This window comes from Pelodiscus sinensis, chromosome 14, assembly GCF_049634645.1.
Source record: "Pelodiscus sinensis isolate JC-2024 chromosome 14, ASM4963464v1, whole genome shotgun sequence".
Taxonomy (NCBI): Eukaryota; Metazoa; Chordata; order Testudines; family Trionychidae; genus Pelodiscus; species Pelodiscus sinensis.
In genome coordinates, this window is record NC_134724.1 from 10,973,880 (window position 1) to 11,118,058 (window position 144,179).

Genomic DNA, 144,179 nt, shown 5'->3' on the forward strand with positions numbered 1-144,179 from the left:
CAGAACTGGACACAGTACTCCAGCTGAGGCCTAACTAGTGCAGAGTAGAGCGGCAGAATGACTTCACGAGTTTTGCTTACAACACACCTGTTGATACAATCTAGAATCATATTTGCTTTTTTTGCAACAGCATCACACTGTTGACTCATATTCAACTTGTGGTCCACTATGACCCCTAGATCCCTTTCCGCCATGCTCCTTCCTAGACAGTTGCTTCCCATCTTGTATGTATGGAACTGATTGTTCCTTCCTAAGTGGAGCACTTTGCATTTCTCTTTATTAAACCTCATCCTGTTTACCTCTGACCATTTCTCTAACTTGCTAAGGTCATTTTGAATTATGTCCCTATCCTCCAAAGAAGTTGCAACCCCACCCAGTTTGGTATCATCTGCAAACTTAATAAGCGTACTCTCTATCCCAATATCTACATCATTGATGAAGATATTGAACAGTACGGGTCCCAAAACAGACCCTTGAGGAACTCCACTTGTTATCCCTTTCCAACATAGCAGTAAGGCCAAGACTCTGTAAGTACAGAGCCTATAGGGGCACTAAAAGATCCCAGAATAGGTGGCAGAGGAGTTTTTTGAGTATAACACATTTTTAGTGGAAAATGAAGATCGGAAACCAGCTAAAATATTTGTGAGGGGTGTGTGTATCAAAATTTAATTTCAATGAAGTTTTTTCAACCATTTGTGAACTACAGTACCAACACAGACCTAGACAATCCCCTGTTAATTTTCAGATTGTTAATGTGATTTTATGTTATTTAAATGCATACGCATACGTGCACGACCACTTTTTATATACATGTAGTGAAGCATAAAGTAAATAGTTAGAAAAAAAATGAGAGAGAAGGAAGACATCTGGGTATTTCTGCCCCAGATCTTTGATGTGAACCCTGAGAAAATCAGTTATCCTACCTGTTCCTGGCTTCCCCATCTATAAGCATGGGATAATCATTAACTTTGCACTTCCATCTTCCATTCACAGGTCTCAAAGCAGTTATCAAGGAAACATATATAGAGGTGGACTTGCAGAGCAAAGTTGGTATTTATATGCAAATTTCTCCAGGCTTTTATAGTGTTCTCTTTAATGTTTGGGCCCATCTCTTTTATTCTATGTCTCTGTAGTGTGTGTGTGTGTGTGTGTGTATAAGTCACTCTCAGAGAGAACCTATCTCATATAAAATGACACATATACCAGTCACTCAAATCACTATAGACGTGATGGGTTTTGTATACAATTCTGCATTCAGAAAAATTACATTTAGGACCCTGTATTTCATTTCCAGTTATTTATTTTATTTTTTATTGTAAAAAGGCCATGCAGGACTGAAACAAAATTGCATTAGCACTTAAACAATAATTTCTCAAAATGTACAAATATTTGCTAATAACTCCACACTTTCACAGACCTGGAGGGCCATTTCTTCTTATTGGGCTGGCTTGATTTTTGACATATGGCTTCTCTCAAATTGGTCCAGCATTCTGCCATTCACAGCTTTCTGATTCATATGACTTTGGTTCTTACAGCTAGGACTAGCTGAATGACCACTGCCTGAAAACTTTGCATTGTGTACAAGCAGACGGGTTCACATGGCTGACCTTTTGTCACTGTGTGGACAGTTGGGGTCTGATCCCTTGTGCTGATGTTGATCACAGGTCAAGTGGTGCACCAAGAGGAGAATTGAAAGACAGACTGATGGTCACTAATTTGATTTTCTTCAGGTTGCTTTAGCTATATTTGTTAATATTCAGTGGCAATAAACCACCTCTTGCAGATAAACATAGGCACTAAATGTTCTCTAGGTGGTCTGTATGACAGAAGCTATCGAGAACATCCATGAAATTAATTGGAGCTTTTGAATGAAATGTATTTCCTGCAAAATAGATAAATCTATTAAACACATACCATGAGTCTTGTTGCTCTATTCAGGCAAAAAGATTTCTTCCTGGGGCAATTTACTATTTCCTGCATAGCTATCAATGAATAATGATAATCAATGATGATCTGAAAGTTTCATGCCTTGAATTTCATTTAGAGCATAAAATATAATTAAAAAAATGAATGGACTAGATTCAGTTCGCATTGATACCCACACAACCTGATTGACTTCAACAGAGTAACAGCAGTGAGAGAGCAGAATATTTGGCCTCTGTGTGTGTGTGTGTGTGTGTGTGTATAATTAGCTGATATTTGTAAAGTAATGCTTTAATTCATAGATTCTATTTGCATGTACACAAAACCTATATAATACATATGTCCTTCACCCGGTATATGTACACACACACACACACACACACACACACACACACACACACACACACACACACACCACCACCACCACCACCACCACCACCAGAACATATACCGGGTGAAATACACACATATTATATAGATGTGAAAATAGCAAATACTGTCACCAACTCAGTGGCAGAGTTAAGAATGGAACTCATGAATGCTGACATCAAGTTTCCTCTTTTAAGCCCTAAATGATTCTGGTTATAGACAGTTGTGTTTACAATCTACAGCGTAACCTTAAACCTGCTCTCATTGAAGTCAAAGGAAGTTTCATTGTTGATTTCAAAGGGAACAGGATCAGGCCCCAAATCACTCTGGTTTTTTTTTTCTCTTGTACATATGCACGTGCACACAAAGGAACTTAATGTTTGTGGCAGTAAAATCTTGTAAAATCCCTTTATTTTATCCACAACCAAGTGAGCAGCTGGAATATATTGCTTTTTTTTCCTCTTGTGCTGCCCCATCTATGACTTGGAGGGTCAAATCCATGGCAAGTTCATTTCTGGGCCAACTCTGCCAAATTATATGATGTGAATTAATGTCCACTAACGCTTAGAACAGCAAACTCTGATTTAAGCTCTTAGGTTGAACTTGTCTACAATTGTCGAGGTGAAAGGCCAGTTCATTCCCATTAATTAACCTAATCCATCTCAATCTACTTTATTTTATACCTTTTAGGGTTTATGACTCCATGAAATATATTTAGATAAAGTAATGCTGTTTAAAATCCAGAAACACCACTAAAGAGAGACATCATCTACCATAGATTTATACCACAAATCATTTATTTCAACCAGCTTTTAAATGCTCGAAACAAATTTAATCATGTATTTGTAAGTTAGTCTCAACACAGAGAGCAGGTTTTTTTTTAATCGAAGTGCTCCAAATAAGCATTCCATTAATGTCCAGGTTATTTTTGTTTCTGACTTTTCTGTTCTTGGTAATTTCATTAATAGGCAAGCATTATTGTTAGTTCCCCTCGCCTTTTCTCTCTGCTTCCCGTCCTCTGATTATGGCACTAATGCTAAAACATATGAAAATTACCTACTGAAATCTGAACCTAAACATGACCCCTAACTACAGCTCTTAGTGGCTGGTGTAAATGCAATGGCAGGCACAGAATAGTCAGACAGATTAGCAAGGGTCCAGCTTTATCTAAAAGCACATCAGAATTTCTTAAAAGGATCTAATCTCAAAACAGGATTATGACAGATTGAAAAGATCTTATTAAAGCTAATGTTTCAAATAAAGTTTACAACATACAAGTTTAAAAAGGAAGGGATTGTACATCTGGGGTGAAGCATGGGCTATGGGGAAATATAAGTATCGGTTTACAGTTACCGAGATACATAGCGTGCTATTGCTTTGTCCCTGATTAAGACGGGTGAGTCTTTTGAAGCATCAGTGAATAAGTGTCGTCAAGGATGCCACCCATAAAAGGACTGTGGTGGTGAAGTGCATAGGTATGTGGGTGGAGCACATCCCTCAGTGAAGAGTGTCTCTTGGTCGGTTGGTGTCTTACGCGACTTCTGTGAAAAGATACATAGTCCACCAGGGAAGAAAGTGGGTGCTTTCCCTGACCATGTCTCTCATTGGTGGTCTCAAGTATCTCCTGTGGGAAAAAATGTTGCATTCCCCACTGCAATAACACCACTTGGTGACTTCCAGTAACGTTACTCTCTTGAGAATTAAATGCAAAGCTGAGATCTCAATCTGGATCCTGATCCCATTTCCCCCTGCAAATTGACCTGTGTTTAGATCTGGGAGTTTAGTTCTGTCTGTTGAAAGAAAGGAGTAATCATGAAATTTGGGGACTGGTATAAATGTTTCTGGAGTTTTAGATATTTGAATGGTGAGTTCCAATTTGGGTCCATATTTTATCATAGGAACAATACTTCCTAAGTCCTATAAAGCACTTACCATCCATAGCTTTCAAAGTACCCCTATTTTGACTGGCCCAGCAGTCCAGTGGCCTAGCCACTGAATCATGAAACATACAATGGAAATGAAAGTTCAGGTTAATTCAGAATATAAGATTACCTCTGTTTTTATATTTAGGCAACATTTTCCTGTTCTTTGATAAAACTGTCAAATGTAAAAAAACCCAAACTAAGCCAACACAAAAAAAAGACCCCAAGCAACTCTTCTGTTTTATGTGAAAATTTGTCAAAAGATTTTGAGCTGTTCCACACGGCTGTGAATTGCTTCTGAAACCAGGAATGAGAAGCATGTGTGTATACTTTGTGTGTGTGCGTGTGCATCTCAACACCATTCGCATATTTATTTACCTTAAGTTCAGGTACACAGATTCATAGATTCTGAGGCCAGAACTGACCATTGTGATCATCTTGTCTGACCTCCTGTCAAAAACAAGCCATAGAATTTCTCCAACATAATTCCTAGAGAAGATCTTATAGGAAAAAATCCATTTAAAACAAAAGGCCAATGATGGAGAATCCGCCATGATGCTTGGTAAACTGTACTCACGATGAATGATGTTCGTGGTTAAAAAGTATGCCTTATTTGCCGAACTTCAGCTTCCAGCCACATCACATCCACAATCCTGGCTGTCCTTGAGTGAGAAATTGAATTAGCACTGCAATCAGGGGGACAGAGAGACTCACCGGGCTCTGAGCAAGATGTGGAGGGAGGAGAGAGGCAGGCACCATGATCCTGGAAGGGGTGGGGCATTGGGCAGAAGGGGCAGAGCTGGAACAGCCAGCCCTGAGAGCTGCCTGACATGTACCATGCGGCACTCCAACAGTGATTTAAAGTCTCTGGGGCTCTGGCCTCTGCTGCTTCTGCAATAGCGGCAGTCAGGAGCCCTGAGCCCTTTTGAATCACCAGGTCCCCGAGGCAACTGCCCCCTTTGCCTGTCCCCCATTGTTGGTCTTATGTGCAATAGGTATTGAGGAGAACACCTCTGAGGAGATCCATTGGCTGAAATCCTGATTTGTTTGAAGTCAATGAAAAAACTCCCATTGATTTCAACAGGGCCAGGATAAAATCCATTGCCTCCTGCCTGGATAAGAAGTGGCTATGCATGTATTATCCTAGGAATAGCTACAATTTAGACAAAACTATATATTGTTTGAGTTACTAATGAAGCCAAACCCCTGGAAGTGGGTAAATTTGTCTATTTAGAGCAAATGTATATTTGTTCAAATCTAGATGAGAATGATCAGTTTGCAAGCCAATCAGATAGTCACACTGAAGAATGACTGGCAAATGTGCTGTTGATGTTTTGGCGAACTGATCAAGAGGTTTGTTCCTTCTTCCCCTTGATGTACCTAAACTTTTGGCTCCAAGCAAACCTTGGAACCAGTAGAAATCCAGACTTTTTTTTTCCAGACAGAATAATTAGTTTTAGGAAAGAAAATACAGTTGAGGCAAGCATTCTTGGAGAGATCCTTCCATTTCATTTTCCTTCATCATTTGCCAAACACAAGGCAGAAAACTCTGTGCTTGGCTTCTTAACCAGGAAGAGACAAACAAGAAGATAAAGGGACCAGGAACATATTGTGGAGAAGATGCTTAAAATACTTCTGCTTTCCTTTGTGAGATGCAGAGAAACACAGCCTGAGTTTTGGATGGAAGCCACCGCACTAACTATATCAAATAGTTCCTAACAACATAATAACCTAGGAAAGTGCACCTTAAATAATCCAGTTAGTAACAGAGAAGGGCAATGGCGTAGGAGCTGGGGTAGGGGTAGGCAAATACCAGCCCATGAGTCGGCTTTAGTTCATCAGACTTAACCCCTAATGAGCCACCTTTATATTTATGTGTGCCTCCAAAGTTATGGGTGATTACAGCTCCCTTCGGCCAAGGATAACCATTCCCAGGTAATGGGAACTGCAGGAAGTGGTACCCAATCTGTGCCACTTGTGATGTAGTGGGGGTACCTGGCTGGTTTCTATGCTGCTGGCTCTGGGGTAACCCCCCCTGGCTGCCGTGGGTACCACGACCCAGCAAAACAGGATGAGTCACTATGCAAAGGGACCTCTCAACCGGTATGGCCAGACACCCCCCATGGAGAGGAACAAAGGAAGGTGGAATGCTGCCCTGGCTGGGGGGCAGGGCTGGAAGAGGGTTAGTTAGTTGCTGTCTGGGAGCATGGAGGAGACAGCCTAGGGAAAGGGGCTGGAGTTTAGGGGCCCAGTCTCCCCCCATCTCAAGAGGGCCTGAGGCATCCTAGCCTAGCTCTGTGACCAGATTACATCTGTGCTGTGCTGTATCCTGGAGGAGCAATAAACTTCCTCTATTCCACCGGCTGGTGCAGTCTGTTTGTGCCATTTCGGGGTGCAGGACCCCCAACGCGCCGTCACACCACTTCCTGTAGCATCCATTGGCTAGGAATGGCAATCTGCAGACAATGGGAACAGCAATTGCCCATACTTGCAGAGGTGCAGGTAAACATAGTGGCAGTGGTCCACCAGGGACTAACCCTGGTGAGTTGCTGCCATTTTATTGACCACCCCTGAGTGAGGGTGCTGGCTGACACTCAAGGTACACCTACACTGCAGCGTTTTTCCAGAAAAATGGCCGTTTTTCCGGAAAAACAATACTTGCATTCACATTGCGTTCTTTCGACAGAAAGTTGAAAGAACAGAGGGATTTTTCCAATGGCGGTAAACTTCATTCTACAAGGAAAAGCTTTTTTGGAAAAAGGCGTGTATGGATGCAGAAGAGGGAGTTCTTTTGAACAAAAAGGCCTTCAGGAAATAGCGCATGTGCCCTAGTGGCCACTCCGTCTAGACTAATTAAAACTTAAATGTGAGATAGCGACCAATCAATGTGGATGGAACCTTTCGAAAAAGCATTTCACATTTTTGTTGCCCTTTTTCTGTGTGGATGCTGTCTTTTGAAATAAGCTTTTCCAGAAGATCTCTTCCGAAAGAAGCTTGCAGTCTAGACATAGCCTCAGGGCCCTGTGTTCAGTTCATATCTCTGCCACAGAATTGTGTGACCATGGGCAAGTCACTTAGTTCTCCAGAGTCTAGGTTCTCCATATGTTAAAGAAAGATAATAGAACTTCCCAAACTCACAGGGGTTCTGTAAGGATATACATTAAAAGCCATGAGGTGTTTAAATGTTATGTCAATGGGGATAGCTAGAACAGCAGGTTTGACAGGATTTTATGCTGAAACAATTCCTTTGTTGTTTCATCTTGACCCAAATAATCATTCTTTATGTGATGTTTTATAGTAAGCAATAGATACCATCTTATTTTTCTAGGCTACCTTAAATTCATTATGTAAAGGGACTGGAAAGCAAAGTTATCCCACGATAGGTATTTCATTTGAGATGCTCCTGATCTTAGGTTACAATAGCCTATGACACCAGCTGAATATTAATAATATTAATGAGCACAACTGTGCCGTGCACAAACATAAACCTTTTTGGAGTGTGTGTGGGGGGGGGGGGATCATTTAGGGGCAAATCCTCCATATCTGGGCAAAGCTAGAGTGACCAAGCTTAGCGCAAAGGGGTCTTCCTGGTGACTCAGGCGGGGAAAGAGGAGAGGTGAGAGGGAGCAAGAAGAATCCTTTGCTAAGACCACAATAAAACCTGTGAACATCTGTGCAGCCTTTCGAACTAAGGTGACTAAAGTAGGCATTCGAACTTGCAAATGAAGCCCGTGATTTAAATATCCCGGGCTTCATTTTCATGTTCCTGGGTGCCTCCATTTTCAAATGCCCTGTAGTTCGAACTCCCTGCCTGCAGCTATACGCGGCATGGACTAGCCATGTGTAGCCTCCTTGCAGGAGGAATAACGGTAGTTCGAATTAGGAGCTTTAATTCGAACTACTTAGTCTGTGCCATGTGTAGCCGCGGGCAGAGAGTTCGAACTACGAGGCATTTAAAAATGGCGGTGCCCGGGAACATGCAAATAAAGCCCGGGATATTTAAATCACGGGCTTCATTTGCAAGTTCAAATGCCTACATTAGCCACCCTAGTTCGAACTAGGGTGGCAGTGTAGATATACCCAGGGGGACAAGTGGGACACGGATCATGCTGGTTCTGTTGACCTTGGTTTCTATAGGACAGAGTTAGTCTTAGGCCTTTGCCATTATGGACTAAACTGAGGATGCCTTGAGTTATGGGCTATTTTTTAAACATCAAATTCAAGGCTGGTCTGAATCCAGGTCTCATTTTATTCAGACTTCCAAAGTCTGTGTGTGAGGGAGGGAGGAAAGGGGTATTGATTCAAATAAAAGCTACCGATCCTTGGCTGTTCGCTAAACACTGACACAATTTCCCTGTGGTTAAGATGATGCTGTGGTATGGGAAATAAAAACAGTATGGAAAAGCTTTATTTGCTTTCCAAATTCCATACAGTTTTGCCTTACACATTCTTTGCTCTGGCTCTGTTACTTTCTGTGGGTTGCCAAATTAAAATGTTGTACTGGACCATTAAAGAAAAAATGAAAACAAACAAACAAACCTTGTATTGACTACAGCACTTTTCCCTTTGCCATTGGGGGCCTTAGCGAAAGTGACCTGAGGTTAAATAGGCTCTCAAAGAAAGTATTCTTGCCAAAGAAATGTCATTGCTGTTAAACAGTACTAATGAATGCATAGATTTAGAACCTTATTTACATTGAAATTTGTTTAGTAAGCCAACTTAGGTCTGAAAACTGGGACAAACTGTTTCCTCAATAATTTAATAACTCCAAAGACCTCATCCATTTGTGAAAGGCAGAGAGTCTTACTGTCCACTTATGAATGCAAAGTCATGTTTCCCGAAATTGAATAAAACGCTAATAATACAGCAGATCCACAGATCAGTGAGTAAGTGGCTTTTAGCTCCGCGTTCAGCCTGAGCCAGAGTGAATAACAACAGCCAGCCTGCCTCTGTCCTAAGCAAAGTGGTTTTATTCCATCATTCGCCTTCGTTCCAAGTGTTCTTCAGGGTTCACATTTCTTTTTGTAACCTCAGTGAATTTGGCATCCTTGCCAGTACTGCTGGAACTTTCAGATCAGACATTACTCACCGAAACAGTCAAGCTTACTTGGTCAGGTCACATTATTTATATGAATTTTTACTTGCAAGCCACGTTACCTATTTGTTGGGCTAGGGGAGCTGGAGGCAGAGAAGTGGGAGGGGAATCCTTAAAGAACAAATAAGTTAATTCTGTTTTAATGGAAGTTTTTTTTGGAATCAGGCTGGGAAAGTATCTCTCAAGTATTTGGGCTGGCATGAAATGCACATGGGGCAAATAGAATTTCCATAGACATGGAGTGTCCTACCACAATACAGGTTGCACCTCTGAAAATCAGCACTCTCTGGTCCTGCCGGACCACAGATGGTCCTGGACCAGAGAGCCCAGGAGCCTAATGGCAGGAGGTGCCAGCCAGGACGGGGGGCAGTGTAGGGTGGGGGCGAGAGTTCTGCATTAGCACACTGCAGCCCCCGGCAGTGCAGGGCTGGGCTGGAGCCCTGTAGCAGCTCAGGGCAAGTAGGATCAGAGCCAGAGATAGCCCAGCTGGGGAGCCAGTGGCAGCTGAGTGAGCAGCCTGGTAGCAGTGGTGGTGGGGGGGAGGCACAAGCAGTATTCCTGACAGTAGATGGCACCTTGGGGTCAGTGTAAGGGGCCCTCCCCGAGTCCAGCAAATTCTCTCATTCAGCACCAGTCAGATCCTGAGGGTGCAGGTCCATGAGGTCCAACCTATACCCCAGTTCACTGTGGGTATGCAAAAAAGCTTGGCTTGTGGCAGCATCAATCTGGGTAATTTTCATACACATTCTTTTGGGATTGGGTCCAAGGCAATGGCTGCATCAAAGGCTTGAACCTCAGAAGGCTCTGCAGATGTTAGGTCCACTAGAAGGTAGATTGCAGCTAGGCTTCAATACCAAAGCTAGAGATAATCAGGCTACATGTAGACTGCAGGCTTTTTGTGTAAGAAGCTTTTTGCAGAAGAGATCTTCCGCAAAAACTTCTTGCAAAAACTTCTTGCGCAAGAAAGCTCTGATTGCCCGTCACAGAATGGCCATCAGGGCACCTGTGCTTTTTCTGATAGACTCTTTTTGTGTAAGAAACCCCTGTTGAGCGTCCACACACACACCTTTTTGTGCAAAAGCTCTTGCACTAAAAGGAGTTATTCCTTGTAGAAAGAGGTATATCTACACCACAAAAAGCCGTCTGTTCTGCCGTTCTACTGTACATTTTCTTGCACAAAAACATGCTTGAGGTGTGGATGCTCCATGGGGTTTTACGCAAAAACTGTTGTTTTACGCTAAAACTGTAGTGTAGACATAGCCTCAGTGGTGTGGCAGGAGAGACATATTATAAAATTGACTCGTGCCTCTTCTAAGTTCATTAATGAACAACCTGCACCCACCTAACATTCTGGTTTATTCACCCTGGGAAAATGATCTCAGGGCATGGACTGGAATAAACTGGAGAGAGAATTTGGAAGGATGCTGCCTTGGTTCGCCTGTTGTAGCCAGATGTCAGTCACGTCAGGCAGTGAATTGCATCTGAACTTCATGGCTTGATTCATTTGTTTTTTAATCATCTGACAGATGGGGCATGTAAGGGAACCGGTTCCTGCCCCGACTGTACTCAATTCTGGGGCATTGCTGAGCAACGCCCGCCTTGATGTCCTGACTATTCACCAGGGCCTGCACCAAATTCAATTTCCGTGTTAAGAAACAAGAGTATTATGACGCTGATTACTCAGTTATGGCCTTATACTCGATTGGCATGTTTGCAATGAACCAGCCCTCATTGACAGGGTAAGAAAAAAACATTAAACATGATGTAGCGGGGAGATATTTGAGTCAGGGTGTGGTGATAACAGTGATATCTGATACAATTTCCCCAAGATCTTTAGAGAGGACAGCATTCATCTGTCAGATTCTGGGGCTGGTATTTGAATCCATGCATTAGGGATAGATTCAGGGATGAGATGGATCTCAGATATGGTTGGTTTATGTAGTGTGTCCATGCTAACCGTTGGACACCCACCACTTGGAGAGCCAGTGGCGAAGTGGGCTCTTGCATCTCACAAAGTGGGTTTTTGCCCATGCAAGCTGATACCTAAATAAACGTTAGTCTTTAAGGTGCCACAGGCCTCCTCATTGTCTTTCAGGATACAGACTAGCATGGCTCCCTCTGGTACTTGGGATGCCAGTATGAGTAAAGACTAAAAGGGATTTACAGAGCTCCCAGATGTAAACAGGACTTGGAATTCCACAGTTAGGGTATGTCTACACTACAGCGCTAATTCGAACTAACACATCCAGACTAAAAAAATAGTTCGAATTAGTGTTTTGCTAATTCGAACTAGCATGTCCACACAGAGTGGACCCTGAACCGGGGTTAAGGATGGCCGGAAGCAGTGCCGGCAGGGCATCAGATGAGGACTTAGAGCGTGGAGCTGCTGCCTCAGGCTAGCCGAGGGCTGTGCTTAAAGGGACCCAACCCCCACCCCGGAGAGACAGTTCTCAGGGGTGCCCCGCTTGCAAAGCAGTCCTGGCTTGGAGTGCCCTGAGTGCCCACACTGGGCACATCTCAGCACTCGGCCATCAGACCGGCTGCACTTGCCGCAGGCTGCCATCTGGGGAGAGGGGGCAATTGGGGGGCTGTAGGAGAGCTTCCACCCCCAGAAGCCCGCAGAGCCAGCCAAGTTCTCCCCATCGGGGACTCGTACCCCATTCCTCCCTCACCTCCTTCCACTTACCCTTCCCTAGCCCCCCTTCCTGATGTACAAAATAAAGAAAATGTGTGGTCAAAAATAGAATCTCTCTTTATTGAACAAAACTGGGGGAGACTGGGAAAAGGAGGTGGGAGAGGGAAAGAGAGAGGGTGGGAGAGGGGAGGGCAACTACAATGATCAGAGGTTTGGAAGAGGTCCCATATGAAGAGAGGCTAAAGAGACTGGGACTTTTCAGTTTAGAAAAGAGGAGACTGAGGGGGGATAGGATAGAGGTCTATAAAAGCATGAGTGGGGTGGAGAGGGTGCATAAAGAAAAGTTCTTCATTAGTTCCCATAATAGAAGGACTAGAGGATACGAAAGGAAAGGAATGGGTAGCAGGCTTCAAACTAGTAACAGAAAGTTGTTCTTCACAAAGCAAAGAGTCAACCTGTGGAACTCCTTGCTGCAGGAGGCTGTGAAGGCTAGAACTAAAACAGAGTTTAAAGAGAAATGAGATAAAGTGATGGAGGTTGGGTCCATGGAGTGGTATTAGCCAGGGGGTAGGAGTGGTGTCCCTGCCCAAAGTTTGTGGAAGGCTGGAGAGGGATGGCACAAGACAAATGGCTTGGTCACTGTCTTCGGTCCATCCTCTCCAGGGTCCCTAGAGTTGGCCTCTGTCGGCAGACAGGCTACTGGGATAGATGGACCTTTGGTCTGACCCAGTACGGCCATTGTAAGCTCAGGGCTCAGGGTCGGGGGTCTCAGTGGACCACCTTGATTTTCATGCACACCTGCTCCTGGGTGGCCAGGCTGGCAGCTCTCCTGCCCTAGACGGCCACTTTCCTGTGCCTAGTGCGGAGGTTGTGGACGAGGTCCACGAAGTCCGCACTAGACCAGGCGGGCGCCCACCTCTTGCGGTCCCGGGCAAGCTCCCGGGAGCCGCCAGCCTGGTCCCGGGAAGAGGGGGAGGGCTGGGGGGCATCGGGTGGGTGGCTCGATCCGTGCCAGGTGCAGGGTCTGCTAGCTGGGTGCTGGCAGGCTTGCACCTGGCACGGGCATCGTAGCCAGCCCGTGCCCCTTTAAGGAGTCCGGGGCCGGGAGGGGGGCATACGATTTTCCCTGGTGTTGGCCAGAGTGGCCACCAGGGAAAGCTGGGGAGGGCTAGCCTCCCACTAGTTCGAATTAAGGGGCTACACACCCCTTAATTCGAACTAGTAAGTTCGAACTAGGTTTAGTCCTCGTAGAATGAGGTTTACCTAATTCGAACTAAGCGCTCCGCTAGTTCGAATTAAGTTCGAACTAGCAGAGCGCTAGTGTAGCGTCCGTTAGTTAGAATTAACTTTGTAGTGTAGACATACCCTCCTAGCTTGTGCTCATGGGTGTGAGGGTCTTGACATCTTTGAGGTTTGATCGACCTCAAAGGGCATTTGCCTGGGGAGGTGATGGGTTAGAGCCCCTTCCCCCACTTCGGGGAGCAGCTGCCTAGCCAACACTGGTTCCTCTAGCAATGGAGCTGGCTCCCACCTGGGAAAGGCCAGAGTTGTGCCATCTGTCACTCCAGCCACTTATGGTGTGGAGATGGCTGTATTGACTTTGGGGAATAGACCAGGGAGGTTCTACCCTGAGTTACTATTTTGATCCAGGGTCAAAGCCCTGTATCCTTATGCTGGAACCAATTAAATGCCTGATACCTGAAAGCTGTGGTCAAGGTCCTTCCCTAAGGTATTATTAATAAAGCTGAGGCCTGCCATTTAGTCCATCCCGCATGCCTATCAATCATTCACTGGCTGGTCCTGGTCAGTCAGTCAGCTGTATTCCTCATTTTCTGGGTGTCTGACTTGAGCATTGGCAAAATACTGAACCAGAGCTCAGCATGGGAAGCAATCGGGACAGCTACCTGCTGAGGATCCCAATGACAAAGTCCACCTGAGAAGGCTGTGATGTTACATCATGCCAATGACCTGCTACTCCCTGGTATTGGGGAGTCATGCAGATGTTTATACTAAACAACTAAACTAATTAACCAATTCTGCCCCCCAACCTCCACCATGCATGTTGGCCTGCAAAAAAATCTGTGTGGTTGGAGGGACTGGAAAGATTAATGTGATTATTGCAATTCAGTTATTCTAGCCTCAGAACTTATTGCCAACATCCTCTCATGTTCATGACAAGATGAGGCCTAATTATACATTTGATGGCCCACAGACCACCTCCATTTACTCTGATAAGTCTGCACATGAATAAGGTCAGGATCTGACTCTCTGTGGGTATGTATACACTACAGCACTAATTCAAACTAACTTAATTCTAATTAGTTAATTCGAACTAAGCTAATTCGAACTAGCACATCTAGACCTAAAAACTAGTTCGAATTAGTGTTTTGCTAATTAGAACTAGCATGTCCGCATTGAGTGGACCCTGAACCGGGGTTAAGGATGGCCGGAAGCAGTGCCGGCAGGGCATCAGATTAGGACTTAGAGCGTGGAGCTGCTGTCTCAGGCTAGCCGAGGGCTGTGCTTAATGGGACCCGACCCCCACCCCAGACAGACAGTTCTCAGGGGTTCCCCGCTCGCTTGTCTAACTCGATGAGGGACAGAAAAGCAGTCCTGGCTTGGAGTGCCCTGAGTGCCCACACTCAGCACATCACAGCACTCGGCTGTGGATGGCAGAAGAGTTTCCCTGGTGGTGCCCAGAGTGGCCACCAGGGAAAACTGGGGAGGGCTAGCCTCCCACTAGTTTGAATTAAGTGGCTACACAGCCCTTAATTCGAACTACTTAATTCAAACTAGGCGTTAGTCCTCGTGGAATGAGGTTTACCTAGTTCGAATTAAGCGCTCCGCTAGTTCGAATTAAGTTCGAACTAGCGGTTTACCTGTGTAGCGCCTATCAAAGTTAATTCGAACTAACGTCTGTTAGTTCGAATTAACTTTGTAGTGTAGACATACCCTGTGACTCCCTTCTGCAGTTTCCTGTGGGAACAAGCAATTAGCATTGCATAGGGGTTCTCATTAGTCACAAGTCATCATTTATTTACCAGCAAATCATGGCATCTTAGGAACTGCAGCTTGTCCCCCACTTAGAATATTGCCGTGCCACTGTAACTCTGCAAACATTGTTGGTATTGTTCGTGCTGGGGCTATTCTTGGTCAATATTGCTTTTACAATGGCATCATTCATGACAGTGAAAAACATTGCTTGCTAGTCATATAGTGGGTGCATATTTCCCCATTATTAAGGTTTGAGTCTGTCATGGACATCGCAGAAGACAGGAAGTGTGCCTGGTCCCAGAGCTGCCTGAACTCCTTGGGCAGCTCCAGGGCCAGCCGCATCAGCCCCATCCTAGCAACACAAGCAATCTCAGGCAAGCCCCTGCCAGCATCAGCATGGTCCAACCCCTCAAGCCTCCACCCAGCAGCAGTAGTTCCTTGCCACTCCACGTCCGAAGCCGCAGTGGAGATAGTCTCAGGTCATCGTGCTGCCTCAGCACCAGCAGGCACCCAGTCCCACCCACTGAAGCCTTGAGCACCAGTGGATTCCTTGGAGGGTCTCCCCTCAGCACCAGCAGCCACCCCAGAATGTCTAAGATTTAGTCAAGGGCGCATAGTCCAAGTCATGGACAGGTCAAGGGGCTGTGCATTTTTGTTTATTGCCTGTGACTCATCCATGATTTTCCTAAAAATACTCATGACTAAATCTTAGCCTGACCCATTATTGTGTTCATACATTCCATACTGTAACCTTTAATGGTATTAGTACATGATAGCAAATGTATTAATTTATTACTTATTTTTCTGATGCTCTGGAAGAATTTTAGAAAAGGAATTTATTCCTTCCTTTGCTAGGTATGGGCCTGAACTGAACAGAACACTGGGTGCAGGCAAGCCAGCCTCACCACCACAGAAGAAAAATTTCAGACCTCAAACAGGACCAGATCTCTTTGCACTTGATAAATGGGTAAACTGAGGTACTGCATGGTCAAGCTATCTGGGCAAGACCACACAACACATTATTTGAAGGGTAAAATTTAGTGGAATGATCTGAGGCCTGGGGATCAACAAGACACTGTGTCTGATGCTGCATCCCTCCAAATAACATTTTAAATGAAAACAAGCGAGCACAACCCTACGCACCAGGCCATTCTGTCTCCTTCCTTGTTCTGAGAGTCAGGAAGGTAGAAAATAAGAAAATACTACCCCAGAATCTGAAATCTTTCTAACAGTATTTTAAAAATTACGTGCTATGGCTATCTTGAAAACCTTTCATGGAACACCCCTAAATAAACCTGCCTTTCCTCCACTACAAACCATTAGGAAATACATTTTGAAGCCGAGCGTCTATCAGAATATGGTATTACATGACACTGTAACCTTTTTCCCTCCAGAAAACCACCCTTTATGAATAAAACATAGGTGACCTTTAAAAACTTAGCAGTTGTACTAGGTGATTGCATATTAACAAGCTTTTTGAAGAACTAGGACAGGCACTGTACGTTTCAGTTAAGGACAGATAATAGAACTATTCAAATAATTTATTATTTTATACAATATGGGGGAAATGTAAGAAAACTACCTCTACAAGAGCCTGCTTAAATTTTTGTGAGTATAATTTTATGTGACTCCCCCCATTCATCTAAATTATACAGTTACTGTTAAATGAAAGGCTCCCTTTGAAAGGACAACCCTGACTCTCCTTTGCTTTGAGTTTATGAACATCTTTAGTTTGAGGCCTCTTGACAGACCAGGCTGAAATGATTATTGGGCACTTTTTTGAGAGGATAGCAGAACATTTAAGGAAACTTCCACAGATAAAGTTTTGGGGCAAGATTCTCAGCTGGTTTAAATTGGTGTAGCCCCAGTTACATCAGTGGGGCTACACTGACTTATACACCTTGAGGATCCTGCCACTTGGGCCAATTTTATCTTTGGTGCAATATTCTAGTACTTCATTTCCATGGAAACTCAGTTGGGGGGAAAAGGAATGGGCTTACGCTGCAGGGAAAGGATCATGCTGGAAATGCAATAAGCATCCAGAATTTTGGATGGTTTAACTGAACCCCACCACATGGGGAAAAATCTTAAAATCTTGCCTGGAGATATTTTTTGTGGCCTCAATAATATTCATGTTGCATTCCTTCTACTGAAAGACTGAAGAATGGACTAGAAGTCATCACACTCCAGTCTGAATTATAATCAGTTTAACTCAGTAGATTAGCAATAATTGTCACCTACAAATTTAGCATTGTAGAAATCCAAAAAAATAAATATTAGATCCATAGGACAAATATATCCATCAAGATAGTTCTTTCACATCTGTAGGAGAGAATGTGAAAGAGATTAGTTTAATGCAAAATTGTGACAATTAACCTTACTGTATACTGTTTCTTCTGTTTCCTTGGATCATCTCAAGTACAATAGCATCAAGATGGCTTGATGATTCTTTAGCCTTTTGCAAAGGAAGCTCCTTCCTCTGAATACTGGAAAAATATCCAGGCACAGAGAAGAAAATAGTCACTGACATTTTTCATTTTATCATTTAGACTCCTTAGGTTGCCTGAAGAGTTTCCAAGTGGATGTTCAGAATGTGTGTGCATGGGTGTGTGCAACTTTCCTTAATGTAAGATGAGTCCATGGTAGTTTATCCTTTGAGCCAACAGGGGAGGGAAACAGAAAAATTTTCCACAAGGCCAACCTGATAGGATTTCTCCGATGTGTCATTATGGTATTTCAGAGCATATGTGTTGCTGCCATATGAACTGGATGGGAACACAAAGTAATCAATTTCAGTTGAGAGCACTAATTTATCATCTTGCCATCTTTTATTGCAAAGGAGAGAATCTCTCTGTCTCTCCCCCGCTCCCCCACTTCCTGAATAGAAAATCAGGACAATAAAGAGGCCCATGTCCTCACTATTGCATAAAAGAAAATACAATTCAGGTAAATGTACAGGAAAATGCACTGAAAAGCAAAAGTGTGCATGCAATCTTTCCCCTCACCTGATCAATGTGCAATATAGGACACGTGCTTGGATTGCTCTCTGTTGGAAAAATGTCATAGCAAGAATGCCAGTGGTCCTGAATTTCTGTCCCCTCAGAGTGGTGCTACTTGGAACTTCCTCTCTATACATTCACCCATAGTCGCCAAACAAATGCTGTACCAGCTTTGGAAATTTAGTACCCATTAGCCCTATGCTGTAAGTATGATAAATCTTTCCTGTTGGCCTTAAAACACAAATACTTCATCATGGCTGAACAATCAAGGATAATCGATAGAATGAGCCCCAATCTTTGAAATTTACAAACAAGGAGAATTCTCACATAATCACACCTAAAAGAAGAACCAGGAGGAAGATTTGAAAGAAGAGTAAAATCTTCCTTACATGTTTTATTCAGGCCCATATCTTAGATATGTTTTTCTATGCATAGCCATTTTTGGTATCATATGCATTTTACAACCCAAAGCCATATTTTCTGATAGTCCCTCAAACTGAATTTACTCATTTTTCACTAGGCCCCTAGCAAAGCTTTGCAAACACTTCCAGGAAATCTTATTTCCAGGAAAGTGATGCTAGTTTGCAAAACCTAGATGTGTTGTGTAGTCACAGATCAATAGTGGCAATTCTTTCTGGAACCATTAAAAACAAAGTTCATCTGAAAACAACATATGCTAAGGGGCACCCTAGAGCTGTCCACAGCCAGCTAGCTATGATTAAAAGTCTTAGTGCCCAATATGGACAGGGATTAACGCTTTTAAACATCATTTAAATAAAACATGCTAGCTAACATGTTTAGAACTCCTTCCCCACACAGTGGATTTTCCCTACCCGAGCCTGGTCTGCATTTTCTCTACTGTCCCTCAAATTTTTTCTGTATAATCTAAATTACCTCCTCAAACATTTTCCTTCTTAAAATTCCTGGTCTATGCATGTGCCTGAGTGCATGCACACACAGGCACACAGACACAAGCTCTGATGTTTTTCTGCAGTGCCCAATATTTCTCCCTAGACCCCAATTTCCTAACCAAAGCACATTACAGATCTGATGCTTTCCACAGCCTGGTAGCACATCAATAAACTAAAGATTATTGTGCTTTGTCAGGTTTTATTTTGTAACATTATGGGAAATTCTCTGCTGCTTTGGATGAGTGCATAAACTCTTATGGCTTGGCAATTAACAGAGCTAGTAATAGAAAATGCAATGTAATTTACCTTAGTACAAGGGATTTTGGTTAACAAAAATTAAACTATTGAACTCTTCTCTTGTAAGAGAAGGACATTGTCTCATTATGTGTGCCTGTTGTTTTATTTTTGTTTGCTTGTTAAATAAAAAAATCACAACTGGAAGTGGGTGCTGGGCTTCAAGTGGATTTATTGGGGAGATTATGTGGAGTTTTTCTGACATGGTTTGCTTTAGAACACCAAATGCTCTCTTTGCTGAATGAGCATGTTTCCTGTGCTACGGAGAGCAGTCACACAGATAAATAACACTGGGGTAATTCCTTTGTACCCTGAGTAATTTCAGTGGTCTGGAGACAGAACGCTTCTCACCTTCAGTACTGAATGAGTGAGATGGCTCTGCATCTTCTCTCTCAATGGCACACACTGCTGTCATTTTGGAAGAAAGGGACCCCTGACAGTGGGGCCCAAAGAAAGATACTGCACCTAGAAATGGCCTCTGTGTCTTTGAGTGTGCCCTCTGTGCTCCATAAGCTTTCTTTTTTTGGTTAATAGGAACACAGAGGCATCTCGGTAAAGTTGCCTGTAAACTTAAGATTGGAGGCACTGTGGCACTGGAAGTTGTAGTTAATGTCCTCATAGGAAGCAAATGATGAAAGGATCTGTCCATGAGGTAGCTGTGGTTGGGAGCTGTCTGAATGCCACTGAAGGCCTTTGCTGCAAGATTTAAGCTAAACGATAGTGGCTAGGAGCAAATGCTCATTGTAAGGATGGCATGTGCTACAGAGCATTTTCAGTTCTACTACCACGGTACTTCTCTGAGGAGTTCTGTAGAAAATTCACGTACGATGCTTCCCGGCACTGAAACCAAAGCTGTTTTCTATCTTCTCTCCCTCTCCCTAGCCACCTTTATAACACCGCCTGGCTCCACTTTTCAGAGGCATAATTTGGCCCAACTTTTATTTAGGGCTAAATATTTATTGTTCATAATTTGACCCCTCAGTAGAACTATTTGTCATGAGAACCTGTTTCTGGGAGTTTCTCCCTTATTCTGTCTCATGTTTCAGTGTCAGGAAGTTGAATCTGATATTCAGACTGGAAGAAAAGTGTGTGAGGGAATAATCAAGTGAAAAGGGATCTATCTATCTATCTATCTATCTATCTAATCTAATCTAATCTAATCTAATCTAATCTAATCTAATCTAATCTAATCTAATCTACCTATCCTTTGAATCTTAAAACATAGCATTTTATTTTAATTTTAGGGTAGATTTTGAAGTTCATATACAATTTTTGATTCCTACACACTACAACAATATCTGTTTTGACTCAATAAGGAAAGCAGGTCTTGGCCTTTAAAATTTAAAGGGGTTTCTACTTTAAAAACTTTAGAAACAAGGGGTTTCTAAAGTTTCCATGAAGTTACATGAATTTCAATGGGGTCTCTGTGTCCAACTCTCTTATGTTCCATGGAAGGCCCAGCCTAAAATCACACTATTCTTTTGTAAAGGTAGAGCATGCCTTTAGAAAATCATAGCAGAAAGGCTGCAACAGTGTACCTCTAAACAACCCAGTTGAACATGGCCCTTACTGGTGGAATTGGGTGTATTTGAACAGCGGGCTTTGTGAGAGACTGGATAATAGCTTCAGAGAGACAGATAATGATGGATGTTATGGATTTGTGAACTGGGGTTTAAAATGGTCCCCTCCTGCCCTCAATCCTCCTTATACATACAAATGAAACAAAGCAGAGTTTAAGATGGGAGCATTAGTCTAGGCCAGTTGAAAAGCTTCCCCCTTATTGGAGAGAGTAAGCCTGCATCAGATGTGTTGAAATCTCCTACTTGACCCTTGTCTAACCTCCAATCCCCAACGCACAAAATAGGATGGAGCTAATCCCAGCAAGTACGTTTAAGCAAACAGACTAATAATTTACTGCCTCTTGGACAGCACTGCGTTCCTCACTTTCCATGCACGCATGGCTTTGAAAACAAAAGGCATATTAAAGCTGTGGTAGTTACAAGGAGAATATGAAGCTCTACTTCAAATTCAGTGAAACCTTGCACTCTCTTAACCAGCAACTATTTCTTTACCGGTACTGATCATGGTGTATATTTGATGCATGCCTTTCCCAGACTACAATACTATGAATCTGCAGCGGGCTTTCTAGCTTTCACCGTTTCTCTCTGCCACTCCTCATGTGCCAGCTGCATATTCTTAATGGTAAAAACCAAAACATTCCCATTCATTTTGATCAGTGTTTTAGCTCTTATGTGGCTTTTATTTTTAAACAAAAATGTCTAATGAAATGTGAGTCTTTCAGTCTGGGGAAGCATGCTACAGGAATCTCTCACCTACCTTTCCAGAGTGAAAGAAGGGATTTTATTGGTCTTAGCAGGAAAAGTGGAGGAGAACTCTACAAACCTTGCCTGCTTTTGAGAAATATTCACTCAAAATGTGTAAGGGCCAAATTCTGCCAACTCTACTCAAGCTGAGTTCTCTGATCTCTTCAAGTAGTCCCACTGAGCTAAATGGATGCACCAGTGACGTAAAATAGTATACAATCAGAGTCAGAGTGGAAGAGTCACAATAAATCAAATATATCCTTTTGTGATTAGAGAATCACCTTTTTTTTGTACTAAGTGGACGCATCTCAAATTCATCAATCTGCTTTAATTTAAGAGCTCTCTGTGCATTTTTCTGCATGTGAAATGTATGCAGCTTGCCCCAAATGAAACAGGAAGACAATCCCCTTACCTAAACTATTTCCAGCTATGTTATGTGCTCCAGATGTTGCTCTCAAGCTATGTCTACACTGCTGGGGTTTTTTCTGAAAAAGGTATGCAAATTGCAAAACACAATTTGCGTACCTTTTCCTGATTCTTTTTTTGGAAAAGGCTTTTGCAACATTTGGCCCATCTACATGGGGCCAAATGTCAGAAAAACCTCTTCTTTCGGAAGAGCCCTTATTCCTCATAAAATGAAGAATACAGGGCTTCCGAAAGAGTGCGTCTGCTCTTCTGAAAAAAATTTCAGAAGAGCAGACACGTTCCCTAGATGCAGCGGATTTTTTTCTGGGATATGTTATCCCAGAAAAACTCTGTAGCATAGACAAAGCCTCAGTTATATTGGTGTAAATCTGTAGTAACTCTATTAACTTTAGTGGCATCTACAGTGTGGATGTAAAGGAGGGTGAAATCCAGCCCAGAAACATCAACAAGATTATGCTGAGTAGAGAGGACTAGTCAAATTTTATTGGCATCACATGAAGGAGTCTGTCCAAGGAGGGAAACCTTATAAAAGACCTCTCAGTGAGACAGTTTACTATTGGAGCATAAGCTGCAAAAACACATGCACTTTGATTCATTGAGATTCCCATGATATTTTTAGGCAAGCAGAAGTGTTAGGAGTGTCCTAACCAACAATATTCTTCAAGGACTACATTAAATGAATGGGTTACTGTCCCTCATTTTTTTTTGTCTGAAACTGTGGTCCAGCATGTCTGGCAATGCTACCTGCCATAAAGATAAGCGTATCTCCTTACAGGTTTTATCCCATTTCCATCAATTTTCCACTGATGTCATGACATTGATTCTGGTAGAGTGACTCAGACTTTCAAACATATTTTGCCAATTTTTTTTTTTGCCTTCTTACTGTTTGTCACAGGGATTTAATTTGTCTCTTACAGCCAAGTTCTCTTCAAATTAGGGACTCTTCCTTACATTTATGTGGGGATGACAACTGAAATCTGGGGACAAATCCATTTTTTCCCATCCCTAGTGATCTTCAACATGTAGAGAGATCAGATGTTCTGGTGATCATGGCTCTAAGAAGTAGAACAGAAAGTCATATTGGAGCAAAAACATTTCTGCAGTGACTGATTGAGATATCACAAACAGTGGATTCCTTATATATTTTCCTTCTTTAGGTTTATTATAAAGAGTTGGTTGGATAAGAACATCAAGAGAGGGTTCATTAGGATGAAAAACAGATCTGGCTAAGACATGTTATATTCAAAGGTAAAAGAAGTTCAAAACCATCAGGGGAATTGCTGTAAATTACTGACACAATATTTTCCTGTGTGCAACACTATTTATTTTAATAGTTTGTCCCAGTGCAAAAAAAATCTCTCTTTAAAGAGGGCACTAGTGAAGACAGGGATGATTTGAAGTTGCTAAAAAAAGAGATTTGAATGTGTTTGCTTGAAATGGTGAGATCATGAAAAATAGTTAATTTCAATAGTAAAATCATTTAAGCTTTGTTGATATGCTGTACATAAAACCTTGAAGCATGCACAGTCCCAGAGATGTAGTCTTCCTTTTGCCCATGCCAGTGGATCCTTAACTGTCTATTATCACTAGGAAGTCATCTTCACTCATGTGTATTTGTGGCCATGCAGCTCTGCATCATGAGGAAGGGCATCATCTGCTCTCCAGCTTGTCTTGGTGCCACTGGATTGTGGGGTCTGGTGCCTGGGGTCACAAACATCACAATGGAAAAGAAGGAAAGGAGAGAGAGAGAGAGAGAGAGTATGTGCTAACACAGCCTGTTCCCAACTTTAAGCAAGTTTGGGGGTTTGGCTGATGTTCCGGGTCCTTTTTATCTGACCCATTTTTCCCACCCTTTCTCTGACTGGATCTGGTGCCTCTCTCATTTGCAACATGTGGCTTTGTTGAGATTAATTGAGATTTCTCCTTTTCATGAAAGGCGCACCAAGGACTACACAGAAACATTATACGACAATCATTCAATGGGATATGAAATCATGAGGATTCTAAGAAGGAGACGGAACCTGCTTTAAATTTAAATCACATGCGAGGCTCCATAAGTAGGCTCTTGCTGTATAAATGGCACATCTTAGGCACATAATATAATGGTACCTTTGCATTGAAACCTGCTCACATTCACTTGCTCGTTTAAAAATATAAAATACTTCCTTGAGTAATAACTACAGGGCACCTTCCAGGTAAGAAGGCCAGTGGACTCTGATTCCACTCTAGTATTAAACCATTGGAACAGTGGAAGTTATAACAATGATAAACTCCTCAGAACCAGTATATAGGATTAGTTTGGCAGCTACTCTCTCTCTCTCTCTCTCTCTCTCTCTCTCTCTTTCTCTCTCTCTCTGTCTCCACCTCTCCAAATCTAGATCAAATTGATGCCAGTGCCATTGGACCTGGAATACTGAACTAGTGTTGTGACACATAAAGGTTTGCCACTTCATTTACTCTTCAAGTTTACAGAATATATTACTGCCATCGGAGTCAAATAGTTGGAAACAGTGCTAGTACAGCTGCCATCTGAGGAAGAAAAGCTGCACATCTTCCATTCATTTATTCTGTTCCTGGGGTGACAACAGCCTCACTGTTTTGCTGTGCTCTCAGTTTACAATTGAAATCTCATTGCACAGAAATGATAGTCCCCACCCCCTTCATTTTGTATGCACACAGTTTAGTTATTGTAGGGTTGCTCATGGTATGAAACCAAACTGGGCAGAGGAGCTTGTTTTCTAGGATTATTCATGAAATATAATTTGCTGTTCATGCTGTAATTTTTCAGAGCTCCATTATTGTTGCTGCTACTGACTTTGCTCTTTCTTCATTCTCTGGAAAAAAATAGAAGAATTTGTAGCTAATGATATTGCAACACTGAAACAGCTAAACATAAGCTTTCTATAAATTGGGTTGGGTTACAAGAAGACTATGTCATTTACTATTCAATGCTTTGATTTCCTTGCCTCCTAGTATTATTTTGAAGCTGAAAGCCGCACCATTGTGTTTATGAAAGATGTCTATTCATAGTCTAGCTCACTTTAACTAAGCTATTATGCTGTGTAGAGAAAGTATTAGCATCAGATAGAGAAGTCCCTGTAAAATGCTATACATAACACTAGCAATAAGAATTCACACCTCTTTCTTCTCTATTAATTTTTATCTTCCTTGTATTAGCCACTTGTCCAAAATTTCCAAGGCCTATGTCCTTCACTTCAATCTTATCAACTGGAAAGCCATGAGGCTGTTATGTTAAGCACATTTCTATATGAAAGTATTGCTTTAACAAGGGTGGAAAATGCTCTCTTTAGAAGAGCAATTATAATGAAAGATTAATTATCAAAAGAATAGTTACCTAAAGCAGAAAAGTATGAATAGTCCCACTCATTCATTATGCTGAAGGAGTGTGACAGCGATTCCAGGATGAATGTATCTCAAAGGTTTGTTAGAGGGTTTTTTTTTCTTCCCTATACATGATGAGAACATACACAAACATGATTGCTCTGTCTATGCACGTATGTTTATTTCTAAGGTGCCTGTCACCAAGGCCCTCCCTTTCAATACACAAAATACAGAGCCATTTTGGGTACCATGAAATTTGGGGCACCAAATGCACAGCAGCTGCATGCTGTATCAGGGGTGGCAGCATCTCTGGCGGCCAGGCCCAGCCTAGCAAGGTGTCCGTAGAGGAGCGTGGGGCCTGGGATACAGGGCTGGCCTTACCATGAGGCGAACTGAGGCGGCCGCCTCAGGTGCCAGACTGTGAAGGGTGCCACTAGGACCCAGAGAATTGAGACCTCTCAAAGTTTTGGCCCAAGTGAGGGGGCATAGGGGCATCATTTGAGCTCCCCGCCTCAGGTGCCAAAATGTTGTGGGCCGGCCCTGCTGGGATACCCCCCACTCCACCCCCTCTCCACTCCTTCCCTAAGCCCCGGCTCCCACCCCGCCTACTCCCACCCCTGCTCTGTCCCCCTCCCCAAGTGACATGGCTCGGGGACTAGCAAAGGGCCTGGTGCCAGTAGCAGGTGTCACTCCCCCTACACTCACCAGAGTCAGTGGAAAGTGAAGCCAACCAGTCCCAGCCCCCTCCATTCTGTTGGCTCCCAGCCACGTCTCTCCACTTCCTGCCCCCAGTGACTGCTCTGGGTCTGCCCCTCACAGATCCTGGTCCCCAGGCTCTACAGCCCTTCTATGCAGACCTCCCTGCCCCAGAGGGCTCACACCATGGAGGTCCCTCCCTCCCCTGCATAGGGTACCAAAAGTGCTAGGAACAAACCTGCCTATCACTGTGTTATCTAGTATGTTAGTCCAGGCCCTCAGGACCAGACAGGTTGGTGACTTCAGTGGAGGTACTCTGATTTACCGCAGCTGAGGATCTCGTACTATAGTTCTAGACCAAAAGGGCCAAATTCTTTTCCTCCGGCGCCGGGCTCCACAGGGGCCCCCACGAGAATGTCTGAGTCCGTTTGAGCCCCACGCTCCCCTTATGGAATGGGCCCCCAAAATTGCTTTGCCCCAGGCCCCTGAATCCTCTGGGCGGCACTGATTAGGTTTAGATTAATAGAAGTTTGATTAAATAAGAAATCGTAGAAAGGTAGGCCTGGAAGTGACCATAACTGGTTAGGTTAGTTAAATCCTCAGAACTAGGCCTGTATGTAACCGTGGCAGGATGGGGACAAGAAGAAGGCAATTGTATCTTTCCAATTTCTGCCATTATATAAATGTTATTTTTGTTAGGATGCCTTCCCTCTTCCCTTACCCCCCAAGCAGTTTATAGACAATAAAACACTAGGAATCCCTGAAGAGTGGTAAACGCTGACATGATTTAAGGAGGAAGACTCTGATAAGAAGATAAAAATCTAATAAACAGAGTCTAGAGAACCTTGGCAAGTCTCTGCTGCTTGCCAGTGTAAGCAAAGCCCCTCCCAAGGAAAACAAAAGGAGACTTAATCTCTAGGACATTCCACTCACAAACCATCTGAAGGAGAAAGTTAAGGCCATGACCTCTGCAGTCTGAAGTTATGAGCATACTGACAAGAAAATATTTGAGTTGGTTCAAGAAGCAAAATCAGTCACTGGATTTTTTAATATCTTTTTTCCTCAATAAAACACAAAAATAATGTAATTGTGTGTGTGTGTGTGTGTGTGTGTGTGTGTGTGTGTGTGTGTGTGTATATGTACCAACGTTGGCTCTCCATTTGTCTGAGTATATATGCATATGTACATATAAATTAAATATGCATATGGCATATAATTTAAAAGATGCATCAAAGATTCACCAGAGATAAATAAGCACGACTACTGCATTTTTTATGTAGACAAATACAGTGTCAAAGTATTAAATGGTGCCTCTGTGTTCTAGCTGTTGTGTCCTGTTACATACATTCTTTAAGGCCTTCAAAAGCCTTGCAAACAGCTATGTTGTAATCAGTTGGAGAGAAATGAACTGATTCAGGTAAATCAGGAACCAACCCAAACCCCACCAAATAAAGCCAAAGCTTTCTCAGGTTTGAAAAATGTATTAATAACTTTTTCTGCACAGTAATACTCATTCATAGCCTTCCTATAGACTAACTGGTGCCATCTCAGACCGTAAGTGGAAATGCCAACATATATTAGAGAAGGCTTTTCACTCCCTAGCAGATGCAAGAAATGCCTGAAGTCATGCTTGAATAACCTGATCTTCTGAGATTTTTGTCCCAGTTTGCCAGAGCCATGGGCAAGCTTCCAAATTTGTGGTCGCTTAAGTGATGCACACGTCTCAGCTGTTTTGGAACATTTGGTAACCTTATGGCATTTTGTAATTCTGTCCCAACTATGTAATTCACTGCCTACTAGAATGATGAATGTTCAGCCTGTCTTGAACAAATTCACGAGGCTTGTCCATTGTACAATCGAGCAGGGTATGTGGCAAGCAAGGCCTGTTATATAGATAAGCCTAACAGGCAGATTTTGGGTTCAGTCTGGAACTAGACTAACATCTGATCTAGTCTGAACTGAACCTGTCCTTCCAATAACATGCCTTGTTGTTCTGGCACCTGATGACATTTTCTGCCGTGTTGTGTAATGACTTAAGGGCTGTAATGGGTTGCATGCTGTTAAATGTCATCAAATGCCATGAATCATAAACAATTCTGACTTCTAAACTAGAGATTAGGGATATTTATGAAGTCAAGTTTCGTTTGGGTTTTCCAGACCCTTGAAGTTCAGGGGGGGGGCTTTCTTTCTTTCTTCCTTTTTTTGGTATTGCACACATTGCTTCCTGCTGCTGTGATTAACTTTGCTGCTATTCCCGACCTACAGGGCGGGATGTTAATCCGAAGGAGCTGACCATCTGAAGTGATTGCCTGCTGACAGCCAGTGTAAAACTCAAAAGCACCACGCCTGCAAGATACTCAGATTAGATATCAGAGGAAAGAAAGATACATCTGTTTCTTTCCTCCTCTAGACTAGGCAGAAAATAGAACCCACTATACGTCAACCCACCTTTAAGGACAGTTGCCGATTTCCTAAAAATTGTCATGCTAAAAATCTTGTAATAATCTTATAAGAAGGCAAAGAATTAGGATAGAGAAGACTCAAAGCACAAAGATAAAAGGTTGCTGGTTACAGTCAAAATTAAGTAAACCCAGTTAAGGCAAACACCTTAACAGGACACAGCTGTAACTCAGCAGATGTACAATGATCCAGACTGCTGTATGGATGGTGTGGATCCACTACATATGCCAAATTGGATGTTTCTTATTCAGATTTGACTACAGCAAATTCCAGTTAATTTAAATAGGAGTTTGCCTGACAAAGGACTGAGGATTTACACTATATTCTGTGCTCTTCTTTTGAGAGTTATAATACATGGACTGTCTATGGGTAGAATTCACACCTGTGCAGAGGGCTTTTCAAAATCTTAGTTCCCTTCTCGAGGCCCAGATGGAAGCCCTTTTGCCAAACCAGTAGATGTAATACGTTTTCTTGAGCTTTCAGCTGCCTTTCTTCTACCTAAAGGCTATTAAGTGGACCTAGTTCTGCTCATAATCAAGCTTATTTTGGGTCCTGAACAGGATCAAGTCTCATATTTTCAATGCCCTATAAAGAGCAGAGAAAATTACCACAGACAGAAATCAGGGGTTTAATACTTTGTACAACCATGGGGAGTCTGGGGTAGAACTGCAGGGGTTGAGATGCGGCAGGGAGCTCTGTTAGAAGGAATTTAAGCACAATTTGAGGGGTTTGAAGGCTTAGCAGGGACTTAAGAGGTAGATAAATCCTGATCCTTGGCACAGCGGTGAACTTCATCAAAGATGCATAAAGTTTGAGGTGACACTGAGGAGAAAACAGTAGCTTCTGGTCTCTTAATAACTGTTTTTGTGCTATATTTGACCTGTTGGTGTCCTTGATACCACTGGTTCTTATCTCTCATTCTCCTTTCTAATACTCCAGCCCTCAAAGGTCAGAAATGAGCACTTCTTGGACATCTCCCAGCCTGTAGGAGAAGAGCATCATACATTGTATATGCCAACTACCTAGGATTCTGAGGATAATTAATCCCAAATCTTGCACCCTCGTAACTGGTGTACCAGATACTAAGTAATCAGTTAGGCTGACCTCTGATATAGGAAGATAGGCTATTTACATTTTAGAACAGAGGTACTATTAAATAAAGAGGTGGATAGAGGGAAAATGTTTTCATCTTCTCCTAGGGTATGTCTACATTACCCCGCTAGTTCGAACTAGCGGGGTAGTGTAGACATACCCCTTCTGCCTTCTCCAATGATATCCCTTGTGCCTGGAACACAGTCTCTTCCTTATCGTAATGTGCCAAGTGCTCACCCTTCTTTCATATCCCCATCACAATCAATTTCTTCCATGTATCCTACAATCATTTCTAATTTGCATGAGTGAAAATACCATTCATCACTTGATACTGTAAAATAGATCCCTTTTCTAGCTCTCCCAGTGCATTCTGGGTTGCCCTTCAATTTAGTATGTCTACACTACAGGACAAAGGGTATGTCTACACTACAGGACAAAGTCAAATTAAGATACGCAACTTCAGCTATGTAAATTGCGTAGTTGAAGTCCAAGTAGCTTAACTCAGCTTTTGGCGCTGTCTACACTGCAGGAAGTCAAAGGAAGAACACTCTTCCTTTGATTTCTCTTACTCCTTATGAAATGATGATTACCAGCATCGACCAAGGTGCCCCTTTCAGTTCGAATGAGCTGTCTTAACTTGACCGCTAATTCGAATCCTGGAAGATCGACAGCAGCAGCTTCATTCTTCCTCTGGGCTGTGTCTAGGCTGGCAAGTTTTTCCGGAAAATCAGCTGCTTTTCCGGAAAAACTTGCCAGCTGTCTACACTGGCCGCTTGAATTTCCAGAAAAGCACTGACGATCTCATGTAAGATCGTCAGTGCTTTTCCGGAAATACTATGCTGCTCCCATTCGGGCACAAGTCTTTTTCCGAAAGACTTTTGCGCAGAAGGGCCAGTGTAGACAGCACAGTACTGTTTTCCGCAAAAAAGCCCCGATCACGAAAATGGCGATCGGGGCTTTTTAGCGGAAAAGCGCGTCTAGATTGGCCACGGATGCTTTTTCGCAAAAAGTGCTTTTGCAGAAAAGCATCCTGCCAATCTAGACGTGCTTTTCCGAAAATGCTTTTAACAGAAAAGTTTTCTGTTAAAAGCATTTTCAGAAAATCATGCCAGTGTAGACGTAGCTCTGCAGTGTAGATGTACCCAAAGCTACTTCAGTAGGGTGCAGGTCTTTTTATGAGTCTGATATTGAGGCATGGACATTGTCGGTTCTTATCAAATAATAATAATCAGAAATCATTTCAAATGGTGAGTAACAGCAGCAGTAGGCAGGTATATCTGGACTCCTTTCTATGTAAATAAACTAATTTAATCCCATTGAATGCCTAACTCCCCTAGGTACTTCTAGAAATGCTAGCCTTTGTTGAGTAGCTAGTACCTTCTAGCACTTTTTTAAAACCAAGGACTCAAAAGAGAGAAAAAAAAAAACATATGCATTTATATGGTCCTCGGCTGCTAAGCTGTGCACTTAGAAATCTATGCAACCATCCATCTATGCAACCACCTCCCTCCCCTACACTTCCTAAACTTGTATTAGGAGCCAAGGAAGAAGTCAGAGGCTGTTATTGTGCACAAATCATCTGCTGCCTGAAGTTTTTGGTGGCAGCCAAGAGAGGAGAAGGAAAAAAATTAGAAAAATTTCAATTTCAGGACCATTATTATTTTCATTAATCATAAGAGGCGCTGTCACCCCTGTCCTTATTCTTTAGAGGGAGATCTATTATACGGTCCATTTAGTCCAAGCCATATTACCTCATATGTTTTCCTGGCTGACCAAATAAGACTTAAGAGATAAAACAATTTACTGTTCATTATGATCCGTGTCACTGGAATCAATCTATTAACCTACATTAACTGGATATGTGATGATAGCTCACATACACGCTTCTCCGATTTAAGAAAAGAAAGAGAGGATATGGGAGGGGTTGGGGGGGCTGGAAAGAGGGGAGAGTGAGATGGAGAGAGGAAAGGAAATCAAGGCCCATAAAGTGCAGCAGACGTATAATTTGCCAAGCGAATACAACTTCATTTTCCAGCGGCCACTGCTGCGCCCTCCACATCTTCATGCAGCCCCTGACCTGTGAAGAATTCTAACAAATTGGCTTCTATTGTGAAGCCAAAAGGTGCCATCAATGAAGGGACGGTTCGCTGGTCCTAAAGTATGATGGGAAATCGCAGGCTGGAATAAAGAGCTGCAGTTTTATGAAGTTAACCCATTGAGGTTAAATCCAAGCAGGGAGGCTGGGGTGGCAGATCATCCCTTTGGATGGCTTAATCAGGAGAAGAGAATTTATTCAGATGCATTGCCCAAACTAGGGAAAGCGTCCATTACCAGGCTAGGTAGAGAGAAAAAATTATCTCTTGTTCACAGGCAACACAACTTCTCCTGCTGTGCACCGGGACAGATTCATTCTCTCCCTTTTGCTCTCTGTGCTTGATAAATCGTAAGCATCTTGAGGGAGGAAAGTGAATCAATAGGTGGTCGTCTTGATGCTCTCTTGCACAGCAAAAATAACTTTTGAGTAAACAGTCACTGAGTTAAGATAGTGTCATACACATGCAGCTCAATCATTCTATTTATCCTGCTTTTGAAATTGCTTATTAAGAACTCATCTGAGCATTGGCTTATGTTTTTTTTAAAACCCCTTGTGAGACCACAGAGTTCACTTTGTGGCTGTTGACTAGCATGTGCCTGCTTTGTGCAGACTGTCACCTCCTACCCTCCCCTGCTCCTGTATTGAATGCTAGATCTGAATCGACCAAATTCAAATTACTCTTAATTCACATTTAGAAGGTTGTGCCTACTACGAAGGTCACACCTCTGCTTCTGATCTAGGGCACTTTATGGGCCACATTCTGCTCTCAGTTACACCACTGTAAATCTGCTGTGATTTCATTTAGACTCCAGAATCTGGCTTTGGGTGTGCTGGGGAAATAGGCAGTTAGAGCAGGGAATGGTTGCAGTAGCAATGTGGTATCATTACACAAGTGGATTCTCACTGATAATTACCTGCAGCTATGAAAGCAGTGATTATTTAACCTAAAATTTGTTGCAAATAGCTTGGATTTGTTTTAAATTGGCAAGGTTGGCAAGTTAAAATGGAATCTACTTTTTAAAGGACTGGACCATCACACAGATATAACGCAAGAATAAATCCAGTGGACCAAATTGTTAATGTGTGTTAATCTGGAGTTACTCCACTTTCTCCCTATCACACTGCTCACCTGGTTCTGATACCAAGTTCCTTTAGTCATCCAACCCCAGATCCTTAAAAGTATTTAAGTTATGGACACAAGGAGCCTATATACCTTTGAGGATCTGGGCGATAGCAGCTGCTACCCTCTGCTGAGTCTGCTCTCTCGTTCCTTGTAAAAGCAGGAAAGGTACTGAGAATCATGGACATCCATACTCTCCAAGAACCTGTTCCAGCTCGTTGGTCCTGTGACCTCAAAGGTGTTTGCATTAAGTCCTCAGCACATTGCTGCATATTCTGGGAATGCCTACAAAGTAGTGTAGTACCTTCTTCTCCAGTTCCCATGAGAACAAGAACTAAGTCAGTAACACTGCTCACAATAAATAATCATGAGTCATATCTTGAGAGCAAGGTTTCTTCTCACTTGAGCGGCAGTTCAGCCCATGCTGCTGCTTCATGAGCTCCCTCCCAGGGATTCAGGGCTGCTGCACAGCGCAGCTTAAGGTACGTCTAGACTGCAAGGCTATTTTGGGATACCGGAGTTATCCCGAAATAGCTACCCATGTCCAAGGAATGCATCCACTATTTCGAAATAATTTTCAAAATAACGGATATGCTGTTTTGGTATCTTTGTAAACCTCGTTCCACAAGGAATAAGGGACGTCTCGAAATAGTGCTTTATTTGAAAATTTGGTGCCGTGTAGATGCACCAAATTTCAAAATAGACTATTTCAAAATCAAAATAAGATATGCAATTTGCATATCTAGATGTACCCTTTGAGAGGATGCTTATTATTAATCTTTGTTTAGTGGTAATGACTAGAGGCTCCTAAATGAGAGCAGAGAGCCATTGGACCAGGTACTGTACAAAGTTATACTGACTGCCCCTGCTTGGCAGTCCTTATAATCTCAATAGCAACAGTAAACAAAGAGTCTGAGGGAGAATGGCAGTAAAGTGAATTGACCAAGGTAGGCCAGGGGCAAAGTCAGGAATGGAAGAGAGGGCTCTGGACTCCTCTATCCACTGACTGGACCATACTGCCTCACAATCTAAGCTTCGTACAACATGAGGCTTGTTGCTATTACCCCTCTTGCTTGTAAACCTTTCCCAACTGTTTACATCTAAGAATACATTGCATCACATCTAAGAATACATTGTAAGATCTATGGGTATGCGAATTATAATACTGAGTCTCATCCCGTACTGGTTTTATACTGGCATAACTCTGTGGACATTCACTAAGGCTATGTCTAAATTGCGGGCTTCTTTTGGAAGAAGATTTTCTGGAAGAGATCTTCCAAAAAAACTTCTTCCAAAAGAGCACGTCCACACTGCCAAAGCGCATCGAAAAAGCGATCTGCTTTTTTAAAAGAGAGTGTCCACGCTGAATGGACGCTATCTCACATTTAAGCTGTGATTACTATGGGTATAATGGCCACCAGGGTACCTTTGCTTTTTCCTTTTTCCCCTTCTTCCGAAAGAACTGCCTCTTCCCCATCCACACCCTCCTTTTTCTGAAACAGCTCTTTCATTTTTTGAGGAGTAACGTTAGTTCGAATCAAGGGGTTTGGTTCGAACTAACGCGTCCCGGCGCGCACTTTCACTTTTGATCAGTGAATTAACGCGAAGTTTCAGAGTAACGCGCCAGCGAGATCATGCTAATGAAGCGCGGGATATTTAAATCCCCACTTCATTGACTATTTGAAATGCCTACATTTGCATCCCTGGTTCGAACTAGGGTGCAAGTGTAGACATACTCTCAGGTGCGCTGGAAGCTGCAGCTTCCAGGAGTCCTTTAGCTCCCTTTCCAGTCCCTTCTCTCCGTCCCCTGCAGTGATTTCTATGTGAGAGCTCAGCTCTGTTGGGTCCAGTGACCACTAATGGTGGAAAACAGCACTGCAGCCCATTTCTGTGGGGGAAAGGAAATTGTGCACACACACTTTCATTTCTGCAACATTCTGCATTATTCAGTGGTGCAGAATTCCCTAGAAGTATGCCTTATAATATTAATTATGATATTTTCTCTCCTGTTTCTAATAGAAAGGATTGTATAACTGGATGGTTATTGAAACAAGGAATGGAATACAAGGCCTTTCATGATTAGGCCGTTGTATCAAATCCAGCTCATAGAATCATAGAATACTAGAACTGGAAGGGACCTTGAGAGTTCATTGAGTCCAGTCCCCTGCCCTCACGGCAGGGCAAAGCATTGTCTAGACCATCCCTGACAGATGTCTATCCAACTTGCTCTTAAATATCTCCAGTGATGGAGATTCCACAATGTCCCTAGGCAGTTTCTTCCGATGTTTAACCACCCTGACTGTTAGGAAGTTTTTCAATGTCCAACGTAAACCTTCCTTGCTGCAATTTAAGCCCACTGCTTCTTGTCCTATTATCAGAGGCCAAGGAGAACAATTTTCTCCCTCCTTCTGTAACACCCTTTTAGGGTATGTCAACACTACAAAGTTAATTCGAACTAACAGCCGTTAGTTCGAATTAACTTTCATAGGCGCTACACATACAAACCGCTGGTTCGAACTTAATTCGAACTAGCGGAGCGCTTAATTCGAACTAGGTAAACCTCATTCTATGAGGACTAACGCCTAGTTTGAATTAAGTAGTTTGAATTAAGGGCTGTGTAGCCACTTAATTCGAAATAGTTGGAGGCTAGCCCTTCCCAGCTTTCCCTGGTGGCCACTCTGGGCCAAGCCAGGGAAACTCTTTTGCCCCCCTCCCAGCCCCGGAGCCCTTAAAGGACCATGGTCTGGCTATGGTGCCCGTGCCAGGTGCAAGCCTGCCAGCACCCAGCCAGCAGACCCTACACCTGTCATGGCATGAGCCAGCCACCCGCTGCCACCCAGCTCTCCGCCTCTTCCCAGGACCAGGCTGACGGCTCCCAGGAGCCCAGGGCTGCAAGAGGCGGGCGCCCACCTGGTCTAGTGCGGAGATCGTGGACTTCATCCAGGTTTGGTGGGGAGGCCTCCAACGTCCACAATCTCCACACTAGGCACAGGAAAATAGCTGTCTAGGGCAGGATAGCTGCCACCCTTGCCACCAAAGGCCACATGCGAACCCAGGAGCAGGTTTGCATGAAAATAAAGTTGGTCCAGTGAGACCCCCGACCCTGAGCCCTGAGCTTAGAACATAAGAACATAAGACCGGCCGTACTGGGTCAGACCAAAGTTCCATCTAGCCCAGTAGCCTGTCTGCCGACAGCGGCCAACACCAGGTGCCCTGGAGGGGATGGACCGAAGACAATGAACAAGCCATTTGTCTCATGCCATCCATCTTCAGCCTTCCACAAACAGAGGCCAGGGACACCATTCCTACCCCCTGGCTAATAGCACTCCATGGACCCAACCTCAATGACTTTATCTAACTTCTCTTTAAACTCTGTTATAGTTCTAGCCTTCACAGCCTCCTGTGGCAAGGGGTTCCACAAGTTGACTATTTGCTTTGTGAAGAAGAACTTTCTTTTATTAGTTTGAAGCCTGCTACCCATTCATTTCATTTGGTGTCCTCTAGTCCTTATATTATGGGAACTAATACAGAAATTTTCTTTATGCATCCTCTCCACACCACTCATGATTTTATAAACCTCTATCCTATCCCCCCTCAGTCTCCTCTTTTCTAAGCTGAAAAGTCCCAGTCTCTTTAGCCTCTCTTCATATGGGACCTGTTCCAAACCCCTAATCATTTTAGTTGCCCTTTTCTGAACCCTTTCCAAGGCCAAAATATCTTTTTTGAGGTGAGGAGACCACGTCTGCACGCTGTACTGAAGATATGGTGTATCATAGTTTTATACTTCCCCTCCTCCTTCTTCCTTTGGCTTCCCCCTTCCAGCTCCTTCCTCCCAGGTTTCCCCCTTCCCTCTCCCACCCTCTCTCTTTCCCTCTCCCATCACATTTTCCCAGTCTCCCCAGAGGTTAATCCCCCCTCTTCCCAGTTTTGTTAAATAAAGAGAGTTTCTATTTTTGAACACACGTGTCCTTTATTTTTTACATCAGGAAGGGGGGCTAGGCAGGGGTAAATGGAAGGAGATGAGGGAGGAATGGGGCACAAGCCCCCAATGGGGAGGACTGGGGTGGCTTTGCAGGCTCCTCAGGGTGGAAGCTCTCCTGTAGAGCCTCCTGGATCCTGACAGGTCCCCTCCCCCCCCGGTGGCAAGTGCAGCCGGGCTGATAGCCGAGTGCTGTGATGTGCCGAGTGTGGGCACTCAGGGCACTCCAAGACAGTACTGCTTTGCTAACTCATCGAGTTAGACAAGCAAGTGATGAACCCTGAGGGTATGTCTACACTACCCCGCTAGTTCGAACTAGTGGGGGTAATGTAGTCATCCGCAGTTGCAAATGAAGCCCGGGATTTGAATTTCCCGGGCTTCATTTGCATGAAGCCGGCCGGCGCCATTTTTAAATACTGGCTAGTTCGGACTCAGTGCCGCGCAGCTACACGCGGCACGGACTAGCTAGTTCGGATTAGGCTTCTAATCTGAACGAGGCATACAGCTAGTTCGGATTAGCAGCCTAATCCGAACTAGCTAGTCTGTGCCGCGTGTAGCTGCACGGCACTGAGTCCGAACTAGCCGGCATTTAAAAATGGCGCCGGCCGGCTTCATGCAAATGAAGCCCGGGAAATTCAAATCCCGGGCTTCATTTGCAACTGCGGATGACTACATTACCCCCGCTAGTTCAAACTAGCGGGGTAGTGTAGACATACCCTGAGAACTGTCTGTCCGGGGTGGGGTTCAGGTCCCTTTAAGCACAGCCCTGGGCTAGCCTGAGACAGCAGCTCCATACTCTAAGTCCTAACCTGATGCCCTGCTGGCACTGGTTTGGCCAGTCTTAACTTCAGTTCAGGGTCCACTCAATGTGGACATTCTAGTTCTAATTAGCAAAACACTAATTCAAATTAGTTTTTAGGTCTAGATGCACTAGTTCGAATTAGCTTAGTTCAAATTAACTAATTTGAATTAAGTTAGTTCGAATTAGTGCTGTAGTGTAGACATACCCTTAGATACTTGAAAACTGCTCAGAATGGGATTGACTGAACATTATTAGATTTTTAAAGATATATATGTCATATAAGAAGGGAATCTGTGTTTCAGATGTTGTTGTTGTTGTTGTTGTTGTTGTTGTTATTACTATTTTTATAATATTACCACCTTAGTTCCTGGGAGCCATATATATAGTCCAGGACCTTGTTGTATGAGATGCTACATAATATGTGTGTGTGTGTGTGTGTGTGTGTGTGTGTGTGTGTGTGTGTGTGTGTGTGTGTGTGTTATAATATATTACATATTTCAGAGAGTTTGTCTGTGTGTCTGTCCCTCAGTTGGGGGACATTCATCCCTCCCTGAGCTGTGCCAATTGCAGCTGTAGTGGCAATGGAGAGGCACTTTTCACCTGCCCCAAGCTGCTGCAGCGAGAGAGGGCTGGGTTGTCCTCTCATCCTGTGCAGCCTGCATCCTGAACCCTGCCTCTCCAACCCCACCCAAAGCAATGATTTAAATGAAGGAAAACAAAATGGATTTGAGTTAAGGACCCAGCCAACACCTCATGTAATAATAGAATAGAATCAATTTTGTATTACTTCATAGTAGTCCACATTATAATCTCACAAAACGGCAAAGGGAGAGCATATGCATTAAGGTCTCTTGCACAAACTGAGATGGAATTCAATGGGGAATTTTGTCCAAGTAAGGACTTGATTTAAAATGTAAGACTTAGGCCTCAGGATTTGCCTTTAAAGAGAGAGATGCAATGAGTTGCTGGCCCAGTACTTTTATACTGACAGTTCCAATGATGATAGGGAAGATTAAAAAGGTCATGGAACTATTTCTACATTGGTAAAGATGATACAGTGTTTGTTTATCTGTTATGTCATTATTTGTGAATAGTGTTGGAAAATATGTACCAGATCCTGTTCTGTGGATAAACAAGGGGATTTATTTTCCAGGACTGAGAATCCAGAACCTTATATGGGTACTAAATGCCTTTGATTTATAATCAAGCACTATATAGAATTCTCTTAATGTGTCTGGCTAATCAAAAAGGACAGTGCCCATAATGCCAAATTAAGAGAACTCTTACAGTTTGTTTATTTCAGGTAGAGATCAGAGAGATCAAATGCTTCTGAGTTAAGCAGACAGAGGGAGACTAAAGTCACAAGTTTCTCCACTGAACTTACTAAGACCCCAGGGAAAAGAAGAGAAGTTAATGTACTGGAGATTTTGCTAGTCTGCATTTGATAAGGGGGATAAAAGTTGGGAATGTTTAAATGCCACGATCCCAGACTTTATTCCTTCTCCAGAGCATATCCCACTGCAGCCTCAAAATCAGAAAATGAAACTGAAAGGAAATGTTTGTTCTTACAAAATAGCAATCCATTAGTGAGAATGGAGATTTTTAACCAATAAATGATTGCTCAAGGGTCTTTTGCTGGAGCTACAAAAAGAACTGCCTGCTGTTAAATGACCAAGAACACCTACTGAAAATGTCATGCTTACAAACAGTGCAGGGGATTATTTGCTAACTGACAAAGGTTCACAAATAAATCATGTCCCATGGTGTCCTGGCAAAGTGGAAATTCAGGGTCAGGATGGGGTGGACAAGAAGAGAAAGCAGGCATGTCAGGATGGGAGGAAACATTACTCGAGCATTCAGAAGCCTCCATAGTTTTGCCTTGCAATGCCTATTGAATCTGGGGTGCAAATTGGATTGCCGTAGCCTGCCCTTGGGGCCACATTAGCCCTGGCAGCCACTATCTAGCAGATGCACAAACCATCTCCTGTCTGCCCTGATAATGGCATTTGGACATTCTAGGAGAGGAATATTGGTGGATTAATGTCAAAAGACCCGAGTTTGGGTTATTGTTATTTATTAGTTGATATTAGCTTTGGCTTGGATAAACACTTACATGTGTGAATATCTTACCTGAATTTTCTGCACTGTTTAAATCCATTGTTGCATTTTGATGGTGGCCAAGCCATCTGTAAGATGAAAACTGGGTTCTTTTTTCCCATCTAATTCACAAAATGAATCAGTGCCACTATCTTGTTCCCTCTTAGGCTGTGTCTAGACTACATGCCTCTGTCGTCAGAGGCATGTAGATTAGACACATAGGCAAAGGCAAATGAAGCCGCGATTTAAATGATCGCGGCTTCATTTAAATTTACATGGCTGCCGCACTGAGCTGACAAACAGATGATCAGCTGTTTGCCGGCTCAGCGCGCTAGTCTGGACGCTCCCCTGCCGACATCAAAGCCCTTTGTCGGCAGCCCCGTTATTCCTCGTGGAATGAGATTTACTGGGACTGCCGACAAAGGGCTTTGATGTCGGCAGGGGAGCGTCTAGACTAGCGCGCTGAGCGGACAAACAGCTGATCAGCTGTTTGTTGGCTCAGCGCGGCAGCCATGTAAATTTAAATGAAGCCGCGATCATTTAAATCACGGCTTCATTTGACTTTGCCAAAACAACAAATCTACTTGGCTCCCTCGACGGAGCCATGTAGTTTAGACATACCCTTAGAGCTCCCTCCTGCATTCTGAAAAGTATATAGCATCTATTTACACCTGCTCTAGCACTAGATCCCACAAGATTCTCTCATAACTTGGCCACGCTTCCAGCCTCGATGCAGAGAAAATACTGAGCACTTCTGTTTCCAGCCCCATTCAAACCCAAGAAATGTAGAAGCAGTGAACAAACCAAAACAAATATTACCGAAACCTTTTAAAAGCTTCCGTTCTTTCAAAAGGCCTGTTGCATTTAACACCAAGATGGTAAAATCTCTGGGGCAGGTATTGTCACTTTATTACTTGGTACAATGCATTGCACAATGAAGCCTACAGCCTTAATTGGGTTCATAGATGCTACCATAATACTGTGTTGATAATAAATATGTATTGGTGTAGGATTCCTACTTTTTCTTTCTAAACTAACTCACTGTCTATAGAGCTGGTCAAACAATTTCTATTCTTACAGAGGTAGCCATGTTTCAGCAAAAACAATAAGGACTCTGTGGGCACTTTAAAGACTAACAATTTTATTTTGGAAAGCTTATACCATCATAAAATTTTTAGTCTTTAAGGTGCCACCAAACTTCTTGTAATTACTATTGTGATGCTTTTTCAAAAACATATTTTTCTTTTCAATAAAATTTCACAGTTTTTTAAAAAAATAATGGGGAGTAATTAAACAGAAGTACTTCAGTTATTGTGGTTGCAACAAACATACAACTTTTGTGAGGGAAAAAAATCAACCCAACCCAAACAATTCAATGGCAAAAAGTACATTGAGAGTTTTCATGGAGAAAATAATTTCTCAACAAGCTCAATTCATCTACATATCCAGACAACTAAGAATCCATCTATCCTACTCTAATCTAATCTAGTGTATGTGTTTATACCAGTCATTATCTTTATTTTAAGGCTTCTAGATACCTAAGTATTGAGTGAAAAGGAAATCAATTCCTTACTTTCCCAATTATAAAGATCTTCAATGGAGACCTCTGTTGGAGGAGGAATGTCATCAGAACATTGCTGTAGGGTGCCCAAACATAGACAATGAGCTGACTAAGATTGTTATAACCCTTGAAAAAAAAACTCATTCTGTTTGTCATGAGAAGCCAAGGTTACCAGCAACCATGACAACCATAGCTAAGAATAGGCAATATTTCCACTTAAGAGAAGTAAGTACTTGACACTTGACTTCAAGTATCTAAGTTCCATACTTGGAAGGTACTTCCCGCCACCAATTTTGCTTAAGTAAACTGCAGAGTCCACTGCTGAATGCATCATTTTATGACCCACTAGTTCTAGCACTAGTTCTGCCTGGTCACAGAGATCTCTGCTTAACCTTAGACAATTTGCATGACAATCCTGCATGACAGTTTGCAGCAGGAATTAAATTAACCTACCACACACAGACACAGAGCCGGCAGAGGCTGCACTTGAAACTCATCAGATTCATTAACATGGATAAAAATGAGTCATGACATTTAAAACTTAAATATATATAACAAAATGTCATCTGACTTCACATGCACCTCATTTCTCCTCTGTCCCAGGACATGTAGATTCCTTTCTCTGTGACAGGTTCATAATCAGCCATGTCCTCACACATTAGTATTCTGTCCTCAAGGCACCTAGCGCTATACAACAATAGCTGCCAAGAAATCAAGTTGCAGTGGCTAAGGAACTTAATGCTTTCATCAATTAACAAGCAACATGGGAAGATGCTGGAAGAGCATATGGTGCTTCTGATTGGTGTCACTGGTATTCTCTTGCTCAAAAGAGTTGTACCCTGGCTGGCTGATAATGACAGATAAAGAGCTATGTGTGTTCACAAATATAACATTAATCGTTATATTGAAGTTGATGGAGTTACTCCATATTTACATTGGTGTAACTAGGAGCAGACTCAGGGATGAAGAAGAAAAAGGATAGAGAATAAGACAAAGAATATCTTATTGCCCTTATATAAATCCATGGTACACCCACATATTGAATACTGCGTACAGATGTGGTCTCCTCATCTCAAAAAAGATATACTGGCATTAGAAAAGGTTCAGAGAAGGGCAACTAAAATGATTAGGGGTTTGGAATGAGTCCCATATGAGGAGAGATTAAAGATACTAGGACTTTTCAGCTTGGAAAAGAGGAGACTAAGGAGGGATATAATAGAGGTCTATAAAATCATGAGTGGTGTGGAGAAAGTGAATGAGGAAAAGTTATTTACTTGTTCCCATAATATAAGAACTAGGGGCCACCAAATAAAATTAATGGGAAGCAGGTTTAAAACAAATAAAAGGAAGTTCTTCTTCACATAATCACATAGTCAACCTGTGGAACTCCTTGCCTGAGGAGCTTGTGAAGGCTAGGACTATAACAGGGTTTAAAAGAGAACTAGATAAATTCGTGGAGGTTAAGTCCATTAATGGCTATTAGCCAGGATGGGTAAGGAATGGTATCCCTAACCTCTGTTTGTCAGAGGATGGAGATGTATGGCAGGAGAGAGATCGCTTGATCATTACCTATTTGGTTCACTCCTTCTGGAGCACCTGGCATTAGCCACTGTCAGCAGACAGGATACTGGACTCGATGAACCTTTGGTCTGACCCAGTATGGCCATACTTATGTTCTTATGTTCAGGTAGAGATGAATAGTGTTGTTAATAAATGGAATATTTCATTAAATAGAATTGAATTCTGTTATGTTGATGGGAGTCGCATTGCTTAGTGCATGACTGGAAGGGGCTCTAAAACAAACTTGGACATCATTAGCTCTAGCCAAAAGGCAGGAAATTGTGCTGTATCTTGCTGAGGTAAAGGGATCTAAGGGCTGGAAAAGAAGAAGTCCTTCAGGGAAAACTCTAGGAAAACCCTAGATTGAGAGAAAAAGTTTAGGACAAAATTATATATGCCCATAACAAGGTGAAAACATCATCTCCTAGCTTACATGAATGAGCTACTTTTGCTACCGCTGTTGTATTACATAGGGGGATAGATGGAATGTCAGGTGGATGCCTTTAAATATGGAAGAAAGGTCAAATCAATCCTTATGTAGCTCCACGGAAGTTGCATGAACAGGATCCAAAATGTTAGGTGCTGAGTTATTCGACTCCCTAGAAATAGGAACAAAGTCCAGCCCTGTCCTAGTTTAATACAGAATAGTGTGTTACAACATCGTTGTGCACTGAAGAACTGTGCTGACAAAGTAGCTACACTAAGTCTAGGGTCTGACTGTGGTTTGAAAACAAGCAACCCTTCAGTCCCCCCACGAATCAGTCTGACTCAGGTCAGCAAACACTCAGGACCCGTGTCCTATGATACTGTTTGGGGTTAAGTCAGCACCAAAGTCCGACTGCAATTCAGGTCCATTTTGCAGCATGGACTCAGGTCAAGATGCAGACCTGAGGCGGAAGGTCTGCATAAAGCAACGTGAATATGCTGTGAGATTTAGGTCCAGCAAGTGTAAACCCAGGCTTACAACGAGTGTGGATATTCAGACCTAAGCTGACTGTGCAGTAGCAGGATGGGACAGGTGGGTGAGTCCCAACTTTGGGTGGGCAGGCAGTGGGCAGGTAGGAGTGTTGGGGCTGCCTGTCCCCACCCTAGCTGGCCTTGGGGGACTGGGAGGGATAGATGCTATAGCCAGGGCCCCTGTAAATGTGTACGCTTGCATGACCCACCTTCTTTGCCTCATGCCTGGTGCTCGGGACTTGCTCCACTCCAAAAAATAACTACTCCTGCTAGGGAGGGGGATGGAGGCTTTCCCTCCTCTGCCCATTGGATGCTCCTGCAGGGGAGGGGTTGGGGTTTGGAGGCTTCATCTGCTTTCATCCATTATTACAGCCCAGGAGCATGGTTGGGGTATAGGGGCTTGCCCTGCTCTGCCTGCCCTCTCAGTGCTTTAACTATGGAGTGTGGTGAGGGGCTTTCCATCAGGCACTCCTATTGGGGTGTGGGGGCTTGCAAGCCAGATCCGGCTGGAGCGCTAGGCAGAGAGGGACAAGTCCCTGAGCCCCAGGCGGGAGCACAGCCAGGGCTGGGGGGAGGCGGGTCTTGATGCTGGAGACAGAGCTGCAGAAAACCTGGCTGCCACAGAGGCGAGCATTCCTGGCTGGCAGACAAGGTAGCAGCAGCGAGGGGGGGAACACGACAGGGCTTGGGATGGAGGGAGCTTGCTGGCAGCTGCTCCTATCTCTGAACATGTTCAGCATACTTAACGGGGCAACGTGAATCTCTGTCACACTCACACGCTGTGTGTGTCTGTCATTCACACAACTACACTCTGGCTTTCACACTCACCTCCCGACTCAGCACATACTTGTGGTGGTGGTGGCGTTACTTCTTTTACTTCTTTCAAGGTGTGTTATGTTAGGTTTCTGACTGGTCTGTGCATTTCACAATGTTTATTTCTCTCCTATACTTAAATTTAAATATTTGAATAGTGAGTTCTCCAATGCCTTACCTGTTCTGGCTGGAGTCATTTTCCCTATGGCAATTTTTTTAAAATGTATATTATATCTAGGATTTTGATGCCTACTGTCAGCACATATCTGCCCATTGCTTTGTTATAAGCACATATAACAAAATTCATTCCCTCTACTTTTTTTCCATCCACATAGAATCATAGAATCATAGGACTGGAAGGGACCTCGAGAGGTCATCGAGTCCAGCTCCCCGCCCTCAAGGCAGGACCAAGCTCCATCTACACCATCCCTGACAGATGTCTATCTAACCTGTTCTTAAATATCTCCAGAGAGGGAGATTCCACCACCTCCCTTGGCAATTTATTCCAATATTTGACCACCCTGACAGTTAGGAATGTTTTCCTAATGTCCAATCTAAACCTCCCTTGCTGCACTTTAAGCCCATGCGGAACGCTGGAATCAGGCTTGATCTGCTGGAGGCTCCTGAAGCCAATTCAGGAGATCGGCTGCTAGCAATGTGCCAGCCTTTAGCCATACTCTCTCCTTTGCCCTGGCCCTGGGCTGTTCCTGCAAGCACCTGGAATGTCCCTGTAGCTTCTGGTGAGACAGGGTAGGTCACACACTTAGCTTGCCTGCAGACATCACCCCAACAGCTTCCATTGGCTGGGAGCAGGAAACTATGGCCAATGGGAGTTGTAGGGACAGTGCCTTCGGACGGGAAGCAGCAGATGGAGCCACCTGCTCCTGCCTTTCAAGGAGCCACTGCTGGACATGCCAGTCACTCTCAGGAGTGGTGCAGGGCCAGAGCGAGGGTCAGGAACACTCTGCCACCACCTAAGAACTCTTGCCACCACCCATCAGACCATGACCAGAGTTTGCTCCCCAAGCTCCTGCCCCAACTTGATGAAAGTGATTGAGGATGGGGGAGGGAGAGGAGACAGTGAGCCTTGGAGAAGGGGTGGGGCAGGGCCAGGGCCTCAGTGAAAGGACAGTGCAGGAGACAGGGAAGGGTATTTTAGTTTGAGGTAGATCCTGGATTGCACTTAAATTCAAAAAGTGATCTTGTAATTAAAATAGTTGGAGACCATTGCATTAGTGGGAGACTCTAGGTCATCTTGGGATTCCAGAGAAGGTCTCCGAATAGAGATTATTCTGAACTCGTAATCTTACTACCTAAATGCTTATTTTCTTCTCCCAAAATATTAACAAAATGTTAATGAGTGAATCTTCCTGCCTCTAACTGCTATTTTACAGTTGAAGAATGTGAAGTGTAGTGATGCGGCACACCTATCATGCCCTCACCTCTTCCATGAGCACAGCAAGCTCTGAAACCTTTTTTCGAAACATCCTTGTCTACATTATTTACAGTATCTCTATCCCTCTGCCCATACATATCAGTACATCTATTTCTTTGATCTACTTTCCAGCTTTCTGGGCCCTTCTCTGATGGGAAAGAGCTAAGGTGTCCCTACTCAGAGAACTTTCTTTCCTTCTTTCTGCTCTGACTTGCCTGTTAATTGGCTAATTAGCTCATTAACTTCCTAACCCCGATCAGGCCTTCTCCAAGGGAACCTAATTAGTGCTAATAGTGACCAGAGTGCTGACTTAAACTCCATCTCCATCTCTCCTCTCTCTGTCATGTGCACAGAAATGAAGTAACTTGCCTAAGGGCACACAGCAAGTCAGTGGCAGAATAGGGATTAGCACTCATGAGCTCTTTTTTTCAACCTGATTCATTCCAGCTGACCCTCCTGCCTTTGCCTGTGATGATGGCCAGAGTTGTAATGTAGCAAAGCCAGAGCTTCCAGAAATTTCTCCCATCTGTACTTAAAAAAAAAAAATTACTGCATTTCTAATAAAAATAATGAGCCACTTGAGGCTGTTCGGAGACATCAGGTTCTCAGCTACTAAAGAGCACCTTTTAACATCCCCTGATTTTCTGACATGCTCTGAGGACTATACGGCATGCCAAGGTCTGCTGAAATCAAGCCTAAATGGTTCTTCTCTTAGGCTACGTCTAACACAGCAGGCTTCTTGCGCAAGAACTGCCATTCTTGCTCAAACACCTGCGGAGCGTCTACACTGCACGTGCGTTCTTGTACAAGTAAATTTACAGGAAACCTGTCGGAACAGTGGGCTTCTTGTGCAAAAGTTATTCCTCTCTCCACGAGGAATAAGCCCTCTTGGGCAAGAGTTCTTGCACAAGAAGGCAGTGTGGACGGGCAACAGGAGTTTCTTGTGCAAGAAACCCCAATGGCTAAAATGGCCATCAGAGCTTTCTTGTGCAAGAGAGCATCCACACTGCCATGTATACTCTTGAGCAAAAGCACATCTCTTGCACAAAAGCACATGTCAGTGTGGACACGCTCCTAAGACTATGTCTACACTGCAGGCTTCTTGCACAAGAACTGTTTTGCACTAGAGTGCATCCACACTGCCATGTGCTTTTGCACAAGACATGTGCTTTTGCACAAGAGCATCCATGGCAGTGTGGACGCTCTCTTGCGCAAGAAAGCTCTGATGGCCATTTTAGCTATAGGGGTTTCTTGCACCAGAAACTCCTGTTGCCCGTCCACACTGCCTTCTTGTATAAGAGCTCTTGCGCAAGAGGTCTTATTCCTCGTGGGGAGAGGAATAACTCTTCTGGAAGAAGCCCTGTTTTCCGACGCTGTACTGTAAATTTACTAGCGCAAGAACGTGCAGTGTAGACACTCTTGAGCAAAAGCCTGCAGTGTAGACATAGCCGTAGTGTTCAGGTCTTCCATCTGGTATCACAAGAGGACATTCTCCAAATATCAGTCCACCTGGGTTGCAAGCAATGTTTGCCTCCAGTGCTCATCGTTTAATCAGTAACTAGTATCAGCGGTATTTGCCTTCAACACCCTTTGCTTTTGCTCTAACTCTAGGTGCCCTGGAAGATCCATTGTTAGCAAGGGAGCAGTTGCTTCACTGTCTGCCATGAAGTCCTCTGATGTTCTCAGCAACAGCAGCATGAGGCAGGCAGCATTCAGTTTGCAAGACCACTCCCCTTTGTGGTACCTGCCAACTAGTTCGCCAGACACTAGAGCAGACATAATGAATTAGCAGAGTTGCCCATCTGCTGGTTTGACTCGCAGTGAGCGAGTGTGTGCATCCTTCATACCACTGCAACCAAACTTAAACTAAGACCCATTAGCTTTAAAGGCTCTTGGAGTACATCTACACTAGCCCCCTATATCAATCTAGGGAGGCTAATGAGGGCGACCAGAATTGCAAATCAAGCCCTGGATTTAAATATCCCACGCTTGATTTGCATGTTCCCGGCCAGTCGTCATTTTACAAATTGACTATCCCAAAGTAACTGCCTGTGTCTACACACAGCAGTGAAACGGGATTCCGATTTAAAGCCCTAAATCGAATTAGGTGGTATTCCTCCTTTAATGAGGTTTACCACCTGATTTGAATTAGGGGCTTTAAATCGGAAACCCATTTCACTGCTGCGTGTAGACACGGGCAGTTACTTTGGGCTAGTCAATTTCTAAAATGGCGATCGGCCGGGAACATGCGACTCAAGCATGGTATATTTAAATCCTGGGCTTGATTTGCAATTCTTGTCACCCTCATTAGCCTCACTAGATTGTTCTAGGTGGCTAGTGGATGTACCCTTGGAGACAAGCCAAAAGGGAGCCCCTTACTGGCTGAGCCTGAATTGTATGAAAAGTACCTATTCTCTTTTATGTTGGGGTTGGTAACTTAACATACAACCAACCAAACAAAAGCCATCTGAGGATAGTTTCAGAGAGGTAGCCATGTTAGTCCATAATTGAAAAAAACTTAAAAAAATAACGAATAGTCCTGCGGCACCATACAGGCTAACAAAAATGTAGATGGTATCATTAGCTTTTGTGGGCACAACCCACTTCTTAGTGGGGTGTACCCATGAAAGCTCATGATACTACTTACATCTTGGGATAGTGTGAGCCACAGAATTGAGTTCCAGTGTTCTCTAGTCATCTGGGACTGGGCGTCTTAAAATCTCCTGTTCCAAGTCTGTTTTATGAGGAAAAGGTCTGATGCTAAACACTGGTCTGTCCCTTTAAATTGGTGTCAAAGATGACTCAATATATTAGAGGGGACTCTTGAGGAAGGTCAACACGAAGCAAAGGACTGGATTCATCCTTAGCATAACTCCGTCCATCCAAAATGTCCATTGGGTTAAGTTGGCTTCCGCTAACAAAGATGAAAGGAATAATTTAATGGAGGTGGAGGCCGGAATGAAGTGCAGGGATGAAAGGACAAGCGGTAACTGAGACTGAATTTAAACAACTCTGGAGAATAAAATGATCCTTTAAAAAAAAAGATAATTATGTCTTACAACAATTACCCCGGCTATGAAGCAAAATTAGCATAGTCCTTTCTAATTTAAATGTGTTGAAAGTGCCTGAGCATGACAGCAGAAAATTACAAGGTTTATGACACGGGCTTTGGTTAAAGTGATGGCAATCGGATTATGGTAGTTTTTTGTGTGTTGATAGCAGCGATTGCAAAGTTACCTATAAATATTAACTGTTTAGCATAGAAGAATTTTGGCTTTGTGGGCCAGTGAAGCCCTAGGAGGTTTGCTATCAAAGTCTGCACCGAAGATTCAGGATTGTTCTTCCATTTTAATTCATATTGGGCTGGTCCTGATTCACCACTGTGTTGCTCTAGTTTGATTTCAGTATAACTCTATAGTTATAATCATCATACAGACACTTACTATCAATAATGTAATTACAGAACACGTATATAATTATTCTAGTTGTTGACTAACTCCCCCCCCCCCCCCCTGCAAACTTCTGTGGTTTGAAGACAATGGAATCAAAAGCTCTTTGGGGGCTGATAAAACCTAAACTTGACCTTATCAGCCCATCTCTAATGCTGTCTACATTGCAAAGAAACACCTGCAGCACAAAGTCCAGGTCAATTGACTTGGGTTTGTATGGCTGAAGCTAAAAATAGCAGGGTAAATGTTCAGGTTTGGCTGGAATCTGAGCTCCGAGTCTCCTTCCTCCCCCCCCCCCCCCTTTTCACCAGGCTCAGAGTTGGGGCTCCAGAGCAAAGCTGAATCTCTCCCTTGAAAATTTTAGCCCTGCACCCCAAAACCCTATGAGCCCAAGGGTATGTCTACACTAGCTCGGTAGTTCGAGCTAGGTATGCAAATGAGGGCAACCGGAGTTGCAAATGAAGCCCGGGATTTAAATATCCCGGGCTTCATTTGCATCTTTCCGGGTGCCGCCATTTTTAAATCCCCCTTAGTCCGAACTCCGTGCCCGCGTCTACACACAGCATGGAGTAGGTAGTTCGAATTAGGATCTCTAATTCGTTCCACGAGGAGTAACAGTAGTTTGAATTAGAGATCCTAATTCAAACTACCTACTCCGTGCCGCGTGTAGCTGCGGGCACGGAGTTCGGACTAAGGGGGATTTAAAAATGGCGGCACCTGGAAAGATGCCAATGAAGCCCGGGATATTTAAATCCTGGGCTTCATTTGCAACTCCAGTTGCCCTCATTTGCCTACCTAGCTCGAACTACCGAGCTAGTGTAGAAATACCCCAAGTCAGTTGACCTAGGCTCTAAGATTGGGACCATGGATCATTGTTGCAGAGTAGTTGTACCCTAAGTGCTGTTTCTTTGTAATCAAATCATGCTGAATTTTTGAATACCACCACTAAATCAATTTCCTATGTCAGTTCTGCCCTTATATCTTTCTTAAGGAGCTATTACAAAGGACATCAGGACTAAACAGGGATCTGCTCTTAGGCCAGATCTACACTAGACCTGGAAGGTCGATTTAAGGTACTGAGCTCCAGTTGCATAAAATACGTAGCTGGATTGGTTTACCTTAAGACGAGCTTGGTGCCATCTTCATAGAGGGAGGCCAATGAGAGCAAATGCTCCTGTCAGCTTCCCTTACTCCTCACGACTGTGAGGAATACCAGCACCAACCAGAGCCACCCTTGGAGTCTGATTTAGTTGGTCTTAACTAGACTCCTAAATTGAACACCAGAAGATCAATCTCCAGCTCTGCAAGCTAAGAGTTGGCCCTAAATAGCAGCTATTTCCACCTAGTGATCTCAAACAACCTGCCATTTTACAACTTTACCATTAATATAAGAATGTCCTTTCTTACCCCGAGAAACAACTGGAAAATTCAAGGTGAGCAAAGCTCTGTAGATTTGGAAGTGCCACAGCAGCCTATGGGTTATGCTTGATTCTTCCTCTGGCATCCATAGAAAGTGAACACATTCTGCTAAAGGCTCTGCCTGTGGACTGACACCAATTTCGCAAAGCCTGTCTGGTTCTTTTGTGTAACTCAAGATGTAGAAAGGAGACCAAGTCTGTTGGTAACTAGCCAGCTGAGAATTCCACGGTGAGGGAGAACTCTCGGCAGCCAATAGCCAGGGAGTCTAATCACTGTACTAGCTACATCACCCTGGCTTAAGGGGCATGCTGAGGGAAAGAGGTGGTGTGCTAAGGGGTGTTTGGGGGGGATGAAGAGTGTGGATCTCAACTGTGTTATGACATTTCTGGACTAGCATATGGCCTTTAGGGACCGCATCTCTGCCTCAATTAGACTGACCCCGAGGGGCTAGAATTAGGGGGTTGATGCAGACCTGCTTATAGAATAAGGGAATTTTAACCAGCTCCCTCCTGGGCCCTCATTCTCTGAGTTGAACGAAGCTTGGACCCATGAATTTATGGAAATGTCAGTTCTAATTATTTCAGAGACTGGAACAGAAATATGCCCAGGGCATGATGAAATACATAGCTCAGTGTATGATTTCAAAGTTCCCCCAATTCAATTACTTTGCACCCCTAAAGTTCAGAATGCACTTCCCTAAACACACTGTGGAGGGGATTCTGTTCCCATTTCATGTGAATTCAAGCAACGTGATTTGTATTTGCACTAAGAAGGTCAATCGCTCAAATACTTTCATTTATTAAATTAGCTCTGCAGTAAATTAATATGATTTCGTTAAACAACTTTACAACTTGGGAGGCTTGGAAAACAGAGCTGAGCTCAGCTGCTTCCTTTGGACTCTTATTTTCATAACCCCCTTGAATCTTCTCTGCTTGATATACAGTTTAAACGTGCATGCAACAAAAGCCACACACAGTTTAGATTTGGCCCTTGGTATGAGCCTGCTTGATTCACCTCGGAGTTTATCTGGTTGGAGTTTGCATTTGTGGGTCTGACATTCAGATTGACCAAGGCACATTCTTTTCCAAGTTTAATAAAAGCTATTCCTCAACCTTTTTGGCAGGTCCCCAGGAAACAATATTCAATGCCATTGAAATGGTGGCTTAGTAAATGAATACATACACATAAAGACTTTTTTAAACAGATCCATGATTAGGTGTCATGGTCTGAATACAAATGAGAGCTTGGAGATTCCCTGGTGTTCTCAAGTAATCCAGTTCAAATACATAGCAGTGATATTTATTTTTGTAAAGAGCACCTTGTTAAGTGTATTGAGGGCTTAGGAACACTATGTAGACATGAAAGAAGCAGCTCTTTGGATGATGATGTTTAAAACCAGGAGGCTGGACATTCCTTTGAAAGTAGTGTGTTCCAAAGGCTACTTGGGTTCCATGGACATGTTGTGCACCACTGGAGACATCTCTTTACTACCACTCTGCCTCTTTAATGGTAGGGAACTTATTATCCCTCATTTAAAATAGTTTTTTTTATTTATGATAATGATTTGTTATTACTATTATTACATAAATAGAGGCTGGAGCTCAGATACATGTTAACAGTACCCATGCACCACTGCCCATAGAGATATCTGTATCTGCCTGAGTCTCGTTCCCTTCTGGCATTCAGGACAATTCATTAAGCACATTCTCCTGTGTCTTGGCACAAGGGGATCATGGAACTGAAAGACTGTGACTGCATGGACTAGACAGTGGTGGACACTGTAAAATCTCTTTCCCTTTCTTAGTGCAGGAGCTCAGCACTGCAAGAAAATACCAAGCTATGGCAAACACTCAAAGGCAATGATACCCAATGAACAGAATGCTAGTGTGGCAGCCAGGAGGGCTGGCTTCTAATCCTGGCTTTGCTGCTAATCTCCTGTGTAATTTAGAGCTAGTCACATCACCTTCTGTGTCTGTTTCTTTACTCTGTGCTTGTCTACTTAGGCTGTTAGGTCTTTGGGGCCAGAATACTCTCTCTATGTATATGTACAGCACCGTGCACAACTATACTTTGATCTCACCATTTGAATAATAATAATAATAATAATCCTGGTGATTTTAAATGGCATCAAATGTATCTACCACACCTCAAATTCTTTAAATTCATGTGTGACTCATACTGGAATCACACACACATGGAGCCCACATTCTCATGGATCAGTCTCTGTCACTGATAGATGTCCCTTTCAAAAAGAGAGCGGTCAAATTCAGGGTGAAGTTTTGGATGATCAGTTCAAAGCACCTCAAAGTTCTGCTGCTTATCATATCATCTCCAGGCATTTGGGGATAAGATCTGTCTTGATTAATATCTGTCCTACAGAGACGAGCATATAGTCAGGAATGCCATGAATAATACCACAATAGGCTGCTTTCTTCTAGCCTACAGTGAAGAGTGGCATGTAGCGGTTCCAGCCTAGAAGCATCACAGGGAAAGAATGAGGGGTTCATCCCATTGACCGGCACTTCAGGGATGGAAGCAGAGCCAAGTTTCTAACCATTCCATAACCTTCCCCATCCTTGCACCCTTTTGGTGCAGCAATATAGTGGGTGCATAGAAACCGTTTAGTTCTGCATGCTTATCCCAAGGTCTAAATAGTCGATGCAATGGTCTAAGTGGATATCTTCCTTCTCTATCTGCCTCTGCAGAGGTGTCTCACATGAGGTCAAGTTTCCCTGTGAGAGTTCTAGTTCGCCTTACATCTAGTCCAGGTGGCAGCAATCCTTGTGCCATTTAAGCTCTCCTGATTCCAATCTCAACTAGAAACACAGTAAATCCATGGAATTGCAGAGGAGGTTGAAAAAGCTGGCTATGTCATTCAGCCCGTCTCCCTACCAATGCAGGACTGTTCCTACCCTATGTTTCTAGGGATTTACATAATTTCATTTTGAATGCCCCAAGCAATGGGGCTTCTACCCTTGCCAACTTCCTAATCACACAAAGCCAAACACTCCTGCACCCTACCCCTGCCTTACTCCTTCCCTGAGGCCCTGACCATGCCCCATCTCTTCTCTGAGGCCCCACCCTGTGCTCACTTCATCTGCCTTCCCTTCATCACTCTCACTTCCCTGTTCTCACTCACTTTCACCAGGCTGGGGCAGGGACTCCAGGCTAGGCCTGAGAGGTTGGGAGTGCTGGAGAGGGCATGGGTTTTGAGAAAGGGGTCTTGGATGAGGGGTTTGGGGTTCCAGGCAGCTCTAGGCTGGGGCAGTGGGGGTTGTGGTGTTTGTGAAGTAAGGGCTCAGACTGGGGATGTAGGCTCTGGTGTGTGACCAAAGATGAGGGGTTTGGGGTATGGGAGGGGACTCCAGGCTGGAACAGAAGGTTGAGTGTGGGAGGGTTGGCACTTACAGTGGCCACCAGGTCCTTGCAGCCCCTGGCTCATGGGCAGCCAGGGAGGCTCTGTGCACTGCCCTTGTACTCACGTTGGTTATGGGTTCCTGGTTGTGGGTCCATCATTAGAGGCAGGGCCAGTGTGCGGCACCACCCAGTCCCTGGCCGCCACAGCATCTAGGCTGTGTCCACACTTAGGGGTTTTTTCGAAAAAAGTAGCCTTTTTTCAAAAAACTTCACCTGCATCTAGACTACAGCCGCGTTCTTTTGAAATTAAATCGAAAGAACGCGGCTTTTCTTTCGACGGCGGTAAACCTCATTTCACGAGGAAGAACGCCTTTTTTCAAAAGTGCTCTTTCGAAAAAAGGCGTTCCTGAATGCCAACAGGGCTTTTTAGAAAGAGAGCATCCAGACTCACTCGCTGCTTTCTTTCGAAAAAGCGGCTTGCTTTTTCGAAAGTTCCGCTTGCAGTCTAGACGCTCTTTTCCGAAAGAGGCTTGCAGTCTAGACATAGCCCTAGAGGCTAGAGACCTGGAAGACAACACAGATCCAGAAAAGGTGGGCAGCCTGCTTTTGCCCCACTATGCTGCCCACTGGACTTTTAATGGCCCAGTCAGTGGTGCAGACTGGAGCTGTCAGGGTCCCTTTTCAACTGGGCACTCTGGTTGATGCCTGGCTTGGTCAACTTCCACCATCTTACTTAGGAGACTATTCACATTAGGGATGTAAGTGAGTAGTCGACTATTCAACTACTCGCATCCTTCCCCCTTTGCTGCCTCTGTATCAGAAGCAGTGGGGGAGGGGGAGAGCAGGAGCTGGTGCTGGGGGGAGCTGACTTAAAAGCTGGTTCCTTTCAACACCATCTCCGTGGTGCTGGCCGCCTATCCCACCCCACGCTGCTGCCTCTATCAGAGCTGGGACCCCCTCAAGGACAAGGGCAGCTGGACCCATCGTGAGCCAAGACTGAGCAAGTCCAGCTCAGTCTCGGCTTGTGCTGGGTCCAGGACCTACCCCCGCTGCAGCTTTGCAGTTTAAATGTAGTAGGAGCCGGGCTGCCTGAGCGCCCAGCTCCTAATACATTTAAACTGCAGAGCCGTAGCGGGGGTAGGTCCTGGACCGAGCACAAGCCGGGACTGAGCACCTTCTGTTATCGACTATTCATGTACTCAATACAAATTGTATCGATGACATGATTAGCCAATTACCTGCCTCTTAAAATCCTTATGTCACATTCTAATGCATTTCACTCTCAGCTGCTTAACATAGTTGCGCAATATTGAAAACTAATGGGTGAGGGGGAGGAGAGGCAACTAAAACTTTCAGAAGCTCCAAAATCATTTGGGAGATTTGCAAACAAAGGGTCACAGGATTTTGTGCTATACATACCAGTGCTCCCCTCATTCAGCCTGGAAGAGAATGGGGGGGCAGGGGAGGAGTTGGGAAGGTGGGCTGGGATTTGATTGATGGATTAATAATTATTATTTATTCTATTGTTTTTTTAATTGCATCTTTTCCTTTCAATTTTCTCTTTCAATCTTTGTGAATCTTCTCTCTTCACCAGGGTTTGATTTTGTGCTTGTTCAAACATTCTGAGTTCAGATGAATGACTTGCTATTCATTGAGCAAGTTTGGCATCGAGCATCTCCCTGTAAGATGCTGAGTGTCCTTGCCTGCCAGGTAACTGAAGACTCATATAGACATTAAGTTATTCATTGTCCTGCAGGATAGACTCCACATCTCCCATGATCTGGCCCAACAACCTGATCCAGCTGCTATCCAAGTAATTGCAAAACTGTATCAGTGGTTCAGGACTGGGCCCTAAGACAGCTAACAATGTTATTTATTCATAGAGGATTTCATTCAGATTTACACTGTCACATTTACACTGACTCTGCCAATGACAAGAGGTCCTAAAGTGAGTAAAGCTATGTGTAGACTGCATCCCTCTGTCGACAGAGGTATGCAAATCAAGCACATCGAAATTGTTAATGAAGCAGGGATTTAAATATCCTGCACTTCATTAGCATAAACATGGCTGCCGCTTTTTTCAAAACGGAGTTTTTCGAAAAAACGGCAGTCTAGACGTGACTGTCGAAAATAAACCCTTTTTTCGACAGAACCTGTATTCCTCAAAAAATGAGGTTTACAGGATCTGTCAAAAAAGGGTTTATTTTCAACAGATCCGCTTCTAGACTGCCAGTTTTTTCGAAAACACTCCATTTAGAAAAACAGCGGTGGCCATGCTTATGCTAATGAAGCACAGGATATTTAAATCCCTGCTTCATTAACAATTTCGATGTGCCTAATCTACATCTCTCTGTCAAGACAGAGGTGTAGCCTAGACACACCCCAATGAGTGCAGTTCATTCCCATTCCAACCACTTTGACTCTGCCTAAGTGAAGTAAAGGGGCCTTAATGTAAATGAGAGACAAACCAGAATATTTTACCGTCGATTTATTACCATTTCTGTACAAACCCTGCACCAAAAATAAGAAAGGGAAGAGAGGGGATTTCCTTCTTAATAAAAACAATGTAGATATCAAAGAATTTTCTAGGGATGCAACAACAGATCTCACAGAATGCACTGTGACTGTGATTTTTGTTTTCAGTCCTGTTCATTTTATCACTGAGTTTTATGTTTGTACTTATTTAAGCTGTCTGGGAAAAGAGCTGTATATAAAAACCGATTAGTTTTTAAAGCACTCCAGGGTTAGTTTCAGAGTTTTGTGGTGCTAGTGTTCTATTTTTTTCCATCCTCCTTTAGATAGAAAACATAAACTGTAACCCTTAAACAGATGAATGTAGAGAACAAAATTACCAAAGGTTTTTTGTTTGGTTGAGTTGTTTTAGAAAGACAAGCAAAATACAAAAGGAGGAAGAAAAAATCCAAGTCATATACTATGGGGCCAGAGCCGGCGTAAATTGCTGTAGCTCCACTGAAGTTCACGGAGCTATGCTGATTTACAGCAGGTGAGGTTCGCTCTTTCTCTCTTCCCAGCTCTTACAAAAAAGATTAAAGTGCTCTTGAAAGTGAATGAAGTTGACTCTCAAAAAAGTGATTTTTAGATGTTGAATATTTAATTTGCTGATAAAAGGCTCCTGATTTCCTGCATACAGCCACCTCCGGAAAAAAAAAAGAAAAAGAAAAAAAAAAGAAAAAAAAAGCCTACATCTTAAAAGGGAAGCAACAAGCAGAAACTGACCTTTCTGTGAGCAGGCAGATGAGAGAAGGTATTTGGCTAATCCCAGCTGTCTCTGATTGGCCAGACAGAACCGTGTTGAAAATGTCTCCATCTGGGCTAATCTGCTCTCAGTTGGATGAGCTGAGGCCTTCAGAGTTAACCTGACATTTAACAATAATTACCCTTTCGGCTGACCCCAGCCCAATCTCCTGCTCTCTTAGAAAGCTCTCTTTTTTGTGTGTGTGCTCCCAAACCCCTTGACTCTTGTGTTAGAGATAGCTGAAGAGTGATGATACGATAATAAGATATACCACACACGCATTTAAATATATATTACTGAATGTGCAATATGTGGTGAGGTTTAATCTCTGCCATGCTGCTTATTAGGCTCCTATGTCATGAAGGACAGGAGATATTAGAGGAAAATGAGGATAATTTCACCAATTAAGTGGTGGCTATACTGGCCTTTGTATTTAAGCTCTAAATTCCTGTCTGCCACATGGATATTCCTTATCTGTGGCAAGGAGAAATGGTGTATGGAAATAGGTTCAGATAGAAAAGCAGAGGTCAGAGGTCACAAAGGCTAACTGTAGATGAAATGTAGTTGTTTCTTTTTACCTGAGGCTGGCTTCATCGTTTCTCTGAAAGGTCATTGTGATGGAACAAAAACACATCTGGGGAGAAAATTCGTTTATCTCTGGTCAGGTTCTCTTTTCCATTCTGGTGTTTTATTTATTTTCTTGTATTTTGACAACATTTCTCAGAAAGTTGCCTCCATGCTGGACTGGTCAGAGTCAGACACAAAGAGTACATTGAACTTAATGAGACCAAGCCACCATCGGTGCGGAGTTTCGGTTTAACCAATATTCATATCCAAAAGAGTCTCCAAATGATTATAACCTCTTATTCATGAGTGGGAACACTTACAAGAACTGGCAAGCTCATGAGAAGAGATCTAAGATGAGTGTGCATGATTAAAAGAATACAGATTCTCTATTCTTCCTTGATTTGTTTCAGATTTTTTGCCTGACCCTGGGCAAATTGTTGAAGCTTCCTGGTTTTCAGTTTCCCCATCTGTCAAACAAGGATAATAACAGCTACTAAAAGGTTTAACTTAATGTCTATACAGCTCTTTGAGATCCATGGGTGGGAGATGATCAAGAAGTACTCCTTTTTTTTAAAATGTATGTATGTACGTCCTTTGGCCAGCTGGATTGGCTCCAGTAACCATTCTTACTCATAGTGTTTATGCCTCTGGTCCTGACCAGAATCTGGAAGCACAGAGATGATGACAAACAAGGAAAAATGCATAATCAAAACCAAAGAATAAGTAATTCATGAAAGTATTGGGCCCTGTCTTATTCCTTTCATCCACTTTAACCATCTCTGCTTAGTGTGCAGATGGAATGGAGCTACAAACATTGAACCAGGTTTGTGTAAGGATTTTGGACCCTCTCATTCTCAGAGTCCAAATATGTTTGGATTTAAGTCTCCCAGTGAGGCTCACGTCTTACTTTGCACTGGAGCGTCCTATAATTTAACTGCATTTTTGTCATAGACGAGCCCAGAGTATCTACAAACTTCCTCTTTGTTCAGCTCAGGCACTGTCAGAGTTTTTTGGAGGGCAATAAGGGGTGAGATTCATTTCCGAATATTCTCAGGAACCAAGTGATTAGAGACTGAAAGACTCATACATTCCTCTGAACCTGGTTCAAACTTTCTACTTGGCAAGACATTGGCTGTGCCTTTGCCAAGCAGATAGAACATAGGTTTGCAGGGCCATGGAGAGATGTTCATTTCTACCTCATGTCACTTCTGCTGCCTGGATGACATAGAGCAAATGGTTAAGTTTATAGTCCCAGGGCCTGAGCTTCCCTTACTTTACCCCAGGTTAATACCAGTGTGAACCATTGATTCCTGTGGAGTTTCTTCATATTTAATTGGGTGGGAAATCAAAATCTGAGTGTGTGTTTTTCCATCGGGTAGCTTGTTGTCTCCTTAATAAGCCTGAAAAAGACATTTCATATAGAATTCTCCCCTTATTACCAGCCACGTAGACACTTCAGGGTTTGTTTTTCCAGTTTTCATTTGCTCCTTCCTTCAAAATAAAATGTATGTTTGTTGCTGTTGGTCTTCTTATCTGTTTAGTTATTCTCATAAATTTTTATGTGAGGCATCGCGGTCCCTGTGGAGATCTGATTACTGAAACTGCTCTTCACACGCTTACTGATGCCCCCAGTCTCACCCCTGGTGAATTGCTTCTTTAATGGAGGGTGGTGGGCATTTTCCATAAAAGGCCTAGGAATTGGCATACTAGAAAAAAATCAATGACCCATCAAGATGGACTTCTTTTTTTGAACAACTATTAGCTCCCGATGCTTCCAAATCAGCATAAGGCACCTTACTGAGCGGATACATTTCTTCTTGCCCCAGCTGCTGAGCCTTTTTACCCTCAGTTCTTGTCTTCACTTACCCAAAGACCAACACTACAGAGATCGATCTCCTGGGGTTCAATTTAGCAGGTCTAGTAAGGACCTGCTAAATCAACCGCTTATGGTGCCCTTGTTGATCTCTATAATCCATGAGGTCATGAGGAATAAGGGAAATTTATGGGAGAGTTTCTTCCAGTGGCGTCCCATAGTGGAGACACTGCAGAAATTTGACTTAAGGAATGTTGACTCCAGCTATGCTATTCTCAAGAGCCGGAGTTGCATATCTTAGGTGGACTTTCTTGTGTCTTAGAGGAAGAAACACCTGCTTGTACCATCGGCCTTTACACTCTTATGCTCCAAATAAGGTTTTTACAGGCATAACATATAGGCAGCAATGGTCAGGAAATTAAAAACATACCATTGATTTAACTGGCCACAATGCAAGAAACAAATTATTTCCAGGTTGCAGAGATAATTAGTTGTTTGAGCATGGTTAGCAAACACTAAAGCTTTTTTGTTTTTTATGAGAAAACATGCAATTTTATTTTTTGCCTGATATTACTGAGTTCTCATGAAGATAACTCTTTGCTTTCACAACATACTTGAGCTTTCTAAATTCATGCTTCTGTTGTCCCAAGCAGCTTTTGTATCTCAGAGCAACATTACAAACAAAAGCGAATGCTCTTTTAACACTTGGCTTTCTTGGCCAGATTAATGGATTCTTTAAAATAACCTGTTGAAGTTACCTCTAGATCTGGATTTCCCAGTGTATCTTGTTTTCTATGTGCCTGTCTTTTAGTGTGTAATCTGGTGGGGGGCAGGAATTGTCCTTATTTTTGTGTATTGTACAGTACCAGACACCTTGTTAGCTACATATAAATGATCAGTCAGATTCTGTCATTTTAACTCATGTTGGCTAGTACCTTACTTCTCAAGTAATCCCACTGAAAAGAATGAAGCTTCTCATGGAGTAAGGTACAACTAAGTACAAGAAAGGGTGTCAGAATTTGCCCCTTTGTTTCTTACGTTTTTGACTTCATGCCAGATTCCAATACTCTACTTCACTCTGAGGAGTAACTTTCTCCTTGGCGAGTCCCAATAATTTGAATGGAAAAAGGTCCTACTCAATTTTAGGGTATTAGGATCTGGCCCAAAATAAATAAAATTAGTTAATTATTCTTATAGAATCTCATCATGTTTTGCTTTAAGAGGTGGTGATGTTCGCTTGTATTAATTCATATGTTTCCAGTCTTCAAAAGAAAATGATAATATGATACATAGTAGTAAATTGGCTCCTTTATGTCTTTACCACTTGGCTGTACAGGAGCTATATCCCTTGATAATGCAATTGAACCAGTGTTTTGCTTCAGCTGATTTCCATCCACAAACTGTTCTGGAGTTCAGGAAAGAGATCACTTTAAACTATTGAATTCTCCACTTTCACAGTCAATTAGTGATGGCTGCCAATATGGAGGAGGGTAGGGAAGATGGGCTGCCCTTGAGAAAATGTCATACCGTGCTGATGTCATAAAATAATAATACCACATACTAAGCGTCATTACTTTTGCTAGTACATAACGGCAGCCGAGCACTAGTCGTATTTGTCTGTACTGTTTAGGCAGGATGGGTCAGGGAAAAAAAGTGCTTCTAGGAATGCAAGTTGGACTGCCTGAGTCATTTGGAAAATTGAAATAATCCAATACTTTGGGGATAGAGTTTATTGCACCAACCTTCTTATTACCTAGACCAGAGGGTGTAAACTGGCCCAACTCTTTTGACATTAATGGAGCTATGCTTATCCACATTGCCACGTTGATTTGTGTTAGGTGAGGCTCTAGCCCCTCATGCCTGTGTATGTCATTCAGATATGGCAGGATATCTATTAGTCGTTCATTGGGCTATTGTGGGTTTTTCTATCGTGCACATAAGTGCCTCCATTATATCCCAGAGCACTTATTAAGAGTCCCCTAAAACATTGTTTAGGAAATGATCGAGTCTGATATAAAGACCTCCATTCAGGCCCATAAACCCCCCTCATTTTAGGGACCTCTTTAACTATCCCCCATCCAGTGGTCAAGCCCAGCCATTGTACTATTTTCTTTGTAGCATAACTATAAGTCATTCATTTGATCACACTCTAATGTCTATTAGTAAACTGCAGAAGTGGAATCAGCTTTTCTTGGCAGTAAAAAGGGAATTTTAAAATAGCTCTTTAAGAAAGAACTGCCCATACCTAGCCAACACATCTGTATCTTTTTTTTCTTTTCCACATACACGTTCCTTATTTTTTTTAAGTCACCCAGACCTTGTCTTTTCAGTAATGTCATAATCAGCAAGCTGAAGGCCAGGCTGCTGATAATTGTTCTTTATGTTGCTCTTTGTTTAGTATCTGATTCAATACATCTGCGTGGACACCATTCCATCACCTTCTTAGTAACAGAGGTGAAAAAAATCAATAGCAATCAGATTACCTTGTTAACAGACAGGCTAAAGGGCCAGTGTGTTAAGTTCACAGTGCATCACCTTTCATTTAAAACATCTCACTTGTGAGGTTTCTGTTTTATTTTTTTATTATTTACCCTTTATTATTATTTATAGCATCAAGTCCAGAGGGTTTCTCAGCATGCCACTGTATGATTGCATTGTTCTTCCATGGTCTCAAGTTGAACTGCGACATCACTTTCAACGGATTCCAGTATTAGCTCACATACTAGAGTGGAGGCACTACGGGAGGCCCAATGTCAAAGTCTTTAATGGAGGCAGTTAATTTTTTTCTGATTTTTTTTAATCAGTAAAATGTGTTTTTGTCTCCATCCAACATTTTTTAATGGGGAAATATTGATTTCAGTGAAACTTTTCAATGTTCCTAAGCAACATTTCCAAAACAAAACAAAACAAAATGGCCATCCAAACCAAAACATTTAGTTTTGAAATTCAGTGTTGTTGGAGTCTTCAGAATATTATATGGACAAGGTCGGTGCTATAATATCTTTTATTACACCAAGTTCAATTGGTAAGACAGAGAAGCTTTCAAGCTACAAACTTAAGGTCACTCTGTGTTGCTTGAACGTTTGTCTTTCTCAACAACAGAAGTTTGTGCAATAAAAGATATCACTCACCCATTTTGTCTCTCATTTTGAAATGCCATTTCTACTTAAAATGTCATTTTACTGTCATTTGATATCACAATGTCAATTTGAAATGTTTCAGTTGGAATCCACATTTCAATTTGGTATTTCATTTCAAAATGTTGAAACATATTATTTTTATAGAAAATATTTGTGATCTCCTTTTTGTTTTAGTGTTGCCAAATCAATTTTTTTCTGAACTCATTGCATAAATATTTTCAATATTTCAGCTGTTCATTTTTATTTGTGCTGAAAGGAAAAAGTCAAAATATCAGAATTTTCTGCAGGCAAAAATTCCACTTCCTGACTAGCTCTGGTCTTTTTATGAATAGCTCTGGTTACAAATCACACTTTGGCACAAATGCAAACGGCACAAAAAAGTAGGAGTCCCATGGTTTAAATGTGCCATTGCTTCTGTTAATACATATTTTGGAGACATTATTTTTAAAATACAGCAGTACAAGGGGAAGAAGGTTGGGGATGCCAGTGGTTTTGTTTGTTTATTAATTATTATTATTATTATTGCATTAGCATGCAGCAATAACTGGAGTCGTGTTTGATGCATTGATTCTGGAAACCAAATTGCAAAATGCTATGTTATGTCCTAGTGTCGTTTTTTTATCTAAGCACGGTCCCTGTATGTAGTCTTCACATAATTTATAAAAGCTTTGGAGGGGTAGCCGAGTTAGTCTGTAACAGGAAAAACGTTTAAAAAAACCCCAAATACTCTAGTAGCACTTTAAAGAGTAACTAAACATGTAGATGGTAATATGAGCTTTCGTGGGCACAACTTCTGAAGTGGGTTGTGCCCACGAAAGCTCATGATACCATCTACATGTTTAGTTAGTCTTTAAGCTGCTACTAGGTTATTTGTTGTTTTTTTATAATTTACAAAGTTCTTTGCAACTTCCATTTAGAAGCCTGACATTCTGTGAGACTAACCAGGTTTCCTTACAGATTCCAACATCTGAGCAGACTCACTGGAGGGGTATCAAAAGTTCTGGTCTGGGTGAATACATGTCAGATATAGTTTTGCACTGTAATCAGATGAAGACTGTGATTTTTTTTTTATATGGAGCTAGGTGAAATGTGATGATGGAGTGGCCCTGTTCAGTGATCTGAATACAGCACTGTGACTCAGGAACTCTAGAGTTTTATTCCCAACAATGAAAAAATATTTTTGTGGCTTTGGGCATGCTCCTTGACAGATTTATAGATTTTACAGTGGTAAAATGAGCTCTACAATACTGTAGCAAATCTGAGGTCATCAAGGATTTCACAGTTTTTACTGTGCTGTTAAGAGAATAAGTCCACTCGTACTATCTAGCTACCAGTGGGTGGCTTCCATATGTTCCACAAATAAATGGACAATGTTATGCAGGTTCCCTTGAACACTCCTCAGCTATATCTGTCAGGCTGTGTTTTCCCAGGTCATTGCCCTGAGCCAGGGCCACCATGCCCTTGGAGCACTCCTGAGAAAGAACCATTCCTCCGCCAATCACATTTCTGTACTTGTTCCCCAGTTACTGCTTGGGAGCTGTAAATTACCAGTGCCCTGTATGGGTGTCGTATACCCTTCACCCACCATGTCTGCTCATCGCTGCTGGCAGTAACTGGAGGCTGTGGGTAGGGTAGAAGTCTGCCCATTCTCCAGCCCTCTCCATTTCTTTGCTGCTCAACCGTTCAGAAGTATTGGGCATGTAGTCCCTCTCCCACATACCATCACACCCAGATCCAAAACCTGACAAGGTTCAATGCAACTGCATGAGTGTTGGTCAAGTCTTAGTCCCTCTGACTTCCAGTTATGTCTGCATTAGGTCAGGCATAATTTGGCCCATAAGATCAAATAAAAAGAGCAAGAACTGGTGCATATTTGTGACGCCAGCAAGGAGAACTCAAGCCTTTGCAGCTCATTCTACCTCTGAGCCAGTAGTGAACCAGTGTCCCTCCGTGGTATTAGAGCAGAGTGGGGAACCTAAGGCCTGGGAGCCAGATGCCGTCCCTGGCGTGCCTGGATCTGCCCTGCAAGGCTCAGGTCCACCCCTCCAGCCTTGGGGAACCCACAGTGGTGCTCCATCCCCACTGCCCCACTGTTGGACTGAAGCACACAAAATCTACTAAGCTGGCTCCCCTTAGGCTCTGGTGTGGTCGGGAAATATGAGGAGTGTGTCTCCATTTCAGCCAGGACCATGTTAGTGAGGGGTTGGTTTTTTGTGTGTGCAGCCCTCAACTGATTTTTCTGTGGGTCAGTGGCCCTGAGCCAAAAAAGGTTCCCCACCCGTGTATTAGGGTTTCTATTACATAGATAGCTGAAGCGTGGATCTAAATTCAGGTCCTTAACAATGCCATATTATTTTTACATGAGTAAACAGGGGTGCTAATAGGGTTTTCCCGGCCAGACTCAGGATTAATTTATGCCTTTTAAATCCTTTCTTTTGTTTTGCTTTGCTTGTTCTACATTGTTTTCGCTATTAAATACTGCAGTTTCCATGCTGCAAAGGCAAAACAGCTGCATTCATTCATGGATAAAACTTGTTTCTCTTGGTTTCTAGTGCTTTGGAATCGGTTAAGATGGACAGGCAGCGTATATATTATTAATCATACTAGTATATCCCCATTTGTTGTAAATATGAGTAAGGAGGGAATTTGTCATGTACAACTGGCTAATGACTTTATACCTATCAGATGATTCATGGGTGTAACCATATTTTAGACTAGTCCAGAGTTAAACATGGCTTTGTGAAGTCGCACTGTGGCACTGAGCTTTCTGAAGTTTGAATGAAAGATGTCACCAGCACCTATCCTCTATCCCTTCTACCCTACGTGAGAAAGCTAAATTATGCTTAGGTGGTACTTTGTGTACATCATCTGGGAAAGATTTAAATTCAGAAAATCCCAAAGGAAAAAGAAGAAGCATGATAAAGAAAGCAGATGATTGATTAAATTCAGCAGGGTCTTCATTTTTCATTCTTTGTAAATGTTGTTCAAGTATCTTTTAGCTCTAACTGAATTCCAGGTCGAATCCTGTGTAACTGTTAGAGACCTCTTCACCACAGAATCCCACAGCTAGAGTCGTTTCAATTAATTAAGTGTTGCAGAGGTTAGTAACGATTTTAGGCTGCAGAATGAAATTACTTCATGAAGTGGCAAATTCCTTGTGTGTTTTCTCCTCCTTCATCTGGATTATGGCAGGCAAAAATTGAATTTTGTCAGTGGATTGAAAGGATCCTCATTCCCTAATAGCTTCAAATCAAAGTGCATTTTTTCTGTGCTTTTTTTTAAAGCAAAGACACAGAACCTGAGGTAATTCAGATACAATGGAGGTGGGAAATATGTTTCTGTAAGTTTTGGGTTGACTTAGATTGCAGATACCTCTCATGCTGCATAACAAAATAATTATATCAAAAATTAGAAAAGAAAACCCAGGCTTTAACTTTCAAAATTGATTGGTGATCCTGAGGGCTCACGTTGAGGCTTCTTAAAATGTCCCATTTTCAGAATGTGCTGCATAGCAGCCCTCTAGATATCCAGACTCTTTCAGGTAGCTTTCCTTGAGGGATCCCAAATCACTACACTCTTCTGAAAGCCTTTACTCCAGCTTCCCAGTGCTTCTGAGTTGAGGCAGGTTCCCTAAAATATTACATGAGGTCAATTCCAGCACTGAAATGCTCAAGTAGACAGCAGAGAATTTACAACCTCAGAAGAGGACTCCCCATTTCCATTACATATGGAACCCAACCATTTTAACATAATGAGCTAGGTGACACCTTATTTTCCTCCCTATCAAAGGCTGCACATTTCATGCACGCAGACTACAACAAGGAGAAATCCCAAATGCTGGCAGTAATTTATCTGATTACATTTTGGTTACGGTCTGTTTGAGTGTAGCACAGAGAACTTTTTATTGGGGATGAGAGGGATGAGGAAGGGAATACTACAGATGCCCATGAAGGAAAATCCAAATAAAATAGATCTGGGTGCATAACTGATTTTTCAGTGTAGCCAGTAAACTGGAAAATCAGGGAAAATGTTCAGTTCTGTTCTCAAATATTTGTCAGCAAAGAGTGTGCATCCGTGTTTTCCTTTATCCCAGGGTTTAGGACACTTGTTTGGGATGAGGGAAATTTAAGTTTGAATTCTGCAAAATATACAGATTTTTTAACAAGCTGACAGGCCTAAGTCTTACATCTGTTATCCTAGCTGTCTATCCTATCTTTGATTAGTTTTCTAGAAAGAGTTCTCATTGTGAGGGGCATGATGGCAGTTTTGTGAAACTGTCAAAACTTACAGCTGAATAGAGGATGGTGTTGCTCTCCAGAAAAAAAAATCAGGGACAGAGTTGTCTTCTCCATCACTGAAGCTTTAAAGAGAGCCTAGGTTTTATTCAATCCACTGATAGGGAAAGCAACGCTATCCTCAGTTGTTTGATTTACTGGCTCTGGGAAATAGATCCACAAGAAACCTGACTCTGTAATGCCAAAAGCCTGTGGAAAGGGAACACCTGTCCAGATCCTCAAATATGTTTAAACTCCTAGCTGCCATTGGATCTCAGGAGTCTTTGAGGATCTGGGTCAAACCCCTGAGTGGAATTTGTATGCTGCAACTTGTACAAAGACACAATGGTGCAACCTCTTTGGGGAGAGAAAGTTCAGGAGCAATAGAATCAGCTAATTAGGGTAAATTGCATCAACCTGGGAGGCCTTGTTAGCATAATGAAGCTAGCCCTGTGGAGAATGGTGTTTCTGGTTACACCAGATGAAATATATTGAGTGTAGAAAGACAGGCTTTGGGGATTTTTTTTTGCCATTGATGAATGGATAGCCAAGAACATAGTGTGAGAGAAGGTAGGGGGTGGGCTATGATATTTGGGGAAAGGGTGGATTAGTGATAGAATGACAAGGAAGCCAAGATTAGCCAGGCTTTAATTAATTTATGTTTGAGTGAATCTTTATTTAACTCACACAAAGCTAAAGGCACACAATACTATGGAAGGAGAGTACAGCTGTGTGTGAGAAGTTTCTAAGTAGATCTGCCATCCCTGAGCAAATAAATATGTTTAGTAGAATTATCCAATACTGGGAGAGGTTCTTGTGGTAAATGTTCAAAGGTATACTCTTATTTTATTCTAAGCTTGATGTATCACTCCTAACACACATGAATAAATGGTTCTCCTTTTAATTGCATGACCAATTTCTGCCTTCATGTATGCTCACTGAATACCAGAACTTGATCCCAGATGATGGTGATAATTAAGAATCTATGATTGCCCTAGCTATTCTTTGTGACACAACCCAGATGTTAGACGAGGGTTTGTTTCTTAGAAAATGTGTGCTGAGCAAGACTCTGCCATCAACTGTCACAAAACTATTTCTTCACTGTCATGGAGTGTAAAGTTTTTCAGTGGATTTAAAGTGCTAGTTAAATGTTATTTAATGGTTTTCTTAACCCCCATGCCATAAAATAAGAGGCTTTTCTCTGTTCCCCATGACCATGTAAAGTTAACTGAAATCCTGTATTATGAGACTTTCTCCTTTAAGCTAAACTCAACAGTTTATTTTTGTTTGATAAAGCCAGGTGTTTTCCTAAGCTAATTTATTATTCTGACTAAAAATGTCATGGAGAGCCACTGTTGTTCATTGTACTTTAGAAGTTAAAAGCTTATTTTAATTTAATAGTTAGCCCTGTAGATTCAACTTGTGATCAAGACAAAAATCAAAATCTTGGCCCCGTGACTCCTGTACGACTGACCAGCAATAGTGTCTCTACACTTAATATTTCACTGATGGCTGTGGAGAATGCACAGGGCAGAGAAGAAACCCACTGCTCCTTCCTTAGCTTTATTCCATCAGCAGAGTACATGGTAAAACATTCTTTTTGCCAGCTACTGAGATCTATCCACAACCATGGCTGATGCCAGCTTTTTGCAATCCCTGCTTCCCACAATAACCTGGACATCATGCTCCTAAAAGCAGTGTAGTATGTTAACTAAGGTAATGACACTGCCTCACAGGTATTTTTAATCAGGGGCCTGCAAATGCCTAATGACACCAGCTTTAATTGGAAGATTTAATAGGAGAGCCAGTAAAATCCTGTAACCATAAGTAGCAATGGGAGGACGAGGGGTGTTCTAGTCACCAGTAATTGTTTAGTGGTGTAAAGAATTGTAGTGAAAAGCCCAAGACACATTTTTGCTGTTAGAGTATAGTGCTTTCCTGTTTGGCTATTCCACGCATTCGAGAGATTGGATTAATCATCTAAACTGGCTGTGTTGTGGCTAGGATAATCTTTAACTGTTATGTCAGTGCAGGCTGTTGTCTTAATATGGGTTTAGTTTTGTCTTACATATTGAAAATATTCACAGAGCAGTGTGAAAAACCACAAATGGAAACCAGGCTTTGGTTTCAGTCTCCCAAATGTGTTGCTTGCTGGCCTCCTCAAAATGGATCCAGTACATTAGCAGTTTGATTATACTTGCATTGTTAACAGACTACTGACATTGTAGTTAAAGGGATGCTACACCATATGGCATCACAGAAATCCAGTCCTTTGATGTAGCACTGATGGTGTTTGATGCCTGGCTTGGGCAGGCAGCCTCTCAGAAACCAGTCCCTCCTGGAGGAGAGTCATAATAATTGCCAAATGGGATGATTTCCTCCAGGAACTGAGTGTGTGTGCGCTCGTGTGCATGTGCTTACCATCCCATATCACACTTGGTACAAGCAACTAAATTTAAAAGGCATAACCACAGCAGGAAACCAATGACATTCTCCATATGTAAGAATTATCAGGACATATTGAGCTGTAAATACATATGCAGCTGATTATCTATTGCTAAATTCCTCTAGAGGACTCTGACTCAAAGAGAGATAGCATGACCTGTGTTTTCAGAGATGTGATCTGCTAAGTACACGTGCAGACTTAGGTCTGAACCAAAGACCCAGTAGTGAACACCTCCATGTTTTGTTGAAGTTTAGGTCAAACTTTTCAGTTAGTCCTTTATAAGACCAAAAAAACACTGATCTGAACTCCCCTGAACTGTGGGGGGGGGGGGGGGGGGGAAGGATCTGAGTAGGTGTGATTTGAATCTCTGGCTTCTCACTCCTGTCTGCCTATGATCATGAAGTAACCTAAAGAGCCATTCCAATGTACAGTGCTTTGAGATCCTTAGCTGAACATATAAATTGTGGAGTTGATGATGATGATAAACTTACTCAGATCTCACAAGCTAGTTTTCCCTTTGGGCAATATTCTAAAGTGAAACTAAGAAATTTTGTGGAACTAAAAATTTATATAATTTTTCTGTACATGTGAAACACCCACTTTTACATACACTGTGGGAATATAGATATGGCCTTTCAGGAAAAAAAAGCCTTTTGCTTCAGAAGATGAAAGATATTTGTGTTCAATGCCATTCAAAACTCAACTTTCCTTACTCTACAGCAATTATGGTATCTTGTGTCTTTTTCTAACCAAAGGCAAGTACTGTGGTTTGCCTAGAGTGATATTTGCCCCAAGACATAGTAATAGACTTAACTCTGACGGCGTACATTAAAATCAGAAGGAATTACAAGAAGACCCCTCACCAAAAATGTGTTTGTGCCTGGCCTAAATGCAGAGGGTTGATGTCCAAGATAACTATCACCTTACCTCATAGTAATGCATGCCTCCTGCTTACCTTAGGTGTCTTCTTACAGGTTCCGAAAGCTAATAACTAATACAATAATTCAGGAGGATGTAATATTTCTGCTATTAATAAAAAGTTGATGGTGGTTTTATTTTTTTACCATTTAGTATCTCAAACTCCCCATGTGTCTTGGAGGCTGCCATATTGTGAGGCATACGGTTATGGTAGGTCATATTAGAGCCACGTCACCAATCCCATCCACTAAACGAGCTAGCATGAAGAAAAGATGACTGAATTAGTGACCAACTGGGACACTTTCTGACCTACTCTTTAGGCACCAAGTCCTCTGAACTTTCTCATTATCCTTCCGCTTCATCCTTTTAATAGGGACCAAATCTCCATAACAATTGAACGCTTACAATAAGTGCCATCAGGAAAAGGAAATTCAATTTTAGTGGGGGATGACAGCCTTACCTTTTCGCGCTTAATTGGCCGTATTGTCTCCAAAAGTTAATTGGTTACTTAGTCCAGGTAGTTAGTAAAATGTTTAGCTGCGTCAAAAAGCTCAGGCTCCTACTGTTAATGGGGCATGAAATGGAATGTTTGATACTGCAAATAAAATCAGTGATATTCAAGGATGTTATGGTAGGTAATGCGTTGAAACTGCCATTTAATGGGTCCTGGAAGATTAGGGTAGTGTCAGCTGGAACCGCCCGGTCTCTTTTCTGACATTGTTAGTTGCCTCTTCATTTACTTAACGGCTGTCTGCACTGATTACATAGGCATAAAACTCCCTACAAAAAAACAACAGAGACACGCTCTATTAGCAGTCCAATTAGAACTATTTGCATATTACAGTTCATTTCTGCTTAAGTGAATCCCTAATACAACTTTAGGAAAAAAATTCTATTGTCATTTAAAAAAAGGCAAGAAAAGAAAGGAAAAAGCATTAAAGGTGATCTCTCTCTTCTTCCTCCTCTTTTCTTCCCCCTTCTCTTTTTTCCCCTCTTGAGATAAACTTTTGTTAATGCCCATTAAAAAGAGGTGGTGGGGAAGAGGAATTAGAAAGGAAAGAGACTTTTGTTGATACCCCTGCTGATGACGGCATGATAATAATTATTTAAAAAATTAGAACTGGCTTTATTTATGTATCTATCGTCCATTTTCCTCTAGATTAGGTTATAATTTTCAATGGTCTTTTTTTATTTTTTTAAAGCAATGGTAGATTAACCTTTGGGTTTCTTGAGAAAAGCAACCGATGTCTCCCCAAATGAGCCTCATGAGAAAGAAGTACTTGATGCTGCATAGTTCACAAAAACTATTAGCAAATATCAGAGGGGTAGCCGTGTTAGTCTGAATCTGCAAAAGTGGTGAGGAGTCCTGTGGCACCTTATAGACTAACTGAAGTGTGGGAGCATAAGCTTTCGTGGGCAAAGGCCCACTTCGTCAGATGCATGTTAGATGCATCTGACGAAGTGGGTCTTTGCCCACGAAAGCTTATGCTCCCACACTTCAGTTAGTCTATAAGGTGCCACAGGACTCCTCGCCGCTATTAGCAAATAGAGGTAAATGATTCTTCCTTCCCCCAACACGCCTCATTAAAGGTTAAGAAGGCAAAAGGAAAAACTGCGGTGACACATGGTGTATGCTTGCTGATACTCTGAAAATACTTTAGGATGAAAATATAACACACAGAGTTTCAAAAAAACGATGATGAGCTGGGACATTTGGGGTTCAGCACTTTAGAATACTCTCTGGAGTTTTGTTTGGTTGATTATCCTCTTATTCTACAAACTGTTGCTAAAATAGTGCTGAGAAACTAATCCATTTATTTGAGCAGAGATGTCACATAATGGTCATTTCATAGGTTGTTGCATTGGTTTCCTCACATCACATCAAGCAAATGGCATGAGGACAGTAGGCTGTCTTCATTTGCAATTGTAAGAATTTTCAGACAAAATGTTTATAAATGAAGTTCTCAGATACTAGGAGTGCAAAAAAATCCCATTCTCTCCTCACAGTCCTGCTCCTCTATATCTGAGACACATTTGTAACAAGTTTACGATGGGTTTAAAGTGTGGAAAACACAGCTATTAGTCTATAACCAGGAACAACATATGGTTATAGGTATATAGAGATTCTGGTTATAATCACAATCCCTTACTCACTTGAGTAGTCTGTATTTATGCAAATACTGTGAGTGATACCAAGTAAAATAAATTCTAGTCTCTTTGTATTTGGTATCACCCATGTTTCTAGGCTTAATCAAATCAGCTGTCGTATCAGAGAGAAACCAGAAACATTTAAGTGCAATTCAAACATTCATGGAACAAACCTGACAACCACAAGGAAAGTAGAATGGAATGGAGTAAAAAATAGAGACAAGAGATCTGAGTACTAATATCTCAGCACTTCTGCTGGGTTGTTCTGGAACCTTGCAAACTGTAAATTGTTTAAGGTCTCAGTTTCCCCATCTGTAAAACAGAGAGTAATAATAATACTGCAGAAGGGACACTATGGCACTTAATTAATTATGTATAAAAGTCTTGAGCTCCTCAGACAAGAAAGAGCTGTAAAAACTATTTCTATGGTGACATATCTGGTGATTTGAATACATCAATTCACTTACTTTCTGTGAGCCCCAATAAAAGCCAAGCCAATTATGTTTTCAAAAATCATTTCTGGCCTTGCTGTTAATTCAACTCCACATAGGTTTCTGATCCTAGCACACTGTAATGCTGTTTCAGGAAACCAGAGGTATCCTGAAATTGCTACCCCACATCTTTTGAACGTGACCGCTATTTAGAAATATAGTGGATGTGCTATTTTACCATCTCTGTAAACCTCATCGTACGACAAGTAAGGGATGTCTCAATCATGCTTTATTTAGAAATTTGTTACTGTGTAGACAGCACCAAATTTTGAAATAGCCTATTTTGAAATAGACTTAAAATAAGACTCGTATCTTATTTTGAGTTTCGGGTGCTTGTGTAGATGCACCCTTAGAACCCTTCTTTATATATGGAAATTACTATTTGTAAGCAAGCCTGCATCCCAGGATAAACTGTGTTCTCTGTTAAATAAAAAAAATTCTGTTTCCTCCTTCTCTTAGTGGTAGTGAATGTCTTTGGACCACAGCCTCCTGGAAATGAAGGACCCAACACACTGTGAAAGCCCTGTCCCTTGCCTTTTGATTGGCTGGTACATCTCATAGGCTGTGTCTACATTAGCAAGATTTTGCGCACAAGTGGCTGCTTTTGCACAAAATCTTGCCGCCTGTCTACACTGGCTGCAGGTATTTGCTCAAGAACACTGACGTTGTAATGTACAAAATCAGTGCTTCTTGCGCAAATACTCTGATGCTCCCGCTCAAGGATAAGCCCTCTTGCGCAAGTATTCTTGCGCAAGAGGCCAGTGTAGACAGGCAACGTTAATTTCTTGCGCAAGAAAGCCCTATGGCTAAAATGGCCGTTGGAGCTTCCTTGCGCAAGAGAGCATCTACACTGTCACGGATGCTTTTGAGCAAAAGCACATCTCTTGCGCAAAAGCACATGCCAGTGTAGACGCTCTCTTGCGCAAATACTTTTAACGGAAAAACTCTTCCGTTAAAAGTATTTGTGCAAAATCTTGGCAGTATAGACGTAGCCATAGTGTTTCTATGATGGCATTTTTGGAAGGGTGGGAGGGAGTGGGGAAAGTTGAGCTATTTCATTGGTGCTTGGATTAGAGGAACCTAGATGAGCCCAGGGGAGATCTTTGATGTTCAAATGCTAATGTAAATACCGACAGAGTTATTTCCAAAGCTCATGCAGTTCAATTCCTTTTTACATGCAGACCTAATTTCACAGGTCAGCCAACCCACCTCCGCTATTATCTGGATTTAGCGATTAATAGAGGATTTCAGTAGTTGACTGTGACAAATGGTGGGTAGGAGTAGGAAGAAGGAAAAACTGTACTAAAACATGAATGTTTTTCTAACTAGCTTTATGTCTTTTATTTTATTTTGTTTCCCTCCCCAAATACGTTATTGTAATTTGGACACTTAAACAGGTGTAAATCAACAAATCACTCCCAAATCTCTCCATGTCAAGGGTGAAATTCCTGACCATTTTCAATGCCTGTGTCACCCCAGGAGAAGAGACACAGCATGCAGCATATATTGTTTTTATGCCCGGTTGGATCTTTTGTAGCCACCCTCTAGCTTTATAATCTAGCGCTCTTTCACACTATTGAGGACCAATGTCAGTAGCTGAACTGTGACACCGCAGTTCTGCCCGCCTTCTTGCAGTAGCCTGCCAGTGGCAGTTATTAAGCCAGACACGAGAGGGAAGTAGTAACAAAACACAGACTTTTTTGCCCCTGACAGTAGTCTTTGCACCCTGCCAGGAAAATGGCTCTCTGGAAAAACACTAGCTGCTAATAAAATAGACTAAATCAGTAAACAGTGATTAAGGTTTGGGCAGCACTTTCTGTTACCTTTCCTTTGGTAAACACTTTTTTCCTTAGCTTTAAAAATGCTGTTTTGCAAGGGCAGGGTTGGGGGAAGCAACTCAGCTATTTAAGGAGGCAGTTCCTTGCAAATGAACTGAACCAGGGCTCAGCAAAATAACAATGATGATTTTAAACATTCATTTCTTTTTTTAAAGAATCACCACCGTAATTGATTCCTTAAATAAAACATTAGCCCAGGAATGCAAGATATGGTCTGTTTTATTCAACCTCCCATGGTGAGGGAGTGTGTGTCCAGTTCAGTGCCATGCCTAACACACAAGAACATATAAGATTAATCCCACCAGGCCCAATTGTTCCACATTTACACATGCTGAATAGCTCCTTATTACAAACAGAGTCTCCCTGATTTCAGTTAGTCCACTTGTATATTACTCACTCAGCAAAGATGGCTTATCTTAGTTCCCAGAGCCTATAAAGGAGCCCAAATCTGTTTGGTGAAAGGGTCTGAGGTCATTGAACTCTTCTTAAAGGATATACACAGGATCATCAACATGTTAACAGTAAACCAAGTAAAACAGTTGTGTTTTCATCACACTGGACTAGTAAAAATGGCAGAAATGTTCAACATTCAATCAACTATTCACTGGTTTTAGGGCAGTGGTTTTAGGGTTTTCAAATTATGGGTCACCTCTCTAGGTAAACCATTCCAGTGCTTCACCACTCTCCCTGTGAAATACTACTTTCTAATATCCAACCTAGAACTCCCCCACTGCAACTTGAGACCATTGCTCCTCATTCTGTCATCTGTCACTACTGAGACCAGGCTCTCTCTATCTTCTTCGAAAGCCTGCTTCAGGTAGTTGAAGGCTGCTAACAAATTCCTCCTCACTCTTCTCTTCTTTAGATTAAATATGCCTATATACCTCAGCCTCTCCTCATAAGCCATTTCTCCATCCGCCTAATCATTTTTGTTGCCCTTCGCTGGACTTTCTCCGACGTGTCCACATCCTTTCTGTAATGGGGGCCCAAAAATGGATGCAATACTCCAGATGTGGCCTAACCAGAGCCAAATAAAGGGAAATAATAATTTCCTAGATCTGCTGACAATGCTCCTACTAATGCACTCTAATATGCCATTCACCTTCTTGGCTACAAGGTCACCCTGTTGACTCATATCCAGCTTCTCATCCACTGTAATCCTCAGGTCCTTTTCTGCAGAACTGCCACTTAACCAGTTGGTCCCCAGCCTGTAACAATGCTTAGGATTCTTCCGTCCCAAGTGCAGGACTCTACACTTGTCCTTGTTAAACCTCATCAGATTTCTTTTGGCCCAATCCTCCTATTTATCTAGGTCACTCTGTACTCTGTCTCTACTCTCCAGTATATCTGTCTCTTCCCCTTGCTTAGTGCCATCTGCAAACTTGCTGAAGGTGTAATTCATCCCCTCATCCAGGTCATTAATAAAGATGTTGAACAAAACTGGTCCCAGAACTGCGAGGCACTCCACTTGATACTAACCGCCAACTAGACATCAAGCCATTGATTGCTACCTGTTGAGCCTGATATAACCTGCTACCTGCACGGTGGAGGTAGCTAGCTTTCTATCCACCATACAGTCCATTTATCCAATCCATACTTCTATAACTTGCTGGCAAGAATACTGTGGGAGACCGTATCAAAAGCTTTGCTAAAGTCAAGGTGTGTCACATCCACTGCCTTTCCCATATTCACAGAGCCAATTACCTCATCGTATTTTTAACTTGACTACCATTAGTTCTAATAGGCTGCCGGATAAAACTGCGAAGGCCAGATTCCTCACTCAGACACATTAGGAAAAAAGGGCACAAATACATTAGATGGAAATAATATCATAACATTTCAGATTCATTAACTGACCTAATTCATTTGCCTGCCAGTATAGTCTTGTCCCCATCATATATTTCCCCGTGTTTTGTCCAACTTAAATCTACACGGTTAGATGTTAGGGCTTAAGTGACTATTTTATAGCCTAATGCACTTTATAGTCAAGACAATTTTCCTAATTTTCAACATATGTTTTCCGTATTACAATTTTATCTCATTGTTCCAAGTTATACCTTATATGCCACCTTAACTTTTCCTCCCTGTGCTTACTATCTATACTTTTCAAATATTTATCTAGATTGATAACATGTTATCCACTCATCTCTTTACTCTTTTAAACCTTCCATTGTAAGTTGGTCCAGCAAGCCCTTTGATCATTTTTCAGAGGGGCAGCCATGTTTGTCTGTTTCAGCAAAATCCACCAGGAGTCCTGTGGCATTTTAACGGTTTTATTTGGGCATAAGCTTTTGTCAGATGACACCAGCCCATGAAAGCTTATGCTCATATAACACTGTCTTTAAGGGGCCACAGAGCTCCTCGTGGATTCTGATAATTTTTGTGACTTCCTCCAATTTCTCAATATTGCTTTGGTAATAAGGTGTACAGCATTGAGCACAGTATTGCATGTGCAGCTGCACGAAAGTTTTATCATTGATAGCTTATTGAATTTCACGCACACACATCTGCAGGCCAAATTTGACCCACAGGGGCCCCCTCAGTTAAGAACTTGATTACTTGCATGCACCTTTCATTATAGCAAGATGCATGTCATTAACAATGAAGTGCCTGATTCACCACTGGGATTTCAAGCTGGTGGAACTGAAATCAGTGGAGTGACACCAGTGTGAAACCAGAGTAAAAAAGAAGAAAATTGGGTTCCAAATGTTCTGTAATGAGCTTCAGTAGAGTTGGAAGTCAGTAAGCAGGAGTTCTGGTACACATGGTCCTCTTCTATATAGATGACAAATCCATAGAGTAGAAACACATGTGCATGTATGCATGCACCCATCCACCCATACCATTTTCATCATTGATTAACCAGTCTTATAACCTCCTCAATCAAAGAAATAATTGGCAGTTTTAACTAACAATAAATGGATCCCATTATTCAGGATAGAATATTTCACTGGTTTCAAAAGAGATGCTTATTAAAGAGGCCAGCTTCTTTTTATCAGCTATTGTGGGCCATCTATGACAATGGGAAGACAAGCCATAATCACAAACATTCATACACAGCCTGGTCTCCAACGCTCCTGTTTGCCAATTACAGTAATGCTGATGACATATCTAGCTTAACGCACACAGCATTAAAACAGTCCCTCCTTTTCTAGGAAAATCTAATTACACCAAACCCAAGCACTCAATCAAACCTGTTATTCTGTGGCTAAACAGCCCAGTGTTAATGCAATTTGAGGCGATCCAGGCCGTGACTGGGAACGTCATGTATTAACAATATCTAATGGGAGCTCCCGTAGGTAAATGAATATGCTAACAAGCAAGGTCGCTGCTAAATCTAATAACTTTAAGCTGTTTAATTCCAAACAGTCCCTTAATAAATCAATTGACCGGGAGAGCTGATGCCCCTATCAATTATTCAAGAGGGCAAATAAATATTTCAGATGATTTGATAGGAAGGCTAGTGCTGGTCTTATAGAAAGCTTTGCATTTCATTAGCCTCTTGCTAAAAGTTTTATAATGCACAGAACCCTGGTGGTTTTCCCTGCACTTGAAATCTTGACTGTGGGAAAGGACAGATTGATTAAAAGATGCGACTTCATGTGGACGATCAGTTATTTTACAATAACTGACATGGAGTGAAGTGTGTTGGAGTGGGGATGGTGTCAAGACCCCAAAGCAAGGATTCCTCCTCTCTCCAGCCAACAAAATCAAAGCATGCTTCACTTGCATTTCATGCGAATCGAAACAGATGTAATCTAAGATGCTTGGATTACCTGTTAATAATAGGTCCCATGTTGGCTGTTTATAAATAAGGTGAAGTTGGCTGTGTTTGAGTTGGATTATTTGTGTTGCACTAAGCAATAATTCAGGAGGTTGCAGGACTCAACTCTCTTGGAGAAAAAGCAGAGTTATTTAAAACAGGATCTGCCTTGACATTGATCAGCATTAATTACACGAGGCTCATAAAGTGTTTTGAGGTACTTGAGTGGAAGAACCCAGGACGGCCAAGTATTATACTGTAAGTGCAAACTATCATCTTTGTATCTGAAAAAATGCTGATCATGGATAACACAAAGTTTATTATAAAATCAATAAAGATAAAGATATAAGAAAAAGAAAGAGAAAGTGCTTCTCACATTAGAACAGAGGAAAAGGTAAGTCCCCAAGGAAGCTGCTTGTTTAAGGGTGTGTAAATTTGCTTCTCTCTGTCCAGCTGTTCCATTTATGCCACTAATAGAGATTAAAAGGCAGGGATTACTTAAATAAGCATTTCAGTTTATGAAATCAGATCTGTGTCGTGGGGAAAAAAAATCTATTGGTCTGGAATGCATGGATGTAGAATCAGAAATCATAAAAAAGTAGGAGTGGAAGGGACCTAGGTAGGATGCCTAGTTGATTCCCCTCCATTATTGCGGGACTAAGTATTATTAAACCATCTTGGACAAGAGTTTGTTTAACCTGTTCTTGAACCAGGCAATTTCACAACTTCCCTAATTTGTTTCAGCATTTAACTACCCTGACAGTTCGGAAGTTTTTCTGAATGTCTAACTTAAATCTCCCTGGCTGCAATTTAAGATTATTATTTTTTATCCTGTCCTTGGAGGTAAGGAAAACAATTTATCACCCTCCTCTTTATAACAACCTGTTTTCTATAGTTAAAACTGTTACCATGTCCCCCCTCAGTTGTCTCTTCTCCAGACTAAACAACCCCCTTCTTTCAATCTTTCTTTAGCTACTATATATTTCAGAGAGTCTGTCTCTCTGTTCAAGAACTCCTCCTAAAGGGGAAGAGCTAGGAGCACTAAATTTGGTACACTTATCATAGCTTAAAGCAAGGCCAGGGGTTGGTTGTGGCAGGAAATGTGATATGTCCGAAATGGGATTGCTTCTCATAAAACCATTCAGAAAAGAGACAGAATCACTGAGAAGGTGAAAGGGTCTGGCTGGGGGCATGCCTCTTCCTCTCTGGAACTATACCAGCTCAGAGCGTCTGACACACGCACCTCCCGGTGCACTTTAGGAAGGGTAGGTGTGGGGATAAATCCCCCTCCCATTTCATACAGGAACACTGATGACTGTTCCCCTTCTGCTTGTGGTCTGATGAAAGTGCATGTTTTGCTTCATTCCCTCACTCTGAGGCTATGTCTACATGACAGACTCTTTTCGGAAAAATGGCTTTTTTCAAAAAAAAACTTGCGGAGCGTCCACACCTCAAGCATGATTTTGCACAAAAAATTTGAAAGAACAGGGTTTTTTTCCAGCATAGGTATTCCTCATTCTACAAGGAAAAACGCCTTTTTGCGAAAGAACTCTTTCACAACAAGGCATGTGTGGATGGGTAAGAGGGATTCTTTGCACAAAAGAGGAAAGAGCAAAAAGCACAGGTGCTCTGGTGGCCATTCTGTGCATAGCAATCAGAGCTTACTTGCAGTTTGGACACTCTCTTTTGCAAAAGCGCACCGCTTTTTCGATTCACTTTGTCATGTGGACGCGCTCTTGTGCAAGAATTTTTTGCTGAAGATCTCTTCGGATAAAAGCTTCTTGTGCAAGAAGCCTGCAGTCTAGACATACCCTGACCGAGGAGTGCAGGGGGCAGATGAACCTGGATCTGCCCCAGCCAGGGGACATGCAACCCTCCCCTGGCTATGCCTGCTGGAGCTGCAGTGGCCATAGCCCCAAGCTACTGATGTGAAAGTTAGCTGGGGCAGTCCTCATACTGGGCTCCTCATCCCCAGCCCCACCCCAGAGCAATGATTTAAATGAAGCATGGATATTTTCATTTATTTAAAAAAAAAACCCTCCAAATTAATTGAGTTAAAGACTTGAGCAATACCGGGTAAATCTTTTAGTGGGTTATATTTTCTAGTCCATTCATCATTTTTGTTCTTCTCCTCTGGACTTCCTCCACATCTTTCATGAAGAGTGTGGTGCCCAGAACTAGGCACAATACCCTAGATGAGGCCTTATAAGTGCTAAGTGGAATAGAAGAATTGCTTTTTGTTTACAACACTCCTGCTAATACATTTCAGAATTCTTTCTTTCTTTCTTTCTTTCTTTCTTTCTTTCTTTCTTTCTTTCTTTCTTTCTTTCTTTCTTTCTTTCTTTCTTTCTTTCTTTCTTTCTTTCTTTCTTTCTTTCTTTCTTTCTTTCTTTCTTTCTTTCTTTCTTTCACAGTATTACACAGGTGACTCATTTTTAGTTTGTAATCCACTCTATGGGCCTGTATCTCCCTGTGATGGAGAGAGGAGATCAGCACGCCCGTACCACTATGGCCACACACAACTTTCAGAGAGTCCTCTGCATAGTTGTGGATCTGTTTGAGGGAATGAGAGGTTGGGACCCGAGCATATCATCCCACCATCAAACCCATGGGTAATACACCCAGCTGTCCATGTAGTCTGTGGCTGAATCTTTCTATGGAGTTCCATCTGCACTGGGAACATCTAAGTTGGGATCCTAGGAGAAACTGTGAAGCAAGAAAATCTCTGGTCAGCACAACTCCTTTGGCATTACATAGCTGAAAAAAGCAAGCTGTGGGGAGTCAATAAAAATATATGTTCTTCAGTACAATGTTGTCCTTCCATGTAGATACTCCTTCCCTCCATCTCATCCTTTATAGTATCCATATGCTGTGAGGGGTGAACATTCTGTTGGATAGGAAGGATCTTACTCTAATACTCTTTTACGTAGGAGTAATGATTTTAGTAAAATTCCTCCCATCTAGCTTCCCTCATCTAGGTTTTTCCTCAGTGAGGCTGAGGTGATTTGTCCCATTAGCAACAATATACACTGTAACATCCTTCAGGGTATTGTTTCTGTTCAAAAAACAATGGCAGGGGAAACCATTACAGACTATTTTCAAATACAAATTAGTTTTCAGAAGATTTGAGTGAAAAAGCAACTGACACACAGGGCTGGATCTTCAATGGAGATACGCTGACTTACAGCTAATGAGGATCTAGCTTTCTGTCTTCTGCCTCCTCTCCCTAAATAGTACGATCCATATAAAAATCACTGAAGGAGGATTTTCTATGTTGGCAGTCTTACTCTGCAAACTACTCAATGAGCTATGAAAGAGACATCTCAACTGCACAAAATCAGAATTTAAATGTTAGGTTTGGTTCATTTTCAGCTTCATGAATCAACAGGGTAGATCCTTGTATATTACACTGAAAGTAAAATCTGGTCATGTTTAAAATCAGATTCAGAGATTTTAACTCATCACAAATGGAGCACTTTATGGAAAACTTTTTTTTCTTCTTTCCAAAGCTACAGCTGAAATGAATTTCCTGAGTGCCACAGACAGCCTGCAAAACCGTTTGGATGTGTGTAGGGCAAATAAGCCACATGTGAAAATATAAAAGAATTCCTAAGAGAGTATAAGAGGAAAGTAAGAAATAGCAAAGGTATTAACTGTGGGTAGAACTTGAATGTCAGAAACGAAAATGTTAAATGTGCTGTTTGAATTTTGTTTTGAGCCCAGTTTGTCTGTTTCATAAAGTAAAACACAAGGGACAGATTCTTTCCTTTCATGCATACGTACCTAAATGCACAACTGAGGATGGAATTTGGCTTCCCATTTGTGAGAAAAAGCTTTAGGTTAAGTATGCTTTTTTTCTTCTGCTCACACAGAATATTGTTAGAACTAGCTGGAACTTGGAGGATGGACATGTAGAAATGTAGTGAAAAATACTGTTTACTTTTTTATTAATTTTATTTTCAGGAAAAATTTTCTGACTAGCTATGTATGCAGGACCTTACTCAAAAGAAGTCCAGACATTGCCAGACATCCTCAGGGAAGCACTCAAGGCTTGATGATGATGATGACCTTGTAAAATAGTTACTAGTATTGAATCTCATGCTTAGCCGAAAGACTATCAAGAATGTATTTGACAATCAGCTCTGGCAATATCTGCAGTCTTCACAATCCTTTTGTCCTATTCAAACTGGGGTCAGACTTGGGGGCAGGTCCGTTAATTCACTAATGGCATTGTTCATCAGTGTCTCTCCAGCTGAGAACTAAGAGAACAGGTTCAAGCTGAACTGCCCAATTGCCTTGCAATTCAATGGAGCTGTTATGAAGCGATCTCTTTCTTTTTAATAGAAGAGCAGTCATGTGGCTTATCTAGACTACGCTAAAGTGTCAAAAAAGGATATGCAAATTCCTCAGTGGAGCTTTCAAAAGTGAAAGTAGTTTAGACATGGCTTTTTCAGCAAAACCGCCCCCCACCTTTGTTGAAAAGCTGCGTAAACTTCATTTTTTTGAGGAAGAGCGGCTTTTTGACAAGGGGGGGAGAGGGTTCACTGAAAAAGCCGTGTCTAAATTACTTTCACTTTCGAAAGCTCTGCTTTTGAAAGTGAGATCAGAAGATCCTCTTTCAACACTTTAGCATAGTCTAGATAAGCCCATAGAGTAATTTTGGGCAATTGTGCCTCTAACTCTACGACTCTCTTACCATTTCGCCATGTTCTATGTTGTGCCCTTTTTGGCTAAATGCATAGATGTGCACACTAATAAGCTTTTGAAGTGGTGGGCTGTGCCCACAAAAACTCATGATATCATCTACATGTTTTGTTGGTCTTTAAAGTGCTCCCAGACTATTTGTTGTTTGTAAAGTTTTTCCTGTTATAAATGAACTCGGCTACCCCTCTGAAACTAATAAGCTTGGTTGGGAAATGTACATTAATAATATTCAGTTGTACATCTCCATTTTAGCTCATTGAGCTAGTGCAGTGGTATGGTTAATTTAGGATGCATCTACACAGCAGCGTTATTTCAGAATAACAGCTGTTATTCTGAAATAACAATGAGAGCATCTACATAGTAATTCCTTTACTCTGAAATAAATTTGAAATAATGGATGGCTTATTCTGACTTCTGTTAAACTCATTCTATGAGGAATAATGCTTCTTCTGAAATAGCTATTTCAAAATCGCAGCAGTGGAGCGTCCACACTACAGCTATTTCAAAATAACTCCTCTCCAGTGCCTCCTGGAGCTCTAAATCAAGATAGCATGTCCACATTGGGGAAGCCTGCCTCAGACTAATTTTGAAGCTTCCCTGTAGTATAGAAGTGCTATTTCAAAATAAGCTCTTTTGAAGTATTTCTTCTGGAATAGCTTATTCTGAAATAAACATGGAGGCTACATCTAGACTGGCCACAAATTCCGGAAAAGGGATGCAAATCAGGTAAGTCAGCATAGGGAAATCCGCGGGGGATTTAAATATCCTCCGCGGATTTAAATAAACATGTCCGCCGCTTTTTTTCCGGCTTGGGGAAAAGCCGGAAAAAAAGCGTCTAGACTGGCGCGATCCTCTGGAATAAAGCCCTTTTCCGGAGGATCTCTTATTGAAAGTAGGAATAAGAGATCCTCTGGAAAAGGGCTTTATTCCAGAGGATCGCGCCAGTCTAGATGCTTTTTTTCCGGCTTTTCCCCAAGCCGGAAAAAAAGCGGCGGACATGTTTATTTAAATCCCCGGAGGATATTTAAATCCCCCGCGGATTTCCCTATGCTGACTTACCTGATTTGCATCCCTTTTCCGGAATTTGTGGCCAGTCTAGACGTAGCCGCAGTGAAGACATACCCTTACTGTCTTTAAAAAAGAGATGCTTGGACAACAGCAAGCTAGCTGAATTCCAGTCTGGACAAAACAGAAGTAATAAAACTTATGTGTAGCGGAGCAATCAAATGAGTTGGCTATAGATACATCAGTCTCACTAATCCTTGGAATGTGGCCATTATTCATTTTAGTAATCAGGCTTGCAACTTACTGGGCTTCTTATTTACTTTCTTAATTTATAAATCTCTCCAGGAGTTTCTGTCCTATACTCTAGTATTGAACCTCCTACTAGACACTAGGTAGCAGTCATGTCATCATGGTTTTCAGTCTTGCATTTGATAGGACAAGTGGAGCCTCTCTTTCAGACATGAAGACATCGTGGCATTTATCCCTCCGTGCTTTTGCCATCGTCATATCAGACTCCTGTCATGTCCTTTATTTTGGACTTCTCCCTTTGTCCATTCAGGAGCAAAAACTTGTCTGAGGATGCTTATTGACCAGAACTCTGTTTTGAAAGCATGTAACACCAATGTTCTGTGAATTGTCTGCTTGTGGGTTTTCAGTCGAATACAAGGTGTTTGATATTGAGCTCTGATGCTCTTAACAATTTCCATACAGGTTACCTGTGGGGCAGCTTGTCTTCCCATGACAGTCAGATTGCCATCATTGTGCTCAGCACAGGCAGTTGAGGGGCGAGGAAGCTACGAGCCAGTGGTTCTTCAAAACAGCCTTTTGATCAAGGAACCCATAACCCAACTTGTTCAGGCTCTTGTTTATTCCTGGGACATTTGGGAAGATTCAGATGAGGGCTGTGTGGAGTCACCTCTCAGGGCCAAATCTCATGTGATTATGGGGGCACTGCCAATTGAAATAAAATCCCCCTGAAATTGCTTCTTTTTATTATTGTAAATTTTGAGTATAACAGATCTGGTGTTTGGCTTTGGATGAACGTTCCTCATTCTTTTTTTTTTTTTAAGTAAATCCTTATAAATAAAATTGTTGTTGTAATATTCACAGGGCCTGGAACAGATTTTCTCATTCAGGCAAAGGAAATCAACCAGGAATTTTTCCTGAATGTAAACTGCAGGATCACATTCCTCTTAAGTGAGGGGGTGGGGGACTAGGAAGGCAGGTACACCTGGGGAAAAGCCAATGATCTGGACCTCTTTTACTTCCATGGTGCCATAATCACCATTATCGCTTGTTTCTATGGCAGCTTAAAGCAGTCTTGAGTACTGCAACTTATTGCAGGACATGGTGCAACTGTTGCGATGCTCAGAAACATTGGCTGATGATGAGCCTTTATGAGAGCAAGGACTGTCACATGGTGCTAGAATGAACCCACTTGGGAGTGACAGTATTGGGTGTGATGTAGGGGAAAAGGGCATTCCCTACCTTGAATATAAAATCACTTACAACAGTAGAGGTGGGGGGAGGAAAGGGAAGATTACACCAGGGAATAAGGAACAAACATCTTTTTATAGTTTAAAAATACCTCATCAAATGACATAGGAAATTTGCTTCGCATCCCACGGACTGCTTAGCAAAGTTGTCAGACAGTATTTTCGGCAGCACCAAGAAGAGGTAGTTTCCTGATGTTTAATGAATATAAGGAAGGGAAGAGATTCTAAGGGGAATGCACACAAACACATAGTAAACTTAGTTGCCCAGCAGATAAGTGCAGTACTTTGTTTATAAGTAGATATTACACTGGAAATCCTATTAGTGATCAGACCGTTTGCTGCCTGGATCTAATAAACTTTAGCCAAAGGAGTTGTTCAAGCTGGCATGCTTACCCATTAAGGGCTTACTTCCAAATTCACTGTACACTCCAAGCTCCTATCTCTATCACATACTGTGTATATTGATAGATAACAGGCTATTTTTTTCAAATGAGATTTTGACAATCAGCCATGAATGACTGAAAATAAAGAGTAAATTACAAAGAATCCATGAAAGGCCAATTTACCACTTACTCCATATCAGCAGAATTTAAGTGGTGCAAGATGCCCATAAACCTCAAATAAGATTGGGCCCCTATTATGCTAGGTATGTATGAATTGAAAAATGCATGGATTTTGTTTCATCCTTTTGTGTCTCCTAAGTAGCTAAAGGTAGAGCCAAGCTTCAAGTCTAGTTCTGGATCATAAACTCTGAAAAAATTCAGTTCTGGATTTTTGCTTTGGCTCAATTTCATGTGAGAACAAGCTCAGAGAAAAAGAAGAAAAAGCCAGTGGCTTAATTTTCAAAATGGTTCTTTTCATCTTTGAATATCTACAGCAGGTCTACTTAGCATTGGAAGCCCCGGGGGCCACAGTGATACTCACAGCTCATGCTGAGGGCCACAACTTAAGTGTGGTTGGTTATACATGCAAATATATATGCAAATATATGCAAATAGCTTCTTTCACACTGATGAGCATGAATACAAAGATTCAGGCAAGACTACACAACACTCAGGCCCCACTTAAGTCATTTCTGCTAATACTAATAAAATGCAATATTTACCCGATTTCCACATGACAGCACTTTTAATGAGCAATGACAGTCCAGGAATTTAATTACTAAAGCGCATAACAGAAGACTTTTATATTGACTACTCTTTTGTTTTGGCTCCCACCCATGGGCTGTGTGTTGAGCCCCTCGTAAACTCAAACCACGCCGTGGGCTGCAAACAAACAGGCCACGGGCCACATGCGGCCCATGGGCCGTGTGTTGAGTAGCCCTGATCTACAGTAAAAAAGCTAAAAGTTCTTGTATTATGGACTATTATCAGCATTAATCCAGGATTTATGGATCTCTTTGTGTAGCTTGTTAAACTGTTCCAAATATCCACTATTTTATATACGAAACAAAGTCCACTCCACTATTTTAAAACATAAGCATGGGCAAATTTAGATGCCTAATTCCTAATCATCAATCTCCTTTAGCGCCACTGCCCCATTTTCTCTCTCTTTCACTCTGTGAACCTAGCTTGGTGACAAAGCCAGTCTTTCCTGAAATCATCTAGTTTGACTTTATAATGTTATTTATCTTTATAGCCAAAATCCTAGAAGGTGAAGAAAAAATTAAGACAATTTGGTAAATAATGAACATAGAGATGACATATTGTTTTCCTGCTATGAGGGATAAGTGCACTTTATTAAGTGACCTTTCCTCTACTAGCTGCCAAGAAATCAGAGGTAATAAAGCTTTTATTTGAAAACAATCTTTGATTAGAGGTGAGAGATCCCTTTAAAACTGCGTCATCCTTTTATTAAAAGCTCCTCTGCAGCATTGCAGCTGTTAACCAATGCCCATTATTTAAGCTAGTTTATATATTTGTTAAATCTTACTATTGAATTCAGGTTTCAAAGAAGGATTTAGTTCCCAACTCTGGTATTTTACTATTTTCATACTTTTTATCCTGGATTTTGTTTCATTCTTTGGTGTCATTTAAGAAATGTAGAATGTTTGCCTTTGAGGCTTATAAAGTTGCACAAAGCAATGCTGGGATATGTGTGTATTTTTTCCAGTTGTGTTTAGTCAGCTTTTCACCCAAAAGCTGATTATGGCCCATCGTCATTAAGAGTCTTTCCATTGACTTCAGTAGACTTTGGATCAGGACCTATGAGGATATGTGTACATGATCTAAAATGTTATGTTAAGCATACATTATATGTAACAAGTAGTCCTGTGGCACCTTAGAGAGTACCAAACATATATAATGTATAATAAACTTTAGGTTTTGCCCACGAAAGGCCATGATATGATAGGGTATGTCTACACTACAAAGCTAACTCGAACTAACAGACGTTCGAACGCTTAGTTTGAACTAGGTAAACCTCATTTCACGAGGACTAACACCTAGTTCAAACTTACTAGTTCGAATTAAGGGCTGTGTAGCCCTTTAGTTTGAACTAGTGGGAGGCTAGCCCTTCCCAGCTTGCCCTGCTGGCCACTCTGGCCAACACCAGGCAAACTCTACTGCCCCCCTCCCGGCCCCGGACTCTTTAAAGGGCCACGGGCTGGCTACAGTGTTTGTGCCAGTTGCAAGGCTGCCAGCACCGTGCCAGCAGACCCTGCACCTGACACCCCATGAACCAGCCACCCGATGCCCCCCAGCCCTCCCCCTCTTCCCGGGACCAGCCTGGTGGCTCCCAGGAGCCTGCCCAGGGACGCAAGAGGAGGGCACCCACGTGGTCTAGTGCGGAGATCGTGGACCTCATCCAGGTTTGGGGGGAAGCCTCCAATGTCCACGATCTCCGCACTAGCCACAGGAACGCAGCAGTTTACGGCCGCATGGCTGCCAGCCTGGCCACCAGAAGCCACCACCGCAGCAGGGAGCAGGTCCGCTGCAAGATAAAGGACCTGCAGCAGTCCTACTCCCGGGCCTGCCTGCCAGGGGCCAACCCGGAGGCCTGCCCCCACTTTCTGGCTCTGGAACGCATCCTGGGGGCTCATGCCGTCCCTGCCCCCCGGGTGGTGATTGACCCCGGGGCAGAGGGACCACTCCCTGACACCGAGGAGGAGGAGGAAGACGCCGAGAGCCAGGAGCCTGCCGGCAGCCTGCCCAGGACCGAGGACCCCCGAGGCACCCCACTGAGCTGCTCGCCTGTGTCGTCCGAGGCTGGGGAGGCCTCCACATGTGAGTACCATCATGCTCCCCTTATGTGTACGGGGGGCTGGGGGGAGAGGGAGCCCCGGGACCGTGCGCCTGGGCCTTGCCCACCACGGAGCAGCAGCTGGATGTCATGCAGGGGCCCTGGCCTTGCAGAGGGGGGCTGGGTTTCACACACCTGGGCCCCAGGGAGAATTGACCACTGCTCTTGTTTCACCACAGCCGCAGCACCTGGGCCACCACCCCGCCTGCAGCAGCTGCCCGCGCCTGGGCCAGCAGGAGAGCCAGGAACCAGGAGGAGTACCAGCGGCGGCACCTCCGCTTCCTGGATCACCAGCTCCGCACCCAGGACCACTGGGTCCAGGAGGACCTTCAGCTGCGCCAGCAGAGCTTGGAGGCGCTGGAGGAGCAGGACTGTGCCCTCAGAGGCCACCTCCAGAGCCTCCTCGACCGGTTCCCGCTTCCTCCTGCTCCTGCTCCCCCCTGCTCCTGCTTCCTCTGCAGCCCCCGTCCTGCCCCAACCTCCACACCCATTCCCCCCCAACGCCTCCTCACCCGCAGTGTTGCAAGATGGGAGAGGCAGCCGGATCCCCAACCCGTAGCTTTCCTTTCCCTTCCTCCCTTCCACCCCCTTCCAGCTCCCTCGTCCCAGGTTTCTCCCTCCCCTCTCCCAGCCTCACTCCTCCATCCCCCCACCCCACATATGTTAAATAAAAAGAGGTGTTGTTTTCCAAAACAGGTGTCTTTATTTGACATTAGGAAGGGTGGTTAGGAAGGGGGAAGGGTGGAAGAAGGCCCCAGTGGGGCATGCAGGGAGAGATCAGTCCTCCTCCTCCTCCACCAGGAAGCTCTCCCGCAGGGCTTCCCAGATCCGGACAGCCCCCGGTGGGCTTCCCGGACAGCGGTGGTGCAGGGCTGAGCATAGTGGCCAGACATGCGGTCAGCCTCAGCCATCCAGGCTGGCAGGAAAGCCTCCCCCTTTCTCTCACACAAATTGTACAGCACAGAACATGCTGCCACTACAGGAGGTATATTGTGCTCGGCGAGGTCCAGACGGGTGAGGAGGCATCGAAAGCGGGCTTTCAGTCGCCCGAAGGCCCCCTCTACCACAATGCAGGCCCTGGCGAGCCTGGCATTGAAGGCCTGGCGGGAGGGATTGAGGTGCCCCGTGTAGGGCTTCATCAGCCATGGCTGTAGGGGGTAGGCAGCATCCCCCACCAGGCAGACGGGCATGTCCACGTCCCCGACCCTGATTGTGGCGGTCGGGGAACAAGGTCCCGGCCTGCAGCCTCTGGCACACGGAGGAGTTGCGGTACACCCGTGCGTCGAGTGCCTTGCCGGATCAGCCCACATTAATGTCCGTGAACTGTCCCTGGTGGTCACACATGGCCTGCAGGATCACGGAGAAGTACTCCTTGCTGTTGACATACTGGGAGGCCTGGTGTTCCGGGGCACGGATGGGGATGTGCGTCCCGTTGATGGCCCCCCCGCAGTTGGGGAATTCCAGGGCACCAAAGCCCCGGATGACGGCATCCGGGTCGGCGAGGCGGACTACCCTGCGGTTGATGGCCCTGACCACCTGCGGAGAGACACAGCAAAGCGCGAATCAGTGGGGCGCCCGGGTAGCTGGAAGTGTTCGTGCCCCGGCAGTGCCCTGTGCCCCACTCCCGGAAGCAACCCCCCCCGGGTGGCGTGTAGTATGGCCGGGAGAGACCAGTGCCGGGCACTTTCGCCTCCTCCCTCCCCCCCTTTTTCCCTGTGGCGGCCCATCCCCTCCTTGCAGTCCCCCTCCCCCTCCAGTCCAGTGGCTGATGAGTGCCGTACCTGCATGAGCACTGCTCCGACGGTGGATCTCCCCACGCCGAACTGGTTCCCGACGGATCTGTAGCTGTCCAGCGTGGAGAACTTCCAGAGGGCGATGGCCACACGCTTCTGGAGGGGGATGGCAGGCCTCATGTGAGTGTCCCTTCTGCGCAGGGCAGGGGCGAGCCACTCGCAGAGCTCCAGGAAGGTGTCCCTCCTCATCCTGAAATTCTGGGTCCACTGTCGATCTTCCCAGCGGTCCAGGACGATGCGGTCCCACCAGTCGCTGCTGGTGTCCAGACGCCAGATGCGGCGGGGCACGCCGGCGTCCAGGCACCGCCGCAGCTCCTCCATGGCCCCCAGGGTGGCCAGGTGGAGAGGCAGGGGGCTGACGTGCACCAGGTGGTGCCAGGCAACCTCGAGCCATTGCTGGCAGGTTTGCAGCAGCAAGTCCAGAAAGTGCACCAGAAGGTGCAGGGCGAGCTCTGGCTCCATGTTGCCACCTGCGGCGGCGGCCCCGAAGGGAAGCACTGACACAGACAGGCACAGAGACAAACGCTTTGCTGTCCCTTGGCGAGGTTGGCAAGCAAGCGGAAAAGCTGAGAACCGGCTGTCCAGGGGGGTCCCTTTAAGCACGAGCCTCAGATAGCCTCAGACAGCAGCCACACAACGCAACTACTGACCTGATGCCCTGCCAGAACTGGTTTCAGGTGCCCTTAAATGCGCCCCTGCGTCCAATCAGTGTGGACGCGCTAGTTCGAATTAGCAAAACGCTAATTAGAACTAGTTTTTAGGTATAGCTGCGCTAGTTCGAATTAGCTTAGTTCGAATTAACTAATTCGAACTAAGTTAGTTCAAATTAGCGCTGTAGTGTAGACATATCCATATATATCTAAGGTGTCACAGGACTACTCTTTTTTAAAGTTACAGACTAACACGGCTACCCCTCTGAGTCTTTTATACATTATATGTACGACTCAAGTCAACGTTTCCCTACTCTTTGTTTGCTTTATTTTGCCTAAGAGAACAAAAAATGTTAGCACTGTGCAGATAATAGTGGTCAGAGCAGAGCATTGCATTTTTGCTAATTTCATCTTAAATTTTTTTCATGAAAACACACAAAAAAGGCTTTCACTGATGAAAAAATTGCCCTCTTAAGAATCAGAATCTGGTGTCTGTGGATATTGGGCTGACGAGCCACACCCTTATCACCAGCCTGTACGTGCTTTGTTGCCTGCAACATTAAGAATTCATAAAAACCTAATGTGGCACCAGATGCAACCTGGAACACAGCAGGAGCAGAAACTAATAGAGCTGAGGAGCTAGAAAGTTACACTGAGAACATTGTCAGATGTCTCTAGTAGATGAGGGAGCAGATGTGAAAGTGAGGAAGAAAAGGCATCAAAAGAGCCATTTTTGGCTACCTACTCCTGTACTCAATTTCCTGGTGGTTTGGTCAGTAGAGCTGCTGCAGGTCTACAGTAATCCCTGATGACTGACTTGGAATATTGCCCCAGTGTGGGGGTATTTGCCCTCTAACATTTCCCAGAACATAGCAGCTTCCAGTCAAACCTTGTTCTCTGAACCACACCGAGGCTAAGTCTACACTACGAGTTTTCTCGGCAAAAAATATGCTAATGAGGGACTCATTTGCATGCATTGTGATCTCATTTGCATATTTCCTGCTGATTGTTTTTGTTCTGGGGTTTTTGCTCAAAACCAAGCAATGTGGATGTTTTCTTTTTGTGCAAAAACACCTTTTTCTGCAAAATCGGTATACAGTACCTCCTTTTTTGGGGCATAAGGATCTTGAGAAAAAAGGGGGATTTGCTCAAAAAGAAAACACCCACACTGCTTGTTTTTGTGTGAAGACCCCTAGCACAAAAATGGATTGGCAGAAAATATGCAAATTAGATCACAACTCGTGCAAATGAGTCCCTCGTTAGCATATTTTTTGCCGAGAAAACTCGTAGTGTAGATGTAGCCTGAGGGTGTGTGGCATAGTTGATTTTACTCCACTCCCCACTCTGGGGAAATCTGCAGGTAGCCACTTAGGCTAGATTACTGACCATTTTTTGCAAAGGGTTATCTTTTTCTTCTGTGTTTCTACAGTAGCTAATACAGTACAGTAATGTCCTAATCTATGACCAACGCTTCTCAGCTGTACAGTAATATATATATAACTAGCAGATTTACCCAGGGTATGTCTACACTACAAAGTTAGTTCGAACTAACGTACGTTAGTTCGAACTAACTTTAATAGGTGCTACACTAGCGCTCCGCTAGTTCGAATTTAATTCGAACTAGCGGAGCGCTTAGTTCGAACTAGGAAAACCTCATTTTATGAGGATTAAGCCTAGTTCGAACTAGCTAGTTCGAATTAAGGGGTGTGTAGCCCCTTAATTCGAACTAGTGGGAGGCTAGTCCTCCCCAGCTTTCCCTGTTGGCCACTCTGGCCAACACCAGGGAAACTCATCTGCCCCCCTCCCGGCCCCGGACCCCTTAAAGGGGCACGGGCTGGCTACAGTGCCCGTGGCAGGTGCAAGCCTGCCAGCACCCAGCCAGCAGACCCTGCACCTGGCACGGATCGAGCCACCCACCCGATGCCCCCCAGCCCTCCCCCTCTTCCCGGGACCAGGCTGGCGGCTCCCGGGAGCTTGCCCAGGACCACAAGAGGCGGGCACCCGCCTGGGCTAGTGCGGACATCGTGGACCTCATCCACGACCTCCGCACTAGGCACAGGAAAGTGACCGGCTAGGGTAGGAGAGCTGCCAGCCTGGCCACCCAGGAGCAGGTGTGCATGAAAATCAAGGTGGTCCACTGAGACCCCCGACCCTGAGCCCTGAGCTTACAATGGCCATCCTGGGTCAGACCAAAGGTCCATCTAGCCCAGTAGCCTGTCTGCTGACAGCGGCCAACCCTAGGGACCCTGGAGGGGATGGACTGAAGAAAGTGACCAAGCCATTTGTCTCGTGCCATCCCTCTCCAGCCTTCCACAAACCTTGGGCAGGGACACTACTCCTACCCCCTGGCTAATAGCACTCCATGGACCCAACCTCCATGACTTGATCTCACTTCCCTTTAAACTCTGTTCTAGTTCTAGCCTTCACAGCCTCCTGCAGCAAGGAGTTCCACAGGTTGACTCTGCTTTGTGAAGAACAACTTTCTGTTACTAGTTTGAAGCCTGCTACCCATTCCTTTCCTTTGGTGTCCTCTAGTACTTCTTTATGGGAACTCATGAAGAACTTTTCTGTATGCACCCTCTCCACCCAACTCCTGCTTTTAGAGACCTCTATCCTGTCCCCCCTCCATCTCCTCTTTTCTAAGCTGAAAAGTCCCAGTCTCTTTAGCCTCTCTTCATATGGGACCTGTTCCCAACCCCTGATCATTTTAGTTGCCCTCCCCTCTCCCAGCCTCTCTCTTCCCCTCTCCCACCTCCTTTTCCCAGTCTCCCCCAGTTTTGTTCAATAAAGACAGATTCCATTTTTGAACACAATTGTCCTTTATTTTGTACATCAAGAAGAGGGGCTAGGGAAGGGTAAGTGGAAGGAGGTGAGGGAGGAATGGGGTACGTGCCCCCGATGGGGAGGACTTGGCTGGCTCTGCGGGCTTCTGGGGGTGGAAGCTCTCCTGCAGCCCCCCAATTGCCCCCTCTCCCCAGATGGCAGCCTGCGGCAAGTGCAGCCTGGCTGATGGCCGAGTGCTGTGATGTGACCAGTGTGGGTACTTCGGGCAATCCAAGCCAGGACTGCTTTGCAAGCAGGGCACCCCTGAGAACTGTCTGTCCGGGGTGGGGTTCGGGACCCTTTAAGCACAGCCCTCGGCTAGCCTGAGACAGCATCTCCACGCTCTAAGTCCTCCTCTAATGCCCTGCCGACACTGCTTCCGGCCATCCTTAAGCCTGGTTCAGGGTCCACTTAATGTGGACATGCTCGTTCGAATTAGCAAAACGCTAATTCGAACTAGTTTTTTAGTCTGGATCCGTTAGTTCGAATTAGCTTAGTTCGAATTAACTAATTCGAACTAAGTTAGTTCGAATTAACGTTATAGTGTAGACATACCCCAGTAACTCAATGAAGGTGGTAGGGAGGAGGGAATGCTTGGAAAATAAAAGGAAAATGTATGTTCTCTATTTGAATTATTGTTTTTTCCTTTATGAATATTTTTCTCAGATTCCTTTAAAAAGTCTGATAATTTTTTTAGTTCATTCTTTTCAAATAGATATTCCATCCAGTCTATTTTTTTCTTCATGCCTATAAAATCTTTTCATTTGCTACGTTTTAACACAGAAGGTCTATAGTCAATTTGGTTTACAATAACATTGTCGCTAGTTTTCAAACCTTAAGAATTGATTTAGCTGTGCCAAAACAGAGCACTACTACACATTTCTCTGTTTTATCTCTTTTCTGTGAGATTTATTGAGAAGCAATCCTATTCCAGATTCATCTTATTTTTTGGCTCATCTTGGTTTCAGTCTTTTTCAGCATTTGCTGAGCTATGGCAATTTTGAGGGCTGTACTCGATTTGGTGATTCTGTCTCTTTTTGTTGGGATTTTTTGAGACACAATCCCATTCCAAGCCGATCCTGTTTTCCTGGTACAACCAAACCTATACTTTGCTTTAAGTTATGATCCAAGGAAGCTGTGTATCGAATTTGGTGATCCTAGCTCTACCTTTGGGGGCAGTTCTTGATTACAATTAAGCTTTCAAAAATGTATAGTAGATAACAAAACAGCTACAGCAGAAGATGTACCATGATGTACTATGATGCCTGCAGCAACGTCTTCTTGATGCCATTTAAAACTGTATAATATTCTGTAGCACAAAATCCTGCACTGGAAAGGGAAGATTGAAATAGATGAACTAATAGAAATTTGGTACCTCCAATATCATCTGTGATTCTTAAGAATGCCTTTGTCATGCTAAATATGCTCCTACCACAAGGAGCCCTGTGGCACCTTAGGCCATGTCTACACCACGTGGAAGATTGACACTGTCACAGTTGATGTTCTGGGGTACGATTTAGCAGGTCTAGTAAAGTGGGTCTAATTTGGACTCAGAGGGTGTCCCCGTTGGCACCGGTACATGTGATCCTCACAAGGAGTAAGAGAAGCCACAAGAGTGTTTGCGCTTGCCAATCTCCTGCTATGTGGACGGAGATTTAAGATACATCGACTCCTGCTAGGTAATTAACTTAGCTGGAGTTGTATATCTTAAATCTAACTTCCCCTTTAGCGTAGACCAGACCTTAGAGGCTAACCGATTTATAAGGACATAAGTTTTCTTGAGTAAAACCCACTTCATCAGATGGATTGTATTGGAATTTACAGAGGCATGAGTATACATAAGGACAACAAAAGAAAGAGAGGGCACCTGTGAGGCTAAGGATAGGTATTGTAGTGTGCATCAATGACAGAGAGAGAGACTGGCAGAGGAAAAGCACCATAATACCTTTAAAATGTCTTTAATTACTAAAAGCATCAAAAGAAAAAGGAGCAGCAGATATAAAATGTGAGGACAATTTAATAGATTTCTCTTTTCTTTCCCAAAAAGGGTTCAGCTGCAAATAATGGAACATAATAATCCTTAGCAATTATATAGCACTTTACATTTCAAAAAACTCAACATAAACATTAACTGATCTGTCTTCACAACCCCCCTGTGAATTAGAGATGTAGAACTGTCCCTGTTTTACATTCGGGGAAAACATAACATTTCTCAGGTTCTGAGCACTTACAGATTTCCTTGATTTAAGCTGGCGTTATCCTGAAAAATCAGGTGCTGAGTGACAGCCCCAGGGCAACAAAGCCAGGCACTAGTTGACATTAGGAGCATCTGCCTTCCAGTTCCTTTCTCTAATCACTGGAAAATGCTGGGTTTTTATCATGCTCTGCCTTCTCACTTCATAGGAGGTGTGCACCAAGTGATGGAAATTCTAAAGAAGCATTGCATTGCAACCTCACATACCTGAAAGCTGTGGAATTGTCTGTATTTGGAAGCCCCAGGGAACAAGCCAGCATTCCAATTTCTTTTCTCTTTTAAAAGCCTGAAAAGACTTAAAGTGAAATATGATCCCGCACTGAGTAAAAGCACACAAATTAAATTATATTTCCTGCATCTCATCATCTCATCTTTCTTTTCTCCTTTTCTCTTTTTCATTTGTTACCTGGCAATTTCTATGTTACAAGAAATTGGAAGGGTGGTTGATTTGATGTTCACATGCCCTCGTTCTAGCACAGAGAAACAAAAGATCGTTAAAATTAAATCTTACTATAGATTCTTGAATTGCATTAACTTTTCAACACCCCCTGCATCCTCTTGCCTTATGAAACTATGAAAGACTTGGATACAAATTGTATCCTGCTGCTGAGATCTATTTTTAGCATAGGGGATTCAACTTATATCAGGGAGTCCACCCCCATGGCAGGCACTTCTTAAATCATGCCATTGGCATAGTCTTTAATGATCTTGATATGAATGGAGAATAGTTGTATCAAGGTGAAGTTTTGCTATGACCCCCTTTCTATTCCCTACCAATCCCTGATACATATGCCCTCCCTCCTCTGATATGCCACCTACACTGAAGCCTTGTCTATACTCACTGGGAGATTGGCGCTGTGGACACTGATCTCCCAGGGGTTGATTTAGCAGGTCTAGTAAAGACCTGCTAAATCAACTGTTGATCATGCTTCAACTCCAGTACTCTATTGGGTTGAAAGGATAAGGGAAGTTGACGGGAGAACTGTTCATGTAGTTGGAGATGCATACCCTAGTTTGACATTACCCCTAGTGTAAACCTGCATGGAGGTGGGAGAAGGCACAAGGTATAGAGCAGGACTTCTCCCAAGAATTTGTTGTGGTTTCAGAGTATGGCCAACTATTACTGATGGCCACTCTGGCAAGTTTTCCTAAAATATTCAATTAGCTTTGGGACAAACAAATACACATGCACATACACATGTCTAAATCATTGTAATTTATTTATGAAGGACAGTTTGCAGAATCAATAATGAAAATAATATTCCGTTTTCTTTGTTGGACTAAAACAGAATAGGAACAAATACTATGCTTTGACTGTTCTTGTCCCTTTTGGCTGTGGTTTCTTTTGCTTTTTTTTTTTTTTTTTTTTTTTGGTTGTTTTCTTTTTTACAAGATGTGATAGCTAGTAAGTTGTTTCTGTGAAAAGTGATTTTTGTATTTTGTTAATTCCACTTTTCCTAGCAGCAGACTTGCTAGCGAGGCGGGAGACAGTGAAAAGTGATATTAACCATCATACAAATATCACTTTTCACAACAGACTTTATTAAGCCTTCATTGTCAGGGGAGGAGGACAAATTAAGCCTTGGATCGGGAAGTGGGTGGGGAGGCAGCTGCGGACCAAAGGCAATAGGGGGGTGAGACTGGGGTTTGAGTCCTGTAGCCATGCAGCTGGGGTCTGGAGCCGGAGGACGCAATGGGGACCAAGGGCAATGTCGGGGAGGGAAGTGAGCTTGTGCAGATGTGGCTGAGGAGTGGGGCCGCATGCCTGGAATACAAAATCTTGTTGCTGGGTCAGAGCCTGCTGCTGCACTTTCAGTGCCCAGGCTGGAGGAGGCAATGGCTGGGGGGTGAGCCTGGGGTCATGCACAAAGCCCTTAGCTAGCAAATGAAGCCCACTGCTACATGACTGAAGCTTGATGTCCACCACCCCAGGTCTGATACCCAAGCCCCAATGCCTGCCTGCTCCTCCAGGCTGAAACAGGGCCCAACCCCTATTGATAGCCTTAGGAGAGGAGCCACTGCATTTCCCTACCCCTATCATCCCCCAGGAGCCTGTGACTTCACGAAAAGCCCTTGGTGGCCATGTGTAGCCACCATGACTGCATTTAAGAACCACTGGTGTAGAGTTGGCATGTTTCTTGTCCGATTGCCCTTTGTAGCCAGTTTCCAACTGGGTCTGGTTAGAGAATCTGGGCCTTTATCTTCAACTTGTGAACTCATCCTTCAAGAGGTGAAAAGAGATTCTTTATATGAAAGCCTTTTTTTTTTTACCCCAGATAAGTGTGAAACCATTTTCTTTCCATAAAAAAGATTAGGATTTTGGGAATTTCCTTGCTTTGGACATCTTTTTCACTAGTATCAAAAATATTAACGTATTATGTATTTTTTACTGTTACAAGAATAACCAGATACTCCATTAAGGATTGGCACCCCATTGTAGCATGGTCTGTAGGAAGATTCAGACTTGTTCTATATCGAAAAGTTATGTCTACCAGCCACATCGCTCAAAGAAGAGAAAAATCCATGTCCCTGCGCAATATAGTTAAATCAAACTAACCCCCAGGGTAGCGACCACTAGATCAAGGGAAGAATTCTTCTGTCAAGCTAGCCACTACCTTCAGGGGAGGTGGTTTAACTACAGCCATGGGACAAACATTAATGCTTTGGCGGTGCCGCTATAATGGTCGTAGTGTAGATACAGTCATAATGTCTTCTGGAAAATCAAGTCTCCTACATGAGCATATGGCCTTCAGCCTACCAATCATATTTAGTTAAAATTTAAGTGACTGGTAGCTGTGCAAAATAGTTCTAAATATTGAATAACAGCTGTTCTGAATAACAGCTGATCAAAGGGGCTTGGTTTGTGTTTTGTTTGTTTTTTAAATTGTTACTGAAACTTACCTGAGGTGTAAGACTTTAGGGCTAGATTCTGCCCCACACTGAAATTAAATGAGAATTTTGCTGTTTGCTTTAACTGGGAGCATCGGTGATCAATTTGTGACAGGGCAAAACTCCAGCACCCCTTGGCTTGGAAGTGCATATCCCTGGACCTCTGGGCTTGCCACATTAGTTATGAAAGTTAAAAAAGAAAAAAACTGCTTGAGCCTGGGAACCTAATTGCTTGAGCCCTGGCATCTTGTTCATGACAAGTTAAGCACTACTTTGATCTCTTAAAATAAGAACAAATTCTGAATTCTGATCTCCGTTGCTCCTGGATTCAATGCTGCTCCTCTGGATATACGTTGCGGTAAGTGAGATCAGACTTTGGCCCTGCTATTTAAAAATGCGTAGTGCCCTTTAAGATGTAAATCTATTGAAATCCAGCCCCAGACATTGGCAGGGTCACTCTGCTTATTACTTTATGACATTTCCAGATGAAAGGTGCAGTGGGGGCTCACATTAATTTGCTTTATGTTTGACTAGAAATGCTTCCCATCACTATTAGAGCACACTTTGGGCTCTCTTCATTTGAGAATGCTTGTCAGTCATTCGAGAATGATATGCCCTGCGTCTGGGATGAATAAGCACATCATATATTAGGCAGAGGCTTGTTCTCTGGAGAGACTCAAGAGCACTGACAAGGAAGGTGGAAAAAAAACATGCACTAGCCCAGAGACTAAGCAAGGGAGTGAATACTCTGATAAAATAATATAGTCCACTGAGCTGATTGTATGTATCCAGAGGATTTTCCTTCTGGGATGGCAGTAGTTTGTGAATGGAGAAGGAAAATTAGGCAAAACATGTTATTTGGAGCTCTCCTGTGAGCAGTGGAAGCTCTCAGTTTCAGTAACACCTCTGCAAGTCTTTGTCTGGCAACCTGTATCCAAAACCACAGTGCTCCTCATGGAGTGAAGCTTGAGTTGAGGGTACACAGCAGTTCCCAATAATACACCTCCTCTCCTTGCAAGCTTCACTTGTCATAGCGGGAAATAAATTCCATCCCTTATTCCAGAACCTTTGGTCCAGAAATCGTGTCCATTTTCAATCTAAATGTAGAAGCTGCCCTCCTGCTAGACCTAGGTGACTTCTAAATGACTTTGCAAGGTGGAATTTAGACTCAGGTCAACCAAGGAGTCACAAATGTTTGAAGTAACTCTCGCTGGAGTTAGGGTGTCAGGGCAATTCACTGTGAAGCTCAGTGTTTTGTGTCACATTTTTCTTTTGAACCCTTGGGTTTATTTGAATGTGAAGCTCAAATGCAGTCTCCCAGAGTTTGAGTCTATGCAGGTCGGGAAGCAAGGAAAAAAGTGCTTCTGAGTCACAGGCCAGGTCTACACTAGACCTGGAAGATTAGGTTAAGGTACATAACTTGAGCTGGGTAGAATACATATCTGGAATCAGTACCTTAAGGCGAGCTTGGCGCCATCCTCCCTGCAGGAGGCTGATGAGAGCTTCTGCTTCCCCTACTCCTCATGACTGCAAGAAGTACAGACACCAGCTGGAGCTGCCCTCAGAGTTCGATTTACGGGTCTGTACTAGACCCACTAAATCAAATGCCAGAAAGCCGATCTCCAGCATGGCGAATGAAGATGTGCCCTCAGTGAATTGAAACCAAGCCTTCACACACTTTGACAGCTTCCCTCTGGGAAGGAAAAGGATTGATTCTGAGAAATGTGGGTGACCAGAGTTTTCATTGAAATCTATGAGTTGTACGCACTGATTGGACAAAATATCAAGGCATATGCTCAACATTAAGCACCTGAGTAACCCCAACTGAATCAATGGTCCTTTGCTCATACTTTGGAGCTATGTGCTTATGTCATTTGCTTGATTAGCACCATTACCACCATTGTTTCAAAAGATCAGGCCCTTCATATCGAGACAATGTTTTTTTGGCGTTACTAATTTCATATAATGAATTTCTTGCCAGGCTTTTTCTACTTTCACAAAGCCAAAATAATAATAATAAAAAAAGGAATCAAACTATGCTTTAACTAACGGTTTTACAGTAACTTATTTGTCTGAAACTGATGGTCATGTTCATTGTTCAAGAGGAAATCTCTGGAAGAGACATCGGTTACGTTACCTGCAATGTCATCAGTGCAACTCTAAAGTACGATACACCTGTTAAGTGAAATAAGAAGTTTCATGGATAATATTGTCAGAGACTTTCAGATTGCATCTGTAAGTTTTGGGCACACAATCACTTATTAATGCCCATTATTGTGGCTTCTTGAAAGTACAAACTATCCTAAAATGTCTTCCAGAGCACTTCAAGAAGGTGAAAGCTCACCTTTGCACCTAAAAATGGGCATGCACATTTGGGAGGTAAGTATCTAAAGTAACTGTCTGACTTGTGCATGCCCATTTTGCAGTTCCCTTCCCCCAGGAGATGCCCAGACTTCAATGCTCCAAGGACCACGACTTAAGCTCTAAGGATCGGATTTTCTAACTTTTCCTTATCATATTCTCCTACCAACAGAGCACCCAGAGTTAAGAAGGATGTGGCGGACTGTCAGTTTTAAAGCTGTCTGCAGTGGCTCTTGTGTGTGAACTCTGTGCTAGACCTCATAATTCCTATTCAGGACTAATTATTTCATATCGCTTTAATATCATTCAGAGTCTCAGAATAGCCCTGAATGATGATGGGCATATATTATTATTACAGGTTTTATTAAGCAGCCATAGCTCAAGTTCTAATTACATTACTGCTCAGACCCAGCAGTTGTAACACTTGCTTTGGTTCTTGAGCTTCTAGGAATAATCTTCCTACTAGGTCTTAGTCAGTCTGCAAGGTCAGGGATAAAGCAAATTCTCCAGCTCGCCCTCTGTCTCTTATAGCAGCTGAGGAAGTATGATTTGAAAAGACACTAAAACTAGCAATGAAAAGAAGGATGAAAGTGAAAACCTTTGCTTGCCATATACTGATTTCCCCATGCCAACGAATCAGGATGTAAAAAGCAGCAGCATAGCCGAGGGCCATATTGGCTGTGGCTCAGTTTGTGATGGGGCTGGACTCACTGCTGTGGCGCCACCTGTTGGTAGCTCTGAGGAATTAGTCCTGTCTCAGCAGGGTGTCCCAGTCTGGGTGTGTCACCCATCCACGGTCCATGCTTGTGTTCCAGACCCACATTGCTCTCAGAGCCCAGCCTCCTCTTCTGGACACTGTCCTCTGGCAGTGCCCACTCCAGCTCTCATTCCCTTTCCAGGGGTTTATCAGCAGTCCTGAGTCTCTTCTGCCCTTGTGGCTAATTGTGGCTTCCAAATCCAGCCCCTCTGTCTTGGGGCAATCCCCCACTCTGTATGGGCCACACCCTCCAGGGAGGAGGGCGTCAGCAGTTCTCTGATTTATCCCCCACTGTGGCCAGGTATGGCCACCAAGCCCAACCCCTCTGTCTCAGGGGAAAGACAGTTTGTATAGGCCACATCTTGGTGGCAAGGTCTGGTGCAAGGGGCAAAGGGGGGGACCCAGCCCACCCACTACTCTGGATCCCATCCCAAGGACACTCTGGCAATAGCCTTGTCCTGTCCTCCTCTACTCCCCTTTACTGCCTCTTGTTCCCTGGGCCACTTCCCTGTGGCCCTTTGTATCTTCCTGAACCTTGTAGCAAGCCTGCAGCCTGGCAGGTATCAGGTATCTCTAGCCCCCCACTGAGCCTGCCCAGCACTGCTTTAGCAAAGGTGCCTTTTCTGGGAACCAGGTCCTGTACCCTCCCTGGTCAGGGTCTCCCTATCTCTCTGCTGGGCAGCTCCTTATATACAGAGCTGCCCCAGGAAGCTACAACCCAATTGGCCAGGGCTCTATGCAGGCTCCCTCCAGCCTGCATTAACCCCTTACTGAGCAGTGTGGGGCAGTTGCCCCACCACATTCAGGTTAGCTACTCAAATACATGCATAGGGGATCCAGGAGAGTTTGTATTCAGATGGCTATCCCAAGCCACTGCCCATGCTAATCCTGGCTTCACTGCTATTTTAATGTGCTAGCTTTACTCAAGGTAGCACATAGCTGGGCACCCAAATTGGGTAGCAACTTCCCAGCTGCAGTGTAGACACAACATTCCTGTTTAGAACTTCACAGTGGCCATAGCCCAGATCAGCCTGCTCCAAAACCACAGCATTAAAGGAAAATCACCATCAGAAGTATCAGGCTTATGGCATTTTGTTGAGCCATTCTGAATCTATACAGTAGGGGTCAGCAGCTGAAAAACCCCACGCTATCCAGTCCCTTATAATACTTAAAAAAGGGTTGAGTAATTTAAACTGTTGCCAGCTCTTCTGATTTGTGATATTTATCTTGCAGTCTCACCTGCTGGAATCATCGTATTTCATGAGTCATAAGTTTAAGGCCAGAATGGACACACCATACAATCAGGTCTGACCTCCTGATATCACAGCTCCCTGAATTTCACCCTGTTTCCCCCATATAAAGCCCAATAACCTCAATTAGAACAATGTATTGCAGACCTTAGCAGACTAAAGTATTGTGTGTCATTGGCAGAGAATAGGATCCGGGAACCAAGGCTCCTGCTATGAGTTTGACAAATCTCAACAAAAGTTCAGAACAGTTGCAGAGAAAAGTCTCAAACAAGAAAGCAAGTGCACTCAAAAGCCTCCAACTCCAACAAGTAAACAGGGCCTGACATTTATTATTGTAAAACCAGAAGTCACAATTTTTAATGCTAGGGATTGGCAAAACTGAGTTGAGAACCCCATTTTATTTGTTGAGGGTTTGGATAAATAATCCGCATAGCAGTGTTGTCATCATTTATTTTTTTGTCTAATTACTTAAAAATTCCTTTCAGCACTAGAACTAAATGAGAGGTATGTAAAGAAAGGGCCTGATCTTTCTGGCCATTTCACTCAGTCCAAGTGCTGAGTGAAATCCACATTAAATTGACACCATGCATGACAAAGTGATTTTTAAAAAAAAGTTAGATTTCATACCCCAGGTGAGTGAAGATAAAGTTAGTATATTATTCATAATTATATAGTCCTGTTAGCTCTTTGGGACAGAGTAGTTTTCTGTATGTCTGTATAGTGCATAGCACATTCTAGCGGCTAGTATTATTATAATCTATTTCCTTATTTGAGTATTTTCTTATAGAGGCCATCACCATAATAGCTAACCATATAGTACTATCTTACTGTATAGTAATTTTCAACCCTAAGTGCCAGATAAATTTTCCCGGGGTTTCTCGGGTCCTTATCAGGTCCATAACTCAATTCATTTTTTTCCTCATTTAAATCATTACTCAGAGACGGGGCTGGGAATGACGGATTCAGTATACAGGCTACCCTGGGGAAAGAAGACAACCCCCGCTCTCTCTCACCACAGCAGCTTAGGGCAGGTGAGAAGTGCCTCTGTCAGACCATTGCAGCTCCATTGGGCACAGCCAGGGACAGCGGTGTGCATGTCCTCCAGCTGGGGCAGGTCCAGGTTTGTCTGTCCACAGTGAGCAATGAAGCAAACTGTGCACTTTCCCCTCACTGCCCGATAAAAGAGAACAGCCAGCAACATCCTTGTATGAATCACCTGCCTGGTGATTATGTCTCTTTTCATATGGTTTTATGAGAAGGAATCCCATTCCAGGCACATCCCGTTTTTCTGGCACAGTCAAACCCTTACTTTGCTTTCAGTTAAGGTAAGAGGAAGCTGTATACTGAATTTGGTGGTGCTAACTCTTACCATTTAGGATGTCTTGTACAAACAGACATACAGTTGCACTGACAGACAGATGCACTCAAAAACATACATAGTTCTCTTATCATACATATATATAAACCATTAAGGAAAACAATTGACCTATTTAGTACCAACTAAATAGGGGCTCTTATCAAAATTGCCAGTAAAGAATCAACACTTGAATAAAAGGAAAACTTCCTTAACTGGTCTGAAAACCAATGTAAGAGTTCAGCCATGCTAGTTCATTGCAGTTGTTGACAAGAAGTGGGATCCTTCACTCTATTTTTTTTTTCATGCTGCTAATTCCATCTCTTTCTCTCTTTGCCTCTTCTCAATTAAACATATGAAAGTGTGTCCCCTCCCCTTTTGAAAGAAGCTTTTAGATTAATCATATTATCTTAAGGTTCCAAATCTCAATGCCTGCATGACCTTTCTTCCGTTAGAATCCATTATCTTAAACTATCACAATAATCCTGGCTTTAGGGAGGGAGAGAGGGAAGCAGGAATCAAACCTAATAGATGGCAAATAAGATTAATCTATGATCTAAGTGCCGATTACACTTGGCCCTGCCCTTGAACACCCAGGTGTAACCTTGAAATTCACATCTGCTAAGACACTGCAATTGGATTGAAGGTCCCAGAGGATTTGAAGGGGCAGCTGGTCAAACTTTACCCGCTATTCCCTAGTGAGACATGGGCTGTCTCTGCCTGTAGCTCTCTCACTTGTGGAATTTGGCAGCGGCGGAGTTGAATGTTTGTTTTGAGATGTTTCACATTTTTTTTCTGATAAAATACTTATTTTCAGGTCTTAATTCTTGTTTGTCAGAAGCAATCAGCCAGGGAATGGGTGAACTTTTACCTGGACCTCACAAGAAGAGAGTGTTCCTTTCCAAATCAGATAACTCTGACCTATGGACCCTGCCAAAAAAAAAAAAAAAGTTCCACGTGGACATTAGCTCACAAGGTCCTTGTTTTTAGGATTAGATACCCTGAGTGCTGGAAAAAAGGACATCAGTGATAAGCTGGGACTTGGCATGAGCAACACCCATATTATATGTGAGGCAGTCTCAGAAGAGACAGAGGTTATTTTTCAGCAAAGAATTGAAAAGTCATTAGCAATTACAACTAATATCAATTGCCTCCATTGTTGGCAACCTTAGCAGAGATCAAGTGCTGAATCAACACAGAAGTGGAATGACTTTCTTTCTTCTCTATATCAAGGACCAGATCCTCAACTGGTGTAAATCAGTGTAGATTTCTTGATGTAACTCACACTATGCCAAGGTACACTGCTGAAGTTCTGGTACCAAAGTTTATTGGTGTAGCATGTGTATTGATTATATCCATCCAGCTTCAATTAAAACAATGGCCAAAGTCTTTGGGGCAGAGATGGTCTTTTTGTTCTGAGTGTTTAACACTATGGGATCAAAGTGCATGAATGAGGCTCCTAGATGATATAGCAACATAATAATAATAAATAAGCTAGTGAAAAAGTATGTTTTGACTTAAGCCACGTCTACACTAGACCCAGAAGCTTGGATTAAGATACACAGCTCCAGCTACATAAAATATGTAGCTAGAGTCGGTTTACCTTAAGCCGAGCTTGGTGCCATCCCCACAAAGGGAGCCCAACAGGAACATTTGCTTCTCTTACTCCTCACAAGAGCAGGGGTACTGGCTGCTGGCGGAGGTGTCCTCTGAGTTTGATTTAGCAAGTCTTAACTAGACTCACTAAATCAAACTCCAGAAAATTGATTGCGGCAATGCCAATCTTCTGTGGAGCAAAGACAAGACCTTACAAAAATCATCAGTGTAAAAGTATCATCTAATTACTATATTATTATTTATATGGTGAAAAAAGTAGTGGGAGAGTGAAAATTGTAGGCAAAATAATTTTGAAAAAGAAAGCTTTAAAAAGAAACAGGAAGAGATTTTTCCAGATAATGAGGTCCACTAAAGAGACAATTTTCACAGATCCAGAAGACATATCTCTATAAGAGAAAACTTTTGTTTCAGCGGGACCAGACTAACACAGCTGCATCTCTATCTCTATCTCTATCTCTATCTCTATCTCTATCTCTATCTCTAAAGAGGGTTTGGGGTAGCCGAGTTAGTCCGTACAGGATAAACTTTAAAAAACAACAAATAATCTGGTAGCGCTTTATAGACTAAGAAAACATGTAGATGGTATCATGAGCTTTCGTGGGCACGGCCTACCATTAATGAGACCACATGGTGTAGAAGCAAGTCACTTGCAGATTTCTGTGCTTTACCCTTTTAGGGTTTTGAGCATTTCAGTGCTGGAAAACCCGTTCTGTCCCCCCCCCCTTTTTTTTTTAGCAAGTAATGCTTTTATATTTTAAGAAAATAATTAAAAATACACGTTCTTGTTTGGAAATCATTATACTCAAAGGGTCACCCATCCCTGGGATGGGTATTACTTTCCCCCCGGAGACTGGAAGAATCTGACCCAAAAGTTATTTCTCAATTGCTAGATTAATCCCTGTGCCATGCATACATCTTGTAAACAACAAGCACGAAATCTGTCATGACACAAGAGCGCTTTTGTCCAATTAAGGGAACTAGCATGAAGGGACTCTGTCGCTGTTAGAGACCATTTATAAAAGCTGAAGCTTTACTTGAAATGTCTGTAGTTCAATTCTAATATATTATGAATTTAAAAAGATATTAAATTAAAAATCAATCAAACGATAGAAACACTGCAATGTGTGCTGCCATGCAATCCATCTGCACACTCATAGGATAGAACTGCTTACAAAAATATCAGTTAGCAGTACCTCTGCATTTCCTGTGTGTAGACTGAATTGCTATTAATATTGAAGCTACGTTCATACAAACCTGTTAAATCTCTCTCAGCACTCAGCCTTCGTCACTGAGATAGTACATGGATGTTTGCAGCCACATATAATATATTAAAAATCTTAGTCTGTTACATTAAAATAAACCAGAATGGAACCCAAATTTGAAGTTCATATTAAGTCTCTGTTGAATTTTGATGTGGCTCCCATTTAGATGTGAAAGGCTGAACAGTGACAAATCTTGATTGTGAGTCCAAGTTGGAGCCCTTAACCTGAACATCCCAAAACTCTGGGAAAGTTGAGATTTAAAAGTTTGGAGCTGAAATTACATTTTGGGTCTGAGAATCTGGCAGCTCCAATTTTCTGGAGTTTGATTTAGTGAGTCTAGTTAAGACTTGCTAAATTAAACTCAGAGGACACCCCTTTGTGAGGAGAAAGGAAAGCCAACGAGCATTTGCTCCTCTCAGGCTCTCTTTGTGGAGATGGCACCAATAATAAAAGTTAATCGAAGAGCTTACACCTGGCTGCATGCGTTAGGACATGATTGATTGAAGGAGAGGTTGCTTTCTTTCCTGACATCCCAGCCAGTTTGGTGATGAGCAGAGACCAGTGGAGTACACAAACTGTATCTTCTGTCCAGAGAGGGTTAAAGCATGCTGGCGGCAGGCAGCCTCATGCCATTAAGTCAGGGAGAGTAATGAAATTTCATTTAATTTGACAGGAAGAAAGTGCTAATGTTAAAAGGCATTTAATAAAAAGGGGGAGATTCTTTGAAAGGAAGCCTTTAAGTAATTACTTCAAGTGTCTTAGGCCTACTCACCAGAATATTTACATTAGTGTCTCCCAGTGCCAAAGTATAATTAAATTAGTGCAGCATTTACATTCCATCCTTTTTTTTAAAGAAGTGTGATTTTATTAACAATTCTAGTACCCCCCCCCTTGATCTAATCAAATCGGGTGTTAGTGTTTTTTTAATGTTCTCACTAAGAAGGCTACTGCGTTAACACAGTTGGACAAGGGAAAATATTCTCTATTGGTCTTGAGCTCCACTTAGAAAGAAGCATTTTTTTAAAAAATTGGGACTGATCAGGAAAACTCTGACCAAATTCTTACAAACTACTAGGGTCTCCTTGTAGAATTTTTGGGATCAAGCTAGCTCTTTTTGTACAATTAGAAATGGGCACGTGGTGACGGGTCTGATCAAATGTGAGAACGAGAAGATATAGTTACAAAATAATCCTGGTGGGTAGTGGAAGTGGCAAATCCCACTCCAATGACCAGCATCTTTGCAGGGAAAGTGCGAAATATGTAAAAGGAAATGCTATGATAGTAGAAAGTCACTTTTGAATATTTTGCTGTATGTGAAAATGGATAATTTGGAGGGCAAGTATGAATCCATTTCCAGGGGAAATCAGACGTTCAGTAAAATAAATCCCTTCTGTTGAAAATCGCCTGTTTTCTAAGCAACTCTGACCTTTGCATAAAAAAGTGGGACATGTTATAAAGCAAAATGTATTGCAGGCATCTCTGTGCACACAGAAACAACTTCCAAAATCATTATAAAGTTACCACCTCTTTAATATTTTCAAACAATGTAAAACACGGGTAATGCCAAGTAAAAAAGGAGCGTGAACAATATATAACTTACAGGCAGGAGTATTAAAAAAATCTAAAATGAAATACATTTGAGTGGAAAAGAAATGCAAATGTTTGTAAGGTAAAATTTCACATGAAATGAATGGTTTATAAATGCAGAAGGGAACAAAAAGAGCTGGGTGAAAATTAAAATTCTGCAAAATTTTGGACTTTTACTACCAAGAAGTAAATAATCTTCAGCACTAGATAAATGGGAAGGAACCTTCATGGACTGACCCTGTAGTTATTACAAGTGACAAAAAAGGCAAACCTTTGGAATCAGAAAAGTTAACTTATGAGAGGGTTTGTTCTTGAATGGCTTTGAAAGAAGCCGCATGTAATAAGCCCAAAGTTCTAAAACATTGTTGTAAATTATATTAAACAAAGACCTCAGTGACACTCTGTCCTTGCTTAGAAAGGGTTTTTATGACTTTTACAGGACCACAAAAACAAAAAACAAAACAAAAAAACAAATAAACAAAAAAATCGCAGCACAACCAACTCAATACCCTAAGAATCTGTTTTATTTCCTAAATAATAACTCTGCATCCACTTTTCCCATTAATGCATGAACCAAAAGCCAGATCACACTCATTTGTGCCATATTCTGTCACAGAATGTGAATGTGTATATTTCATAGGGTGCTTCTTCTGCTGATTTCAACAGGACCTCTTGCAGAATAAGTTCCCGGATAATATTAATAAGTGAAGTATAAGATGGCCTATAGTGAAGAACTGACTTTGCAGCTATATATGAAGGAAATGATCTTGGCAGTTCTCTACTTGATGTACTGCTTTTAGGACAGTGAAACTTGAGATTTTTGGAGTACCCCAAATTCTCATCACCTTCTGTGGGAGCATATGAGTCAAACTGACTTCAACAGAGGTTTGTAAATGTTCATAATATCCCAGGATATGATTAATTTTATTCCCAGAACTAGAGCTAATGGAACCAAACTGTTTTAGTCAGAGAATATTGATTCATAGATACCAATTTTTTGACAGAAAAGACTATCCCTGTCAGATTTTTTTTACTGATTTTTCTTTGTTTTGAATTGTCAAAACAGTCTATAACAAAATTAAAAGCTCAACATCTTACCAAAACACTTGAAAGTTGTGATGGGAAGAATGTTCTTTGAGAACAGAAAAGGGGGATGAAAATATGGTTAAGTGACTAGTTATTGCAGACCACAAATTAAATAGTTTAAAAGAGTTTAACTCCAACTGGGTTTTTCCTGAGTTCATTTCATAAATATTTTTGATTTTTTTGACACTTTTCCCAATTTGGGATGGGATTTTTATTTATTGAAATTTTGAAAATGTTCATGAGACAGGAAAATTGTGTCTCCACCAATTTTACCCAGGATATCTTTCCCAGGGAACCAGTCAGTGACATACCTGATGTTGATTTCAATGGGAGTAGGATCTGGTTCTCCAAGATATACTCATAGTAAAACAAATTGCTATTCTCATGTTGCAGTTCAATGAGGCAACTGAAGACTTTAAATCTTCTGCACTACAAATGGAATTTCACTGTATCCAGTTTGGATGTAAGTGATTTCCACTGTGGTGTGTTTCAAGGGACACTAGAGCTGAAACAATTTCTCTAGAGGAAAAACTTCTGCATGATAAAAATCCCCTATTCCTCTTGCTTGCTGTCAAATTAGATACAACTGGCATTTACAGGACACACTTTTACAAATCAAGACCCTTGCAAATATTAGTATCATTGGTCAACACGGGTGATTTAACAGAGCAGCAAGCTTTGTGGTAAAGACAAGAGTTTTGCTTCTCCAATTACCTGACTTGCAACATATCTATGAAGAAGGCAAGACAAAGATCCATCATGAACTAAGGGGGAGGAAATAATAATAATAATAATAATAATAATCAGTTTTTATAGGTGGTACTGAGCCACACAGATGATGGCTTTTCCTATTGCCTCACATCCCAAATTCTGACTGGAATCTGATTTGGAGTTGCACTTGAAGCCTCTATTAAACTATTTAATTTGTGGTCTTCAATAACTAGTCACTTAACCATATTTTCATCCCCCTTTTCTGTTCTCAAAGAACATTCTTCCCATCACAACTGTTAAAATAATGAAAAGACTGTTTTCCAATGTCTTTGCAAGTGTGTAATGTTATTTGTTTATTTATCATCTCCAAGCACATTAAGTTGAGTGTAGAGCTTTTTTTTCTGTGTGCACCAGTAAGTGAAACATCCAGTGAAAAATGCTTAATACTGAAATTCCCAGAGCTGATCAATATAGCACCTTCACTATTAATTAAATCCACGCTATCAACGTTTGCAGAATCATAGCTTCCTGAATGTGGTGGTTATTTCTGCCAATGCATGTAAGTATTGTTTTGTGCAGAGAAAATGAGTGTTTTCAGTTTTACTGGTATGTATTTGGAATAACTCTGTTGCAGTCAGTGGAATTACATCAGCACAAGTGAGAGCAGGTATAGGCCTTCTAAAGAGCTCAGATCCCATTTAGGCCAGAAAGGGTCCAACTGTTCAAAAGTGCTGAACATCCCAGAAAGAACAAGAACTGGAAGCAGCTAGATCAGTGTTTCTCAACCTGATACTTCACATCTTTTGGAGACAAGGGTGTGTCAATGTAACCCACACACCGAGGGTGTGTCTAGACTACAGGGTTTTGTCTACAAAAGTGGACTTTTGTCGACAAAACTATACCAGCATCTACACTGCCGCTGAGTTCTGTCGACATAACGTCAACAGAACTCAACAGTTTTGTCGATGGCTGTAAACCTCATTATACGAGGAATAGCAACTTTTGTCGACAGAGTTCTGTCAACAGAGAAGGTGTTATTGCATCTATACTGTCCTTTGAATCTACACTGTCATGTCGACAAAGCGACTTGCTTTGTCGACAGAACTGGATGTAGTCTAGACGCTCTTTGTCGACAGTATCTGTCGACAAAACTTCTGTCAACAAAAGCCTGTAGTCTAGATATACCCCTTGTGTGGTTCACTGTCTACATCAACACAGCTCCATTGCTAAAAATCGGCATATGTAAATGCTTTTGTTGGCACTTTGGCTGACAAAATACTTCCACCCCAATGAACAGGTTTTGCTTTGTAGGCAGCAAAGCAGCATTTGCATGTCCACTTGCCACCACAAAACCTTGTGGTTCACGGGGAGCGGGTGGAGTGGAGATGGTTAAGCGCCTGTGATTGACAAAAGTTTTGTTGAGCAAGTGCAAGTATAGACAGAGCCCGAGTTACTATTGTGGGCTGCATATGCAGCTCATGTTGTATTATGGGGGCTGCATTCAATGCTACCTAAAGGCCCTGAGGATTAGGCCACATGGACCACAGCTGTGCACTGATTGGGCCGTGGGTTGAGATTCACTGAGTAGATGATATATACTTAGCCACACCATAGTTGTCTACATGGGAGATCTCTTTTAAAGAGCTATTTAAAGCTACATCTTTGGATGCTTTGTTATGCTGGAAACATTCTGAACCCATGTAAAGCAGTTTGCTGATGATGATGTTGTGATCTATGTGCAAGCAGAAATGGAGCTTTAAAAACACCCAGCTATGGTCTTCCAAAGACATAAAACTCCTAAGCTTTTTAATGCAATTAAAACAAATGCTGACATTATTTATAGCTAAATTACTGGCAAGGAAAACAGCTAATGACCAAACTCCATGCTTGTAACATTAAAAAAGAAAATCCTAAAGGGAATGATTTGTAAGGATGTGGTTAAACCTATTTATACCCTGGGTTCTATTTGTTTTACAACCAGCGGTGCACGAACAACATGAAAGGTTATCTTTGACAAGGTTTTAGCTATTATTTTCTTCCAGTGAAATGGTATTTCTTGAGGAAAAAAAGGTCTTCAGAACAAAATAACAATAAATCCTGATTTAGATACATAAAGCTGCCATTGATATCACATAATATCAGTGTTCTTTCTCACTCGATACAGGCGTTTTTAAGATAAATGGTAAAACTGAACTGGAAATCCATCTGGCCAGCTGCCTGATCTAATGAATAACCCCACTTTGGCTCCTGCAATGTAAGCAGAAAGAGTTCTCTCCCGGCCGCTTTCGTCTGTCATGAATCTACAAGACAGCCGACATAATATCTGGGCGACAACAGCGTGCTAACAGTGCAGTGACTTCCATTTTCTTTGCTTTCTATTGATTTTCACTTAATAACTGGCGAAATACTAAACGTCCACCCTGAGTACCTAATAAATCCTGCCTGAGCTTTTTATTGAGGAGAATTTAATAAAAACAACCATTGTGGCTGAGGGATTTTTCTTCTGGACAGAACATGGTGAGGTGTGGGTAGCGTGTGTGTGGAGAAGAAGTCATTTGAAGGGGTTTTTTTTGGTTAAGGACTCTTGATCCCCTTGGAAAAGCAGTACTTCTACTTCCAGAGAACCTGGTTGCATTGCTTCTCTTCTTGTTTCGAGATGGCTGTGTCATGTGTGCATGTTTTGCTTCATAACAGAAGAGAGGAGAGGTATTTAAAGAAACAAGGCCCTCTGTTCCTCTCAAACCCACCCATCCAGTCTTGCCTCTTAAATCTGATTTCAATTTTGTTAATTGGTTGGAAAGCTCTTTAATTGCCGATAGCCCAGACTGTCAGAAACCTACAGTAACACCCTTTTTATTGTCCTGCTTTACAGCTATTTTATGCTTGACTCTTGACACACAGGCGTGAAGATCCTATATCAGACTGGTTGGCTACTGTAACTAAATGACATTTTCAAGTTATACGAAGTGTCAAATCTGCATCCAGTTATGAACCACCATGTTGTGTTTTTTAAGTTGTCAATAATGCTAATTGTTGTCTTAAAAAAAAGACACATTGGAATAACAACTAAAATGTCAGTTTTTTCTTTCTCTTCCTGCTAGAAACACACAAGCAGGTGTATTTGTGTGTTTTTCTTGTATGAGATGCACACACAAAAAAAAAAAAAGACTGGGACAGTATTCATAAGTATAACACAGCCTTTTCCTCTGCATTACATCCCAGAATGGCTCATTTTCCAATATATCCTATCCTATTATACAAAGTTGTCTTTTAAAAAGCATGTGACAGTTTTTATTTTAATTGACACTCAGGCTGTTTCAAAGACACTGGGTTTAATGAACAAATATTTTAGCATTTGCTGGCTCAAATCCTCTTATTCCCAGAAGTTCACAGTAAAGCTTTTTCTAACAGTCAAAATTAAAAAAAAAAAAAAAAAAAAAAAAAAGAGAGAGGCAAGCAGAAATGTCAAGAGGCTTATATAAAATCTGTGAATCTGAAGATTTGACTGATGTTCTGAAAACTATTTTGCCATGCAAATCAATAAAAGGCTTAATTACTCTTAGGCAGCCCCACTGCTGCTCTTGGTGTAGTGTTAGAGGACTGAGAGATAATTAAGCCATATGGGTGGAGCATTGCACTAGTTTGGCAGTTCATCACTTATTTTTCTATGCCAGTTTCTGTCTCACAACTAATAAAGGGCAGAAGGATCAACCATGCAGTTCAGAAAAATACCCAGCGCATGACCCTTATCCAAGCTAGCTGAAAATGTTGAGTCTGTGAAACAGGGCTTGAAATCTAGTGAATAGGCTCTCATGAAATTTTCCATAACTGCTGCTTCCAGTCAGGCCAGAGATACTGAAGGAATGGTGTTCTGTCTCAGGGTACTTTGGCACATCCACTTTCTATTGTTGGCTGAAACAAGAAATTGAAAGAAGAATTATGAGAGTGTGAGATAATTAGTATAAAAGTTACCAAAACTTCTATGAACCCATAAAAAGGACTATTGTCAGATTCAGTTGTCTGTCTCATCTATCTCTTTCCAAGTCTATGCATTTCTCCAGTATGCCATGGCTCACTCCTATATCACTAATGACAGTCATAGTCTTTCACTTCCATAGGACACGTTACCAAGCAATGAAAAGGATTCAACTTGCTTTTTTTCACACCTAGCTCCTCACCATGGCTTGGGTGGAATATTTTAAATCTGGTGTTCTTACATATGTTCTCTACATAGTATTGTGGATCAATTCCCTTCCCATATGTGATCCCATAATGTCCCTGTGGCAACTCCAGGAAAGTAACACTATGTGGAAAAGTTGTAGGAATGAAGTGTTTTTGCTGTGTTTTAATGCAGTTCAACTATATAGAATCAAATAATAGAATACTAGAACTGGAAGGGACCTCAAGAGGTCATTGAGTCTAGTCTCCTGCACTCACGGCTGGACCAACCACTCTCTAGATCATCCCTGATAGACATCTATCTAACTTGCTCTTAAACCATTCTCCATGGATGGCCATAGGACCATCTGGGTCTGTGGACCATAATCTGGAACTCTTTGTTTGAAATGAAAACATTCCCATAATCCTTACCAATCCAGGAAAATATAAAGAAATACTACCAATGACTTTGCAGAGTGACAAGATAAGGAATATCTGGACTTTGAAAATATTCACCCGTTAACTTTTAAAAGAAAACCAAATATAATTCAAAGTCCCAAACCTCTCTTACTTTTCTTATGAGTCAAACCTGACAGACAGGGATCTGTCCGTCTCTGAATCCAATTATATTTTAAAAGACATGTAAATTATCTGACAGGTTAAAAATTAGCAATAAGTTGTATTCCTAGCAAGATTGTTCTAAACAGCAGTTCATAATTCATAAAACTTCCCACTGGAATTCATGTCAATTTTATAGGTGGAAGACCTTTAATTGGTAAGCATAAAGGTGTATTGCTATTCACCTAATGTATTCTATTCCTCAACAAAAGGTTGTTGTAGTGAGCTGTGATTGTGACAAATGATTTACTATTAGGAACATTCTGTAATTATTGTTCGGTGGTACCACAGACCGATACATCATTAACATGATAGACGACCTTTTATATCAGCAAAAATAACTAAATTAATAAAAATGGCTTCATTCCAAACCCTGTCAGAAAGCCAATACTCAAACCAATCAAATATCAGTGAAACCTAAAAGAGCCAGGGTTATATATTTTTTAACTATCTTGTTGTTTATAAAATAATATTGACAAGTACTGTAGAACATGGGGCCAGATTCTCAGCTTGAGTAAATTGGTGCGGTTTCAATTAAATTAATTTTAGCTACACCAATTTACCTCAGTGGAAGATATAACACAAAGGGTGAGTTTGTTGTTGCTGTGCTTTGTTTGTTGCACTTTTTGAAAGAGAGGGTGTAATTGGAGAATACGAAAACTGTTGTATCCACTGGACTTCTCCTACAAGAATAGTGGGAACATCTTAAACATGAGGGCTGGATATGGTGAGTTCTCAAGGTCCCTGCTTGCTCTACAGTACTGTGATTCTGTTCTACTGTTCAGACAGAATCTGTTCTGAATTATACTCATGTAAATCCAAAGTGACTCTTTGAACAAGAGATCAGAATCTCACCTTCTAGAAATTAAAGTTCATAGTAAATCTCCAACAAATGTATACTATGAAAGAGAGAGAGAGTGTGTCATGAGACAGCAACCAAACTAATAAAAAGTTTATAAAACCTAATCTCTAAAGAAAAGTTAAAAATCGGCATGTTGAATCTTCAGAAAAGACAACTTACCAGATATCTGATAAATGGTTAAATATGTTAAGGCATGTTATAAAGAGGATGGTGACGATTTCTGCTGCATGTCCACTGAAGATAGGACAAGAAGTAAAAGGCTTAATCTGCAGCAAAGGAAGACATATTTATTTATTACTCATTATAAATACTTACAATCATATGTATGTATTTCCTATCAAAAGATTAATTTTTTAAAAGAACAGGTTGGGAAATAGGGCTGGATGGGAGATTGAGAGGGCTAAGCCCCTCCCCCCCATGCTGAGGCAGGACCAAGTAAACAGTGCCAGACCATCCTAGACAGGTGTTTGCCCAATATCTTTTTTTTAACCACACTAATGAGGGTTCCACAATCTCCCTTTGAAGCCTGTTCCAGAATGAAATAACACTCAGAAAGTTTTTTAAAAATATTTCTAACCTAAATCTCCCTTGCTGCAGATCTAAAATTGGCCTTATCATTTGAAATTGTGACTTGTATTTACTAAACCTCTATTTTTATTTTCTTTTTTTCAAATAATTTATAAATGCATTTAGGTCTGGTGGAAAATAGCAGGTCTGGAGTTCTCTGCCTATAGAACGAATGGGTATATCCAAATGCTGCAATTCCCATGTCAACCTTGGAAGGTGATGCCCTTTGCTCTATGCATGTAAATTCAGACCAAACATGTTGATAATTTTTATGGGGTGGATTGCTGCCTGCTAGGAACTGGACTGAGACCACCAACTTATTTCACATAGTCCACCAAACAACCAAAAGATGGTAACAAATGTTAATTACATTGTACTTGGGAAGGGTTTGAACCAGTGACTTTGAGGTGAACGCATTCTTGTGGGGTGGGAACATTCACCACTGCAGCTTGTAGTTATTCACTATTGGCATTTTTTTCTCTCTTGCCTTTTATTCCCCTTTCCTCCCACACACATTATTGTGATCACAATCCCGGTAAACTTGGCCTTGTCACCAGAAGGACGCTCAGACACTGAAGTCAGCACAACAGCTGCAGAGATCAGTTCAAGCAGTAACCTTCAAGGGCTGATAATGTCATCGGACCATGCTCTGCATTTTTCACAATGAATCTGCACTCCTCTGGGCTGATTGGTTGTTTGCTCCAACCCCTCCCACCTTCCTTTGTCTTTGCACCTAGGGGAGCCGATCCCCTCCTAATATAACCCACTGAAAGAGTTAAAATAATGAAATAGAGGGAAAAAAAGAAAGTAACTTGACATTTGCCAGCACGTTTCATTCTGTTTCTATCATTTTCCCACCCAGTGTCTATCTACTTTTGTTGGATTGTAAGCTCCTTGGGGCAGAAATTGTCTCTTACGCTGTGTTTGTAGAGTGCACAGAACAATCACTGGCTTTGGTGGTCTCACTGGCACTCCCATAATAAATATGAGACAAATAACATGGATGTATCACAAGACACTACATGATACCTGGTGTGGATCATTTGAGTCCAGTACATTCTTGAGATGTAGTCCCATTGATTTATGAACTAGGAAAATCAGAAGCCAGCTTAAAAATGTTAGAGGTCAGTGTGTTCCAGTGGATAAGGGAACTAGATGATGAGCATAGAGACCTGGTGTGTTATGTGATTGGGTCATCACTTCTCTTCACCTCTGTAAAATGGTAGCAATGAATTTCCCTCTTTTTTTAAAGTGTTGGGAGATCTCCAAAGGGAAAGCACTGTAGATGTTATTCATATGATTTACTCAGCTCCATAGTGAAATGAAATCTCTGTAGAGTACAACACTTTTTTCTGTAAGTTACATTTAAAGTTATATATTTATCAGCACCACGAGAACAAAGGTTATGTCATTGTTTCCAGCATATAAGCTATATTTAGCCGTTTATTCCTTGGGTTCTCTCTAAGGGTTTTTTGTTTTGTTTTGTTTTTAAGCAGCTAGATATTTTAAAATAACATTTTGGTAAGCTTTTTTCCATAATTTGGACAAAACTTTTTTGTAAATAGCTTTAGTTTAAGATGAAAGAAAAACTTTCTGTTGATATGTATTACATTGTGTGGAGTAATTTTAAGCACTGTAAGAATCTTTACAAGGATTGTCCATTAATTTCAAGTTATCATATGAAAATATCTATGGATAAATAATTTGCACTGACAATCATTTTTCTAGATATTATCCTATTGCATCCCATAAAATAATTTGCTTGGAGTTCATAGCCAGAGAGTTAAACTGACTAGAAATCTGTACACAACTCTTATTGCTGCAGATGAGAAAAATGTGGTTTATTATATTGTATATAAATGATGTAAATAAATGATTTTTAACATTCTTTTAGTTTTAATAAACTAAGATGTTATCAACAGCATATATAAGGAAAAGAGTTGAAACTTTAATTTAGCACCGTCTCTCTTAAGAGTTATTGTTTCCTGGTCTCCTCTCATAATTCAGTTTCAACCACAACATTTGTGTAAAGAAATTTGTTTCATCATGATTTGTGCAAGTGGTACACCCCACCTTGTCAGTCCTGAATCAATTAATCAATTAGACCCGCTAATGGAGTCTGTAAAAAAGAAGGAAATGCATGCACAGAACTTTACAAGAGAACAAAAGTAGCCAGGAAGAGAGGAATCTGGATACTGTCTTTGGAGAACTCTCCAATAGAAAAATCTCTTTTAAGGGATTCGACAACATGACCTGGCAAAAGACTCTTCTCCTTGGTCTCTTGTTTTTTGTTGTCATGCCAGGAGATACTAGAGTTGAGCTCAAGAAATAACCTTAGCATTACATTTGATGAGCAGGTCAGACTAAATGGAGACCTTTTCTGGTTCTGACATCTCAATTGCAACACTAAGGCTACGTCTAGACTGCAAGCCTCTTTCGAAAGAGGCTTTTTCGAAAGATACTTTCGAAAAAGCCTCTTTCGAAAAAGAGCATCTAGACTGCAAGCAGTACTTTCGAAAAAGCAAGCCGCTTTTTCGAAAGAGAGCATCCAGGCAGTCTGGATGCTCTCTTTCGAAAAAGCACAGTTTGCGTTACATAGCGCCTTTTTTCGAAAGAGCACTTTCGAAAAAAGGCGTTATTCCTCGTGAAATGAGGAGTACCACTGTCGAAAGAAAAGCCGCGTTCTTTCGATTTAATTTTGAAAGAATGCGGCTGTAGTCTAGATGCAGGTGAAGTTTTATCGAAAAAGGCTACTTTTTTAAAAAAAAAAACCCTGCAGACTAGACACAGCCTAAGCTGCTACCACCTGATTTTTTTTAAAGTCACTTCTATTAGATATAAATTATTATTTAGGGAAACCTGCTCTGACTATTATCATATTCAAATTCCTGGTCACAAGAGGGAAGAAGCACTTACCCAATTATTTTCTTCACTTATTATACAAGACCTAAGTCTTGATGAATATGATGCCCTAACTTAGAATGAATGTTGGCCACTCAACATGAGCGTCACAAAAAGTCTTGAGGCTGCGGTTAGCTTGGAACAGTGTAACTCTGAACTGGAAACAGAGAGAACTTACAGCAAAATGTTCAGGTGGGCTTGTCTAATTGAGGAGGTGAAGATTTGAGCTGCAAAGAAAAGCACAGACAGCCCGAGGAGATATGGCTTTGTTTTGCAGTGGAACAATGGAGAGCCAAAATGTGGTTTATTTGTAACAAGAATACTAAGATATATAATTATAAAATTAGTACAAATATAATATCTTTGACATTATAAAATAAAGCAAAAAAGCAGACAAACTATTTCAGGCTAGTTTTGGAGGGGTAGCCATCTTAGTTTGTAAGGATACAAGTACACTCCAGGACAAAAGTCAAATGAAGTGATGCAACGTCAGCTATGTCAATTTTGTAGCTAAAGTTGAAATAGCTTAACTCGGCTTTTGGTGCTGTCTACACAGCAGGAAGTTGAAAGAAGAACGCTCTTCCTTCAACTTCCCTTACTTGTGAAATGAGGGTTACAGGAGTCAGAGTAGGAAGTCCTCTAGCTTGACATTATTTTGAAAGAATGGTTTGCTGTGTAGATGAGCATTTTGTTATTTTGAAATAACGTCAGTTATTCTGAAATAATGCTGCTGTGTAGACGTACCCTAACTGAAAATTAGTCTGCTATTTCAGACAAGGGAAACAGTGTTCCTCCCTTCTCCCCTTCTCCCCACCAAGGAGGCTAGAAAAAGAAAAGTCTTGTTTTCAAAGTTTTTTTCTTAATCATACATGAAGCTGTTGGGTAGATCTTATTAATTATTGCAGTTCTATAGATGGATCCTAATCTCCAGGCACTCAGACAGAAGGAGGTATTCTTGGTCCAGTTTTTTTAGTTCTCACCTAGTCTTCTGCCCAGCAGTGAAAAATAGCTCTTTTTAAATTGTTTTCCAAGCTAAAGACTGGCTTGAACTATTTTAGTCTTCGTCTTTGCTACCTTGGCCCTATCTGAAAGGAGGAAGTTTGCCCTTGAAAGAGAGTTAAACAGCTATGATTCAGTGAATTGGAAGAATTGCAGGATGCTGACTGCTTGAAATGGTGCCTCCCCCTGGAGTGGTCAAGTTTCCTTCCTTCTGGTCTGACCAAGTCATTAAGAAGTTAGTCAATTCCCCTAAGGTTGCTGCCAAGGAATCTCCAAAAAGGAAATGCCAAGCCCTGGAAAGGTAATTTACCTAGACAGGATTTGAAAAGCAAGGTTCTTGGCTGAGAGAAAATCCAAGATCCGGCTGTGGAAATACAACTTTGCAAGCCCCCTACCCCTCTAGATAACAACCTCAGGAATTTCACAGAAGGGCTCTGTCAGACTCAGAGACTCATAAATGATGGCATCTACTCTGTTTTAGTTGTGGAAGCAGTAGTCTGGTATTGTCTTAAAAAAAGGAGGCTGGGATAAAAACACACCCCCTTTTTAAAATGTCGAGAATGGTTTGAATCCCAATTTGTGCAGCATGTTCTCCAGTGGAACCTATTTTTTTTATTGGATGGAGTCAGAACCAGGAAGAAAAGTCATCTACCTTCCATAGGTGATTTTAGAAACTAATTGTAACTTTTTTCTGTTGTTCTCCAGAGCCTGGGCCTTCAGAGAGCATGAAGGGGCATTGTTCCAATGACTTTACACTCACAAAGAATAAGTCCCTAAAAGGCTGGTGCTACAGTTCATCCATTAAGACTAGTCCTAAGAAACTGCAGCCTATACTGAAGATTGTGCTCTCCTTTCTCATGCAAATCGTGCCATTATAGCTTGTGGGACTTTTAACATGATGAAGGCCTTGTCTCCACTACAAGGTGTTTTAACACTGCAGCAATCAATCCACTGGTGGTCAATGTAGTGAGTCTAGTAAAGATTCACTAAATCAGGGGTGGAAAACCTTTTTTGGGTTGGCGGCTGCTGACCCTCAGAAAAAACAATTGGGGGCCACACATGAGTAAGAAGCAACCAAACCCTCACTAACATGGCCCTGAGAGGGAGCACCCCAAGCCTCAGGGGCTGGATCCAGGCAAGTTGGGGGCTGCATCTGGCCCCTGGGCCTTAGGTCCCCTCCCTACACTAAATCAATTGCTAGTCCCTCTCTTGTTGACTCTGGTACTGCAGCAGAAAAAAGTGAATAAAGGGAGTCCAAAGGAGAGCTTTTTTCTGTTGACCCCCTGCAATGTGAGCCCCGCTGTAAGTAGGTCTAAGCTATACTGATTTGAGTTATGTTACTAATGTAACTCAAATTGCATAGCTTTGCTCGACCCCTCCTTGTAGTGTAGCCCTGCCCTAGAGCTAACAATATGTAGTCCTGAAAATTAGGGTGTCAAGAGGTGAGCAGACTATAGTAGAGGTGAGAAATATAGTTTTAGAGATCTATAGTTAGAAGCAGTTTGTACTGAATGCTTGCTTTTTTTCTTTTCTTTTCCCTTCCTATTTTTAAAGGCAATTTGCTATTGGGGGGAAACACTTGTATAGGGCAGAAACTCCTTTTCAAGGACAGGGTTGACAACTATGGAAAGTTGTCCTTTTCATATACAAAACTAATGCAGCACAGACAGCATCTGACTAAGGTCTCTCACACCATCCTCATCCAAATACAGTAGCTCTGACCTGGAATGACTAATTTTATGGGTAATAGGACAGTTGTCTCCATTGCACATTCACTTGGCTTCTGAGATCATTGTATAGATGACGTTGTTCAATAGTGGGTGCCTATTTGTGCTCATAGTACTGGGGGCATTTTGTAATGTATTCCTCCCTTGAGGGGGGAAAAGGCTAGTCTGAGACCACCAACCTTCTAAAATAGCAATCACATTAGCTTCAGTGTTATTTAATCAAGTCAGCTCTGCCAATTGTGTAGAAAAAAAACTACAATTAAAAAAATACCTAGAAGCAAAGGAAGAAGGAAGCCAAAGTCTATCAGAAAATAGAAACAAAAAGTTGAGTCTACCTAAGGATTTCATGAAAAAATAAAGACAACTGTGTGAACATATTTGCAACACCTGTTCAACTGTTAACCAGATGCTTCTATATTGCAAGGCTCCAAAGTGCTTACCTGCTTGTTTCATTCAATGTGCAGAAAACACACACAAATTAAAAAGCAGGAAAGGTTAGTGAAAGCTCCTTGTCACCACCGTTCATTTGAATATATGGTACAAGCTTTGTTACCCAGCATTTCTGTGGAATGGGGGTTGCTGGTTAATCAGATGTGCTGGTTACTTGGACTTCATATGTATTTTTCACCATACTCTAGCCATAGTTGCAGGATGGGTTTGATAATATCCAACAGTGGTATTATATGCAGAAGCACGACATGAAGAAACTTTACTGCCACGATTTTACAAACTTGACTTACACAGGTTCCAGAAAATGTCAAAAAATGATGTTGGATGACTATCAGAATTTTTCTGGTCAATTGTAGGAGGAATTGTATTGCCATCTATGCCAGATACTGGTTAACTGAATTTTCCAGATATTGAAGTGCCAGATAACACAGCTTGTGCTATCTAGTGAAACAGAGACATTGCATTAAAATCATACAAATATAGAGCCCTCAAAATATCATCTATTCTATCCCCCCCATACCGAGACAGGATTCAATATATACAGTCCTTCCTTGATAGGTGTTTCTCTAGCCTATTCTTGAAAATGTCCAGTGAAGGAAATTCCACAGCCTGCTTAGATAACCTGTTCCAGTGCTTAGTTATCCTTGCAGTGAGAGAGGTCTTTTTTCTCCTGATAGCTAACTTGAAGCTCCCTTGCTGCAAACTAAAACAATTCCTGATTTTTTTGTAGAAGATTGAACTTAATTCAGCAGCACTACTGTGATCTATTTATGTAGATTCCCATTTTTTCACCTAGGTTTCTAGATTTTGAATGCTTTATCTATACCACTAGACTTGCAACGTTCTCACCCTTCCTATTTCTAATGGAGAAACCTGGGCTTCAGGTATAATTCTTGTGAAGTGAAAAGCTAAATCCTGAAACTGTTTAGTATGGTGGGTCAGAAAGAGCTACCACATTCTGTCACAGCTCAGGAAGAAAACAGGGTGGAAAACTTAGGATCTCGCTGCATGCCCATACGGGGAGGAAGACTTACCACCCTGGCAAGTATAGATTTTTCAAAACACTTGCATGAGTCAGTACAATTTGCCTGCATGAGGATTGCAGGATTAATCCGTGAGTGGACAGGATTATGATGTGTGGGTGTAAAAATGCATCCACATTTTGTTAAGCTTGAAACATACTTTCTTCTGAACTTTAGGTTACCTTGTGATGTGAAAGATACAGCTGTCTCCTGCAAGACAACAGGCCTCAGACTTTCACAGCTGCAAGACATAGATGTCTGATTACTTAAGCTCTATTTGAAATTAAATTCCAGCCTCAAGAGAAATTGATAATAAATTCATTTAGGGAAGAAATATCTTTCATGGACACAAACATGAGTACAGTCTGGTTTTATGGTGATATATTCATATGTTATAGGTATAGGAAAAGTGTCTCTCTATATATGGACACTTTTCACACACACACACACACACACACACACACACACACACACACACACACACACACACACACACACACACACACACATATTAGGTTCCAGAAGTGGAGGGAGTGTTCCCCCAAATACAGGGGCTGTGTCTAGACTGGCCAGTTTTTCCAGAAAATCAGCCGCTTTTCCGGAAAAACTTGCCTGCTGTCTACACTGGCCGCTTGAATTTCCGTAAAAGCACTGACTTCCGGCTGTAAGAAATCAGTGCTTTTTGTGGAAATACTATGCTGCTCTCGTTCGGGCAAAAGTCCCTTTTGTGCAAAACTTTTGTGCAAAAGGGCCAGTGTAGAGAGCTGAGATTTGTTTTCCGCAAAAAAGCCCCGATCATGAACATGGCGATCGGGGCTTTTTTGTGCAAAAGCGCGTGTAGATTGGCCACAGACGCTTTTCTGCAAAAAATGCTTTTGTGGAAAAGCGTCCATGACAATTTAGATGCGCTTTTCCGAAAATGCTTTTAACGGAAAACTTCTCCATTAAAAGTATTTGCAGAAAATCATGCCAGTCTAGACGTAGCCAGGGACTGCGATTCTGCCTGCATCTCATAAGGAGCATGCAAAGTGAGAGAGGCTGTTTCTTTTGCCCTACTCTTTGACTGCACACATCAGTAAGGGTTAAGAGGAGCCTGACACATAAGAAAATAACATCCAAGAAGTGGAAATTACAGAAAAAAAATCTTTAATATTTGCTAGGAGAGTTAACAATGATAATGACGATTGGCATTTGTACAGTGCTGACCACTCTGTTATTTCATAGCAGGTTATCATTAAGGCTGTGTCCAGACTCAGGGGTTTTTTCGAAAAAAAGTAGCCTTTTTTCGAAAAAACTTCACCTGCGTCTAGACTGCAGCCGCGTTCTTTCGAAATTAAATCGAAAGAATGCGGCTTTTCTTTCGACAGTGGTAAACCTAATTCCACGAGGAAAAAGCCTTCTTTCGAAAGTGCTCTTTCGAAAGAAGGCGTTCTTGAAAGCAAACAGGCTTTTTAGAAAGAGAGCATCCAGACTCACTGGGTGCTTTCTTTCGAAAAAGCGGCTTGCTTTTTCGAAAGTTCTGCGTGCAGTCTAGACGCTCTCTTTTGAAAGAGGCTCTTTCGAAAGTATCTTTCGAAAGAGCCTCTTTCGAAAGAGGCTTGCAGTCTAGACATAGCCTAAGAGTTTAATCTCACAACACCCGTATGAAAAAAGTTAAATATAATTTTAATGTTGGGAAAATGGAAGCCTAAAGAGATTAATCAGTTACCAATTAGTCTTCATCTTTGTGGGTGTAGTTTTGCTCCTGTGTTTTGATGCCCATAATTAATTGCAGTTATGAATATTAGTGACTAGTCTGTCTGCTGCCTCTATTTCCACCTTCACCTGAAACCAGATAGCACTGAAATATAATAATAATGAATCTCTAGTACTTATTAGAAGCCACAGATCTCACAGTGCTTTAAAAGGTGAGCAGGTATTATTACCCTTGAGCATTTTACAGATATGGAATCATATTGCTGCAGATATCAGTAAACAGAATTGTCTTCAAAGTACATGTAGCGTGAAGGCTCCAAGCAGGGGCTGGGAATCTCATGATAAAGGATGTTCCTGTGAAATTTTGAGCCCACTGCCTAAAAAACAGATCAGCAACCTTGCCTTCTGTGGTTTGCCTATCCTTGATTTCTACTTTTTTTTTAACATTAGCTGTAAGAAAAAGAGAGAAAGTCAGTGAAGAACTCATTGGAGTTCTGCTTGTGTTGAAGTTCTGTTATCAGCCATTTCTGGCAAAATCTTCATTAGTGGGAGTGACGAGGAGTCCTGTGGCACCTTATAGACTAACTGAAGTGTAGGAGCATAAGCTTTCATGGGCAAAGACCCACTTCGTCAGATGCATGTCAGATGCATGTCAGATTACTGGGAGTGTAGGTTTTAGAACTATGTATGGATTCAGTGATGTTTCTCTTGGTCTGGCTGGCATAAATGCAAGGAAAAAGGCCTACTGGAACTCTGCTGAAGACAGTGTACAAAACAGATTACATGTCTATGTCTAGCAAAAGAGCACAAGGCAAAAGCGAACAAGAACAAATGTGCACTGATAAAAATGTAACTAGAATTTACAGTCTCTAGTCGTACAGGTTAAAATAGTGTGGGACTAGTGTTTGTCTCCACAGTTACCACCTCAGAATGGCACACCATTTCTTTCTAGGTAAAGCTTTTGAAAAATACTCAGCATCTTTAAATAGAACGGAATGTTCTGTGACTTTAAATGAAAAGCTCCACTGTTGTTGGGCAAATAAATTTAAACCACTTAACATGGCAGAGAAGGTCAGGAAAGCTTATTATAGTGATCATAGCGTTACAGCTATTGCGATTGACCGCTGCTCTTTGGAATCACCAATAATCAGAGGCCGCAAGCTGTGTTTGCAGAGAAAGGTCATCATTCATTTTTTTCGAAGCATTAATATCTTTTGTTTGTTTGGCTCAACATGAAACAGGAATCGATAGAGGTAATTCACAGAGCAATTAGCCCCTCATCTGTCAAACGGTGTCTGGGTGTATTTAGCAAAAAGACCTTTGGAAAGGTTTAAAAAGGAGGAAAGTGGCTGTACAATCAACAATTTATATTTTCTACATGACACATTGTGTATGTATCTGTGAAAAGGAGGGACCTTGGGACTAAAAAAATATACATAACACATGTTGTAAATCTGCACTCAGAGTCTGCAAACTCACAGTGAGATGGAGTGTTATTAACTGCTTTGGAAAAGTTTTTGCACTGTCCTTATGGTGGCCTGCTATTTTCTATCCATGTGGCAGATAGTCAGGTACAAGTTAGTTGTTCAAATACAGGTCATATGAAATGCATGGTAGAGACTGACACAGAAAGTAACCATACAAAATACAGGCAGTCAGTTGAGGGATCCAAAGTGTCTTTTGTAACCCTCTAGCCCATTTACCCTCTATTACTTGCTATTAATCTGGTAGGTAATTCAAAGCCAGGCTGCTGTATATAGCCAAAGTGGCTGAGTCTGAAATCCATAAGGTGCCTATTTTTAACCACCAGGATAACGAACCACTGAAAAAACTTATCAAGGATTGCGGTGGGATCTCAAGTAATTCAATGTTTTTTGTCCCTAAAATGTATAGCCTGTGTTATATAGGAAGTTGATCTAGATAATCAACGCAATCTCTTTTGGCCTTATAAGTTATGAACAGGGCATTTTATATTTGGAAATACATAACGTTTGGAAGTAGTCCTCAAATTTAGATACTTAACCAAATCATAACCAGACTCTTTCAGGATCTTAACCCCACAATTCTGGACTTGAACTACCATAATTATAGCCTTTGTTGTAATAGTTTTATCCTATTTTGTTTCAATGTCAGGTTTATGTCAGAAAGTATAGAATTTGTGAAAATTAATCATTTTCGCCAAAACTCTAAGTTGAAGTTCAATATGAGGTGCATTTTTATGTAATATATAATTATTTTTCAGAAATTCTATACTGAACTCAGTTAATTGACCACAGGGTGGCTACGTCTACACTGGCATGATTTTCTGAAAATGCTTTTAACGGAAAAGTTTTCCGTTAAAAGCATTTTTGGAAAAGCACGTCTAGATTGGCAGGATGCTTTTCCGCAGAAGCACTTTTTGGGGAAAAGCGTCCATGGCCAATCTAGACGCAGTTTTCCGAAAAAAAAAGCCCCGATCGCCATTTTCGCGATCCGGGCTTTTTTGCGGAAAACACTATTGTGCTGTTTACACTGGCCCTTTTGTGCTAAAGTCTCTCGGAAAAAGACTTTTGCCCAAACGGGAGCAGCACAGTATTTCTGCAAAAGCACTGACGATCTTACATGAGATTGTCAGTGCTTTTCCAGAAATTCAAGCGGCCAGTGTAGACAGCTGGCAAGTTTTTCTGCAAAATCAAATGATTTTGCAGAAAAACTTGCCAGTCTAGACACAGCCGATATGTATTCACATCACAATAAATACCACTGCTGTTCAAATGAATTTTAGATGCTTTTTTGACACTGAAAACTTGCTTAAAAAAAAGAAAAAAGCCTGACACATGAAAATAAACCATTGTGTGAAAATTTTCACCCAACTATTGGCTTATAAGGGTATGTCTACATATAAGGGCTCCGTCGACGTTGGCAAAGGGGAATAACGGGGCTGCCGACAGAGGGCTTTGATGTCGGCAGGGGAGCGTCCAGACTAGCGCGCTGAGCGGACAAAGAGCTGATCAGCTGTTTGTCGGCTCAGCGCAGCAGCCATGTAAATTTAAATGAAGCCGCGATCATTTAAATCACGGCTTCATTTGCCTTTGCCTACAACCCTCATCTACATGGCTCCATTGATGGAGCCATGTAGTCTAGACACAGCCTAACTGACTAGCTGTTGATCACTATAGAATCATAGAATACTGGAACTGGAAGGGACCTTGAGAGATCACAAGTCCAGACCCCTACCCTCATGGCAGGACCAAGCACTGTCTAGAGAGTAATGAGACAAAGAGAAATCACAACTGATTTAAATTTGCTGATCTCAGTCAATTTGACTTGGGGACATGTTTTCACACCACAATAAATATTGCTACCATTTAAAGAAACCAGCATCCCTTTTATGCCGTGTAATTATAACCATGTTGGTCCCTGTGTTTTATAGAGGCAAGGTGGGTGAGGTAATATCTTTTATTGAACCAACTTCTGGTGGTGAGAGGAACAAGCTTTTGAGCAACATCTTGAAAGCTTTTCTCTCCCAGCAATAGAAGTTGATCCAATAAAAGATATTACCTTACCCATCTCGTTTCTGATATCCTTTTTTAGACTGACTATAATTACTGAGGGTATGTCTACACTACCACCCTAGTTCGAACTAGGGTGGTAATGTAGGCAACCGGAGTTGCAAATGAAGCCTGGGATTTGAATTTCCCGGGCTTCATTTGCATAAAGCCGGGCGCCGCCATTTTTAAATGTCCGCTAGTGCGGACTCCGTGCCCGCGGCTACACGCGGCACAAACTAGGTAGTTCGGATTAGGCTTCCTATTCCGAACTACCTGTACACCTCGTTCCAGGAAGAATACAGGTAGTTCGGAATAGGAAGCCTAATCCGAACTACCTAGTTTGTGCCGCGTGTAGCCGCGGGCACGGAGTCCGCACTAGCGGACATTTAAAAATGGCGGTGCCCAGCAACATGCAAATGAAGCCCAGGAAATTCAAATCCTGGGCTTCATTTGTAACTCCAGTTGCCTACATTACCACCCTAGTTCGAACTAGGGTGGTAGTGTAGACATACCCTGAGCATTGAACAGAGCCTGAAATGTTCTCCCATTCTAAAGCTGGTTCCTCTATGGTGAGGGTAGACACACTTTGGAGGAGTGGGGATAGACAGAGTGCTATGAATCTTCCACTATTTATATTTTATTAAAATACATCCATACTCTAAAAAAGATGTTTTGAATACTATATATAATACACTAGTGCAAATTGACTTGGCTCTATAGCTTGATGTAATATTAGAATAGTTGGGAGGATCATTGCTTTATAATATTGTAGTGCTCTTATTTCATTATGGTTGGTTCAGTTTTTGAGGAGTCTTCTGATTCTTCTGATTTTGTAAATCTGTTCTTAGACAGGCTGTCAATGGTTCTGCTGTTCCGATTATTACTGGAGTACTGTAGTCCATCAGCAAAACACCTCTTAAGTGTCCATCCATGGTACCATTAAAGCCATGCAATTGAACAGCACTCAAGACCCATTCTTTTTTCCTTCTCTGTAAGTGCTAAACAAATTTGCTAAAGGTCTTGGCCTGTTTTTTAAATAACAAGAGCTTAAAGAATTTGCGAGTATTTAATCTTATAACGCATTGACTGTTAAAAGAATGGACAAAAATATGTTGACAAAACTCTACATCTAACAAGTTCAACAATGATGCTGATGCCAAGATGTCCATCTTATCCTTAGACTTCTGCTAGCGAGGCAAGTTGCCTAAGACAAGATTTTGGGCCAGATTTTCAACGGGACTTGGAAGATGCACACTGACATTTTCCTTAAAATTCACCATCAATGAGAATAAATGATATATAGACTGATCACCCAGCAACTTCAAGCATTTGAACCACTAGACCTGCTCTGAAAAAGGCTTAGGGTAGCAGTAGCCAAATACTAGCTCGTGGGCCAGGTCTGATTCTGATTCACCAAAGTTTGCCCCCGGCACGGCCGCTATATTTACCTGCGCCTCCACAGGTATGGGCACTTGCAGCTCCCATTGGCTGTGGATCACTGTTCCTAGCCAATGGAAGCTGTGGGAAAAGGTAATCCAGTTCATGCTGCTTCCTGCAGCTCTCATCATCTGGAAATGGCAATCCACGGCCAACAAGAGCACAGGTAAATATAGCAGTGGCCTACCAGGGGCTAACCCTGGCCAACCGCTGCCATTTTATTGCCCATCCTTGGTTTAGGTGCTATGGTAGTTAAAATGTCAGCAGTCATTCATGTTAGCTCTCCGACCAATGAAGATAGCCTGTATCTATTACCCTGAAGGAGAATATTTCCAGGCCAACCTGTTACTAATAATTATCTCAAGCTGAAAAATGTTGAAGGGGGAACCTTTATATCTAGCAAGATGAAGGGAAAACTGAGCATACACAATGGGAAAACACAAAGGTTCCCAATTTAACAAATACAAAATGAATGAAGTGGCACACAACTCCTATTGAATGTCACATAGAACATGTCTACATGTTGTGGGAGTGCACACGAGTGGGGGGTGAATTCTAATACTCACCTGGTCATGTGGTAACTGGCCCATGTAAACCCTTCTGGTGCAAACTAAAAGTTTCCTAGTGTGCATGACATAGTCCTATTTTGAACAACACTACATGGGCCCGTTTAGTGCATGACACAGTTCACAACCTACTGTGCACATTCTGTAGCTCCTAGCTACTTTTGGATCCAAATATTTAGTCTGATGTGGAGGTAAGTATATCTGTAATATTTGACATCATGAAAGTCTTCCAGGAGTCCAATACATTCTCACTGAAAACTTCCTTAGAAACAGGGTGGAGTACAATGGACCTTTCTGAGTGTACCCTTAATTATTAGCCCTTTCTACTGATCAGTAGAATAATATATTTTCAAATATTGCTATCAACATGAAAGACAATAGGGTAAATATAGATGTATTAACAGGACTTACAGTCTATATTCCACATACTCTGCTATCCCCATTTAACCATGAATGTTGAGTATTGGCTCTCAAATATGGTTCCTATTAATGTCATAGAATTGAGTAAATCTTCCTGCGTAACCTCATATGGTCTCAATGTTTTGATTTTTCTGAGACTGAGCTGAATTCCCAAGCTTAGATCCAGAACAGGATTTCAAGACCCTTCTTGACCCTAAAGTTACTGGGCCATGGAGTTTTGTCTCAGTCTCCCACACACTGTTTCTTCACCTAGAACAAAGCTCCTCCATATGCTGATCACATTCATTGTGTTTTACATGATGCTGCATTTGGATTATAGCACTCAGATTTTGTACAGACCCTGTAACAAATTGTTCTTTTGTACTGCTGCCAAGCCTCTCAGGGTAAAAAACATGCTGGGGAATGATGGGGGTGGAGGTGGGGGAAAACTAGATAAAAATTACATGAAGGCAAAATTGGGGACTTGCTAATAAAATCAAATTTTCTTGACACTTTTAGTCAATGCAAAAATAATTGTGGGAATATAAAAGGCTTTTTATGGTCAATTATTCTTGTCTTAGTAAGTATCTATAATCATAACCACCTCTGAATAGGTACTCAGTAGGGAGAAGAGAAACTTCCCTGCAGGACCATAAGGAAGGTAATACATTATCACATGCATGCATAAAATATATTAATATTGAGATGGTGCCAGTGTTAAGGTCAGATGGTTAGACATCTTTTTTCCTCCCAGAAAATATACTATTCAACCTGATTGGACTGCTGACATTCAATTGATCTGCATTATTCCTCATTACCAAGTATATATGTGCCTAAATGCCTTAGATAATAGATATTACTCCATGCAGTCTTGAGCAATATCAGACAGGTATAAAGTGTAAAATAAGAGAGATTTGAGATGTCACCAGACAGCTTTGAGTGAGGTGTCATTTTGCATTTAGAAACACAACGGGAAAAGTTGAGAAAGTGTGGGGGTAGCCCCTTTTTTTCTACCTGATCCCCTGAAAGGCTTAAAAATAATCTGTTCCCAGTAACAAGTTTCTCCTGGGTTTCAGACACTATTATTCTGGGAAAGAGATGAAGGGTGAAAAAAAAAACCCCATAGATAAGACTGGCCAATTTATGCTTATTTGTAGGGAGATTGCTTCCTGTCAGCAGTGTGATGAGAATAAACCGTGTCAGCCAAATGTTGGCATACTCATAATTTTCATGAGGTCCATCACTCAGCAAAGACGTTTGGGGGAAGTTCTTTTGGACTCTGACTTGAAGTGCATTGTTATCCTGAACATTTTGTCTGGATAATCCAGATTATTCTTGATAGGAAAAGGGAAGCATGCCCTGTAAATAGGGAGCTTGAACCACGTTCCCTGGCTCCCGCACAGACATCTTGGACTACAAATGGTCTCATCTGATCTCTCCTAGTCAATTTCATCCTGGAAAGTAGCCAGTGGGCCTAGTTCGCGACCCGGTGATGTCATTATAATTCATTTTCTCTCACCACCATGCCTTCTGAACTTTCCATTTTACAATGGGTCTTTTTAATAAAGAAGAGAGTCGTGAATCGAATTCACAAGCATTTCTAATGATTTATAATCTCCCTCTTTCTCTCCCCCTCCCCCATCCTTAAAATAGACTGCCATGCCTTCGCTAGCAAAACCATTTAGGGAGGTTTACTTCTTCCATCCTAAAATACCTTGTATAGGTAAAATAAGTGCCAGTGTCACCTATCTAAAAGGGGGGAGATATAAAAATAATTCTCTTCAGAGTTTTGCAAAAGAAATTTAACATAATAAACCAGAAGTTATGTTCTTAGAAATCTTCTAACCATGAATTTTTATGTGTCATGTTTTTTTATGTGGCTATTCAGACACAGCACTTTTCTGTTGCCTGTGTTGTGCTGCTGCTAGCATGGCATAGTAAGAGCACTTGAGAAGAATCAAACAGGTCTGGCACATATAACTTGCAGCCCATACCTGCACAAAGAAGATGCAGCTGAACCAGGCTTGGGTGCTCTCCTGAAGCATTGCCTCATTGAACTTGTTTAACCCCTCCCAGTTAAAATAAACTTTCCTGAGATTACTTTACTTATCCTCGGCATGGATCTTTTCACCCCTGGGTTGTAGGAGCTGAGTGGATGATCAATGTATTTGCAGGCTGCACTGTAATTTAACTTGCTGTGTCTGACAGGAGATGTGGAATTGCTAAAGAGAGGCTTTACTTGTAATCTTCTTATCATCTTATCCTAGAGTGTTTGTGAAGGAAGAGGCCTTTCCAGCAGTGACTCTGAGTGGAGGGTTAATGCTGAGAAAGAGAAATTGCCCTATAGTTCGCCTGACTCTGTGACCTGATAAAACATGTGCTGGACAGCTCATGAACTCTGGACTCTAACTGCACATCATGCTCTGGCTTTTCTGAACCAACATTCTTTGCCTTTCTTACATGCATTTGTTAAGAAACATGGCTAATATTATGGTGGAGGAATACAAATCCATCCTATCTCTGTGCCTCCCTAGCGTATCTTCTTTACAGAGTTCCCAAGTCTGTCTCAGATCTCCATGGCTAGATAATAATTAGTAAGAGAGAGCCCGTGAGGAGATGAATGGCTTAGAGCAGTGGACTCCAAGATCTTTTTAAGCACAGGATCACTTTTTTGAATTTGTCAGTCCAGGATCTACCTCAAATGCAAATATCCCGCCCCACTTCCCTGCTCCAGCCCTTCACCGAGGCCTCACCCTCCTTACTCTGTGAAGATGGGGTACAGGGGTAGGGGACAGCATGACACCAACACCCCCTTCTTCTGTCTCCCCCACTCTTCACAACAAGCAGGAGGCTCTGGGCAGGAGCAGCAGGGCAATGGGGAGAGGGGCAGCTGACGTGCAGGCACTTGATATTCTCTCAACCAAACCAATCAGGATCACCAGTCAGAGGCTTCAGGATCTACTGGTAGATCCTGATCTACTAGTAGGTGACCACTGCCCTAGAGATACTAAAAACTAGAAGGAAAGAAGGATCAATGGGATGGAGAGGGAAAGATAATGGAAGTCAGGGCCAAGGAACAATGGGAGGTTGGAAGGAAGTCATACATTCAGAAAGGAGACCAGTGAAAAGATGGGATGAATCGAACAATGGAAAGACAAGAGCATAAAGAACACTAAAGAGAGCACAAAGGTGGCACTAAAAAAAAAGGTAGGGATAGAAATAAAAGGTGAGGCAGTATAACATAATAGACTGGGCATGGGAGGAAGAACAGTTTTCTAACTGGGCTGTGAATTGACTTGCTGTGCAGCCTTAGCAAAATTACTTATTTGCGGGGTGGCTAGAGGAAATTAATGGCCCAGCTAAACTGTCACTGATGCCAATGAGGGGCACCTCATTGAATTCATTGGGCACTGGATGTGACTAGAACAGAAGGGGCCAATAAGGGAGAATGCAGAGAGAGCTAGTTAAAGTAAAAAAAGGAAAGGAGAAGTAGGATATTAGGCTTAATCAAGAGGCTAATGGGGAGGAGTGACAAGCCATGAAACCCAGTTTTTGCAATATAACATCCTGTAGATCTAAGTGAAATGTCTTAAAGCTTTCACATGCAGTTATACTCTAAAGTTGATAAACCTACAGAAGAGCATGGAATTAATTAAAACTCCTTTAAAGAGCTATTAAAGGGAATTCCAACTTCTTTACTGTCTAAGTGCTATTTTACACAGTTGTTATTGATTAGACTTGAGTTGTAAAGAGGTTTGTAAGAATTAGAGAAGGGCAAATGGTTAAGAAATAGACACGGTGGGTGTTCAAACTTGAGCAGACCCAAATCAAATGGCTGTGCCTACTGTACTATTGGCGGGACCTTTCCCTTGAGAGGAGAAAGGAAAAAAAACTTTGTCAGATGAACCCCCAATGAGTTCCCTGTGGGGTCTTTCTCCACCCATAGCTTTTTCAGGTGGCCATCAAGCCTCTGGTTTGCAGGCTTTACTTAGATCTGAGGCATATGCAGAACAATCATACAGGTATGGACCATCAAAACCTTGGAGAATCCAGAAAATTGAAAACATCAGGTACCCTCGAAAGGAAATGTTGCCCTAGGTGAATCTACTTCTGATCCTGTCATAGACTCAAGTACACTAGTTTCAGGTTTAACATAGATCTTGCAGAAAAGCCTTAAGGCAGGCCCCAAACCAAACTATTTAAAAAGTGTTAATTGTTTGTACGCAGAGTTCATATTCCCTTTGTGCCTATCCAAGCACTGTTTTAAAGTATGACCATTCTTTTCATTGCAGGCTCCTGGGCATGTTCCTAAGCAATGGAAGATTAAAGTCTTCAAGCACCGACACTTTAAAGCATGTTATAACTGAAATGAACTCCCCCACAGGCAGACTGGGACCATGGTATGAGATTCACACATTTGTGTTACGCAGGACAGACTGCTGGAATTGATTACATTATCCTCGAACTAACAAAGGTGGTTCAGTAGGTAGCAGCTGTCTCTGAAGCCATCCCTCAGTGTGTTGGTAAAGGGTGCTTTGCAGCTGCCTGAGCAACATTTCAAACCAGACATAAAATTGGTCCATTTTGTCAGAGGAGAGGTGAAAACACCAATTGCACCTGTCACCTATCCAAACACCTGTCCAAATTGCAGCTCTAATAAATCACATTCCTCTGTGCGCCTGCCTTATCTCCCCTTGTAGTTTCAACTGGATACAATGTTCTTCATTTATGGTCCTAAATATTGTGTAGCATTGCTGGATATTGTCAAAACAGTTGCTCAGTTGCACCCCAGAAGTGACCGCACTTCACTGTTTGGGCCATTCATTCTGTTATATTTCTTACCTACATCACAGGGGTGTTGTATGTTCATAAGGCATTTTGAAGTCTGTGGACAAAGGTCACCATGTGTGTGAGTGAAAAGAGATGGGGGGAGGGGAAGAGGAGGCAACGTCTTTTACTGGACCAACTTTGGATGGTGAAAGTGACAGGCTTTCAAGCTATACCAAGCTCTTCTTCAGGTCTGGGAAAGGCAATCAAAGCATGACAGCTAAATACAAAGTGGAACAGATGGTTAAGCGTAAGAGTGAGCACATGTTGTAGGGGATCATTCCAAATGAAGTGGGCCATTAACTTGTCTGCAGTTACAGGACAGATATCTGAAAATAAGCAGTTGTGTGGCATAAATGAACGTCATACTGTCGATATCCTTTTATGGAGTGTTTGAAAATGGAACTTACTGTACTGGTCAAAATCAGTGTCATGCCAAGGCCTTTTTCATGTGCATGAAATTTTAATCTACATGTAAGGTTTTTTTTTTTTTTTTTTTTTTTGCTTTTCTATTCTTTTTCTACCTCCCCAGTGCCTAATACAACACACGCTTGTATATCTTTAGAGTTTTGCAAAGCTATCAGCCTTTTCTTTGCAAGTATTTGTGTTGCATGCAAAATTCCTGATGTCAAAATGTCACTGCACCTTCTGGCAAAAACTGAAATAGTGAGTGCAGGAAACTGTGAATGTTCACAGTTTTATTCTGGGACAGAGTTTGGACCATGTTTTCAGTAACACTGTTTTAATGGCCTGTAGGAAATGTGCCTCTTCTGAAAAAAAGGGAAAGGCAAACCAACAAAATCATTTCACTGTAAAAAATTTGACCCTCGTTGGGAAGAAAAAAGGATGTTATCATGGCTAAGGCATTGAACTTGAATTAAGGTCCCCATATTTGTATACATAGTTCTGCAATGGAGTTCTCGTACGGCTCTATGGGGTGGTGCTTAGGATCTATCTTCTGTCTTCAGTTCCAAGCGGTGATGGAGCCACACAGCACTTCTATGGCATCTTCCTAGGACTGTGCCCTTCATACTTACTACTGAGAGTCATTTCATGGACTAGAACAGTATCAAGTGTTTGCAAGACAAGGCTATGTAACTCCTGTGCCTCAATTCTCCCCTTGTAAAATAGGAGAATAAAAATTCATTAGCTTCTGTAATGTGCTTTGATGTCCTTGAATGGAAGATGTGGTCATGCACATCATTGTACAGGTTTGTTTTCTGTATCGTCTTGGGTCTTCCCAATGAGACTGTATCCTTTAATTCAGGGTTTTGCCACCTATTTCAGTAGAAGCAGAATTCAGACCCCAACTTTTTCCAAGATACCTGAACAACCCACATTCTGTTATGGAAAATACCGTCCTGTTTGGAAAACAGTTACATATCTTTTATAGGAAAAAATGTATTTCATAGTCCTTGATTTAAAAGAATGCAACCAAAAGAGAATGATTATTTTTTTTAGATCAGCAGAGGCCACACATCAATCAAGCCAAACTTGTACTTCCCCATCTCCAGGAGAGTGGCACAAGTAGACTTGTTAAAGAACAATAGCACACCAATTGAAAAATTAGCCAAAGAAGGGCCCACAAAATCTTTCTCATCCAGTGTATTAGGAAACACTTGCTTGACATTTGCTGTTCCTGTCTGGCCTAATAAAGAAATTTTTACCTGCATTTGCCTATTCAACGCTTCAACCTCTCAGCCAATTTTGGAAATTATTTCTGATTTATGGCTTTCCTTCTGGTGGGTGTCGCCTCACCTGTCAATTATCCCTCAAATGCTAAGGATAACACTAGTAGGGTAAAATTAATAAGGGAAACCTTTACTCAAAAAAAAAAAAAAAAAAAAAAACAACAACAACCAAGTAGGCACAGACTTGTAGGAGAAATAACTTAGACAAGCTTTAACTCAACTACTACTGGTGTTATTTACAGGTGACATGGAAAGGATGCTCGGGAAAAATGTGGTTTGCAGATGGGAGAGGCTTTGGACTCCTCCCCTTCAGGACCACCATGGAGACCTCAGATCTCATTATCATAAGGTTTTACAGGCTCTGAAATTTGCAGTTCCTCTTCAGAATAACCTTTTTAGTCACCTGCAAATGCTTAAACATGTTGTTCATTTCCCCCCAATTTGATAGAACAGCAAGCTTTGATCAGTGCTCGTAAGGGTCTCTGTGTTACATTTCTAGCTTACCCTCTACTGCACACAGATTCATTCAAGAAATGCATGAAAAGGAATTGTTAGTTTTCTACACCCACTTCTCCCATTCTTGTTTCTGTTCATACTAGAAACAATACTTTCCTAATTTTCATAGCCATAGATGGTAGGGCCAGAAGGACCATAACAATCATCCAGTCTGATATCTTACATCTCAGACAACACAGAACAGATCCTGAGCCCAGAAACACAGCTTGCAAAATTCCATGGCCTTCATCTACAACCATTTGTGCTATGATTCCATCAGACCTTAAAAGTGAGCCCTGGATATGGAGACCTTCAAATAGTGTCTAGATGATGCAAAGGATGTAGGGTGACCTATGCAGTAAGTGGTTCTCTTCCTTCTGAGTCAGAACTGAACCATTGCATCCATAGGGCATTAGGAGCATGGTGCCATTGGGAGGAGAAAAGTTCTCACTGTTATTATAAGCAAAATGCAGGACAATGTAGCACTTTAAAGACTAACAAGATGGTTTATTAGATGATGAGCTTTCGTGGGCCAGACCCACTTCCTCAGATCTGGCCCACGAAAACTCATCATCTAATAAACCATCTTGTTAGTCTTTAAAGTGCTACATTGTCCTGCATTTTGCTTCAACTACCCCAGACTAACACGGCTACATTTCTATTGTTATTATAAGGGTTTCATTCACCAATATTCAAATAATTCGCTCTGCTGTTTTGTCACATGTATCCATTTTCCATGTGGTTGTTTGGTGACAAAAATGTTCCTAGAAAGCAAACGTCCCCTTAAGGAATAGATGTTCACATATGTATATGTTTGTGTGAATTTTTGAGCAGGAAAGTACCTGTTCTAGTCTTTCTCCTGCTTATAAAACTTTCAGTCAATGGACAGCAACAATATCATGGGAATTAGATATGACAGTTCATGCAATGTGAATTCAGAAAAGTCTCACTGTAAAATCCAGCATAAATTTGCATGGGATCATGAAAGCATCATCAACTAATATTGAACAATAACCATAATAAATAAATAAATAAATAAATAAAATATATAAGTTAAGGAATGAATGATGTCATTAGTGAGCAAATCAAAATCATAAGTGCTCATTATTAATAAAGCTGGTAAAAGCAAGAAAAAAATTGTAATGGGGTATTCATCTCTATCTCTTCAAAATAATCCAAATTTGGAAAGCTTCATGGGTACAAGAAATTAAACAATTTCAAGTGCTTTCAGGACACATTGAGATAATGTAGTCTCTATAAGATTTTCTGTAATTAAGAACATCTCCATATTGGAGATTTGCAATCATGGTATCCCATTTTGCATAATCCCCTGCCAGTCCTTTGGGGATGAATAATACTTTTGATCTACTCAGAATTCCACATTGTCTATCCAAAATCTTCTTTTTCTGACTTGTGTTTTTAAGTCATCAATTTCCGCTTCTAGTAGCTCTCAAGTGCATCATCCACTGACACTCTATGAAAAAAGCCCTGAAAAACAAATATTTTAAAAACTTACCACACATGCAAGCAGGAGCTGTAATGACTGATATTTTTCAAAAAACAGAGATGGTACTTTGTTATATACCCTGAAACCCTGATTCCTAATATCTTTCTTACAGCTGTTTCTCAGAAGTTCTGCATGAAAATTATCAATACTTTGTTATGGATGACATCACACACTTCAAACCTCACTAGTAACATAAAATAAATGAAGTGGTTATTTAAAAAAAAATCAAAATATCCAATAATGATGAGTTTAACTTTGAAGACACATTTTGCTTATAATATTCCAATTTTCATTTGGGTATTTTTTTTTTCTGTGAAAAATTCATGAAGCTAACATGGTTTTCAGCACTTGGGTCTTTCTAGAGTTTGTGTTGGCAAGCAAAAAATTCAAATGTTGAGTTCTCTGTAGTTTCATTATCAATGTTGCACGCAACTTTTGTCTTAACGTACTAAAGAAATATCTGATTATTTACCTTTCTAAGAAGTGGATTGCATAAGCTATTAGATCCTTTAGGAGGCCTTCACAATTTAAATAAAAACCTGGACAAACCAACCAACCAACAAACTAGCCAAACACACACTATAATTTTTTTACATTAGATGACAGATTTTTGTATAGTGCTCTGCACTTAGTCAGAATTTCCCAGTAGTTTACAGTGGATATTGGAGACATCACTATGTTTCACTATACTAAAATAGGAACTATTTATCTGATTTGTGCTTTTATGATAATCAATAGCAAACATATAATATTTAAAAACAATGAGTAGTCCTGTGGCACCTTAGAGACTAACAAATATATTAGATCATCAGCTTCCGTGGGTAAAACCCACTTTATCAGAAGAGCTGGAGTGGCAATTACAGAATCCAGGCCAGGGTATATATAATAGCAAAAGCAGTTACCTGTCAATTGTAGGACTAGTGTTAATGAAGCTAATTAAGTCGGGCTGATTGTGTCCCATTCATAGCATAGATGTGGAAATGTGAATATCAAAGGGGAGGTTGCCTTTGTAGAGTGTTAACCAATTAATATCTTTATTCAAGCCCAAGTTGATAGTGTCATACTTGTAAATGCACTCCAGTTCACCTGTCTCCCTCTATAATTGGGTGATATTCCTTTGTAGAAGAATGCTTACTTTAAAATCCATTATTCAATGTCCAGGGAGGTTAAAATGTTCCCTTACAGGTTTGTGTGTATTACCATTCCTGATGTCTGATTTGTGGTCATTTATCCTTTGTCACAGAGGGTATGTCTACACTACAGGCCAAAGTCGAATAAGATACTCAACTTCAACTACGTTAATTGCAAAGCTGAAGTTGAAGAAGCTTAACTTGGCTTTTGGCGCTATCTACACTGCAGGAAGTTACAGGGAGAACTCTCTTCATTCAACTTCCTTTACTCATTGCGAAAGCAGAGTTCCCATAATTGACTGGAGTGCTCCTCTCACTTCAAATTAGCGGTCTTAACTAGGCCATTCATTATAACCCTGGAAGACCACCAGCTTCAATCTCACTCTTTAGTGTAGATGTGCCCAGAGATTGTCCAGTGTGGCCAATATACATGGCAGAGAGGCATTACTGGCACTTGATGGAATATATCACTGCTTTTGCTGCTATATGTACCGTGAAGTCTGTAATTTCCACTCCAACTCATCTGATGAAGTGTGTTCTACTCATGAAAGCTCATGATCTAATATATTTGTTAGTCTCTAAGATATATTTGTTAGTCTCTAAGGGCATGTCTACACTAGGAAATATTATTTTGAAATAACTTATTTCAAAATAATAACTCTCAAAATAACTATTTTGAAATAAGCATTATTCCTCATGGAAAGTTATTATTTTGAAATAACCAGCCTGTTATTTCAAAATAACAGGCTTGGTAGTATGGATGCTCCACTTATTTCAAAGTAGGGGAAGTTATTCAAAATAAGTTTCTAATGTAGACCAGAGCTAAGGTGCCACAGGACTGCTCATGTTTTTGTAGAATATTTATTCATATTTACCTTACATAGTATTAGGAAAGGGCCATCAATGCTCTCTGCTTTACCAGAAAGGGTGTGGACAGTGCCCTAATGAGATAATAGACTTTTGTTTTATAGAAAAATAAACTAACGAACACGGGGCCGAAACTGCTGGTCCTTGCTCTTCTTTAAATAAGAAACATTCATTGATTTCAGTGGATTTGTGCAACCCTCTAGGTCTGAATTTGAACTCCACGACCTCAAGATTTTCACTAAAGACTTTGCCAACAGCTTTGTCTGGACCTTCAGAAAACTTGACTTTTGGAGATGAAAAGGCTGTGGTGACCTGATTATTTTTGAGAGCTGCTGAATGCCAGCCATTCAGATTGATTTTAGTGGCAATTGTGACTGCCTGACAGTTCTTAAAAACAGGATATTCTTGAACTGTGTGGCCCTAGCCCATTTTTTCATGTGACTAATCCATCCAGTAATACCCTTGCATATCAAGGACACACCAACATCAAAGGAAGAAGTCTCTTAGATCAAATTGATCTGTACGTAAGTCCATGTGAAGCAGGAACATTTTTTTAAAAAGTGGTCTATTTTCCATTCTACTCACCAAAAGTGCAGGGTCCATACAAATGGTCCATCTGTCTGACAGAAGACTTCATGTTCATTTACCCTGTCTGACAGAATACTCATTCACCTCCATTTGGAGCAATAATTTCCTAATTTGGACACCAACAAGGTCCTATGAAGGTCTGGTTCAAATTAATGTGGTTGAGCTGAAGTACTAATCTACGTCCTCCTGCATCTGAGTGTTTATACTGTATCCATCTGGGTTGAGGCCTGGCTGTGTCACAATTGCCTCATCTCCCTTAAAGGCAGTGTGGGGGGGAGAGAGTCTGGTTGGGTGTCAAAAACTGTTTAATCAAGAGACAAGAGTTCAATGTTCTGAATGACAGAATGGTGAAATGTCCTGTTTTCTATAGCCTCAGGCTACTGAACCACAAATAAATCCCATTTTAATGAAAGCAACCTATTTGGTCTGCAGCATTCAAAAGTCCGGGAACATAATGAGTGTTCCGAGAAACCGCATCTTTCTGGCTGTGCAGAGGGTTGCCTGCACACCCCCTATATAATTAT